The sequence below is a fragment of the Vigna unguiculata genome, chromosome 7 (assembly GCF_004118075.2).
Source record: "Vigna unguiculata cultivar IT97K-499-35 chromosome 7, ASM411807v1, whole genome shotgun sequence".
In the NCBI taxonomy this organism is placed as follows: domain Eukaryota; kingdom Viridiplantae; phylum Streptophyta; class Magnoliopsida; order Fabales; family Fabaceae; genus Vigna; species Vigna unguiculata.
Genome location: NC_040285.1, coordinates 222633 through 364791, shown reverse-complemented (window position 1 = coordinate 364791; position 142159 = coordinate 222633). Strand labels below are relative to the sequence as shown.

Below are 142159 nucleotides of genomic sequence, written 5' to 3'. Positions count from 1 at the left end.
ATATTATAGTTTCTGTTATCTGTGATATATGACATGTATTATTTGTTTTCTTATTTTTGTTTAAAGAATTATAAAACATAGAGAGTACAACATCAATAAATTAATACAATGAATATATTTGTATAAGTAAATAAGACTCATACTCACAATTAGATTTTATTTGTTTTGACAATAAAAACTCAAGAAGTCTAAAAATTAGAAAAAAAAATCATTATAAAATAACTTGTAAAATATTATTATTTTTTTCTTAAATCTTTTATCACATTTGTACAAAGATTTATAAACAAATATATGTAAATATAATAAAACATAAATATAAATATAAAATCTATTTTGTGATGCATAAACTCGATTTTATATATTAGAATATCAATTCTATGCGAAACATAATAAATGTTATATACATAATAATAATAATAATTATTATTATTATTATTATAAAAAGTCTAAATATTAGAAAAAAAATAAAAAAAATCATTATAAAATAACTTGTAAAACATTATATTTTTTTTCTTAAATCTTTTATCACATATGTACAAAGATTTATAAACAAATATATGTGAATATAATAAAACATAAATATAAATATAAAATATATCTTGTGATGCATAAACTCGATTTTATATATTAGAATATCAATTCTATGCACTACATAATAAATGCTATATACATATTTTATTATTATTATTATTATTATTATTATTATTATAATAATAATAATAATAAGAAGTCTAAAAATTAGAAAAAAAATAAAAAAATCATTATAAAATAACTTATAAAACATTATACTTTTTTTCTTAAATATTTTATCACATGTACAAAGATTTATAAATATATATATATATATATATATATATATATATATATATGAATATAATAAAACATAAATATAAATATAAAATCTATTTTGTGATGCATAAACTCAATTTTAATATCAATTTTCTATGCACTGCATAATAAACGTTATATACATTTTTTATTATTATAATAATAATAATAATAATAATAATAATAATAATAATAATAATAATAAGTCTAAAAATTAGAAAAAAAATAAAAAATCATTATAAAATAACTTATAAAACATTATACTTTTTTTTTCTTAAATCTTTTATCATATCTGTACAAAGATTTATAAATATATATATATATATATATATATATATATATATATAAAATATATATATGAATATAATAAAATATAAATATAAATATAAAATCTATTTTGTGATGCATAAACTCGATTTTATATATTAGAATATCAATTCTCTATGCGCAACATAATAAATATTATATACATATTTTTATTATTATTATTATTATTATTATTATAAAAAGTCTAAAAATTAGAAGAAAAAAAAATATAAAAAAAATCATTATAAAATAACTTGTAAAACATTATATTCTTTTTCTTAAACCTTTTATCACATTTGTACAAAGATTTATAAACAAATATATGTGAATATAATAAAACACAAATATAAATATAAAATCTATTTTGTGATACATAAACTCGATTTTATATATTAGAATATCAATTCTATGCACTACATAATAAATGCTATATACATATTTATTATTATTATAATAATAAGTCTAAAAATTAGAAAATAAAAAATAAAAAAATCATTATAAAATAACTTATAAAACATTATACTTTTTTTTCTTAAATCTTTTATCACATCTGTACAAAGATTTATAAATATATATATATATATATATATATATATATATATATATATATATGAATATAATATATATATATATATATGAATATAATAAAACATAAATATAAATATAAAATCTATTTTGTGATGCATAAACTCAATTTTATATATTAGAATATCAATTTTATGTGCTACATAATAAATGCTATATACATATTTTATTTATTTGTTATTATTATTATAAATAATAAATATTTAATTTATTGATTCAAATAATAATAACAAAAATACTAATAATTACAATAGTATTAGCAATTACCAATTAAAACTCCATTTATAATTAAAGAAATTTAAAATAATTAATAAAATCAATTATTGATTATAAAAAAAATCCATTCATAATTAGAACATTAAAAACAATGAATGAAATTAATTGGTCAATTAATAAAAAAGTTAGAAACAAATCATATAATTATTGATAATATAAATCCATTCCAATTTGTACTTACTTGAGCTAATACATAACCAATGGTCTGTAATTGTTTGAAAAAAATCCTAAGTTAGATACACATTTTATTTTCACATTGTTCTGCTCATGGATTTTGGTCATTTTCAATCACTAATTATAGTGATAAAGATGAGAAGGTTACAAAATATATTATAAGCTAATAAAGCTTTGGATATTACATCTTGCAGCCTATCTTGATAAAACGTACCAACTATATTAGTTCCTGACTGAACTACAACATTTGACATGCTCATTAAAAAACCAAACTAACTAATCTTCAAGTTGTAGTCCATGATTCCTTTCAGTTGGTATTAGTCAAGCTACAAAGACTAACAGAAGATGAAGATAAAAATTTGCTTTAAATTAAAATGTTTCAAATATGCAAATAAGTATAAAATTTAAATAAAAGGCTTTATTCTTAGTGTCAGGTTTGAGGACCCCAAACTTTGTATATGTTCTGATGTTGAATTGTAATTCTTTGAATTTCTCTTCCACCATCATCATTCAAAATTGTTTCTCCTTGTGCATATTGCTCTTCCAAAAGACTAAAACTTTTGTATGCACTTGTTGCACAATGAAAAAGCTAATGAGAAAGATGATAAAGATGAATTTTCAATGATATATAATTTATTCACTACAATTGGGAGAAAATTGAAAATCTTGTTGAAAACCAATTTGCTAACCACTTTTATTAAATTATGAGAATAAAATAAAACTTTAGTTTTTAAGTATGATTTAGAAGCAATTATTCATGCACTATTTTCTAATATCTAAAAATAACACAACAAAAGTATAAGAGCTTTGACAAACTTACCACTAATTACAATTCCAAAGTTTTATCATAAGTTATACTTTACAAGAAAAGGCCAAATGTTGGCATCAAAGTTTTGCAGGTGCTCTTATGCATTATTCTTCGATGGTGTGAAATAATGCACCTCCCATGACAAAAATCTCAAAATGATTACCCTAAACTTTAGAAGTGTAAATAAATACCTCAGTTATTCCACTAACATCTGAAGGGTCCTGTAACTCTTTAAATAACCTACATGAGATATAATTGCATCAGATGATACTGTATAGTTCTCATAAGAATTATGACAATAATAGAACCAAAAGATGTCTACTGGAGAAGGTGTTCTTTGTACCATGGGACACCAATCTGTCCATTCATATACCACATTACCATTAACATATATCACAATCCATATATTTTTAGAACAAAATCTAATATCAAACAACTTTTACCAACTTATGAATGCTCGCATTAAAAGAATAATCTTGACCGAGTATGAGAAGAATAATTTGGAACATATAAATTTGACATGTTTGACATTCAGAGTTTAAGACTAATATTATATAAGTAAGATGTTAAAATATAACTATAATTTACAAAGACATTTACTAACCTTGCTTAGTTAAGATAGTTGTCTCACCAGATTGCGTTTCTCATTCAACAAATGTAGTTCCTGCTGTCATTAAATTTAGTTAATTTCCTCAAAAGTTGAAGATGTAGAGATAGACATAAGTAACATGTGTATATTTTGTACCTTCAAGTAGACAAAAGAAATTTATTCACAAAAAGAGAGGAACTCCTCTTCTTGCCTCTTGCTCTTGAATAAAATTCCTACAATCAAACTTATAATTTTACAGAATTGTATGAAGCACCTTGTATCTTTCAAAGAAAAAATATGCATGAATGCTTATTCTTTACAAACATTATGAGTCGTTGTAAAATTGATAGAAATCAAGAGCAATTTCTTATTGGAGCACAAAAAATCATTATGATTGTTATATTTCTTGATAAAAATGGGGTACAACATTGTTATCTTGTTTCAAACCATTTAAAATGGAAAACAGTTTGCTTGAGGCTTCGAGCATAAAAATTCAAGCATTCAAAGCAGATTACCTTCCGGAGTGCATCCTTAATTACTAATGGCATAAATATCTCAAGCCATATTATCCTTGATTGATTTGGCAGCCTTGAATATTTGATGAATTATCCTTCACAACACATACAAACCAAAATGAGTAATAAAAATTACAACCATAATAAAAAATAAATCAAATAGAGCTTAACAAAAAAAGTACCCTTTTACTAAGAGGAAACAATGTCTTTGTTTTTTATTACGAAAATCGTAGAAAAAAAAATACACACACCAACTAATAATATAAAATAAAAAGGGTTTTTAAAGAAGTCCAACTTAATAAATGGTTTTCTGTAGCCAAAAGCTCCCTCCATTTGTGTCCCTTGGTCATGCCTTCTTATCTCTTCCCGCACCTCAAATCTTGAATATTTTTCAAAAACCTAAAAAAATATTTTGGTTTTTTGGCGATCCACTAGCAAGAAAATATATCCAAAGGGAAAAATTAATGGCACACACCAACTTGATAATCGATAATCGATGATCTTTTTGGCATGATTAGGGCATCACAATAGTTTTGAAGAAAATCAAACCCATAATATGTCATACACCATCAAAGGAGAAGTACCAAAGTTTAACAAAAAAAAAGTGTCTGAATACAACATAAAAATAAATATTACATGATCAAGACCGAAGAGAAAACAAACATAGATGAAAGATTATGCTCCCTAGAATTTCAGAAAGAAAAAGAATGTTTGGATATATTTCACCAAATAAAAAGTAGAAAAATACCCTTTGATGAAGGAGACCTACAGAGACAAAATAGAAACAAAGTTTAGTTAAAAAAATAGAAGAAGAACCTCTAATGAAGAAGGAGAACTCAAGCTATTAAACAATACCTAACTTTCAGATGTTAACTGATTAAGAAGCAAAAAAAAAAAAACTTAGATTAAGATGAAGAAGGATAAGTGATAAGAAGAAGTAAAAAAACCCTTTTATGAATATCGAGAAGGAAAACTCGAAAACAAAGTTGGGTTATTATAACTTACCTTCAACTGGATATGACGGCAGGAGTAGGAGACGAAGACGAAGACGAAGAAGACGAAGACAAAGACGAAGAAGAAGAAGAAGAAGACAACCTTGAGGGTTTTCTTCTGGTTTTGTAAATTTTTGTGGAAGAAGAAGAATGCGAATAGTTTTTCTTGGAGAAGAAAAAAAAATAGTAATTATTGGTCAGACGTCAATCAAGATTTTAATCAAGCATTGAATGTGGGTCATTCAAAAATTTTATCAGCCATTGAGGAGGAAGAAGCGGGAAATCTTAAAGAAGAGAGAAAAGACGTAAAAATCCTTCATTTGAGACACGTGTCAATGAATTAGAATGGCCAATTCAGTAACTTCATTATACTAACATCTTCTTAGATATATAGTAGATTTAATTCTCTAACTGTAAATTTTCATAGGTCGACGTTAAATTAAAAAATAATCAAAGCATACATATTTAGGTGATATAGATGAAGTAAAACTACAAAGTATTAAGTAATTACAAAATAAATTTAAAATCATAATTAATAGTTAAGGGAGAAGTGTGAAAATGAAAAAGTTGTCTAATAGTGAATAAAAATAAAAATTAATATAATAAGTTTGAAAATCATTTAAAAAAAAATATGGTCCCATTTACACTCGTGTCTCTCTTTGTCATTGTTCATCCGGGTACTCTAGTCCAGCGATTGTTATTTTCATTAAGACGTATTTTTTATTCCACGTATCATTTGCATTGCAATGCATAACTATATCTGTTTTCTTGTTTGTCGATATAAGTTGTTCATTATATTGTTTATGCCTTCTTTATGTAGTGTCTTTGGTTTATTGTTGATGCATTGTTAGCAAAATACTTGAATAAATAAAAATGTCACTAAATATTGGATATAAACCTTCGGTTAAGAAAAACATAATAAAAAACATATATGTTATCGACATCTGGTAGGTCCAGAAATCAGATGTTAATATCCGATTTAGATCGGTAATGGATGTGGACATATATAATGCAAGATTTTTATTTTATTTTTTGACAAAATAATACTAATTGTCGACATTCGATATGTTTAAAATTCAGATGTCAACATACGTAACGTATTTAGAAGTGTATTAAATGTGAACATCTGATAAACACATAAATCAGATTTTCACATTCATTGTAACAGAAAAATAATGAATGTCAGTTAAATATATTTATCATTGTCAACATTTAATATTGACTTGTCATAATTTTAAATGTGATGAAATACAGAAATGTACAATGTATGTTGAAGTTTTTTAACTCAGTTAATTACTAATTACCGTATATATATATATATATATATATATATATATATATGTTATATTATTGACATAAACTAATCTCAACATGCACGAACACATAAAACTACTACTAGTTAATATGTGTTATTTATCTTAAAATAATTTTTAAGTTAATTTCTCATTGTGTACTTTGTTTTCCGTTTATTTTTAAGTTATAATATGTATTACTTTGTATTAGACACAGCACTATCACGTCTGTTTGTATATTATATTAGTAGGTGATAATATTATAATATTATTAAGTTAATATATATATATATATATATATTAAAATTATATTTATTAAAAATAAAGTAAAATATACCAGAACAGATAAAAGAATAACCATTAATAAACAAAGAAGAAGAGAAAGAGCAGACACATCTGATTTTATAAAAAGTTTGTAAAAGTAACGGTCAATTTTTAAAAATTTAATAAATTATTATATTTAAAGAGTAAAATCGGTATTTTGAAAAGTGGACACACAAAAGGAAATCTCCTTTATATATTGTTATAGATTAAACGTTCAGGGTTATTAATTATTTTTAATACATTAATAGATATTTTAATTTTTCATATAAGTTTTTATTTAATTTTTATATTTTAATTATATGATATAGTATTTATTAATCACATTCTTTTACATTTTAAATATAAATTTTTTGTATTAAAAATATTGAGTTATTAATTATTTTTATAATTTTTTATGACATAATTAAATTTGTTAGTTTTTTATTTTAGTTTTGATTTTTTTTCGTTAGTTAATTGTTTTATGTTTTGAATAATTATGTTATGTAGATCGAGATTTTTTCTTCTTTAACTAATAATATATATGAAGAAGATTATATATCTAAAGTTACGATTGATGAGATTTTTTTCATACATGAAAATTCTAAGAGTTTTAAATATTATTTATCAATTTTTTAAAATTTACATGATTTAACCCACAAAATTATAGTCATGCAAAATAAATCAAAGTTATTAACCTAAGTATATTATATGACTATTTTGACCTATTTTTGAGTAATCAAATGTTAGTGGTAGGTGTTAGACTCAGAACCCTCTCACCATCGATGTTATCCTTAATTATCACATAATAAATTACTGTTAAAAAGATATTAAATTTTTAACCGATGTTAAAAAGTTAATTTTATTTAAACTGGTAAAATAACAAAATTCAACACATTTATAAAAAATATTAAAATTATTTCTTAAAAGATAAGATAACAAATTAAATATAATAAAAGTAAGATAAGAGGGGTAAAGTACCATTTAGCTTATTTTTTAGTATGAAATAAAAACATCTAAAACCAAAGAAAGCGGTTTTGGAAGGAACAAGCATCTTTGTGGTAAACCCTACAGACATCATTTAGGAACCAGAATCACAGATTTGAAGGTTAAGACGAAAAAGATCATCAATGGCAGAAACGAAAGAAGGTTCAGGTTCGGAGATGTCTCTGAAGGATCAGGGCAACGAGTTTTTCAAGTCAGGAAAGTATCTCAAAGCTGCTGCACTCTACACTCAAGCCATCAAGCAAGACCCGTCTAACCCTACTCTCTATAGGTACCTTTTTTCTTTCAAAACTTTCACCTTTTTTCATCTTGGTGTCATTGTTCAATTCTTTCAATCTGTGGGTTTTAAAATTTGCTTCAGCACTCTGCTTTTCCCTCTTGTTTATTTTGTCTCCCTTGAAATCACGAAAGGGTTTTTCTTCTTTTCTTTTGTTGTCATTATTCTTTTAGTTGGGGTTTTCGGTTTTTATATAGACTGAGTTGTCAGTTTTTGTTGCCAGTGTATTATCAGAGTTTCAGAAATTTAGTCTTTTAGTGACAGTTTGGCATGCCCATGTGTGTTGTTTGGTTTGGAGTTAGATCGATATGACGCTTAAGGCTTAAGCTGAAACTCTTAAATAGGAAAAAAAAAAGACTCCCTTTTCAGGTTTCTTTCAGTTAACTGTGTTGATTAGCTGAGTGAAATATACTGAGCTTCATGGTCTGTTTGATACTGAGGAAGCAAGTGTGGAAAGAGAAAAGTTTGAAATTTGTATTGAAGGGAAAGTGGAAAGAAATAAAAGTTTATTTTTTTTGTTTCTGGGAGTAGAAAAAGTTTCTTTTTGAATGGTATATATTTTTATGTTTACTTTTCATTTGATATCAGTATTTGTTGATTGTCACACACTATAATTGAGCTTCTAATTATATCTCATGTCAGAGGGCATATTGTTAGAAATAATTATTAATTAATCATATAGGCCATTCTAGAAATGTGTTGCGTGGCGTGGCCCTTAGAAGTTACTGGCTTTTTCTTTCTTATGTAAATTTAGTAGTTTGGATCAACACTTTTCTCATGTCAGATATGTTGTGTGAATGTGAACTCGATGCATAAACCTTATCTTGATTCCTGTAGTTTCTTCTGTTTATTTGGTGTCTTCCAGTAATCGTGCTGCAGCATTGCTGCAATTGGATAAGCTTAATAAAGCTCTCGATGATGCAGAGATGACAATCAAATTAAAACCCCAATGGGAAAAGGTAAATGTTTATCTAATTTGTTAATATTTGAGTGTCTGAACCTTTGTAATACCTTTTGGAGTGATGCTGCTTGAATACACTTCCAGGGATATTTCAGGAAGGGGAGCATATTGGAAGCCATGAAACGATATGACGATGTGTGTATTCAATAGCTTATTGCTTAGATTTAATTGAAAGCTATTTGTTCTGCTCTGGTTTAGGATTTTATTCTTATTGTGTATGCTTGTGTGAATATTTGTTTGTAGGCTTTGGCTGCCTTTCAGATAGCATTGCAGTATAACTCCCAAAGTCAAGAAGTATTAAAAAAGATAAAGAGGTTGAACCAACTGGTGAAAGATAGCAAGCGAGCTCAAGAAGTGGAGAATATGAGATCCAATGTTGACGTGGCCAAACATTTAGATACAATGAAATCTGAAATGGTTAGTATACATGTCTTCCCAATCTGTAACTAGGAGTGGTAAAAAAGTATGTGCTTTCTCAGCTTTTCTTTTGCATAATGCACACGCACATATGTGATTTGGAAAGGGTATGGGAGAAAGAGAAGGGAATCAGGTATCAAGAAGAGAGACAAAAGAGAGAATGAATACACAAAGGTAGAAACAGAAGTTTTGGAATAATGTATATTCTTAAATCGGGTCAAAGGTATCAAATTCTGTGTATAGTTATCCCCGTGTAGGCTAATCTCATAGTTAACAATCCCAATTAACAGCGCAGAGTGGCTGACCACAAAATCACTATAGTGAGATAGCACATAGTGGGATGACCACTACTATGAAGATTTTAAAATACGAATTATATATTTTAGACTACCCTTAAAATAGTTAAAAAATAAAAGTAACAATTCAAAATTTGAGATATATTCAAAATTAGTAGTCAGAAGTCTCAGTTTTATGCCTAAATATACAAATCAATGATAATGGAACAAAAGGTTGAGCGGCAATGCCACAAAACGAAGGTGGAAGGTAAGACCTGTGTTAGAAAGAAAATACTTACGTGAAGACTGAGTCGTGCTATAGAGGACAGGCTGAACAGGGTAAGTGTGTGTGCATTAGATCAATGGTTGCGGGGCTTGGCCTGAACTATGTTAGAAATCTGTGGGTTGGAGGGATTGCATCAAAGGACAGAATGTTGCTGGGGTCTGTGGGAAAGAGTTTCAAACATAGGTTTCCAAAACCATTACACCTCAGATGAAGAAAGATAGATATAATAAAATAATCCTCCAAAACCAGGTATGACAACACAGAAATGGGGACAAAATGAGTTTTAGATGCTGTTCAGAGTCACTGCCACAAAACCTTCAAATATCTGTGATCTCTGGTGTGGTAATGAGTGTAACATCTCACAAGCTGAATGCAAGCAATCAAAAGTGACTATAAACTCTAAATGACCTGAGTTTATTGACACCAAAAGAATAATAAATAAATACCAATATATGCAATATTGCTAGATCTTCAGAGAGATTAGCATGCATTGTTGCAATATTCTTGGTCTTTGCTTCTTTTTTTTTGCCTTTTCCCCTTTTCCTCTTCAAGTTTTTTACTTCGTTGTCCTTTTCCCTTATGGATGTCTTATCCTTTATTTTTGCATCTTTCACTTTTTTTTTTTTAGTAAATTACTTGCTTATGAACAAAAAAGGGAGTCAAGTGGTGGAGTTGGAACTTGGAAGAAACATAAACTGTAACAGCTCTGGATTTTAAACTTCTTCACGAGTAGGAAATCAAAGTGATGGATGACAATGTTGGTTAAACTTGTATTGGTTTTGCAAAACACTAATACCGATTATGTCTATTCTAGTGTTTGTATGTGTGTATGCTAATCTTAACCAAACAACCATATTGGATGATCAAGTGTAAAATAATCATAAACAGACAAGAAGGATGATTAAACTAAGTTTTCTACTCTAAATATTTTTTTTTTCAAATAAAAACAAACAACAACAAACCTTACTCAATGCAGCATTTATTCATTATCAGGCAGACTATTGGTTTATCTCTAAAACAAAATCTTCAATGAAGTCCCCATTGAGTGTTAATAAGAGCTTGGAGAGAGAAGATGATGAACAAAAAGTTATACATGTTAATTTATATACTAGTTTATCTCATAAACAGGAGCCTGGTAGTCCTTAATCCTTAACAAAAGAGCCACGAGTTTCACTATCCTTTTCAACTGTTTATATTCAATTTTTCACTGTCTAATTCTTCTTTACTAGCCTGTTCGAGCTAATTCCCAAGTACTTTTTCTTCAAATGTCTTGGCTGAAAACATATTTTAATCTTTGATTGTGCTACTCAAATCTCTGCTCCTATAGGTTTCTTTCTAGATAAAATATTCTGTTTTTGACTTAGTATGTTGTATCTTTCCTTGGAAGTTCAATTTCTTGCCCCATTTAATGATAAGGACACATTTTTTTTGCAGAATTTGACTTTCTTTAAGGTATAATAATTATGATAAGACCTAGTCTTTTGTTAAAGCATTGGGGTGTCAATGATCTCTATTCTAGCAATAATTTTGAATATTTCTGTGTGGTTGTATTTTATTGTATGACTAAAATTAACTCTTTCCATACTCACTTGATATGCCCCCCTTTTAGGATCTTTCCATTTTGAGTTGTGATCTCACATTTTACCTCTAACTTTCTGTCTCCCATGTCTGAACGAAGGTGGGACGCAGAATTTCTACATCCTTGGTGCTGCTAGAAATTTATGACAATAAGCTGTAGGATATCAACACATTGAAAATTGAATAATGCATTAATACATCGAAATTCAACTGAATGAACAGCAGAGACTCAGGTTCTCAGAAGAGAAAAACAACTGAAAATGAACTTAGATTGTTGGAAATATATCTATTTCCTTCTACTTTATGTATCTTGGTTTCTAGATGTTTTATTTTATTGTTTCCCTTAAACTTATATTTCATGTTATTTATATTTATTAATGGATGTGAAATAATTCGTTTCTCCATATAATCCTGCATCATTTTAAAATTTCCCTTGAGAGGATTAAATGATCTCCGTACAGGCTGGAAAGTATGGATCTGAAGAAGGATGGAAAGATTTGTTCTCATTCCTTGTTGAGACAATAGAGACCGCTGTAAAATCGTGGCATGAAACATCTTCAGTGGATGCTAGAGTTTACTTTCTTCTGGATAAGGAAAAGACACAGACCGATAAGTATGCCCCAGTTGTGAATATTGATAAGGTATGCATTTTCTTTTTAAATCTTTGTGCAATTATAATTGTGGTTCCTTGCTTGGATATCTTATTTCTGAACTTTATGCTTAGTATTCCTGCTTATTTTGATGGCTTTTGTTGTTCACTTATGATTATCAACTCTTAAAACTTCCCTGAATGCTATATTATAAGTTTTAATGTTTTTATTTTTCTCATCTTATTTGGCAGGCCTTTGAATCACCCCATACACACAGCAACTGCTTTTCATTTCTTAGGCAGTACGCAGAGGAGTCTTTCTCCAAAGCAGCCTGCTTGGTAACTCCCAAAAGCATTATTGCTTATCCACAGGTAACTTCTGATTTCTTAAAGCATTGATGATTGAAACTTCCACATCAGATGCTGTAAATGGTTAAGAAGTTCAAGTTAAATGGGAAGTTTTATTACTAGGTTAAGGGGTACTTTTGAGGCTTATCACATCGTTAACAGGGAAAGTGAAGAGAAGTCATAATTTCACTCCTAGCATGCAAGGTGTGTGAAATTTGCACGTTCCAAAATGTTTAAGCTGATCAACGTATGAGTTTAGGTGGGCCCAATATGAGTTAATTCAGATGTATTCATGCCCTTTGATGTTTCAAATTCAGTGGTGTAGCACTGCATGAAAAGAAAATAGGAAAAGGTCTGTAGTTTCATTCATGTAGTTAAAGTATCGGGCACTTGCTACCATTAGGTTTTTTTTATACATTACATACTCTAGGCATGGCCACACAGCACATGAAGATGGTTGCAGAGGGACTGAACTGAAGGGATATGTCTCCCATCCAAATGGCTTATGTTTAGTTAAATTTGCACTTTGATACAATAGATCTTTGTTACTCAAAGAGGATTGTCAAATACTTGTTAAGCTTGACTTGGTAGTCTCAATAGGAAAGATGATTTTTGTTCACTGACGAGCTCATTACATCAATAGTGCTGATGTAGTGACTCGTCAAGGGTGTGTTTTAAAAAGGCAAAACGGGTAAAAGAAATAAAATGGAGGCTTCCCTTTACTTTTCAAGGATGTGCTGTCTTCTTTTTGCTTATCATTTCATTTTCAATACTATTTCTTTTTATAGTTTAACGTTCCCATGGAAGCCTATATGTAAGGTATCAGCCAGTGACTTGCTTTATACTTGCCTTTCCATTCCATCTCCTCTCCGTTTATTTCTTTCTTTCAATTTCTCTCCTTTTGGGCTGTTCAGGTTAATACAAAATTAAAGGTGCATGGTAGGATTCTGACTACATCGACCTTATGATACCATTTTTCTTTTTGCAAAATCCAAGTTCTTTATATCAAGGACTTTTTTAGTTGTTTCCCTTTAAATTTGTGTCAGCCATCTTCTCCACTCAATTCTTTTTGGGGCTGTACTGGTGCATTAATTGGCCAAATACATGTTAATGTCATACTTTTTGAACATGTAAATCTATCTAGTCAATGTTCATTTTCTGACAGATCAGCCTACAACCTCAATTCCATGTGTATTTTAGAATTGAAAATTCTAGATGACTGCAGAATCTATTAATTATATTCTATTCCTGCAGGTCTGGAAGGGCCAAGGATCAAGAAAGTGGAAACATGCACACAGTGACGGTTTCTTTGCTCAGTTTGAGTCACCCTCTCTGCGAAAGCTCCTTTTCATACCTAGTTCAAATGAAAAGGGACAGACATTGTGCAGGTTTATCTCCTATTATGTCTTGCATACTCTTATTTACATGAATATAAGTTTTGTAACAATCTTTCGGGGTGATATTGCAACTATTAAATGTTCTTTTTGGGACATGAGGATATATGCTTATAATAATTGTTTCTGATCAACTTTATTCTCTTTTCCTATTTTTAATACTTTCTATCTACTAGCGTGGCAGTGTTTGACTAGGCTTATTTTAGGCTTCTTTTCCCTCAAAAGAAATTGACCCAAACAAAATTTTAAGAAAAAGAGCTTTAAAAAGGTATCTTTTATATCGAAGAAAGCCTTTAAAGAACTCTCAACAAGGTTAGATTTAAAAGTTTTGACTTCTGTCAAATTAATTTCAACATCAGAGTAACTTTTATGTGTAAAAATGAAACGAGTCTTCATAAGCTAAAATTTGCTTATGCATAGGTTAATCTGTACAAATTCTCTCATACGACTTCTCTAATTGTCATTTTAAACTTGTACGTAAGCTAAGTTTAGCTTATGGAGAAGTTCTTTTCATTTTTTCTTCTTATTTTCTCAATTAAAAGTGCTTACGGAGAAGTTTCTCCAAACAAGTCTATAGGAATTTGTGATTCGATGTATAACTATTTTACATCGGAAGTGCGTTGCCATTTTCCTTTCAATTCCATCCTTATATTAAGTTCTTACTTTTAACTTGTAACTCTTAATAGGTCAAGCGCTACTCTACTGCTGTTGGAGATTAACAAATTATAACTATATTGTTTGTTATTTTCAGGGATCCAGAGGTTTTGGACATTGGTGCTCATGAAGTTCTTCCCCGGTTATTCAAAGAAAAGATGCCCCGATCTTAGTGTACATCACTAGTACTTGGTGTATATTTATTTCGTAAGGTAGAAATGACATGCTCACTTGAAGACTTGCTTGTTCAACCAATACAGATGCAATTTGGTGATGTTTTGTTTGTGTTCTTGGGATGTGACAAATGCTGGCAAGCTTGTGTGCTTCATAATTTTGTTAGATCCATATATTATTTATTAATTATTTAAAATTATTCAAGCCATCAAGGAGTTGCACTTTTGGTACCTTTTTTTCACAGTTGCCTTTCTGTTCTTCTGGTTTGGAAGCTTTGGCCTTTTTGTTTGTACTTGTATAAAATGGTCTATGCATGGATAGTATTGAAGGAGGTAGCATAGATATTCTATATGTAACTTTGTGGTTCGGATATGGATGTTGAGTTTGGTGGTGGATGTCCAAATTTAGATCAACTATTTATTTATGTATCCTGTTTTTGTTTGTTGAATAAAATGGTCTATGCATGGATAGTGTAAAGAATGTTTACAATGTCAACAATCACAAACACACACACACACATAGGATAAAATTATTGACTTTTACTATAACCCCAAAAGTCATGTAATTTTCTTTTACATTGCAGTATGAAAGAAGAACTGATCTAGTATCCTATTTAACATGAATTATGATAACATAATCACTGAGATTATTGAAATTTTGAACTGAAATATTTGTCTGGTATTAAATATTATTGCATGATTAAAAAGTTCTTCTAATTTTCTCCATATAAATGAGAGAATTCAGGTGCCCTGCAAAATATAAGATAAACATATCTGTTTCATATTTGAGTGGATTGGGATAAAAAAAATGTAACAGTGTCAGAGCTCATAGTTTATTCATAATGGTTGACGTCATTTATGTGGGAGGCATGTCTGTCAACACCCAATTTTGTGTCATTTATTTGGCTTAAATGAGGTCCCAGCAAAAGTGGATCATGTTCTTGACTAGTGATTACAAAAGAACATTCATGTGGGTCACTCAGTGTTTATATGCCAAGGGATCAATGAAAACATTACTGGTATGACAAGAGGAAATGAAAGCACTAGGAGAATTATCAGAGAAGCAAAAAACTTGGTACAAGTTGCTCAACCCTAAACTAACATGCTTACTTTGTAGAATTTCACGGTTTGGTCTTTCTGTTATCTGTTAATAGTCTCAAATAATGTGAAAAGATACTCCATTACTCTGTGGTAGTCTATTACTAGGTAGATTCTTCATTCGTATAAACCATATTTTATTTTTTAGAAGTATTTAATATAAGTGCCTATTCATTTGAGATTACTCGTTGAGTTAGAAGAATCTTGTGGAAGCATATGTTTAATGGTTATTTATTTTGTGAAATATTCATAAGAAAATAGGAACACTATTGGATACAGCAACACTGCTAGCATAAGGCTTGAGATGACATGTTAAATAATTTTTCAGGTTTGGGAATAAAAGTATTGAACTTTTTTTACGAAGCATTATTTCATTGAAAAAGTAAAAATTTCGGATATCCTACGTTTTTTGGGATTTGGACATAAATTTCGTCATGTCCAATAAAATGTTGATTGGGAAATATCTTCATTTTTTTTAAATTAATTATGAAGGAACGAGAATGGTTAAATATATATATATATATATATATATATATATATATATATATATATATATATATATATATTATGTTTGTGTCTTTATTTATATTTATTTTTGTTTTGAATTATTTAATTTAATTTAATTTTTTCGATATTGTACATTGAAATTTAAATTTATACAATTGTATTATTTTCTTTTTATCTGGAAATCAAGATGAGATAATATGTATATTCATCATTTAGACATCAAATACGTGAAAACAATATTATATATTTTTTAATTTAATTTTTGGAAAACAATATTTAATAAAGCTATATATATATATATATATATATATATATATATATATATATATATATATATATATATATATATCATGAAAAATAAATATGAGTAAGTATAATAAAGAATATAAACGTAAATTTTTACTTTTCGAACAAATACAGTCAAATTCGGATAGTCTTAATCGTTGTCATTCCAAACTAAAAATGATAATATTTTTCCTAATTCTCGTTCACTCCAAAATCTAAAAATTAATCTTAAAGACTTTTAATTTTTTAAAATGTTTCTAATGTTTTCTGAAAATAAACTCAGATCACTAAACTCTATTATTTTAAATAAACATGTTTCCTAGTTTGCCAATTTATAATGTGGTGAGATATATATACTTTTCCATAAATGAGTTTTAGTATTTCAGAAGACAAAACCCTTAGATGACCTACTTATTAATGTTATTATAATTGGATTAGTAATTCAACCAGATGAGGTATTGTATTAAGGAGTTAATGGTTCGATCACATAAATTATAGATTAAATTTAAAATTTTATATATTTCATATGCTTGTTTTTACTAAACAAAGTGTCTTTGGAGAATTAATATGCATTTCCTTTGATAATCCATGTTATTTTTACATTATTATATTGCTTAAGTACAAATTTATTTCATATGTAGTTTATGCCAGTCTGTTACTGTATAAATCTATCCATTTGTAGCCTGCATGTGCTATACATTATCCAACACTTGTGTGTTAATGACAGAGTAAGCAACATGGCTCCAACTTATAATAATATTGCCATAACAACACTTCTGCATAAGTTTTAATCTTATCTCCTAAGTAGCTTCAAGTTTAGAATAAGACATTGAAACATCTAAATTGAACAAGAAATCATGCTACATTGAAACTTCCATATAATTTGATTTTCAAAATCTAAAAATGAGTACATATAATCTTTCTAGTCCAACTGCATGAAGCTTTTTTTTTTTGTATTAAGAGAGTTTCAAGAATATCAAATTTATTTATACCATCTTACACTTTTTAACTTATATAGCAATCTGAAACATCGTTTAATACCTAAAAAAATTTCTTTGAATTAAAATATTGTATTTATTTATTTGTTAAGTTTGAAGATCAAAATATATCAAAATTTAAAATAGACACAAATTTTAATTTTGCATATTTAGAGACTAAAACATATTTACCTCTTGTTTGTACTTACGAAAAATCATGTCCAAATACAATTGCTGTTAGGAAATATCCGACTTTGCAAAATTTATACACAGTTCACAAACAGTTAAAATGTGTTCTCGTAGTCGTAGTGTAATCCACAACACAGTAAATACAAGAAGACACTCTTCAAACTTTGAACTTCACTCAAAAAAAAAAAGGGAAAACCCTTGCAATCTAGGACCCCCAATTTGTAAATGCAGAGTCTGGTATGTGTTCTAGAGTCTAAAGTCTGGATTTTTAGACTTGCTGCAAAACGGGTACTCTTTGTTGCAGTGGAAAGTCCATGATGCTGCAGCCAAAACAAGCAACAGTGAAACCTTATCAGATCAAACAGTATTAACAAACTAAGTGACATGACCTAGTCTCTATGCAAGTCTATTATTGTTAATACACATGGTTCCTTTGATTTGTTCATGTGTTGCTCTATGAATTCAATTTTGTGGTGAGAACATGTGACATGAGATTGGTTAGTAGCAGTACTCACATCAGGATCATGTGCAGTAGTAATTAGAGTTTGTGAGCACTGTGCTTGTAGAGCCACACTCACTGACTATGGACCTGTCAAGCTTTATTGACCAAGGATATTGGTAGTTTTGAGCAGTGATACCAACATGAGAAGATGACCTCTGCATCCTAACTGGCTTTGGCACATTTCTACCTTCCATTGAAGCCCTTCTTCTGCTTGGTTGCCTCTCAACAGAATCTGGCCTTGCCTTTGGTGCACTCTGTGATCTGGCTTTGGCCCTTGATGATTCTGTGTTGGCCATGTAGTTTGGAAACAAAGGGTGGTCATAGGACATGGCCTCTGTGTAGGGTGGTTTAGGGAAGGTAAAGGGTAGCTTTGTGTTGTTGTAATAGGGACTGCTTTGTGCTGTGCTGAAGGAACACTCCTCAAAATGACCACTGTATGCTCTTGGACTCAATTCTGTCAGTGTTGATGGTGCAGGTGATGATGCATTGTAGTTTTCCTCCTTGTATGAACCGTTTGATGAATAATATGCAGAAAATCTGTGATCAGAAAGTTCTCTATTTGCAGAGCTGTTTCTGCCTCTGGAGTTAGCTTTGGATTCACAAACAGCCATCTCAACAATCTTGGCATTCTCTTCCAATTCCAAACCACTTTCCATTTCCTAGATGAACAAAAACCACATTCTAATATATCAATCAAACAGAAGATTACCAAGTCTGTTTTCATTGATATGTGCTATAAAATGCTTCTCCAGTTAATTCAAAATGAAAATTTATCCTTTTCTCACTACCTTGGTGCTTATCAGAAAATTTTCATGTAAAGTTTTAAAACAAACCATGCTTCTGCAATTTGAAAGGTGCAGTTATTGAACTCACATTATACATGTTCATGAAGAAGTTGTCCTCTGGGGTTATTCTGTAGGGTGAAAGATTTTGATCAGTTTTTCCTTCTGACACGATCCTTGCCCTCTGAGCACGAGCCCTGGCTTGTGCTATGACCAAAGCCTGCATGCATCTTAGTGTCTCCCTGGCCTGTTTTCTCACCAAATGACCCCTCACTAGTGCCTGCAACTTCACTAGTCCTCTAAGAGCACACAGAGCCTTTCTTGCCTGTTACACAAACATTGAAGCATTAGTCACACCACACCAGTATCAGTTCTCCACACACACTCACACAAACTCCGATATTAGCCTATCTGAGAAAAAGTTTTCTGTTTTCATTGTCTCCTGTTTTCTGAAATACATAACAGATTTAAATTTTTTCAAACCAAACAACTTCAAATGACATAACATACCAAGTAGGACCGAAAAACTGACTGAATTTTAATGGCTGCAGCCTCTTCAATACTTGTTGACGATATATTGGAATCAGGAGTGAAGCAGATGATAGCAGCATCAGCAGGCACCACAGTAACATGTTTCATTCGATCATTCTCAGCATCTGTGGTGGTAGTTTGCACTGTCACTGAGGCAGTGACACCAGATTCTGCAAGATTCAGTTCCCTGGAAGCTGATGATCTCCTGAAACTCCACCTTCTTTTCTCCTTCGGAGTGTTTGATGATGTTGTTGTTGTTGTTGTTGTTGAAGAAGCAGGAGTTGTTGGATTCTGTGTTGTGGCATTTAACAGACAGAGGTTGTTGGTACCACATTTTTCCTTCTCTTTTTCTCTGTCTCTCTTCCCTGTCAACAAGTTTCTGAGCCATTTGCCTGTTCTCCCCATCTCTTTCAAAACATGGATAGCATCAAAAACTCTGAAGAAAGTAACAAAATGAAATGCAAGATTTATTCACATCTGTTTTTGACATGTTGCTTTCAATACCATGGTCCCCATCTGATGCTAAATTTAGCTCAGCATTTTCACTGGCCCCTCAACTTATTCCATTACAACTATCTCTTTCAGTGCATTTTTTGGATCCATGTCCACGTAACTGGGTAACTCCTCTGCTTACATAAGGAGAAGCACAGAAGCAGCTTCAATCATAGGCCAATGCCCACCTCCTTAACACTACTCTTACAGATCCATTGCCACCAATCAAAACACTTTGCACACATAAATAAGGAATGTGTAATGTTTTAGCTTCAATTTTGTTCTCAAATCTAAAAGAGTTTCATCATCATGTGTCTGCTGTTAATCGGTTAAAGATCATAGTTACCGAGAGTTGTGAAGCAGTTATTGTAAAAGTTAAGGTAAAAATGAGATTTGCTTGGTTGCAATGTGTGGTTTGGTGATTTGAGTTGTCGGTTAACGAGAAATGGGTTGGATCAGAAAGCATGTGAAAAGTACGTCAACAACAACTGGCAGAATCCTTCTAAAATACTCATTCTTGGGTACAAGGGTTTGTTTGGCTAGCCTCCATAATCAACCATGGAAAAAGTACAACTCCTATTATCACCACCAAACATTATTTTCCATCAATTTCACATCTCATTCATTCAAACATGTGTTTATTAACTGCAAGTTTAGTTTCTCTACTGAATTTTTTGATACCGTGTTACGATCAACGTTAAAAATATGTTAGTACGATATTTTAAAATTTTAAAATAAATAATTATCAACGTATTTTAAAGGTAAAAAAATTTAGATGGAGATCCAAATTTATTTATAGCTAAATAGTGTATTTGAGATTTTTGAATTTGCATGTCTTTTCTAGTTCTATTGAATCCTAGATGGAACCTATTTACTTAAAATACCATATTAAAATAAATAATTCTATATTTTTCAAAATTTGAAGAGTAAAATCTTGGATCAAGAACTAAAGGGGAACAAAATTGCAATTTATTGTTATTTTTTTCTTATTCATTTGTTTTTGCCTAACCTAGGTTGCCTTGACATGGCAATGCATTGTGAAAAGTAATCCACCTTTTTCCTTTTCATTATATTCCTAAATCCAATAAGATTGCATGGATTCAAGAGCTTTCATGCACTCTCTTGGCATAATGTGTTGCAAGTTTCCTGGGTCATTGCTTAATGACAATGGAGAATAATGAAGAGTTTCAATATCTTACTAGATAAAATTTCTCTTTTCTCTTTTCTTTTTCCTTTTTTTTTTTTTGAAAATTCTTTAATATTTTATAAGTAGCTATACTTTAATATTTCACATTTAAAAGATGTGAAGAAAAAAAAATATGAATTTTAAATTTATTCTCCCATGTCCCCTCAAGAGGAAACTCTTGACTTCATGTTGTTGGCTCCCAAATTCCCACAACAACTACTAAAGTGCAAGTGAGTTAGTGAAGATAGAGTTGAATGACTTTATGTTAAAATTTAATTTTATGGTACAAGTGAGGACCACCCATGAGTGCCAAAGTTTTTAAATGGCTAGATTAATTAGTTTGGCTCATAACCAAAATTCACTCTTATTCAATGCTCCATCATCCATGCACTTTAACTCTTTCTGTATCAAACTGCATTCAAGACAAAGAAAAAAAAAAGATTACATTTAGATTGTAATAATGAATGCATTTTTCAACTTTTAGGAAATCACGTTGTTTTTTTATGAATGAAGGGAATTGAAAACTTCATATATAATTAGGCTTTTCGTTGCAAATGGTGCAACGAAGAAAAGAAGTTGAAAATGGAGTCGGTGCATAGAAATAATGTAGCAGAGAAAAGGACAAGAAATGGTTGTTTACACATGGCTATCAATTTAAATAGGAAAATGGGTCCCATGATACCTATGATGGAGTTGTGATTTGTGTTCTTACATCAATTCTATATACATCTTTGCTTAAACAAATTATTTGTTGGCAATCACATGCCATGTTTTGTGATCACTAAACTCCTCAATTTGACTACCTAATTTCATTCAGGAAACAAAACATTGGGATTTGCTCCATTCACTTCTCTTTATTCTCTATTTAAATGCCCTTTTTACTTGGTATCATCACCAAGCTAATTCCCTTAGTGGAAATTCCTCAATGCGGTGAAAAGCTTCACATGGCTTTCAAACCAATTAACTACCCATCCATCACGTGAGTATTCTATATATTTTTTTAATTGAGGTTAATAATTAAATTTTTATAATTAAGTTTTGTAAAGTTAAGTTAGATATATTTCTTTAGGATTAAATATATTTTTTTTGTTCTTTAATTTTCTTTCGGTAAAAATTAAAATTAGTTTCTTTTAAAAGATTTTGTCCAATTTAGTTTTTCAACTTTAGAAACGTGTGAATTTAGTTCTTTTAACCAAATTTTGTTAAGTTTATTTAACGTTTTAAATGTGTTTCATGATATCATTTGAATTGTTTATACTGTTTAATACATTTTCGCTTCAATGTTAATTGATAAAAGTGTTTGAAACGTCAAATGAATTTAATAAAATTTGGTTCAAAGAACTGAATCTATGATTAAAAGAACTAAATTCATGCATTTCTAGAATTGAGAGAGTAAATTGAATTAGAGTTTCGAAGATTAACTAATTCTAATTTTTAATGAAAGTTAAAGAACCAGAAAGATATTTAACCATATTTCTTAATATGATATTAAAGTTATGGTTAGAGTCTATTTTAGTAGAATTTATAATTTTGTTCAATTTGTTGTCTCATTATCAAACTATTATCAGATCATTTATTAATGTCTTGACATGAGAGACTCTATCAGAAGTCGTACTCCATTAAAAGGTAAAATAAATTTTTGATATATAATTTGGTATGTTATTAAAAATTGAAGTAATGATAAAATGGTCTGTGGCATAATTATCACACCTTTTATTTATATATAAAAATAATAATAGTACATGAAATTCTTTCTTTGAACATGTGTGTTGCATAAAGTCCTGTGAAAATGCTGATTTGTCTTCTCTTGAAGGTGGCATAAAAATGTTGGTATTAGAGGATTTGATTTAGAAGGTAGAGCATTTTGGTACATCCAAAACTAAATTGGGCCTAGTGGTCCATAATCCAATTAACACTGTTCCTAAGTCATCATGGGTTTCTTAAATGGACCCCAGACCATGTACGTATTATGCCAACTACATTATAACAAGTCCAAAATTAAAATTTCAATTGCGCTCATTTTTTTAATTACTTTTTGTTTAATGCGTTTTTTTTTTCTAGTATCTGTTAAAAATATTTAATGTATTTTCTCAGTTTTTTTTTTAACTTAGTCTTTTTTTTTTAAATGATTCAATATGATTTATTTTGTTAAAGTTGTCACAATGACTAATGACATAACTAGACATGAAACAACTTAGATAAATATTGTATGGTCAATGTAATCATTGAGTGAGATGAAAAATATACTATTTTGTGAAGATTGAAAACAAAACCAAGATTTCGACAAATAGAGTTTATACAGAGATTATTTCCTTGCATTTCAATTCACATGGTCAATTGCTATGATAGTAAACATTTCTTGTAAATAATTTATTTGATATTTCCTTTGTCTCAAAGTTGAGATTTTGTGAACTTGGTTTGCAGTTTGGTGTAAAAGTTACTTGATCTTGTTCTAGAATTTTTCGGTTTGTTATTTTGGTCAAATTCTTATTTGTGAATTGTTGTTAATGCTGTCGATTTTTTATTGACTTATTTAATGATATAATTGTTATGGTTAAGAAAATCAGTTTTGGGAATTGCTTGTGTTAGTGTCTATTTAGTTTTTTTTTTTTTTTTCAGGTTGTCATAGATTTATTTTTTCGGATTTTTTTGTTATATTTGTTATGTTGGATAATGATTCTTTAACCTATTTGTTTACTTACTTTTAATCCACCATTTAGTATCTATTTAGTTTTTTTTTTCAGGTTGTCATAGATTTATTTTATCGGATTTTTTTTGTTATATTTGTTATATTGGATAATGATTCTTTAATTTATTTTTTTACTTACTTTTAATCTACCATTTTAATTATTATTAGATCATCATATCATATCACTCAAAAAAATAAAAATAAATAATTTAATGATAATTAAAATACTGAATTAAAAATAAGTCAAAAAAAGATGAGTTAAAACATCATCTTAATGTCAATCTAACTAATGAAATATTTTCTCTGATTTTTTGTGTTACAGTGTTATATTTGTGCATATATTCAGCCAACCCTATTAATTAATTAAATTCATATATTATACATAATAAACATGAAATATTAGAAAGACTGAATAAATTTGTATGATTAATGGGTTGGTTAGATGAACCCATTTATTAGCCTGCACTAATTATGAATAAAATTGACCGTTCTATGATTAATGATTAGTATTTAAGTTAATCCACCATTTTATTTGAAACATATACCATCCTCAACAATTCCTAATAAATTTGTGAAAAGAAAAAAAAAAATAATGATTACAAATTGTTTTTCCAGAAAATGGTATTAATGAGACGGAATAAAGGATATGGTAGGTTTGGTTTGGTATGAGAATTTCAATTTCCGAAAAGAAAAGGTTTTTGGGAAATTTCAAATGTTCATTAATAAGAGGGCAAAAAAATCAAAGTTAATGGCAAAAAGTCAAAGCATACAAATTGAACTACCTATCTAAACATCCACAACATGCTATCAACAATAATTATGGAATTAGAAACATGTCTATGTCTACAAAATATATCATTTTTTTATTCGACTATTTTTACTGCTATGTAATTTTTGTTGTTTGTATTATGTAAAAAGTTTTTTTTTTTTAAATTAGTAGTTTTTGTGGATTAAAAATTTGTAATTTTTTTCTCAAAATTTTTTATTGTCTTTCAACTTCACAAGTACACTCATTTTTTATGTAAGAATACTTTTCATCAAACGTATCTAATAACAACTTTGTTCTAATTAAAAAACTTATAACAATAATTGATTTATTTTAATTATTTCAAGCATACTAAATTGAATTTTTTTTATTAGAATGCGTAAAACTATGTTTCTTATAAATTTGTAACCACTCTCATAAGATTTGTGTAGTAAATTAAATGTCTTTATTTAATAACCAGTGTGTCTTTAGAACACTAAATACTTAAAGATATTCCAAAACATTTGTATTAATATATATATATATATATATATATATATATATATATATATATATATATATATATATGAACTAAATTTACATGAAATGTTTGATGGATTGATACAATGATTGGATTATACGTTGTGAATAACATGGATGTATATGTTCGATTTTGTTGCGTGTGAAACAGACTAATTAAGAATTGTGACAGAAATTGGTCTAATTAAATGGAAAAAATTTTTAGTACAAAAGTAAAATTATAATTAAAAAAAGGACAAGATAATAACCAAAGATAAGGATGCATGTTTGATTATAACGGCTCTCATTTTTAAAATAAAAATTTAGATTTATTTTTGTTTTCTATGTTTTGATAAGTATATGAAACTTGTGTTTTATATTTATTTTTTACTATAATATAGATATATTTATACAAATTTATTTGATATTGTAAATGTGTTTCATAACAGTATTTAACATAACATCAAATATAATTTTAAAATACATATAAAATATCAAATAAATCTAACAAAATTTAATTAAAAAAATTAAATCTACATATTTTGAAGATAAAAAATTAAATTGATTTAAAATTTTGAAATAAATTAATTCTAAAATTCACCCGCATGGGAAACGATCAATTTAAACCTAAAATAAATATCGACCATATCTCTATGTTCATAAAAGTTTATTTGCCATCATGATAAATAAAAGTTGAAAGATGTAATAAAAGAAAGAAAATGGGCAACACATGACTAATAGAAAAAGGAAAAGGGTTGACTATTTCAAAGGCTATTGATGGTATAAAAAAAAGTATTGAGAGCACTCATATTTCACATTGGACGGTTGCATGACCTAAAAAACATTTATGAAGTTATGAGTACGTGTAGCGATACACACACAATACGAGTCAAACACTCAACTTCCAATGACTTACTGTGTCCATACACTGTTTTTTTTCTGTACTATGTTCATTCCTCTGTTCAAATAAAATCTTAGTCATTAATTGATCACTGTAACAGTAATCAGAGAACAGAGAAGAAGTGATTGAAGAAGGTTGAGATTTTGCTTTAAAAAGAGTGCATTGAAGACAACGTTGCCTTTTTTTGTACTCTGGTGTTAACCTTTTGTTTTATGTAAAAGCCCTTCCTTCTCATTCTCTTTGACTTTCACAAAAATGGCCTTTGCAACTCTCTTACCCTTTCTTGCATTTCTTCTTCTACACCCTCTTTCTTCTACATCTGATAACATCCTTTCTCCCATCATTGGTCTGTAACCATTTCTTTTTCTAATCTCCTTCTTGGTTTTTCATTTCCATTCTTGAGATTTCTTCATGTAAAACTTTTTGATGGGTCTTTTATACGACAACACAGAAGATACGGTTCTTGCATGCAAAAAAGTTGTCTCTTTTTGAGATCATATGTTGCTGATTATTCAAATCTTCGATGAAAGGATCTTTTGAAACATTTTTTTTTCGATGAGTTGTGTGATGGTTTTGACATGATGTTTTTGTTTTATTTTTTTATGTGAGATGGGTTCAGATGAGATCTGCAAAGGAGTGGAATGTGGAAAAGGAACATGCAAAGCTTCTCAGAACACCACTTTCTTCTTTGAATGTGAGTGCCAACCTGGTTGGAAGCAGGTTCTTTCCAACGATGATAACTCAGACTTCAAGTTTCTTCCTTGCGTAGTTCCTAATTGTAAGAAATTTTCTGTCATACTTGTTCCTCACTAGTAATATGTTAACACAAACAAAGTTTTATGTATTTTTTTAGCATGAATTTGACTTCACTGAATAAGAAAGTGTGTTAAGTTAAGAAGTATTTTACTATCTGAAATGGTGAAATATTTGAATGTTGTGTTTAGGTACATTGGACTATTCTTGTTCCGAAGCCCCTGCTCCTGTTCAAGAAAAGGCAACAAAATCCAATGAGTCAATTTTTGATGGTAATTGAAAGATGAGTGACATTTTGAGTTTGATAAGGTTTTATGAAACATCATTAATTAACATTGTGTTAGTGTTTTAGCTTGCCGTTGGGTTGATTGTGGAGGTGGGTCATGCAACAAGACATCAATGTTCTCCTACAATTGTGCATGTGATGCTGGCTATTACAATCTCCTAAATGTCACGACCTTTCCTTGCTTCAAACAATGTAAGATTACAAACCACACTATAGTTTTATGACCGATATGTTAGAAGTTTTACATCGATTAGAAATAAGGTCAATTCACAATATATAAAATGAGATACAAATCTCACTTACAAGTAAGTTTTGTGAAGTTGAATTAGATCTAAAATCCTCTTCTAATATGGTATCAAAGTTAAGTTAAAGTCTATCTTGGTATAAACTTTTTGAGATTTTGAATTTTGTGTGTTTAAGGTTCTCTTGGCATGGGATGCTCTGAACTTGGAATATCAGTGACAAATTCTTCAAGCTCTGCACCACCCGCTTTGAATGACAACACTAAGAATGAAGGTAATTCTTGCATATGTATAATTAAGAATCAATTTTTAGCAACATTTGCAAAGATAAATTCAAAATAATATTTACAAATAAATGATTATATAATTAGAATTTATTAAAGATTATTTTTTTCTTGCAGTATTCGTAGTATCCTTTCTGATTATTTTATATTTAATATTTTGGGTTTAACAGGTAGCTCAATGGTAGAAGGAAGTTCCCATAGGGTGAGCATGGTAGTTTTGTTGGTGGCCATGCTCCAACTGCAATAGGATTATTTTAGAACTATTTCATCTTCTGCTATTTATTTGGCTACCATGCCATCACATTAGAGTTTAATGCACAACACTTTTAGTTATTATATATCTTCATTTCTCTTGTTTCTTTATTCTCGGTGTATAATACAATACTCCATAGCATATTAATGTAATGAGATAAATACTAATTATTCTCAAAATATTTTACACGATATCATAAACAAATGAGATAAATACTCCATATCTTAATTAAGTGTTGTCTTGTTTATAGTTAAGAAGTTTCAGTTTTAAAGCTATTTAACAAGTCTTCAAATAGAAATTCTCTTTAAATATTAATTTGCCGCCATTTGAAGGATTATATAAGATGTTTAAAAAATTCCGACTTCAAAACAAGCTTTTAAATAAGTTTTTTAAGATAATTCAAATCCTAGGAGAAAGAGTTTATATCAGATAATTAAGTAAAAAATGTATATTTAGATACATCTTGTTTTGTATGGTTGATAGAGAGGGAGAAAAGCCTTTAAAGACTATTTTTTTTTTCTATATAAACTGATTTATATATGCAGATATCTGTTTTTTATATTGATATATTTAAACATTTTTTTATTCACGTCTTTATCTGTAAAATTGAAAACTCATTTTGAATTTTTAGATTTAAAAAATGATAGGAGTAATAATTTTGACTTTCGAAAAGATTTCAACTTTTTACTTTCTTTATTTTTTTTATTGTGACTCTTTGATCTAAATAAAAATATAATCAAATATTTTCATATTTTTAATATATTATATCCTAATGGATTATGTGGCAAATATATTAGTCATATTCATACAAAAATAAAACAATGAATATATGTATTAAAAGAGGTAAAGAAAGCATGATCAAACATTCATGGTAAATATCATTCACTTTTGAAACGATGACTTATCTTCTTAAGAGTAAATGTATGTTTGATTTTACTTTTTGGAAACACCTAAAATCAATTCATACTAATAAATTGTTCGGAGACACCAAAAATCAATTTTTAAAATTAATTGTAGATGAAAAATTTAGATCAAAGAAAAGTAAATTTTTATAACTTCTCTATCAACCAAACTTGATTCTCTTGCATAAAATAGAATCGATTTTCTCAAACAATTTAGTCTTTTGTAAAAACATTTTTTAAATACATGAAATTGAGATTGTTTTTCGGCACTTGAGTGTGTGGAGAGTTTCTTCTGATTATTTTATATTAGTTCCTAGAGATGACGTAGTGATTCAATACTTTAAGTTTATCTTGGAAAAATATAAAGTTCTTTTTCCACAAATAAAGCAATATTCTTTATCCATTATTTTTTTCATCTTTTTTTTTCTTCCTTTAAAGCTATAGTCCATATATAACTAATTCGTATTCTTATTTAGAATCCTTGCTCTTGTGTTATTTTTATTTTAGTCTGAATTTGTGATTCAAATAATTTCATGATAATAGTACATGAGGGTATTCAACTCTTATTATTAATTCATGTTTATTTATATTTATATGTTTATATCAATTTCCCATTCTTATATCTAACTAATCAGTTTAGTAGACTAAATTCTTTTGAAGCATTGAGAACTAAAATAGAAAATATAAGTTACAGTAGTAGTTGATAATTGCTTATTAAATTACTCGTCATTTTACTAATATTTTTATTGTGTTTGAGTAAAAGTTTAAAACCCAACATTTTCACACTTTTTTTACCAATATTCTTTCTATAAAAAGTACAACATATTGTGGAAGTGCATGTATTAAATATATTTCATATCCCTAATTATTCTTTAAGGATATTTTTCATTGGTTATATCAAAAGAAAATCAATTCTAATTTTAAAGAATCCTCTTCTTTTGATAAATAAATAAAAATATTATTCTTCTTTTGATAAATAAATAAAAATATTATTTTATCTACTTATGACAATGTTATTTTAATATTTGATTTGTACCAGACGAGGAAATGTCTATAAATCAATTATCTTATCATTCATCTCACTCCTTAGGCTATTTTTTAAGTATTTCTTTGTTCATGTTAATAAACAATTAGAAATGTCTTCGCCTTTTTAGAATATTTCATGATGTGAAATACTTTACATTAATTTCTTAAACCAGAAGACTCGTTTGAGTAGGTATTTTAAAATACAAGATTTTCAATCGAACAGAAAATGGAAAAGAATAACAGATTTATATCTCAATTAGAGTAGTTTTTATTCCAAATTCAACATAGTAACGAATAAATTATACTTTCGGTTAATTATTTTCAAATCAAACCCACTCAAAAGGGACTAAATTAAATCGAGTTAATGAGATTTCAGCATTTAAATTAAAATTGTTACCCAAGCGATTAAATTAATGTTAATTCTTATAAAAAATCATTACTAAAACTAGAAATTTAAGGTAATGAGATATAACTAATGATAGAGTATCTAGCACACCTATTGAAACCTAGAGTAAAAATAATTAAAATTCTAAATTCAACAATCAATAAGATTACACACTTCTATTTTGCAACATCTTGTTTATAAATGGGAAACTTGTACTCATAGACTTGTTATTTTACTCGACTAACATAGAAGAAAAGGGCTACACAAGGACAAGCACAGGGAGGGTGAGGAGTATAGTTATATAGTTATAGAATAGAATTCAATTACACTCTAAATTGTCTACTCTAACTTGTTTGAACATTTCACAAATAAACCCTTACAATTAAATGCAAATGACATTAAAGCTATAATCTTGATTTATTGTCCACAATTTGAAATGAGTACATAACGCTACCTAGCTCTAGGTAGATACATATCTACAGAATGTCTTGAAATTGGAGCAGCAAGAGGGGGAAATTGACAAGCTAAAACAACAATCATTCCAAAGACTTGAGAAGTCTAAATAACGCAGCAGCCTCTCTAATCCGTGAAAACTCGATGCAAAACGCTTGAACTTCGATGAACAGATCTTTAACTGCAAGTTAGGATCATTTACTAAAATCAGTGACATGCTGCAATTTTTCTTTATTTTTGTGTTCAATGTATAAAATGACGTCCATTTACAGGAAAATACACTAAGTAGATCCATAATTGTGAATTAATAGCAAACAACAAACAAGAAACCCGACAAAATCAACTCTCAATACTGTTTTTTTAATACAGGATAAGATATCCTAAAAAAAAAACTAGTCCAGGAAAAAATGACAAACTAACATAGAACATGCAACACTGCATGTCAATCTCGTAAGAAATACAAAGACGGGCTCCAATATTGTTCTTTTGCCACAAAATCCCAAATAAACTCCAATGATAAAAGTTTAGCAAAGAAAATAGCATATATTTTTTTCAAACTGGACTGGACAACCACAAAGTCTCCTTCAGCCTCTATTCGTGTCAAAACCTCTAAATCTAATATAGGAACTTATGGAGATCCTTGGAGGAAACCCATGTTTTCTTCTAATTCATAGAGGTACAGGCCCTAAAGCATAGTTAAATTCAAATTGCAGGGTGGCAGGAACATTGCAGGGTTAGCCGTATGTACAATGTAACTAAAAATTTATTTCCCAACTAATTTTTTATGCTAGCTTGCAAAGATTATTTATGGTTCCTGTAACAAATATTTCTAGAATCATTCAGGAAACAAAAGTTGTTGGTTAGTATGTGTGCCTTCAACAAAGTATTGTTCATTTTACATAAAATATTATCTAACTGTTTAAACGAATTCCAAACATGTTCAAGTGATTTCTACACCTTCCACTTACCACCAATCATAGTTTATCCAGAAAAAAAAAAGTCAATAACAACAATTCATCTTCTTCCCTTTACTCACATTTTAAGAGAAAAATGTTACGAGACAAAACTATTCAGCAAAGCACCAATAGGGTAAACTCACCATTAATAATGTCATTCCGAATGAGGCTTTGCAAAAACACACAGACAAGTCTCACAAGCCTGTTTTGCATGTATTTATCCTGATAAAAAGTAGAAGGCATAGGTGTTAATTATGAAAAAAATACTTACAATATTATTATTATCATCATCATCATAGGTAGACAAAGCAAGGTGCTATCTACATAATTAAACTTGTGTAAACTTGCATGAACTCTCAAGTCAAGAAGTCAATTAGTTTGAAATCAAATGTAATCCTCCCTGGAAACCATAATGATGTGTTTCACCAGGACTCATGATATGAGAAAGTCCATTTTGACATGTTTTCACTTTAGAAACTACTGCTTTTTTTAATTGATAAATGGTTGGTCATTTATGTACTTTGATCATATATATAGTACTAAAAGTACTACCGCACTTCTGTCTGCTAGTGCTTTATTACGCAGTCAAAAATGTTGAGCAATGATCAAGGTTATTATAAATGCATATAATGCATTAATGGGGTTTTTAATATCATTTGATTAATATATTGGATAAACGCTTAGAAGTTTATAAATCAAGTTTACGAAAACTACACAAGCTTACATAGACTCTACAATTTGACAACCTTTACTATCTCGAAAGCAGCACTTTTATCATACCACAACATTATCCCTTAAGGTCAATTATTTCTCTATCATGTCTTTCCAAATTCTCCCATATCCCTATTGTTTTTATGTTTACCATGCAACTTCCATATGTGATAAAATAACAGAAAAAAACTGAATCCAACATCCCTACCTAATCTATAAGTCAAGAACTATGAAGCTCCAACACACAAAAACATTGGCGCCTCCATTGAATGTTTGTGAAGAACACAATTGTTTAGTGAAAAGTAAAAGCATATGGCAATGAGGTAACGTGAAGTACCTTGATGCTCACACAGGATGCTATACAATTAGTTATGTACATGTGAATGAATTGTGACGGTAGTTCAACTGCTGTCGTAAGCCTGTTCACAACTTCCATTGAATGTAGACTCATATCCATATTGACAAGCACTGTAAAGTATCTGCATCCATAAATAAGCAAACAGAAATAAAGAAAATAATAGGAACAAGGTAATCTATATACTAGATGACAAACATATAGTAGATAAAAAAGGCATACTCTGATATTTCTGGAGACTTTATCAACTTAGTGAGAACATCAACTGCAATAAGAGGATTGTTTTCCACCAGTTCCTGATTTTAAGAAAAATGAGAATAAAACATCAAGACCTGACTCAGTCATTGATTCACCAAAAAGATTACAAAAACACGTACGGGCAATTTTCTTGGTGTCAGTCCACAGTGATATACAAGCTTTGGATCATTGGCTAGCTCCACCAGGACTTGCTGGATTAAAAGAAAGTTACAAGTCGTATTTCATTAAACAGTTGACAAATTAAAACAAACGTACAGATATCACTTTCCATACTGAATATGTAGCAACTAGCAAGGAATATACAGCAGATTATCATTGGAGTATAGTTTTATCTATATATTTTTTATTTCTCAGCACAGCAGTAGTCCAGTTAGATTGTTATATTTTGATAAACTGCTGTCATCTCAAACTAAATGATAGTTAGAGCTTGTTACAATCAGTTACAGCATATAAATCTGTTGTAATCTCTTGTATAGGAGGGTTGAACTCATTTCAACTCTCAGTCTCTCACCTGAACTCAATAATCATTGATGCTAAAGTACAAGGAAAAGTATTACAGTGGTTTACTTAGTTTTCCTAAATATCCCAAGCTAAAGAAGAAAATACTTTTTCCTTAAAAATCAATCAGGAGACCCACCACATAAAATCAATCAGGACACCGTAACATAAAAATCAATCATAATCTTACAAGTTTCAGCATTGGACACAAACCAAAAGGTTGTTTCCCTTGATAAGTAAGAAATAGTGTTGTGCTTGTTCAAAATGAGTTCACCTGTTCTTAAATGTTCTGCTGCTGTTTCTTAATGATGTCCAATGTCAGTAGGCCATTTTTTAACTAGCTTAAAAGATTTTTGTCATATTAAAGAAGCTAATTTTTTATGGCCATGTACAATTCACATGCCACTTGGTTATTGTAACACTCATTTGAATTGTTTCGAGAGTTGAACAAATGATTTGAGATAAGATTAAGAGTTTGGCTTTATTCAGTGTAAAGTAGATGATTTTTTCAAGTGGATTATCCATTTATCCTTAACAGAGATGCAAAGAGGTCGACTAGGTGTCCTTGCTCCTACAATGTTTTCCTCTTCTATCAAATAATAATAATAATAATAACAACCTCTTGCTGTGCCGGTGCAAGGGCTCCCTTCAGAGCTTTTGCAATTAAGTCCCTTACCGCAGCCCCCCTGCTGGTATCAACACACATACCATAGTCCCACATAAGTTCATGATTGTCATCAGGGTTGAGCCAAACTAGCTGAAAAGGTTCCAAGTATAAATAGCATTAATCACTAAGATTCAATAATCAAATATAGAAGATACAAATATGCAGTACCTCCCCATCAAGTATAGGCAGCCTTGGTGGAAGTGGTCTGATCCAATGAGGATTTAATCCTTCCAATGAAAGATTTGACAACAACCCAACTACTGCCTCTTCTTTATCTCCAGCACCATATTTAGTTTTTGTTCCAGGCCGCACGTCAAACCTTTAAATTGGTAATTATAATAATTTAGAGCATATATGAACTTTGAATTGCCACTCTAAAATAGCTATGGGAAACTACTGAAGAGACTAAAAAACAAATTAAAAATTAATAATTAATAATAAAAAATCCACTGCATGGGCCATACTCTAATGAATCTGCATCACAACTTGGGGGAACATCTGGGTCTGGGACTACATTTTTTACAGTACCATCTCTTAATAAGCAATGATATGGTTCTAGATGAACTTTATCAGAAAACTGCTGCTTCAACTGATCTAGTGGAGGGAACTCCTGGAATCAGAGAGGATAAATAAGTATAGAAATCCTAAATCAAGGGAAGGACTATCCTGAGAAATTTAAAAAAGCAGGGATGTATCTCAAAGACAATAGATATTAAGGAAGGACAATATTGGATACAGTACGGGTAAGTGCTTTGCATATTGTGACTTACATGTAATGACTCATCAAATCCTTTAACATAATCTGATGCAGACTGTTTAAGAAACTGCAATCCTCCAGGAAAAGAAAAACACCTCAGAAATAACAAACCACTAAAGATATATATCTAATGCAATAGAAAGTATGGAAGATCAAAAGCAAACACTTAGATGCATGTTGCATGCGAAACATGTGACAATCTAGAACAAAAAAATGCGTTAGCAACATGTTTAACCAACATACAACATTCCATTCACAATTTTTCCAATATAAAACAAATTTAATGACCAAAAAGAAGATATATTTTTTCAAGGAAATTTTTAGGAGAGAATGTAAATGCAACATAGAACGGTTAGAACTCCAACAGACAAATATGACGGCTGAAAGGAAAAAAGATTAAAATAATCACATCGGCAGTATCTATTAATAATAATATGAACCAGAAACCAGTCAAATAGACGACTCCCTTAAAAACTTATTTCCTATATCATACTACTACTTACTAAAATTTCCCTTTTCCAGTTAAATTTCAACAAAATTACAGATAAAAAGAACACCTTTAAATTATTGATCTACTTATTCCACACTTGACCAAGGGTGATTTTCGAATAGTACCTATAACATCAAAACTTGCACAAGACTAACAACAATATCAAGTATCTGCTCTTTCCCAGACTATAAACTAAGAATAATTGCAAATAGGTAACAAGAATGAAGTTTAACTGTATAAAATAGGAATGACATTGAACACAAAGCACCATTATGGAAAATAAATAAAAGACTGAACAATATAAGTGACAATTGTTAAGGGAAAACAAACAGATTATAACCTCTTTCCCACTATTGGAGCTATCAAAACCGAGTAGCTGCAGAATAAATGCCCTCTCAACTTTTTCTGACCCTTCATGACAGGAAGCCTGTAACCAAGAAATTATCCTTACCTCAACAGTAATATAACACGATAACAAACAAATGTAGAGAAAAAAAAACCAAAATCTAACTTATTACTTATATAGAGATGAAATATGATACAATTCCAATTGCTTATCATTAACCTTGCATACTTGTTTCAGATAAGAATTTCACTATAAGTTCCAAATTGGAATTGTCTAAAGAGAAATCTTAACACCATTCAACGTATTTCAGCAGGCAAGCTTGGCTACATAAACCAAGTAATTATCTAATATCCATATTCAAATAACACCATTTTTGAAGGTTTTCCTTTTAATGGTTTGTCTTATTGCACTCTTAGCTCTTCCTCTCACCTCCAATTGGACATCTGGATTATCTTCCCTTCATCCACTTATCTTATCACATGGTTGTCCACTTGCTAGTTTAACTTTAAATAAAAAACTATTATGCTGTATAGCATACTGCATTCTGTCAGTAAGAGCTGTACTTGTCAGACAGTCAATTCCTGTTATTATTCTGTTGTAAATAACTAACAGTTGGTTAGATCTAAGCAACTATAGTACCCTAAAAAAGCAATCAGCTCTCAAACCATATCAATAATATATTTTCTCATGTTTCTCTTTATTCTCTTAAAGCCATATCAGTTTACCACGAACTCAAACATTTTTCTGCACCATAGTGACAAAATTGTGTTAATTCACAAAAAATCACCATCACTTACGGTAAACTTAGTTCAAATTCAATTTGCACAAACTCAAGTTTATGGATGAATGTTGGTTAACTCTTTTTTCTGGATAGCACGTTCATTAATAACTTAATTCTCATTTAGAAGAAATACAGTTAGTTATACTGTCACAACTTCAGATTTGAGAAACAGTGAACAGTGGAATATCACTCCGCAATAAAAATGTTAGCTTTCCATATGTGTGTGAGATTTCAGTCACAGACTCTTAAATGCTATGCAGTACAGATGCGGGTATAAAAGCAGTTCTTCCATTCTTCTGAGCAATGTATCCTTCACATATCTTTGACAATATTTCAACAAATTCAATGATAAAACCTTATTTAAGGTGCCAGCTCATCCTTCTTATGGTCACAATTTCATATTTGATAAACAACCACATCATCCTTCTCTTGCATTCAAAAACTGGCCCAATCTTTAGAGAATTAGACAAATCATATAGAGTACCCATACAAAAAAGTTGACAAGACAACAACAAGATCAATAACAATAACTGCTTACGTTGACAACAAAGCTTATGAAGGGATTTGAAGCAGGTTTCTGGGATGAATAAGCCTCAACAAGCAGAGAAAAAGCTATTAACCTCTCAGTGGTGGTGAGAATCTTGTTGTCCTGCTCACAAAAGATTCCATTAGACAACCATCAAAACCACTCCCAAAATGCTGTATCGAACAAAAATTAAAACACAAATCCCCCTTACAAAAAATGAAAACCCAGCCCATTATTTTCATTCAACCCATTTTCCACCTAATCATCCTAACAATTTAAAAGGAGCAAACAAAAAATCCCCCAAAAGGCTGACATGCAAGAATGAGTTTCGAATCAGTGCCAGATTATGTACAAGATTTCTGATAGATAAACCCTAGAAATTTGAATTGCGAGTGAGGATTGAAAAAGGGCGAGAAGAAAAGGGATTGTTACCTGCAACAGGAAGAGGATATAGGAAGAGAGAGTGAAATGACGAGAGGAAGGGATTGAGGAGTTGAATTGCGAGAGGATCTCATGGAATGGACGCTGCTCCGCTCTGAGTAAAGAGTAAAGCGCTTGCGATTCTTCGCTACTCAACCTTCGAATGCTCATCTTCCAGATTGCGTTCCTGTGTTAGGGTTTCACAATTTGGGACACACTCTTAAGTCAAAAACGTGATTTCTAGGTTTTCTTCCTCTCTCTCTCTCTCTCTCTGTCTCACTCTCTTCTATGCTGCTCTCTGCTGTTAATACTCACCACCATGAACAAGAACACGAAAGGAAATTAAATTATTTTTTTAAACAATAAACAAACAAATAAATTATTTATTTATTTATTTACCGACATTGCTGAATTTATTTTATTTACAGTGAATAAGTCTCTGGAATTTTTTAAAACTTTATTTAGATCTCTGAAATTAACCTTTTTATTTTAGTCTCCAAACATGTGTTTGTTGTTATTATTTTAATCAAACATTCCTTTTTTATCATATTCCAATGTATTTCAAGAAGCAGTACTTTAAAAATAAAAAATAAATAAATAACAAGGGCGTATAGTTAGCAAATATGGGAGGTGCGAATAACAAAGCTCGAAATACTAATGAGTTAAAGCCCATAAAGCCTATCCAACTTTCACACGAAAACTGAATGGGTTATCTGTGTCAATTCTTAAAAGTTTTTTTTCTTCAACTTTCAATAAATTTTGAATCAATTTAATCCTTCATTTGTTGAAATACATGAATTTAGTTCTTTTAATCAAATTTTGTTAAGTTTATTTAACATTTCAAGTACGTTTCATAATAATATTTAACTTAGCATTATAGCAAAAATATGTTAAACATTATAAACAACTCAAATACAATCTTAAAATGCGTACGAAAAATTAAATAAACCTAACAAATTTTGATTAAAAGGATTAAATCTACAGAATTCAAAAAATAAAAGACTAAATTGGTCAAAAATTTCAAAATAAACTAATTCCAAAATTCAAAATCAAAAACAATTTTATCTTTTTTTTTATAAGAAAACTTAGATATAACATGTATCCATCATAGATTTTTCCAAGAAACATTTTGAGAAAAGTATAAATTAAATTAACTCTACCGAATTTATTTTATCTAACTTCTCTAAATTTATATTTTTAATGTGTATATGAGTTATTTAAAATTATATAAGATTTAATTTCATTTAGGTATATTTGTGAAGAAAATTGGTAAAAAGACAAAGAGCAGAAAGCCTTTATTTGCGGCACTGGTTTGATAAGAATGTGTATGTTGAAGAGTGAATAGTGCATGGCACCCTAGTTTTGAATTATTAGAGCTATCATCATATTTGGTGGCATCAGCACTATGCACACATTATGATGTTCTCCTCAAATTAAATCACTAAATTGTAAAATAAATTCATCATCTTCTATCTCCAATTTTAGTATACTCATAAGTTTTACTATTGTGTGTATAATAAAAAATACAAAACAACATTTTAATTTTATTTAAATCGAAATATAATTGGATAATTGTGATAATAATACTCTAAAAGAGAAATTATTTGTTGACATTAAGGATATTGTTTGTTTTAGAGTTTGAACTCATTATAATTAAGGATATTATAATTTATGTATTTAAATTGTATTTGACTTAAACTTTTAAATGATATCGTGTTTATCATAAAAATATATAAAATAACATTTTAATTTTATTTAAATATAAAGATAATTAGATAATTTCGACAATAATACTTTAAAAATATATTTTTTTACTCTAAGTTTTTGTAAGATAATAGTATATCCCAATGATTCATACAATTAAATTTATTATTTATTTCAAATAAAAACATGCTTAAGTTAAATATGAAAAATGATTACTTGCACCACGGAAACATTAAATCTTTACAAATATAATAATAAAAAAATAAATAAATATTATCCAATTCAAACTAGTATCAACTAATCAAGTACAATAAACCTTCAATCCACATTCTCTTTGGCCTTTGAAAACATAAATAAAATAAACCTTCAAATAAAATAAATAGTTTTCAATATCTCAAAGGACTAAAAGCACGTTTAGTATTTGATATTTTACTGTAGAGCACCTGACTTTTTGATTTTTGATTTTTTCTTATGATGAAAAGAAAGAGAAAGGAATCAAATAATTTTTAACGTGTTATCCGATGACGATCATAACCCTTATATAATATTTGTCGAATATTATTTTCTAAAGATAATATTATTTCTAATTTGTTCCTCACGTCAAATTATAATATCATAAATATGTATACCATTAATATTTTCTTGATAAATATTTATACTTTTAGTCATAAATAAAATTAATAGATATTTTAATAAATTAACTAATACAATATAATAACTTTAACATATTTAATTATTTATCATATATATATATATGACCAAAATTACTAACACATTTATGTCCTAAATTAAGTTGGTTTAGTTTTGTTTAAACAATCAGAATCCAACGTTTAGATGGATACAAAGATATTCTTCTCTCCGTTTTTATCTTATTCGTATTGTGTTCATGTATGTATTTGGTTGTTGTTGTTTGATGATTTGAGTCTAACAATAATTTTATTTATTAGTTTGAGGAGATATTTTTGAAATTAGTTATTATACAATTTATACATTAAAATAAAATAACTTTGTAAAAATTCAAGCAAAATTATTTAAATAAATAAGTTTTTAAAAGATAAAAGTAAAAAAAAAAAAAAAGTCTAATGTATAACCAAGGAGGAGAATAATTTCTTGAATAGCAACTTATATTTAATACTAAGTGATAGAAAATATAATTATTTATTAAACATTCTTCGAAAATAATTAATATTTTTTGCAAAATCATACATTGTCTGTAAATGTTAAAAGCGATAGTACGTATTTTAAGGTCAAAATCGTATTATAATTTAATTTTTTATGATTATGTAGAATATTGAAGCTTGACATTTATTATTATAATAAAATAATTGATGTCATTTTAATCATAAAAAGTGTTTTATTATTATTATTATAAGAATAACGTATAAAAGAGTAAAATTAAATCGATCTTAAATTAAGCTATAAATATTCACAAATATTACTTTTCTTTTAAAATTCAAGCAGACAAAAGCATAAATAAATAAAATATAATTAGATATTAAAATTATATTTAAATACTCGATACATTTCTTCTTCTCTTTATAAGAAAAATAAAACACACTTGTGCCTGTACTCAAATATGAAAAAATATCATTTACTTTCATTCCATCTGATGTACTTTTATACTAAAACATTTAGTTAATTTGTTATTTTTTAAAAGAAAAACACGTATATCTTATAGTTTTAACAAAATGACAGCCATTCATTTATAATTTTAAAATACATATTCAAAAATTCATTTGTGTTAAAAGAACATACTCATCGTTCTTAAATTTTAATAAAATGACTCTTATCTCTCGTATTTTATTGAAAAAATAACATATTCACTGAAGTTAGAATAAAATTACGAAAAATAAAAAAAAATAAACTAAATTATGAACAAAAAATTGAATGATTTAGTTATAGAAAAAAAAATATACGTGGTTCTGAGCCAAAAATAATTATATCACGTTCTAATTTTAAATTGGATGTTTGTTTTCGTCTATTATTAATGAAAATAAGAGTGACAATGTGTTGGGTGTGGGCGGACCTACTATAATTAGGATGAGACCAAAGTCTTGCGCCAGCTGCCATTGTTTTTTTAAATATATTTTGCTTATTTATTATTATTATTATTATTATTATTATATATTACTTAAAAGTACATTTATTAATTCCTTTTAATATTTAACTGGATATTTCTAACAACATATTATTATTTTAAATTTTAAATTACTGTAATTAGTACAATTAGTAATAATTAGTAAAAAATTAATATTTTTCGTTAATTTTGTTTTTAAATTTTTTTTACTAAATAATTATAATTTTTGTTGTGAAAAAAAATTACAAGAAATTGTTACCAATTTTCTTGTAAAATATTTTATGTAAAACACTTTTCGTAACAAATTTTATAAAAAATACTTATAAATTTTATAATTTTGTAGAAAATACTTATAAATTTTATAATTTTGTAGAAAATGGTTATCAAGAAGAAATTATCTGTTAATTAAAACTTTTAGAAAAACATAACTTGCAATTTTCCTTAACAAATTTATAAAAAGAAAATCTTATGGAATATAAGAATTTTTTAATAATAATAAAAATTTAACTTCACGATTTAAATTTGCGTATTAAAATTATATTTCTATAAAATATTATTTGATTTTAATAAATCAGTTTTGAAAAATTAAATAAAATGGTCCTACGGTCATGATGGTAGACTGAAAATGTCAATTCGTCTTAAAAGAACATTTTCACTCTTAATAAAATAAGAATCACACTCCTTGTTTTAATTATATTTATAAAATCATGTATAAATATAATAATGATAAATGTAATAACATATGATTTTATATTGAGATTAGTTTCTAAAAATAAAATCAATTTTTATAATGCAATTTATAATTTAGTGACAATAAAACTTTTATAACAGTGATTATCTGCTAAATGCAAGTACACCATTCACCATTGGCGCTTCCTTATTTCGCGGCTTAAGTCCCACCATCATTATTATATCACATCCTCCAAAACCATCTTTCATATATTCAACACTCTTCAACTACAACCACACCTATATTATTTCCCTTCCTCCACTTCTCTTAAAACTAGGGTGGGCAATTAGGCCTGTCATGCCGGTCTACAAAAAAAATGTGAAGTGAGTCAGAGTAGTGAGTTTGCAGGTCCGCAGTAGTCTGGTCTATATAAGTTTGCAGTCCGCACGGGCTGGTCTGCAGTCCGCATAAAATTAAAAAAAAACTTACACTTATATGTATTAATTATTTTCTTATGGACTATTGCATTAATGTTTCAAATTCTTGTATAACTGGAATAAGACAAGTATTATGTATTTTAAATGTGCTAAAATTTAAAAAATACATTATGTATGTCATAATATGAATATAATGAAAATGTTGAATTATCAATTTATCATCTAATTCTCCAAAGTCTTTACTTAATTTTGTGAACTTCTTAAAGTTTCTCAAATTTTGAACATTCAAAGTTTTATCATAAAATTTTTTAAAAAAAAAATGGACTAGCCCACGGGCCCGCAGGCCAAGAAATATGCGAGACGGACCAGTGTTTGCAGCCCGCATAAAATGTGTGGGCCTTATGCGGACCAAGCCTAAACGGGCCAGATCGACCCACATTACCACCCCTACTTAAAACACAGTTCTTATATGTTTGCATAAAAAAAAAACAACAAAATTTATGGTCAAATACCTTTCTCTTCTTCTTTGTTTCATAAAGTTTTAAAGGCAAGTCTACTAGGTAAAATGAGACTTCTAATTTTAAAAATATAAAACATGAAATACAAAAATATTTATTAAAAGAGTATTATTTTCTTAAATAGAAATAGATGTGTTAACGACGGTGATTAGTTTTAGATAGAAAAAGCAATTAATTGGTCTAAATAAACTTTAGCATATTATAGTTCATTATTGATTTTCTTTTTCATTCTTGAATTTCACAATCTAAATACCCTTTCCCCATTCTTTTTGTGTCAATTTTGATCTTAATAGCAATGGGTGTTATTTTCAAAATTTGAACCCATTCTAACTTTCTTTTTGCGTGAAAGAATAAGAGAACTCCTCTCTTTTGACCCTTTTTATCATTGCTTTATTGTTGAATCTAACATCTTCAAAGTTCGCGGCAAAGTTTTAAAATGGTCCTTTTTATTGTGTGATTTTATTTGATACATAAATTAAATGATTCATCAATAATTAAATTTGAATTTAGTATTAACATTCTACAAGTAGAAGTTCAAATTCTCTAGTCAAGAGTGTTGGGTTTGTTTAGCTACAAGCTTAAAGCATATTTTTACTAAAAATGTAACATTATATATATATATATATATATATATATATATATATATATTACGATTAATTAATTTATATTATCTATTAATCAATTTCTAAACTTGTTAAACTATTATGTTTATTCCTTTTGGAAACAGTAACATTCAAGAAAGAACATCGGAACTTGAAACTACGTGTGCCTACTATCTTTCGTGCTATGTTATGTTCCAATTTTTTTCTCGAATCCCATGCACTTTGTCTTTTCAATAAATAAGAAAAGATAGTAAAAGCTAATCTACACTTGTTAAAATATTTAATCGCATTTATCACATAACTACTATTAATTGAATAAAATCTAAACACAAAAAAAAAAATAGCACATTCCCAAATTTATATTTTAAAATTTATTTTAGTTTTAGATTTACGTACATAGCATACTATAAAGTCTTCCCATTAAATATTCATTTCTCAAAAAAAAAATATTTATTTATGTGGCTATGGTATAGGTCCATCCCACTATGGACGAAAACAATGATGCCAATTATTTATGATCATAATTAGAGATTAAAACTATTCCTAATTTAGGTAAGTGTGTGGTTTGATTATTAATTTATTATATTGAGTTTGAGTTTGGTGTTAGCTTCTATGGAATCTTTTGTTAGCAAAAGCATGCGCCGTGAGTAACATATCCCAAAGATTTAGGGTTAATTATGATTATTGTTCATTCTCTTTAACATTGTTTTGTTGAATATTCTAAAAATGATTAGCACCTATTTCAAAATCACGAACAACACTTCAAGGTGGTGACGATAACACTATTTTTAAACACTTATAATCGATTACAATATTATTAAATTTTCAAAGCAAATATATAGGACTATGTACCCTTGCTATTTTTAATTAAACATCATTATGATGATCATAAAATAAATTAACTTTTTTTCACTCCCCCAGTTTTACAATGTTTTCTAGTTCCAATGAATCAAGAGCTACACTCCCATTTGGCTTTTCCGGAAAATAAAAAAGTGAAAGAACTTTAGTTAAATCCTTACTAATACATGTAATAATCTATTGATAGTCTTTCTAACAAAAAAATTAGAAATGTATAAATTATAATCTCAAAATTAAGCAAAAATAATAAATGTTATTTTAATATTTTAATATTTTAAATTGAAAATAAATTTTGTTGATAGATTGGTAAATGACTAAAACTACCAAAACTAACTATAGTACTTTTCTTATATATCTTTTTCTTTCACCTTTAGCTACATATAGATGATAGAGATATTCAAATACAGCAGAACCCTATTGTATAATAAAGACACTGAAACCATAACCAAGAAGATTTTTTCTTTGTTCCATTTTTTCCTGATAAAGAAAGAAGCACTTGTATCTTCAACTTTGGCATGAAGTTAATTTGATTAGGAAATTGCTGAAAACCAACTTTATGTGTGTGAATCGTATTGTGATTGATATGTGATGTTGAAGTCAAATTAAGTCCCCTTAGTGCAAACACATTTGCTGTGTTAGTGCTCGTAATCAAATATTCCACTCAAACCAAATTTGAAATTTGAAAATGGATGCAAAACTTTCATATTTACTCAATTGGGTGCTTCTTTCACCATCTCATCTATGAAATGAGTCATTTTGCTTCCTATGAGATATGCCATAATCATTCTCCAATTCATCTTGTCCCTTTGCTTTCTCACATTATATTTTTCGATTCTTCATTTCACTATTTCTAAAATTCTTGTCAAAAATACTTTTGACTCGGAGATCGTATGTACTTGTCTAAATTGATACTATTAATAGATCTTGTAAGGAAAGAAGTTCACTGATATTTTTGTTGTAAGTGACATCAATTGTCTCGTGATAAAGATCAAGTGAGTCGAGTCACAATCAAATTATCGTGATGCTTTGGTTGTTACACTCCTACATAAAAAGAGTTGCGCTCTTACTACTGGCTAAAACTTTTAGTCTAGTGATAAATGTTCAATCATAACAATTGGTATCAGAACCAAGTTACAAGTTCGATTCTTGGTGACCGACTGTTGTGAGTTGTACAAATTTCTTTCGATTAGTTACCGAAAGGACTAAACTTAAGAAAAAATAATTTATATTTTTTTAGTTCTTATACTTTATATAAATTCATAAATGTGTTACGATCTTTAGCGGAGAATCTTAAATCTAAGAAACATTCAATTTTCTAACTTTTTGTTCAAATTATCTTCCATTGCTAACAACACATTTTTCTAGCACGCATTAAAAAAATGATATTCTACAATCATGAGTCAAATAGAATTATAACTTTGCATAATTTGGCACGTACAATGGTTGTATAATTGTAAATTGAGAAAGAAACAAGTCCAAATTCTGAATCTGCTTTTGATTTTGATGAGTTGATGGAGCTCTGACCCATCTCATAATATATACATCCTTCAACTTTTTAATCATTACCACATAGGATTAAATTGCAGCACTACCCACCAATAACAACTTATTATTAACAAAAAATAAAAAATTAAACACTTTATAAATCTCACACAATTTTGATACACACACAAATAAAAGTTTACTTCTTTCTAATAAGTTGCTCTTAATTTTACGATCTCATTAGGGATAGATATAAAATAGAAGAACACTCTATTATCCTCAATTTATTAGATTTTAAAATTATTTTTAACTTGAAATAATTGTAATAATATAAAGAATTTAGAGTTTGGACATTTTTATTGTCAAACAAAAAAAAAAATAAAAGAAAAAGCAAACGGCTTTAAATGTATGAAATGAAATTGAAACTAATCTAGCAAATAATAAATAATTGAGTATTATCATTTTGTATTAAATCAACATAGTATGTAAATAATACATTTGATGTTTATTATAAAAATATCAACCTATTACTTTTATGACAAGTTTAAAAGCATCAGTTTTTAATGTAAAGTTTAAAGTAGCAAAACCAATTTTAGAAAATTTAAAACGTTTTAAAATAATAAATAAACAAAAAATATCCCCCTTTTCATATTCATGTCGAATACCCTCCACAGACATTCGAAGCAGGAGAAATGACTTATAATAATAATAAATAAAAAAAACTTATTTTAAGGTTTAAAATATGGACGTAATCACAATTTCAGCAACAACCTTATCGTTGTATAAATATCTTCTTCATCATATTACATTAAAACTTGTGAACACAAAAAAGATTGCAAATTAGAAATATACGTTTCACCAACTAATTATAAGTCTCATCAAATTTTCTGGATCGATTATTTTTCAGTGTTGCATTTATTTTCTAATTTTATTTTAAAAAATTATTATTATTTTATTATTTATGTTTAATATTATATATATATATATAATATGAATAAAATAAAGTAAGAAATTTATCTTATAACGTATTTTTTATATTTATTATACATTTTATTTTCTTTTGTATTTTCTTTTATAATGTAATTATATCACTTTTAACTTTTCATAAGTCTATATTCTATTTAAATTTGCATTAAATTCTTAAGATTAAAATACAAACTTAAACAAATATATTTGTTATATATAATACATTTATGATGATATGAAAATATTATACGTACTTTATCAACAATAAAAAAAAGTTATTAAAATTATATTTTTTCTGAAGAAATTTAAGTAACACTTTAAAGGAAAATAAAATAAAATCAGATATGACAATTACAAATTAAATATGTGAATTGGTCCAAGTGATCGAAGTCCCATCAAATTTATATAATTGGATCCATCAAGTTTATGAAATTGTATGATAGATAAGAAGCATTAATTAATATGCAGTTGAAGGTCCCATCAAGGGTTTAATTCCAGAATTTTGGTTTTAATAAGAATTAGCATAGGGATTATGAAAAGGTACTAATAGTCTAATAGAGTTCAACCACTATTTTCTTAAGCTTTATTATCTTTGTGTTAATGCTGAAAACTATGCCTTTATGACATTGGACCATCCTATTTATGCAATGCACCCCACCACTATATAATCTCATAATAACCATATCATATTTCAATGCTTTTAATCACTTCACTTTATAAACTTTAAACAACACCTTAATAAATTCTCTTGATATTAAATTATAAACTTTAAGTGAAGATTAGGTTGAACCTTAATTATACAATGTTTTTTTTTAAATTATTCATTTTCACAACACATTTATTTTTCCTTCAAATGTTTATCTAACAATGTTGTATAAAATGTTGAACATATAAACTAAAATAAACTCTCTTTCAAATTCCTAGGATTCAAAAACACTAATTTTAAATGAGTTGACCATGATTAAACTCAGTTTAAAATCGAGAAACTATAAATATATATGAGGTTTTTTTGTATTTTAGGGTCGATTTTAACTCAAATTTGTAAAAATGGACTCATTAATTTTTTTTTTTTACAAAATATATGTCGTCAGGATGGAGGATGACATTAAAGGTAAAGGTAAAGTTGCCTTCCTCCCAACCGATTTTTTTTTTATTTTAAGAAAAAGTAAAGTCGTGCTATGAGAGATCGATTTCTATTGATGTGAAAAGTGAAGTCGTCCTCGTACATAAGAACTTCACTTTTCAGTTTTTTTTTTTTTTGCGTGTTGGTATTTTTCTGCTTTCATATTCAACATCATATAATATAACATGCACATGGACAAACAACATTTAAAAAACAATCACATTTGCACCAAATATTGGATTCGAGAATACAATAGCACTCACTGCACTAATAATCTACGGAGAACAAAATTTGTAAGAAAAAATAGAAAACTTCAACGTCAAACAAAAAAAAAAACTGAAAAGTAAAGTCGTTATGTACAAAGACAATTTTATTTTTCACATCAATAGAAACTGGCTTTCCACAACACGACTTCACTTTTTGAAAAAAAAATAAAAAATAGAAACCGTCTGAGTGGAGGACGACTTCACCTTTAATGTCGTTCTCCACCAGGACGACTTGACCCTATTTTGCAAAAAAAAAAAAAATCAATGAATCATTTTTACAAATTGAAGTTAAAAACGACCCCAAAATAAAAAAAAAATCATATATGACGTCATAAAAACTATTATATTAGAAAATTGCCATGAAGTTCGTCTACAAAACCATTGATTCAAAATACATCACAGGAATAAACAAAAAGGTTGTTTATGGCATAGTTTTCAGTTTGTAAAGTTTCAAAGCTCTGTTTTGCCCTAAAATTTTTTAGTAGCCGAAAAAAGGATTGGACTCTTTCAAAAACTAAATAGCCATTGCAATAAAACTGTGATTTTTCCATGAGATTCAGTATAAGCATAAAGGTGAATTACTCTGTAACACAAAGGAGAAAGTTACAGCAAAACATAAATTTTGTTATCGTAATTATGCTCAAAATTCAATGAAAAGTTGAGCAGGAAGATCCAGCAATGTTTTTGTCATGTGGGTGCAAGTGCCAAAAATGTTGGCATTAAAAGAAACAAAAGTACAAACATTATCCAATTATTCACCATTGTCACCAACCTATTAACCATTTACAGCCCCACATATTTGACCACACAAATATTCTTTGCCCTTTCTTTACTTTCATTGTCTCTTCCACATTACTAACATTCCAAAACCCAAATAAAATCAAAACAAAATTCACACCAACATACATCTTCTAACAACTTTGTTATTTCAGTAAATTTTATCCAATTCATCCCAAAAAAAACAAATGTCAAAGACTATTTTGCTAACTCTCGATTATTAGTTCTGCGTCAAAATATTTAGAATTGATTATAATTTATTTTCTAACGCAAATTGTATATGATTTTCAAAATTAATTAAAAAATAAAAAAATTATATTGAATAAAAAACAACTAATTGTTGTTTCGTGTAAAAAAATTGATTAAGTTCGAATCAATTATCTAATACCGAACCAAATATACTGAAAATTTGAATTCTTAATTCTAAAATAAGTAATTTTGATGAATTGAATTTTGGTAGAAGAAACAAAAAAGGGTTTGAGAAAAGGAGAAAAAGGTGTAGGGGTGTGAAGCTTTTGGGGGAGAAAGTGAAAGGGGAATGAAAGTTAGGGCAAAAAAAATGAAGAAGCGTCAGTGATTTCAGATATTGAATGAAGGGTGAAGATTTTGCTACGGAAAAACGTATCTGTCACAGACTCTGTTGTAATTGTTGGGTCAGACACTGAAAGAACACTTTGGACCCACCATACCCTTCCATATTTATTTTTTCATGTTAATTTCAGAGTCACACTCAAATATTCAATCATCTTTCTCATCCTTCTCTAATTTTTCAAATGGAAATTAAAAGCCTAATGCATTATTTAGTACATGTAATTAAGTTGTGTGTTAGAAGGATTAATTTGTGTTTAGCACAAATTCACTGAAGGTTATAATTTTTGTGATAAATTTTTTTGTTCAGAAAGTGACTGAGAAGATTAAATGACATGTATTCAAATTATTCATCTTGATTTAAAAATATAGTTTATAATTGAAGAAGAAATTATATTCAAATTATGTTATATTTTTGTTTTTATTCTTAACTGTAGATACTTTCTGTGTAAAAGCATGAAGGAGAGAATAATGAAATAATAGTTTTACAGTAAAAAGTGAAAATGAAAAATAGTTTGTTGCGTTAAATGGTCCCAAAAGGTTGCATGCGCAGCATGTGACGTTTCATCTGGTCCTTGTATATGAATATTTTATCTGCATATTTCCATCTTAGGACAGTTATGAAAGATGCACAACAAAAGATTTTTATTTTTATTTTTATTATTTTCATGTGTTAAATATAATATGTTTTTAATTCGTAATTTATATGTAAAATTGGATACTAAACTTTAATATATTTTAGTTTTTAAAATTTTAAAAATAATGCAAATACTTTTTTTTTAATTTATTAATGTTAAATTTTGTTTATATATTAAATGATATTTTAAATTGATATTTGTTTATACATCAATTTATTTTTAAAATTTGAGACAAAAATATATCATAGTTCTAAAATATAAACAAATCCTAAATTTTCATTTAATTTAAAAACTAATAACATATTTAACTTTTTTTTAACTTTATTACTGAGGTGATATTTTTTGGTAACTCATCTTTCTAGTTTTTAAATAAATCTCATCAACGCATATTACTTATATCCTTTATTTGCATTTTTTTTTGTATAATAGTTGAATTTTACCCCCAAATATTATAGTAATTTTGGGTATTTTAACCTTTAACTTTGATATATATATATATATTACAAAAAAAATTTAACTGAGAACTAATTTAGAGGAAAAAAAATATTGACTAATAATTAGATACTTTTTTATAAAAAAAATAATTGATATCTAAAATAATATTTATAATTAATAAAAAATTACAAGTTTAAATTCATTTATCAATTAAATACTATTTTTATTAATAATTATAATTTTCGATTAATAATACATAAATTTTAAATATTAATATCTTTACTTTATAAAATAATGTCTGAATTCATTAATATAATGACTAATTATTTTTTTATTTTTAAATTAAAAAATAATTAATTTTACGGAGAAGAAAAAATTGGGCAGTAACATAGATAAAAAAAAAGGTACGAACATATTTATCAACTTTTTTAATCACTATTTAATTGTGGTAATCTGCATGCAAAATTTTTAATTAATACTTTATTTACTCAGTTTCTAAAAGTGTGATGTTACGTCCTTGTAGAATTTATTGCAATTATATACAAAAAATGAATATTCTATTTGAGATAATTTTGATTAAATTGCTTGGTTATAGATTAAATATTGAGGAATAGAATTAATATGACAAAAATCAAATGTAAGTATAAATTGTAACATTCATAAAATTACTAATTGAAATTGTGTTAAATTGTTCAAAATATTAATTTGCGGCATAATGCTTTATCTGTATCACATTCAAACAATACATGTATATATTTAACTCATCTGTTTTGCCAATTGTTCTAAACAACAATTTAAAACAGTGTAATTGAATAAAAAAGGATCATTTTGTGTGTTCATTTCCTTTTATTGTTAGTTTTTCTTGAAATAAAGTTCTTTTTGTACGTTCCTTTCCTTTTATTTTTAGTTTTTATTCAACTTTTACACTTCACATTTAATTAAATCATTTTATGAATACAAGTCTTTCGTACGTAAATAAATAATTAAATACGTTTCAATTTTTATTAATTTCGATTGCTAATTGGTTTGTTATTAGATTTTTGTAACTACATGTTTTCGGTAGTTAAAAAGTTTGCGACCGATTTAAGATTTTTTAGTGACTGAAGTATCCTTACAATGCTTTTGTTTTGTAGTGCATGTGAATTTTATTTTAAAACTTTCAATTAATTTTATTTTTATTTTTTCTAAAATTTGAAATAATTTATTTTTTTTAAGTTTTTATTTATAATGTACGGATGCAATATGTGTATTGGATAAGACAAGTATCCGGTGTGCCAATACGTTTATTTTGAAAATAATATGATACGAAAAGTGATAGATACATGATATAAATATTGAAAAATGTACAATTTATTTAAAAACACAATAAATCTGAATCCAAATCAAAGCATATATACTAAAGTCTTTAACATAAAAAATATAAACTATTGTCATCATAAAAGCATCAATGCAAGACAACTCTTAAGTAATGGTCAATTTTAGTAACAAAAAATATATTAGAGACTAATTTCCTAAATAGATACCAATTTAGAGACCAGTTATTATGATAGTCAAAACTTTTGATAACTAATGTTAATGACTAATTTATAAACCAATTTATGATTGAAACTATTTTAGTTATTAATATATAGAAACCAATTATAATTTTTTGAGCTATTTTAGTTATCACTAATGTTTAGTTTATAAATTGATTATTATAATGAATAATTATTTTTGTCATTAAAATTAGTCATTATTCAATTTTATAAAGTAAATACTTCATGTATAAATATCGATAAAGTATCCTAAAGCATCGCACACAGATACATTTTACATGAATACATGACCAAAATTATGCACCGTTCGTTTTCACCCTTCTCATTGCTTTCTTAATTTCAACTTTAACTTCTTTTTTAATTTGAAGTTAAAGATCGACAATCAATTTCTCACCTCCAAATTAAGTTACCTCAAATCTCACTCCCTTCACTTTCTACAGAATCAATAAAATTAACAAACAATGACATGTGAAAGAGTTTTTCTGACAAAATTAAACCCACCTGAAAAATTAAATGATTAATATATAATATTCTCTCATGTTATCGAATAATAATGATTTACCACCTTTCTTCCTTCTCTATTATTTCTTTGATTATTGTTCTAACCCTCTTCGTACGTGCATGTGATGTGCATAGATAGAAGTAATGATTAAGAAATTATTATAAGATAGGGTAATAGAATATGAAGATTAATTATTTGAATATATATGATATTATGATGTGCTGGCCATTGGTTGTTAAATTGTATCTATCTCTCCTACATATATACGTGTTTAACCTAAACCAGCTTGCAGATATATATGATGATGAAGACACAAAGGATTGTTTCCAGCATATTTGATAGTAACAATGACTTATTATTTTTCGATCACTAGTGCTGTTTCTTGTACTGTGTATTGTGTCTCTCTGGTTTCGTCACAATCTCGTTTTCTGCATTATGGCTACCTGTCTCATGTCTATTCATGCTGTCTTTGTCCATGCAACAAGGATTCCTGCACTCTAGTTTTAGCTAACAAATGACAAAAAATATTCATACCTTTCTTACAGTAAAACTCACCAATAAGTATCACATAATAATATTTTAACTCATTTTTCTTAATCTATTATTTTAGTTATCATTAGATCATTATATTATATTACTAAAAAAATTAAAATAAATAATTTAATAATGATTAAAATAATAGATTAAAAAAAATAAATTAAAATATCATAATCTATCACATTAATATAACTAAACTAATATAAGACTAAATAATAATCATTCTAATGATATAACAACCAAAGCTCTAACAAGATTTACTAATTGAGACTATTGTTTATATACACATTTTTCATCAAAAATGTATTTTTAATATTAAACTCTAATAATGTCTGCATAGTGTAAATATAAATAACAAAAGAATTACTACAACAAACAAAATGTCTCATTAATAATTAATTTTAATGATAAAAATTACTAGATATTATAATAATTAATTTAAAAATCAATTTGTAAAATAAAAAATTATTGATTACTAAAAATTTAGATATCAACTTTTAATGAAATTTAAAATATAAAAACATATTTGATCCTTGATTATTATTTTTATATTTGATTAAACAAGTAAAATTAATTGATTATGTGAGATTTTAATCAATTAATTTATTAGAACATTAAAAATATATAAATTTATTCTCAATTTTAATCGATCAAGTTGATAATCATTTATTATGTTACGAAATCTTTCAATAATAACTCAATTGATTATTTTTAAAATTTAATAAATTAAAATAACTAAAATATTATTTTTATTAATTTTAACATTTTTTTAAATACTGTGCCTTTGATTAATTTTTGTGTAGACTCGGTTGAATTCAAATCCTTGTATAAAACCTCTCAACTATGCTATAAAATTAAAATATTTAAAACTTTTTCAAAACGGCATCTTTAACCATCACTTCAAAATAACTTCACTAAATGTTTGACATGACTATTCAAATCTATCCTATATAGTTATATTTGAAGGTGAAAACATGCATTTAATATTATCTAATGAGTTTGACTCTTGTAGTTATTAATGCAAACAAGTTCATCAATTGGGTGTACTCAAACGTACGTACTTTTTGACGATAATGCAAATATATATATATATATATATATATATATATATATATATATATATATATATATATATATATATATATTCAACCAAAGATGAATGATTATCAACACTATTCCCACCATTTTCCTTTTCCATTCGTGTGGCAGGTGGACAATGTAACCAGAAATAGATTCAACATTATATATCATATCAAATGCTAACAAATATATTCAAAATTAACATTAAAAATTTGTATTCATTGATGTTCTCTTTATAATCAACGACGTGAGACTTCAATAACTTTTGTATTTCAAATAGTTTAAAAATAGTGCTTTAATAAAGCAAATAATTTCACATAATGTTTGAAAGAAAAAATATATATATATAAATGAATTAATTAAGAGCGAAAAAGAAAGGGTGAGCATGAAGATGAAGACATACATTAATATGTATGAATCAAGGTTGGAACCCAGAGAAAGGAAGGAATCTCATTAATGGACAAGCTAGCTGGATGAACAGTTAGAGTGATAGATGTTCATGTCATGCATGCTTAAAACCTAAAACTATTTCATCAGACACTTCTGCTTCATGCAACTGTAACATCCTTGTCCCCTCTTTCTCTGCTACCAACTCGTGACAATCCAAGAATGGAGCAGTACAGTGAAGGATCCATTAATGTTGTAGTAAATGCTAAATGCTAAAACATGGATCGATGTTAGTTAAAAATTTAAGTGTGAGTTTAAATTACATATTGGTTAGATATAATAAAGTAAAATATTATGTAAGAATAAAAATTCATAAATTTATTATTTTACGATTTTAGACTCAGAATGGTGTTAATATCTTATATGATTGAACTCAAATTTAATTAAGTTTAATTGATACTGTATCTTCCACTCTCACGATAAACCTAACCATGTGTCCTTTGTAGTTCTCTACATATGTTAAATAATGTCACAGTGTCATGTTTCTCGTGCACTGAATTGATGTTTTTGGTTTGGTAAACTGTGATGGCAATGTTCGAAACTGAGATCTCAGATCAGTGGTGAAGACACTGTCAGAGAATTAAACTTGCATGTATTTTGCTGGTGAAACATGTCAAGTTTTCAAACTATTAAAACAAATGTGTTATATTATTTTTTAAAAATTTAAACATTTATTAAATCTGTGAATGACCATCACAGTTTTAACACATAAATTCTGTTATTAAAAAAACTTTTTTATTTGATTTAGTTATTGTTGTCAGTGAAAATAAACGTGTATTATTTTTTTTTATGTCAATAAAAAATAATAAAATTATTTATTATTATTATAATTATAAAAAAATTTAATAACTTTTACAAATTTTGTTATAGGTAAGATTTATTTCTTTTAGACAATTTTTTATTATATTTTTTATTTTAGTTTAAAAAAGTAGTTAAATTTTATAATAATAGTTAATTTAAAAAATGATTAAATAAAAAATAACTTAAAAAATAAAATTGATAAAACAATTATTTTAATTTAAAAAGTATTAAAGAGTAAAATAGAAAATTAAATATATACAACAAATAGAGAATCATTTGTATATAATAGTATAGATTATTAATTAAATTAAAAAACGAGTTTCAATTTAGAGAAAAAAAATTAATAAACATATTTAGTATTTTAGAAATTTAATAAAAAAGGTGAAATTATCCATTTTTTTAATAGCTTATGTTCAATAAACTCTATATATCCCTTTTTAGATTATTTTTCTAAGTGCAAATTATTAATTGGGGTTTAACAATTAAGCAATTTTTACAACTTAATATTTTGTGGTAATATATATTTGTTTACTATTTTAAGGAAAAGTTATAGTGTTAACAACTATAGTAAGTGAAGGTTAATAATTTCACACATTTATTTAATGAGGAATAGTATAATAGTATGTGCTTTTTCAGATCATTCGTATGAAAAGTAACCAATGATTTATAATTGAATGAAAAAGATAAAATAAAACAATTATTTTACAGTGTTCATGTATAAATTTTTTTGTTACAAAAGTTGAGTGAAATTGATTTTGGCAATTATGAAAATCACGATTGTTTTGTTTGTGTGTGAGTGGCATATGCACGTATCGTTAGCAGAAGCAGAGTTGCATTGCATTGCCTCTTTTAACGAATAATATGGTACTATTTTTTCTCTGAATCATGGACCTACCTGCAAAAGACAAATATCTCATCCATTTTTTTTTTCAGAAAAATTAAAATTAGAAAAAAAATTCAAAATTAATTTCAACTTAAGAAATATACTAAACTTATTTATCAACTTGTTTACAACATTTAAATAAATTTTATTGACAGCTTAGTTTTGCACACAACTAATTTACTCTTAATATAAAAAAAGTATCAACATGGGATTTGAGAAAATCAAATAGAAACACTTTCTCACTTTTAACAAAAAAAAAAAAGGTTCAAATCAAAGACCCTTTAATCTTATCCTGAATTGTTTGATTTTATTATTAACTATGGTATAAAGTAGAACTCATCTATGGTGCTTTTTTCCTTTTCCGCACTTGAAAAATGATCCATTTTTTTTACCACAATTGTGAGTGAAACACCAAAGTTTTTTTTTTTATTGAAATTTATTTGATTATATAAATAGATTACTAAATCAATTAGAACTTCTATGGAATTTATTGATTTTTATTTGATTATATAAATATATTACTAAATCAATTAAAGCTTCTAATTGATCTACCTATTCAACATGTTTTTCCCCTCACTTTTTCCCTTTGTCAAAAATTCCCCTTCTTTATATCTTTTATGAAGTGTGGTAGGGTATATTTTGCATGATGGCATCGAGCAACGATATCCGTTGATCGAATCCTGACAAAGATCAACGGTTGTCACATGTCTCCGTGCTCTTTTAATAGAACTTGTTACTTCCGCTCCCCTCTTCTTCTTTAAAACCTCTCTGATTCTCTGAACAAAACAAAACCTCTTCATCTTCGTTTCTTCAAAGCCCGAACCCGATAATGGAAAAGGAGCGACCCGCATGGAGACCCGACCCGTTTCACAGCACGGCGCCTCGCGACCCCATGGAGTTCCTCTCGCGGTCCTGGAGCGCCTCCGCGATGGAAGTCTCCAAGGCCCTCTCTTCGTCTCAACAGCTTCCACCTTGTTCCAACAAAACCAACAACAACAGCAACAACCACCTTAACCTTTGTTCCAACAATTCTAATGCCTCTGTGATACTCGAAGACATAGCTGGAGAAGTTGAAGAATCCGCCACTGTTTCCGGCAACCCGTTCTCCTTTGCTTCCTCGGAGACCTCGCAGATGATCATGGATCGTATCATGTCTCACTCCGTATGCTCTCTCACTCTTCCATTCTTTCTTCGTCTTCTCTTTCTTCACTTCTCACTTTATTCTCTCTGCAACTACTTCTATGTAGAAAGGAGAATAACAAAATCAAATTATTTCAATTTTTTCGTAGGGATTTCAATGTGTTTGTTGCTTAGTAGGAGCATATCAGTGGTTGAATTCAGTGAAGGAAACCGTGTTTTTTTTTTTCTGTATCAGTGTTGCTACTGTAAACATTTCAAGATCACTTTAATTAGTTTGATTTTTTTTCTTTTGATATACAAACTTTTTCTTTGTTTTTAATTACATTTAAACAATCTATTTTAGACATTTTAACTTTTTCGTTCATGTATATACAATTTTAAACCTTCTAGCTTTTACTGTCAAAATTTATGAAAACTAAAATACATAGGATGTATAAAAATTAAATTAAGTAAATGTGGTTTGAACATATATCCTTAATTTGAATATGTTTGTATGAGTAGTGTTCCATTTTTGTGTGTTAATGGTGAGAAAAGACTGAAGCAGAATGGGTGGTTTTGAGTTTGGTCAGCAGGAGGTATCGCCAAGAACCTCAGGAAGGCTCTCTCACAGCAGTGGCCCTCTTAATGGCTCCCTGACAGACAGCCCCCCGGTTTCTCCTTCTGAGATTGACGATTTCAAGGTAACTATGTCTCTCCCTCTCTTTCTCTCTCTCAACCGACAAACATGTTTTTTTTTTAATGGAGTTTATACTTTTTGTTTTGGTGCAAAGCACGAACACTGATATCACTGCACACTTGGACCAAACCAACCAACCAAACCCACCATGTAGTTTCAGCTTTCTCTCTTACCAACAAAACAGAACAAACTTAAGAGAGACTCCTCTGCTTTTCTCTCTTCAATCCAAACAAAACAAACAAACTAGTTAGTACTTTTTTTTTTTTTTTTTTCATTTTTCCACTGCCCACTAAAAAATGGACTATTTTTTCTTCGGAATCCTCATGCTTCTGAGTGTTTCAATTTTTTCGTTAGGTTTACAATTCCAAAAGCTGTTTTTTTTTCCCCTTGCAATTTCAGTTACAAGGTTACACAGTGGTCCCCCCCTCTTTGTGAAATTGGTGAGCACCGCCAACAATAACCATTCTTCTGATTCCTGAACATGCCTGAAAAAAAATTTCCCACTGGGTTGCATTAATAGCTGATGGACCACCCTATGAGGAAAAATTGGAAAAATGGATTCAGCATAAGTTAACCATAGGCATTGACCAAAACATAAATAAAGATAAGTACAGTTTTGGCCTCTGCCACGCCAAGGTTGTTACCTTGTTCTTTTGTTCAGAACAGCAGAGACTAATGTTAACAATTTTTGTTAACTTGGTTCTAAAATATTTACAAATTTTGATAAGGGGTATTAGTGATTTGGAAATAGACACAGAATATTTTCACTGACACGACAAGATCCATTGTGAAACACACAAAGTTGATGTTGCAATACAAGTTGTTGGTTGCTGGTCTATGTTGTTGCTAAGAATGGCCCACCACATGGAATTTTTTCTCTGCAGTATAACCGTTCCAACAACAACCACAACGCCACCAGCATCATCACCGGTCTCAACGGTCAATACTGGGGTGCCGGCGGCGCTGCTGCGGCCGCCGCCGCAGGCGGTGGTAAGACAGTGGGGAGGTGGCTGAAGGACAGGAAGGAGAAGAAGAAGGAGGAGACCAGGGCGCACAATGCTCAGCTCCACGCGGCTGTTTCGGTTGCTGGCGTCGCTGCTGCTGTTGCTGCCGCCGCCGCCGCCAGAGCCGCCTCTTCCGGTTCCGGAAAGGACGAGCAGATGGCAAAGACTGACATGGCGGTGGCATCGGCGGCCACTCTGGTGGCAGCCCAGTGTGTGGAAGCGGCCGAGGCCATGGGTGCCGAGCGCGACCACCTGGCCTCGGTGGTCAGCTCCGCCGTGAACGTGAGATCCGCCGGCGACATCACGACGTTAACGGCAGCTGCGGCCACAGGTATGCCCATGACACTAGAAACAAATGACATTCACTTTAATTGCTTTAACGTGAAAAAAAAATTAACGTTATAATTCGATAAATATTTTGAATTTATTTAACTGTAATATACATGACTTTAAAGGGTAGAAGTTTTTTTGTGGTAATTATTTTTCATTTTTACTTACTTCACACTTGCTCAAATTTAGAAGAACCAAATAAAAAAACTTTTAAAGTGAATGAATTTTCTCTCAATTATTGTTTTTATCCCTTGTTTTGTACTAGCTTTTTTGGAAATATATCCTGACATAGGACAACTTTATATTATCTTGTTCTGATGTTCATGCAATATTTTCAGTTAACATTAGTTCTTGTTTGCAAAATGGATCTGTTTCTGTCCCTACATAGGATTGTTTTGTGGGGTTTTGATGCTTTTGTGTTGAGCATGGTGTTTGTGGCCTGATTTTGCAGCTTTACGCGGTGCTGCCACGTTGAAAGCGAGGGTCCTTAAGGAGGTTTGGAACATAGCAGCCGTGATTCCTGTGGAGAAGAATTTGGGTGGTGGTGGTAGTGGTGGTATAGGTAACAGTAACGGTAACGGTAGCAATGGTAGCAATGGCAGCTCTAATAGTAGCTTCAGTGGTGAAATTGTGCCAGAAGAAAATTTCTTGGGTATCTGTAGCAGAGAATTGCTAGCCAGAGGTTGTGAACTTCTCAAACGCACACGCACCGGTATATTTTCAATACATTTCTATTATGTTATTTTATTTTGTTTGATTCAGAACGTTTGTTACAATGAGTTTTGTTCTCTGCTATAATTAGGCATGGTCTCTGTTTTGTGTCTGCGGAGTAAAAAGACATTAGTAAAGCAGATCCTGTCGTGTTATTTTAAGTGTCCTGTTTTTCTTCCTTGTACGATGATTAGGAAATGATTTGTTTTGAGGAATCGGTTGTTGCTCTTGCAGGTGAACTGCATTGGAAAATTGTATCCGTTTACATAAACAGGATGAACCAGGTGCGACTTTTTGTTTACTTTGTTCGAAATCATGTATTAGATAAGCAATTATTTGGTGATGGATTAAAGAGTAGGAACCCGGTTTGTGAAAAAAAAAAAGGTTGTAAAGTGAGGGCGCTTAGAATGATGTGATGTGAAGGGGATGAGAACAAGTTTTAGTTTTCCGAGAAATGTGAAAGTGGTGTGATAACTCTTTTTATGGTCTCAGGTTATGGTGAAGATGAAGAGCAGGCACGTTGCTGGGACCATCACGAAAAAGAAGAAGAGTGAGTCTTTGATTTTGGTTTACTTTTTTGTCCCACTCTCGAAATAATTTAACTGAATTGGAGGTGGGTCTTGGTCCGGTTTAGGGATTTGTGAAAGCTGTGGTCTTTAAAGTAGGAAAAAGAATGAAAAGAGTTGTTCTTTAGGTTTAATTCCAAACCCCTTTTTTGAAAAAATGTTGCACAGATGTGGTGCTCGGAGTGATCAAAGACATGGCTGCTTGGCCTGGTCGGCACTTGCTTGAAGGCGGAGAGAACCGTCGCTACTTTGGTTTGAAAACAGTGATGCGTGGTGTTGTTGAATTTGAGTGCAGAAATCAGAGAGAGTACGATGTGTGGACTCAGGGTGTGTCGAGGCTTCTATCTATTGCTGCCGAGAGGAACAACAGAAACAGAATATGCAACGTTTGATTGTGCGAAGAAATTTTGGGATTTGGGAAAAGAGAAAAGGGTAAAGAGAAAAAGGGAAAGTATGATTGATGATGATAATGATCTAATGAACATGGTAGTATATCTTTTGATACATGATGGGGTGGGGGGTTTGATCCAAATGTAAAAAAAAAAAAAAATTGAAATGAAGTTCCAATTATGTGATATGAGGGTTTTCTTTCTTGCTTTCTTTAATGTTGGGGGACATTTTTATGTATTTTTTGAATGGGAAAGTGAGAGAAAATCATGTGAATGAACCTTGGTGTTGTTCTTTTGCTGATTTGGAAAGAAGTTAAAGGAGTGAGTGAGTATCTTAGACCAAAGTTAGTCAAAAGAAAAGAACAAAAAAGAAAGGGTGAGATTTGAGTGAAGTGTAGCATTGAAGATAAAGACAAAGGTTGTTGTTGATGATCTATGTCTTTTGTTTATACATGTTGATCTGAGCTTTCTCTCATTGGATCCCGAGAAATAGTTTAAGGTTTTGTGAGATAGTCATCATTGTTTTGGATTATATTCCTCTTCACTTTGTGTTTTGTTTGGTTAAAGTAAAGTGGTGAACAGATATATAATATGCCTTCGCAAATATAGCTGAGAGTGACTTAACATGTAAACTATTCCTAACTTTACTTCAACATGTGGTAACTTCAAATTTAAAGCCTCTTTTGTTTTGCCCTTCTCTAAATGGTTTTCATAAAGTTTTAGTCACATTGTGTGCAAACCTAGCTAGGGAATAAAAAATACTCTTTTTCTTCATTGCCAATCATGACTTCAAACAAGTGAGTCAGATTCAGACATAGTATAATGAAAATTAACTTTATTTTATAGAATGGTTAAATATGTTTTGGTTCTTTAATTTTAGTGAAAATTAGAATTAATTTCTCTTAGAAATCTTGAACTAATTTAGTCCCTTGATTATGTAAATATGTGAATTTAGTTTTTTTAATCAAATTTTATTAAGTTTATTTAATGTTTAAAAAGATTTCATTATAGTATTTTAATTTTGTTTATATCGTTTAATATATGTTCGCTTCAATGTTAGCTAACAAATATGTTTAAAACATCAAATAAATTTTAAAAAATTGATTTAAATGATTTTTTGTTAAGTTTATTTGACATTTGAAGCGCGTTTCATAAAATATTTAACTTAACATTAAAGAAAAAATGTGTCAAACAGTATTAACAACTCAAATACAATTCTGAAATTTGATTTAAAAGACTAAATTTATGTATTTTAAGAAATAAATGACTAAATTAGTCTACAGTTTCGAAATGAACTAATTTCAAAATTGACTTAAAGTTAAGAGAAAAATATATATATAACTAAAATGTATTTGAGAAACAATACCAATTCAAATTAATGATTTAACAAATATATATTTAAGTTGAAAATTACAATATGTAGTATACTCTACTTTTTAATTTAGTTAGACTTAAATATAGTTTTAGCACTTTTTAAAATTTGTGAGTTTGATTTAGGTCTTTAAAAAAAAGAGGTTTCTTTGCTTTTCATTCTTATAAAATTCTAAATTAAAATTTGTATTTTTTTTTTTATAAAATGTGTGAATTTTATATTTGTCCTATTATTTTTATTTATTTATTTTCACCCTTTCAAAGTTTTAAATTAGTATCTTTGTCTTTAATACTCATATAGTAAGGTAGATTATTTGTATTGAAAATATCATTTATTCTTTTTAACACAAATAGTTAAGTAGTGATATATATATATATATATATATATATATATATATATATATATATATATATATATATATATATATATATATATATATATATATATATATATATATATATATATATATATATATATATATATATATAAAGACAATGAAAGTGTTAATTTTCAATTACACAGGGACTAAAAAAATTACGAAGACTAACAAAAATGATTCATTCATTATCTAAGACATATTTAGACCATTTAGACTTTAGACAAGAAACAATATCTACAACAATTAATTTACACCAATATAAATGTACTTTTGACGTACAATTTAGTTTTACAATTTTACCAATATCATTATTTTACAATGATAATATTTTCTTGATCATACGAACTGTTTTTTATTACTGAATACGAATGTGCAATAATATATGTGTTTTTACTAATTCAAAATGATAATTTTATAAATACTTATTTAAATTGAAAATAATTCATAATATTCTGTATAATGAATAAGTAATATAGGAATCAAAGCATACACAGTTGTTATCGAAGCATAAACTTTGTAATCATTGAAGAGATATATATAGTTAATTTTAATAAACATAATTATATTTAATAAATGATTAAAACATTTACATTAATACCGTTCAATATAATTTTAATACTGTTGATATTAGCAGTAAAAATAAATATTGTTGGTGTTTTATACTGAACTATACAACGGGACTTGTTTAGTTGTGTATTGTGTTGTGAACACATGTTTGTTTGGTGTCTAAACAAGACAAGACCATTAATGAGCTGAAACAAGTAAGGGGGCTTATCCTTACACCTCCAATAATATTTCCTGTACCCTCAAAATTAAATTTATTTCCATGTTTGTCCATGGTAAAAATTAAGAGTTACTAACTCTCTCTTTTTCACCGCTCCTATGCACCCCAAAACCATACACCCTCACCCTCTGCACCCCCATAACGCAATCCAATAAAGCAATAAGAAACGGTTTTCCAAATCCGTTTCAAATATACGTGAAACGGAATACACACTCCGTTTTGTTTTTTTTTTTTAACGAAACGGATTGTGAAATCTGTTTCGCAGAAAGCTGAAACGGAACACACAATCCATTTCCTTTTTTATTTTATTTTAACTGAAACGGATTGTGGAAGCCGTCTCCCAAACGGCTGAAAGGGAACCTGGAATCCGTTTCGGTGTTTTTTTTGGTTTTTCCCAATATTTATGCAGGCTTACATCCATCTATCATAGGAGGATTCAGTGGAATGTGTGTTGTCATGGGTGTTGCTGCAACATTTGTGTCTTCAACTCTGGTCGAGCAATTTGGCATTTTAAAGGTTTGTTCTCTATCTTTAGTAGTTTTAATTTTACTCTTGCACATGGGAATGTTTGAGCACTCTTTTTTATTAAGATAATTATTGTTTCCCTGTACCAGGCTGGGGCAGTTGGGCTGGTATTTCAAGCTTTACTTCTCAGCATGGCTGTTGTTGTATACTTGAGTGGATCGATTTCTCATCAGAGTCCTCTTCTTACTTTCTTATTTCTGATTGTAAGTCACGAAAGTATGAAGTGTCTGAACCTTCACTAATATAAGATGAGTACAGGATATCAGTTTTGAAAAAAGTTGCAACAGGTCATTGAAATTCTGTTATAACAGCAGAAGTAGGAAAATTTTAAACTGTATTTTTAATGTAAAATTAACTTTTGTCAAGTTTGTTCAAACTGAATTTTGTTAACATAAACTGTTGTGCTTCTGTCTGTTCAGATTTTATAGCGGTTAGGGCACATGTCATATGATGTTGTAGGGGCACAAATTCTCCAGACAGAAATCCCATCATCCAAAGCAAATCTCATTGGAACGACAGAGATTGTTGTTGCTAGTTTAGCGGAGTCCATAATGCTTGGTGTTGCAATAATTGCAAATGATCCTTCTCATTTTGGATGCTTGGCCTTGTTGTCTCTTCTATCGGTTATTGGTGCAACATGGATGTTCTGTAGATGGCTATTGAATCCAACAGATGAACAAAAGAACCTTTTTGCTGTTGAATCCAACAAATGAACCAAGGAACCTATTTTTTTATAATCCTCAATTTGACAAATATGTAAGTATCCCTTGTATTTATCAGTTGTAGTTTACGAGCATATTTTTCCTGTGACCTACATCTCTACCATGTAAAATGCAACAAAATTGTCCATGTACTTATAATCCTCACCTTGATGCCTGTGCAAGTATTCATTCTCTATATTACTATTTCATCATTTGTTAGCATTATTTTTCTGTGTTACTATCTACAATTGTTCATGAAGTGCTGACCCTTGTTTGATGTTTTCTTATGCTATGACATAACCATTTGGTGGGGAAACATGTGTGGTACTTGTCATATTGTTTCCTTTCTTAGTTCGACATTAACTCATGTAAACCACGAGATAACTTGCTTGGTCTTGTATGAATCATTAGGATAAATTTGAGATTTTGTTTCTTGGTGAGACAGATTTCAAATTCCATTTCACACCTTTACGAAACGGATTACGTAAGCTGTTTCGCGAAAAAATTGAAAATATTTGGGAAACGGAATACGAATTCCGTTTCATAAAATTGTGAAACGGATTCTGTAATCCGTTTCAAAAAAAAAATCAAATTTTTTTGAAACGGATTACAGAATCCGTTTCACAATTTTATGAAACGGAATTCGTATTCCGTTTCCCAAATATTTTTCAATTTTTTCTCGAACCGGATTACGTATTCCGTTTCAAATTGGTGTGAAACGGATGCCAGAATGCGTTTCATAAAGATTTCGTGTTGTTTTTTTGAAACGGAATGTGGAAACTGTTTCATACATTTTGAAACGGAATACAAATTCCGTCTCACATCATAAACAGAAAAAAAAAAGTTAAGCTAATATTAAGGCTAACCTGGACAGAAGATGAAAGCTTAGGGACCACACCAGAATGAAACGGAAAAAATTTTAAATGAAGGCACAGTAATGAGTAATGAGACGGAGAAGAAACGGGAGAAGAAATAGTATGAAATTATTTTGGGGTGCAGAGAAGTTGGCGACGCAGTAAATGAAATTTACTGCGTTGCTACCCACTTTCACTTGTATATTAATGAAGGGTATAATAGTAAATTTTGAGAGTACAGAAGACGTCTTGGAGGTGCAGGAAGAAGCGCCGAACAAGTAATTGGTAGTTGGGCTGGGCTTTTCTCCAATTTAGTGGCCCAACATTTGAAGTTTCACACTTCCTTACTTGAGGTGAAAGAAATAATTCAATTTAATTCTAATAAGTAAATATGGATATCGAGAGATCAGATTTTATTTAATCATTTTATAATAGTGACTCACTTTTAATAAAATATCAAATAAATAGTCGTGATGATAGAAAATTATAAATTAATAATAAAATTGATAAAATTTAAATTTATGTATAATTAGTAATTTAGTCTCTCTATACGTCTTTATCTCATTTTGTTTTTTATATATTGTTTTTTAAGAAAATGATATTTTAATTCATTTTTTTATCCACTTTTATCTTATTATTTTAATCATCACTAGATTATATTTTTTTTATATCTTTTAATGATGTGATATGATAATCTAGTGATAATCGAAATGATGAGTTAAAAGTAGGTCAAAAAATAATGGATTGAAAAGTATCATTCTCTTTCCTAATATTCAAATAAGATCTGTATTGGTAAAACGTATATATTGAGAAACAAACTCACCAAATAGGCAATGTGACGAGGAACTAAGTCAATCTAAACCCTAAAAAAACGGCCACAGTTAACACCTTATTCATCTCCTCCTACATTTTAGCTTAGTCATCATCTCCCAAAACTAAATATCCTATAAAAAGCAAATTTTTTCCCTATATATTGACTTTCATAACTCACCATTTCTGCACCTGGTTCCCATGCCATGGCCAAGCACAGAACAAAACGATAAAACCTTTCGCTCATAAAACTTTTTCTCCCTTATTTCTTCAAATTTAAAGAGACATCCACACCCCGTGCGGATTATCACGGAAACGGAAGAGAGAAGGATAAGGGGAAAAGACAAAAAAAAAAAACCAAACTAATAACTGCCGTCAGGTAGCGGCTACGACGTCAGTTATGTCGAAAAAGGTTGTTCTCCGCTCGGCCGTGTCTCGCCCGGGGCAGCCGCTGCTGACGCAGAGCCGGAGCTTCCCCCAGACGGGGACGAGGCTGGGGGAGGCGGTGGGCGGCACCGCCGCCGTGTGCTGCTGCTTCTCGTTCGGGCTGGCGAACATGATGTATCTGACGATGTACAAGGTGCCGGCGAGACTCTGCCAGAAGGCGCTGCGGCGGAAGCGGCGGCATCTGCGGAGCAACAGCGATGGATTGGAGATGGTGAATCACTCGCGACGGTGCACGTGCGGATGCTGCGACGACATCATGGGCGCCGGGCGGGTGTACCCGCTGTGCAGCGAGGACGAGGAGGACGTGGCGGCGCTTCGGCGGCGGAGCGTGGCGGAGAAAGACTCGGACATGGTGGAGCTGGAGAAAGAGATGTGGGAGAGATTTTACGGATCTGGGTTCTGGAGAAGCCCCTCTCAGAAAAATGAAAAAAGTGTTTATGTTCCAAATCTTAAGCTGGTTCCTGTTAAGTGATTTTCTTGGCTCAACCTCTTAACATGAATGAACATTAATGGGATTTATTTATTTTTGGAAATTTTCCCTTAATGTTCTTCTTTTTGGATGCTTCATTTTAATCTATTTATCAAATTCTCTCTTCCCTTCTCTATGCTTTCAATGTCATCATCATCCAAAGGATTCGGTTTTTCAATCCAAATCTTCACAAATGAGATGATCAGTTTTTTTCTTGTAGTATGCTTATTTTCTCCCACCTCCATTATCAAACTTTGTTCTTATCATAATGTAATAATGTTATAATTAATAATATTATAATAATTTTAAAATAACATAACCTTTAATTTCAAGATTTTTTTTTTTATGATAATGTAATTTTGAAACTAAAATATTAGATGATTAGTTATAGAAAATGTAAATAGTTTCATCAGAAACACAATGTTTACTATTATTATTATTATTATTATTATTATTATTTTTGGTAAATGTTAATAAAAGAAAAAAAGAAGATACAATAAGCAAGGAAAAAAAAATTGTTCATGTGATACAAAGATGAAAAAGAAGATAAAACAAAGAAAATTGGTAGTAATACTAATAGAGCTATTGTTAGAAATGGATGCTTAAATAAAAGAAAAAAAAAAACTCCAATTCGATTAATAACTATTGCTAAATTTTATCAGACCAAATTTTAGGATAATAGGAGTAAACAATAAATGATGTCTTATTATATTTAAACCGTCAGTATAACTTAATATATTTTAACAATATATTCAACAACATCTAAAAAAATTAGAAATAAATATTTATGTGTAAGATACATAAATAGAATAGGTCATGAACATATTTCACACTATTTTTGACAGAAAGAATAAACAAAAATTAAATTTAATATTTTTTTTTGTATTTTTTCAAATGTATGTTCATTGAGTTTTAAGATATGTGTAATAATATTTCTTAATTTCATTTTTATTAGACTTATCATATTAGGATAATTAATGTAGAACTTGTCACATATTTTTTTCACAATTTTGTTTTTTTATATATTTTAAAATATTAGTTTTATGTTTATAACTTGATTTTTGTATTTTTATCTCTTAGATAAAAAGGTTGTACCTCTCTCACTGTTATCAATTATCGATAAAGTGTTATTTTATATCACAGATTTACTATTTTTTTTTATCAATAAAAAATCAATATTGGCGCTTTACAAGTAAAATGAAATTCATTTAACATAGTCAGCATATTTTTGTATTTCTCTGAATGAAAAGTATTTTGTAAAAAAAAATACGGGAAATTAAAGGTGTGAACTTAGCTAAACAGGGGGTGGAATTAGCAAAGCCCCATTAGTTTTTGTGCATAAAGAATCTTTAGCCTCAAACATGTTGTTGGGTCTTTGGTCCACTAAAAGTCAAACAAAAGTTAAAATATCATCTTCAGCCAAACCAAAATATCAAAAGAAACTAAAGTACACAACAAGGCTAAATAAAAGCCACAAGTTTATCATCTAATTCTGCAGCAAAAACTTAGCAGAAGCTCAATTTTCAGTTATGTGTTCTTATTCATCTACCACTGTCTTTGACATCGGAAAGTACACAACTGAGATTTTAAGGGTTGAATCTTCGTCGTGTACACAGAACAATGGTACACTATGGTTTCCTTAACTTTTACAATTATGTTTCTGTAATTTTTGGTTACTCAAAACTCAGTTCTCTGTGTAACTTTTTTTGTTTTTCTGCGTTCAGTTCCACCACCAAAACCTCTCTTGATTGCTACTCCTCTTGAAGCTGGAGAATTCCCACTTCTGATGTTCCTACATGGCTATCTTCTTTACAACGTCTTCTATTCTCAGCTGATACAACATGTTGCTTCTCATGGATTCATCGTCATTGCTCCTCAGGTCACTACTTACCATTTTACTCCTTAATTATTGTAAAAAGCTACTTGCTTTTTCATGTATCAGTTATGAGAAAACATCTTAGTGAATAATATTATACTGTCTCAGTGGTTGACCATGCTATCTTAGAGTGTTTAATTGATTGGGAAAATAGATTTGGGATTATTATTTCTCAGAGGTTATAGTTTATCATGCCATTACTTGATTAACAAACACAGGCATAACAGAGATTATTCTTTTCAATCATCATCATTTCCGTGTTTACTACACTGCATGAGTACAATGTAAGTTTTTTTTTCCCCTTTAGACATAAGGATATATGCATGTCCTAAGCATCATAATTATGGGAAATCATTAGATATTAGGTCTGGTTTTGATGTTGAGGAAGAAGTCATCATGATGACACCTTGGCCTTTGCAAACAAATTGGCTTCTTTCCCTTGATCCTCTACCACAACTTTCTTAACAGAGATTTAAGTGTATGTGACTAACCCTTTTTGATGCAACTATCCCATATGAATGGAGATACAAATTTCAATCTTGTTTGCGTTTGACAGTTGTACACAGTGGCAGGACCTGATACAAGCGATGAGATTCATTCTGCAGCTGCAATAACAAATTGGCTATCAGAAGGACTCTGCAAGTTTCTTCCACCAAATGTAAGACCAAACTTGAACAAGGTAGCACTTTCTGGGCATAGTCGTGGAGGAAAAACAGCATTTGCTCTTTCTCTGAGGAAACTAAACATCAGCACTGATATAAAGTTTTCAGCTTTGATAGGAGTGGACCCAGTTGATGGAATGGACAAAGGAAAGCAAACTCCCCCACCAGTTCTCTCCTACGTTCCTCACTCATTTGATTTTGACATGCCAGTGATGGTGATAGGGTCAGGTCTTGGTGAAGTGAAAAGGAATCCATTGTTTCCTCCTTGTGCACCTAAGGGTGTGAACCATGAGAATTTCTTCAGCGAGTGTAAGAAACCTGCATGGTATTTTGTGGCCAAGGATTATGGCCACTCTGACATGCTAGATGATGACACCAAAGGAATTAGAGGGAAAGTTACATATTGTTCATGCAAAAATGGAGAGTCCAGAAAACCAATGAGAAAGTTTGTTGGAGGAGTTATTGTTGCATTCTTGAAAGCATACTTTCATGATGATTATGGGGACTTGTTGGGTATCAGAGACAGGCATGTGAGTCTGCCATTGGAGTTCAAATTTGATTCTTATCTGTCAAATTCACAGAAGATGTAGACCTTATATTTCTGAGTTCGGATTCTCTGATGGTGTTTTTTGTTGCTGTTTTCTCTTGAATATTATGTAATGATTTTAAAACGTTAAAATAGATGATAATCAGTATATTATAAAAATACAGTAACGAAACAGTATATAAAAATCAACCGAAAATCCAAATTCATATTTTTGCTATTATCACACTTGTCACATATCACTCAACTTCTGAGTTACAAGTGAAGTTTGCATCATCTTGAGCAAGATATTAATAAATTGCTCTTTCTTTTATACTGCATTTGGTCTTTTTCTGTTATTTGACAGACCAAAGATAGAACTATTTGACAGACATAAAAACCAGTAACCATAGTTGAAGTGATGTTAGGAACTTGGAATTTTGTATACTAAAATTGATTCCAAACTTTTTGGTTTTTACATATAATAGAGTGAATAAAGGTTTTTCAACTTATTGTTGGAACTTTTTTTATCATTAATTACTGTTTCTGTTGTGTTTATATATGTTGATGTGTATTCATGTTTTCAGTTTTTAATAATATCCCGTAATTGATTATATTAGACATTATAATTGTTTCCAAATCTTATTTTTAAAACAAAATTAATATTGATAATAAAAAATAAAAAATTACCACTATCTCTCCCAAAATTATTGTAATATTATTTTCTTAATTCTTCAGACAAATAATTTTTATTTACGATCTACTTTTTTCTTTCTTTCTGTCAAGCAACAGAACACTGAAGTTAGTATGAACACCAAATATTCATAACATATCTTTTAACATGAAAATTTTGTATTATAAATATCGAACAGCTTTTCTTGAAGAATTTAAACCAACTTAAATTAAACTGTGAAATGCGTTTTTGTTAAATTTTATATTAAATTAAAACTAAAATAAATCAGCCTACATTTAATTTTTATATTTATTTGAGTCATTATTTACTAAAAATCGAATTAAATTAATATGTGAAACATCAACATAAAGTTCTAGTTTTAAACAACAACAATAATAATAAATATAATTTTGAATGCATTTTTTTTAAATACCTTTAAGTTGAGAGGGACACCATTCTTTGATTGGAATTGACTGTTGGCTATTGAATCATTAAAGAGTCTTCACCTAATTTTCTCAGATTCTATTTTTTTAATAATATATAATATTAAATTCATTTAATTTTAATTTAAAAATAATATATCTAATCTCATGTGAGAAATTACTAGTATTTTATACCATCTATATCTATTAGAATAAAATCAACAACATTGTTCACATATTTATAAATAAATTTGTTATCGATTAATTAGTTAAGTTATGAAATCATATATTATAAATATTTTACAAAACTCTTTTTAACAAAAATAAAAGTTAAGGAATTTTCTCACATTTGCAAAACATTAATATAATTTTGATCATAATATGTTTCACATTATATCTAAGAATAATACGAATCTCTTTGTTTATGCTAAATTAGCTATGATTAAAAATAATTTATTTATACGTGACTTTTATAGTACACACATACAAAAATTGATATATGTTATCAATTTTGTTTTAAGTTTGTCTCTGTTCTAACGTAGTTATAAAAAAAAGCAATTTTTTTTCTGTTTCTATTTTTTAAATAACTATCTAAGTAGGTTGAAATCATAATTTATATATATATATATATATATATATATATATATTATGCTAAAGATTCAACAATAATCATACTTTTTATTATTACATTAAATCCTTTTCTATATATTTAAATTTGTTGTAAATATTAAGAACATTATCCTTTCCATTTACAATCTTTTCCTTCACAAAATTCCAGAAACTTCTGACAACTCATTTTCACAAGAGTTATGAACATCTGAAAAGGACAAACGAAATGAGATGAACACAATGATTAAAGAAAGAACCAAAGAGGAAATATCCTAAAAAAATTCTCTGCAAACTTCTCTGTTTATAATAACATAACGACTTGCCACATTCTCATACTCTAAACTTAACAAGTAAAGTCTTATAATAATGCATCTTCTTCTTTTTTTCTTTTTTCCTTTTATTCATATTATAACTTCTTCACATAAAGCAATGTTCTTTTATAATTATGTTTTTATAAAAAAGTTATGGTGATAAAATACATAGAAAATGCTGAAACCATAATAATAAAATGTGTGAAAAAAGATGAAGAATGAAATATTCAGAAATTGAAAACTTGATGAAGAATTAAAGAAAAAAAGCATATAAATTAGTAAACATTAATATGAAAGCCAACATGGCCTTTAATGAACACTAATACATCTTCAACTCAGTCTCTAAAATGAAACAGAAAAGGAAAAAATAAAAAATAATTAATGAAATCACACAGTGAAACATTGAGACGAGAAATATCAGGTTGCCACCTGCCTCCTTGTTCCTTTCAACACTCATGTGATCTTTATAAAAGGACTGCAAAAAAGAGAAAGAACAAAAACAACAGATACTATTTCTTATTTGATGCATCATTGAAGGTGTTTCTTTAAAATAACTTCTAGAAAAAAATATATATAAAAAATTAATTTACATATAAATTAAAATTAATTTTTATTAACAGAAAAAACAACTTTTTAAACACATGAACTCATTCATATTTTGAGTTAAATATGTTTTTATTTTCTTAATTTTCATTAAATTTTAGAATTAGTTTATTTTAAAATTTTGGATCAATTTAATCCTTATTTGTTTGAAATATGCGAATTTAATTTTTTTAATCAAATTTTATTAGGATTATTTGATGTTTCGTATGCATTTTAAAATTGTATCTATATTATTTATTTTGTTTGATATATTTTTCTTTAATGTTTAATTAAATAAGATTATAAAATATGTTTGAAATATAATAAAATTTAATTAAAAAAATTAAATTTATGTAATTTAAAATATAAAAAACTAAATTAGTTTAAAATTTTAAAATTGACTGATTTTAAAATTTATCATATTTTATTTTTATAAAATTCTTATTAAAAGCTGTTCGGAAGAGTTTCCAACCACCTCTTATTGTGTTCCAAATCCATGTACGATCACAAGAGCTTGGGGACAACTTCTCTAAACTTCACACGTTACAAAACTCTTTCTTTGTCTTATGGTGCCACCCTTTGAATCCAATTTTCCTTTGAGTTTCACTCCAAAGCAGTTCCATTTTAGATAACTAAATAGTAGACACCGATCATCATCACCTTGTTGAGAGAGCGAGAGAGAGAGAGCTTCACATTCAAAAACGAAAGGCAAAGGCATCGTTTTTCACCAACCCAGATCGAAGCTTGTGTGTGGATTGATTTGTTTGAATATTGGAAATATGAATGATGATGATGGTCCTGTGATTGTGAAGGAAGAGTTTTCTCCACAACCGCTTGAGGGGCTTCATGAAAGTGCTCCTCCACCGTTCCTCACAAAGACTTACGACATAGTCGATGATGTTTCCACTGATGACATAGTTTCATGGAGCAGAGGAAACAACAGCTTCGTTGTGTGGGATCCTCAAGCCTTTTCCATCACTCTTCTCCCCAAATACTTCAAACACAACAACTTCTCCAGCTTTGTCAGACAGCTCAACACCTATGTACGTATACTTTAATTACATCATCGTATTCTCATTAACTCTTCTGATCTGCATTCATGTTACAACCACGAATCCATATAATCTTCTCCAGTTGTGTGTGTCTGAATTGTTTGTTGAGATTTTAGGGATTTGAAAAGAAGGAACTTGGTGTTGTTGTAGGGGTTTAGAAAGGTGGATCCTGATAAATGGGAGTTTGCCAATGAAGGGTTTCTCAGAGGACAAAGGCATCTATTGAAGATGATAAGGAGGAGGAAGAGCAGTCATCAACCTCAGCCACTGCAACGATCTCTTGAGCATTGTGTTGAAGTAGGGAGGTTTGGATTAGATGGAGAAATGGATGGGTTGAAACGTGACAAGCAAGTTCTGATGATGGAGCTGGTGAAACTCAGACACCAACAGCAGAACACAAAGAACCATCTTCAATCAATGGAAAGTAGGCTCAGAAAGACCGAACAGAAACAGCAGCAGATGATGAAGTTCTTGGGAAGGGCAATGCAGAACCCCAACTTCTTGCAACAATTGGTTCAACAAAGGGAGTGGAGGAAGGAGCTGGAAGAAGCTTTTTCCAACAAGAGAAGAAGGCCTATTTGTGATGCTGAAGAATGCTCAGATTTGGTTAAACTTGAACAAGAGGAGTATGATGATGAAATGTCAGAGCTTGAAGTTTCTGACATAGAGCTTGCTATGAACATGGAGGAACAAAGTGGTGAGGAGGAGAAAGGAGGTGAAGCTGAAAGTAGAAATGAAGGCATTGAGGAAGTACTGTGGGAAGAACTTCTGAATGAGGGTGTTGAAGAAGATCTACTAGCATTGGAAGATGATGATGATAATGAAGATGTAACTTTGTTGTCTGAGGAACTTGGTTATTTAGCTTCCAAGTCCTAAATAAGATTGATGCAGTCCAAGGTTGTGTTTGCGGTATGATCTTAAAACTTTTGGTCAAAAATAACTTCAACTATGTTCTTTTTCTGACAGATTTTACATGCATCTGGAATTTTTATTTTTTATTTGGTTTTGTGTTGCTACCTGAATTGCTTGAGTTGGAATTGTTATTGATTACTATAATTAGTGAGTGAATAGTGAATTAATTTATAAAGTTCGTAAATTAGATATCTCACGAATGCTGAAGGAAAATGTTAACCATATGTAGATAGATGCACTACAAGTCCTCTTCTGAAATAAAAAGAAAAAAATGTATTTTTTCTTCTAACCAATTTGCTTTGTTGTAATATTGTTGATAGATATTAGATGGGTTTTAGTGATTTGACCCGAAAAGTGGATGTTGTGGTGTTGAGATATGATTGGAAGATGAAAGTCTTGGTTACATTCCAAACAAATCCAGAAGAGGCTACTTTTGGATATTATAAAAACATTATTGTTGAAAACAAACTATTATGTTGATGTTCTTTTGCATTCTAGCACATCCTAGGCCAAAATAAAAGGACCATTCTAGCTAGTGCGATCTACTATATTCAAAAAGTGTGTGAATCAACATGACATTAACTTTACAGCACCCAATCAAAGAAGTTAGAATTTTCAAACTGCTACTTATTCCTTTACCACCTTTTTCTAGGGTAAATGTCATGTATTTACCCTTTATAAGAAGAAAAAAAAAATAGTAGTGAAAACTATTCACAATTGTTTTGTCGTAGGAGTATTGGTGTGCGGTAAATTTGAATACATTTTTTTTTTCTTTAAATTCTTTGAGACGTTTAACAAAATTTTAAACTCCAGATATATTGATTTTAATGATATTTCTAAATTTATTTATTTACATTATTGATTTGTCATTTATTCTTGGATATTTGGATATATATATATATATATATATATATATATATATATATATATATATATAATTTTAAGAATGTAGTTGGCTTTCATTTCTTATAAGGTCAAATAGAATTTTAGTTTGTAAATTTAAATAGGAATTTGAGATTTGTTTATGTTTTAACTTTCAAAACTAATTTTTAAATGATAACGTTTTAAGCAACACAAAATGTGGCATATCATTTCAGTAATATAAAACTAGTAAAATAAGACCTTTTATAATAATATTCAAAATAGATCCTAGAGTATAAAGTAAATTATACAATTCAACCAACCACATGATTATATAAATATAACATTGCATTTATGCGATTCCCTTTAAAAAAATCTAACCGGTCATGTTCCTAAAGCATTTTTCAACTTTATGTGTTAGTTTCTCATCTAAAGATGTTTTTATACCTACAACATCATATGCTCACACCACGCCGGTGATCATTGTAAAAGAAAAAAATACAATACAAGAAAACAAAGAAAACATATAGGGTAAACTAGTTGAACAAAGGATACAAATAAATTTTAAACATCTCACATGTGTATAAGTTTCATGCCGAATATAAAACACAACCACTCAACATATTATATTGTCAACCAAGTTCTTCTAGACTTTATATTATCCGGATATGTGCACTTGAATCATACGTGTGAAGTCAAGCACTTGTGGTGATATAAACTATTCTATTGAGCTATCACACACAAGGTTAATCCTTGTTACAATCATAAGAACAATGGAACTATCTTTATGACATGACATTCTGCTACTCTCACCACCTAATCATTCTCCTCTACATGAGTATAAATAGCAGTAGAGTTTAGGATAGCCTCAAAAAATGGAATAGTCTCAACCCCAAGACACACTTTAATGAACACACATCATCAATGGAATTTCCTCCTCGGGAAACCTTTCAACAATTCACCATATATCTTTGTTTTCATAATATACACCAATCATATACTTTACTTCACAATTACACAACAATAAAAGAAAGAAAAATAGTTAAACAAAAAACACAAACAAAACAGGTCATCTCACGCTTAATGCCATTTGCATGTAAAAATTGGCACTCAACGCTAAAGTTTAGCGCTCATCGCCCTAGATTCATATCTCCCAAACCTACAGTGGACACTGGCGCTCAACACCACCTAAATGCTGCTCAACGTTGATCAATTCGCAAAAAGTGGAGTTCAACAATGAAACCTATTGCCCAACAACATATCATATAACAACAAATACATTTTGGAGTTTTTAGGTGATCTGAACCTGTTTCATAGTTCAAATTGGTACTCCTCTTTTAAATATTGATCCTATATAATTTTTAAAATATAAAAACTAGCACCAATTTCAATAATGACTCAAATTCAATTTTCTCCCAAATACCACAAGATCAAACAACAACATACAACAAGAATTACAAATCTAATTAACCAAATTAACCAACCAAAATCATACAAGTTCAAAAACTTTATCATTCCAAGCAAAGGCACAAATCATAAACACTCATTTATACACAAGTTTAAGACTAGTTTCTCTTACTTGTTATCCAATTTAAATTGCTCTAAAAACACCAAAACTCTTCTAACTCCATAAGATTTTCTATCTACACATAAAAACATCACAAATCATAAGGACATATCGTTATGATCATTGATCAACAAATACTCATATAGAAGATTAAAACCTCACATGCAACCAAAAGAAGGGTCAAATGCAAGTCAGGACAGAAAGACCCACAAGAAAACAAACATAAAGCAACTTACACGGTTGAAAAAACTGGTCAGTCCAAATTGAAGACTTCACTGCCAGGATCACTTCTGCGGTATGAAATCTTTAATCAAGTGAACAAAGAACAAGAACTTTTGTAGAGAAGTTAGAAAACTCTAGAAAAATGATTTCCAGAGAGATGATATATTTTAAAATAATGAAACTCATTTATAACAAAACTAATTATATTAAAACATTTTAATATTAAATATAATCGAATCTTACTATTTTAAACTACTACGACTTCTAAAATGTCATTTTTCAAGATTTTACATAAACAACTCAAATGTAAGCCTGATAATTACTTGACATGTCAACAAAATTTAATGTATAATTGAGTTAAAAAAATTATATCTATTATTTTTTAAGTTTAAAAATTAAATTATATAAAAATTTAAGATAAAAATAAATTATAATTTTTCGTTAAAATTTAGGAACTGAAATTTATCTGTTGCGGATGTCAAACAAAATTATTGATTCTATTTTTGTTGGATGATGAAAGAATAAGTTTCTATATAACTAATAAATTCATAAATATTTTTATTCAATGTTTTCTTTATTTATTTTTTTACTTAATATTATCTTTATATATTTCTTTTAAAGGTGGTTTTTTTCTTAAATTGGGATTGATATCACTCCTTTCATTTTATCTCCTGAATAGTAAATGCGTAAGAAAAGTGAGTAATTATATTAATAGATGTCAATTTATCATTATCCAGATGAATTAATATTGATAATCATTTTACATAATATAAGGATCACATTAAATAAAAATAAATAAAAGAAAATATTGAATAATTAATATAAATATAGAAGAAAATACTATTAAGCTAAAAACATTATAGCATCCTTATTATTTTCATAGGGCAAAAAGTACACAAAAAGATAAACAAAAAAGTGAAAAAATTTAGCACCCGTTTTGAGGGACATCATCATACATTATTAACCATACTATGGACAGATGCATGCATGCATGCATGTGTAACAGAAGCTTTGATTGGTGTGTGTGTGTGACACAGGTACTGCTTCTGGATATAAAATAGAGAGGGAAAATAATTTTGCAGAATTTACCTTTACTGTTTTAAATTTTTTTAATAACATGAAAATGGCTTCATATTACTATCACGTAATTACATTTTTATTCTCCAGTCCATTTTAATATAGAGCACATATTATAAAATAGAAAATAAATGATATATTATATTCAAAAACTATATCAAAATTTTGATTAATGATGTTAGTCGAAAATCTTTAAAAAAGGTTTAGAGAGTTTAAAAAGCTTTTTGAAGTGATAATTATTATACTACCATAAGCATAATTATATTACAAATATCCGTGGTAGGGGAAAAAGTGTAATATTTTTAAGAAAAATATATTGATTTGAATAATATCATTCAATTAAATTATAATGGCATAACTATAAAAAATAATTGCATACTAGTGTTTTGATACATACAAATCCTACTTATAAAGAATTTGAATTTTTATTGTGATTTTATAATACATTAATTACCATTAATTTTGACGTTTTAAAATATATTAAAAAATATTTAAAATATTAATATAATATGTTTTTAATATTCAACAGAAAATAATACAAAAAAAATTAGCAGAAAATTTGAAAAAATGAGGTGGTTAATTCTTTGACCATGACTAATATCTATTGGGCTTCTACGCGTACTATTGGGCCTCAGGGCAAGCAGCTATTGGCCCACATCGCCCAGAGTGTCTTATTTCTGAACTTTTCAGTAATTTTATTAACAAAAGATTAGTTTAACTTTTGTAAGAATATTTTAAATGCATTTGTAGGTGGAGAATGAATTAGCGCACATTGGTTTCAGCCCAACCTTTTTTCCTCGGCTTTTAAAATAAAAAATAATAATAATCTAGGTGACATTTTTTATTTATATTATTGGGATTTAACAGTTCCTGTAGAATAAGATTATTATAAACAGTAATTTTGAAAAAAAATATGATTATAAATTTATAACTAAAATTCCAAGTAACTACTTAAAAATTAAAGTAAAATTATATTAAGTTCATGTTTGAATAAATATTTTGATAAACAATAAAAAATAGCCCCTTTAATAAGTTAAAATGAACTCCTTTTAATAAAATAAAATAAGAGAAATTTTTGGTTGGAATGATAAGAAAGGGAGGACCTACCTTACCTCATTTTCCAAACCTTATCCAAAGGGAAGACCATGTATCTGTCTGAGTCAAGCTATTAAATTTGGGAGTTTATTAGTAAAATAAATCGGTGGTTAAAGCTTCATTATTTTATTTAATCAGACTTAATCTAATATCAATTTAAGATCATAAATATCTTCTTGTATAACTTTGTAAGTTTCACAGTAACAAGAACAATTTTAAATATGAACTTTTGAGTATTTTTGAAATTTTGAGAGATCTTATAAAATAAATTATCTAATATGCTAATTGTTTTTATCTATTTCTTTGACTGAAGATTGTATAAATAATAAATTTTATATTTAAGATGTTGGTTGGGTATCTATCACTAAATTATCTTAAATTTATAAAATTTGGAGTGATAATTGATAAAATAAAGTAAAATAATAGGAAAAAAAAAGTTGGTAATTAATGGTGATGGAACATTGACTATGTTGTGTGGACTACGGAGTCAACGAGGAGAGTGTCTTGGTGTTGGTGGCACGTCTGCATCATCGCCTCCTGTTACAAAAAATTGCTGATGTATTCATAACAACAAAAAAATTATTTTATTACTCAATCGTTTTACATTTTATAAGGATATTATACATAATTTTTAAGATATATTAAAGTCTTTTAATCATGATATTATAAAACTTTTAAGAATATAATTTTTTCCAAAATTATATATTAATATCGTTTTTCTTTATAAATACTCGCATATGTGTTTATGATTTTTTAAATATGTATAATATTATATTAGTAGGTGATAATATTTTAATATTATTAAATTAATATATAAATTAAAATTATGTTTATTAAAAATAAAGTGAGAATATATATCAGAATAAATGAAAGAATAATCATTAATAAATAAAGAAAAAGAGAAGAAACAGCTGATTTTATAAAAAATTTGTAAAATTAACAATTAATTTTTAAAAATTTAATAAATTATTATATTTAAAGGATAAATTAGATATTTTGAAATTTGAAGATAAAAAAAAATCTCCTTTACAATACTATTTTATATAATATAATGCTATATTTATACTTATATTATTCATTTAAAACTATAGAATATACATATATTAATTTCAATTTTATGCTTGTTACTTCTTACAAGGTTCAGATTTAAGATTGATAAATATATTATTTAATAAATGAAGTTAATCTTATCTCATATATTGTAAAGTTTTGATCAATTTGAGTTTAAATTAATTAGGCTATCGTATCAAATTTTCGAGTACGACTTGTTTTAAACACATTCCTACTCTTTGACATAAAAGAAAACATGTTTGCTTAATATGCTTCACTTCTTTTAAAAAATTATATTTAATTTTGTGTATAATGTTTTAGCTTTTTATGAGAAATTAAAGTATACAATATTGCAATGTAAACATAAATATACTATTTATGAGAAATACTAAGAAGAATACAATATTCTTACCACCTTTTTTATTGTATTTTTTAACACCTTGAATTTACAGAAAATACCAAATTATGAATGACTCATTTAGTGAAAAGAAAAAGTAAAACCTGTGATTTTTTATTCTCAATATTTTTTAGCTAAAATTAAAATTACATTAAGAAAAAATGTGATGCTATTTTCTAAGAAAAACATTTTCTTACTCTGACTGAACAATGTAATTTCATATTTATCATTGAGTTGGATCTTAGTCCTTTTCCTTGAATTGTTTACTCTGATTTGTGAAGAAAATGTAACAATCTGTTGTCTTTTCTGAATGAAAGCTGACAATTCTCCATACCATAACAAATGCAAAAAAAATAGTTCTTGTGTTTGAAAACCTTGGTTTGGAAGCCATTGCTCCTTCTTCTTCTTCGCCTTGTTCTTGTTGTAGTGCACCAACTTCTCTTATTTTCAAAACCCACCTTCCTTTTCATCTTCTCATCAAACCCTTTTCATTTCTCACCGTGATTCATCTCAATGCTGTTTCCCTGAACCCGCCACAAAAAAAGAGTGAGAAAAACATAGTTTTTTATTAGAAACGAATCAATGGGGGCGGCACCGTCGACGCCGTACACGGTTGAGCATCTCGTCGGAACCTTCGTCGGTGATGAGTCCTTACCTCTCTCCTCTGACTTCTGGCAAAAGCTTATCGAGCTTCCGTTCGATGCCCAATTGCCCTCACAACGTGTTCATGAAGCTTGCCAGTTATTAGGTCTGTCATACACTCTTGCTTTCTCTCATCATTCTTTTTGTTTTTAGTTAAGTTATTCACTTGGTACTATATTTGACCCATTTTAACTTTCATGTTTTAGTCTCTTCATGGAAGAAACATAAAAGTTTTAGTCCCTGCACATTTTTTTAATCCACTCTCTCTCAGTTTTGTTGAAATTGATCAGAAATCACAAAATTTTGTGGCTCTCATGTTATAGTTAATGATTTTTTTATTCTGATTACATGGTTTCAATAAAATTTAACTAATAAAATTGAAAGAATGTGTTTAGAAGAGTGTATTCTTAACACTTTTCAAGTTAAGTTTTGGGTTATGTGGCTAACACCAGGGAATTTTTTTTTTTTTTTGTGTAGAAACATTGCTACAAAAACTTTATGAAAGTAATAAACTGCTACAAACACAAAAACAAAACTAAACAGGTACATAAACTTGCTGTTTTCTCAAATAGGGATTAAAAATTAAAATTTAAAATTTAAAATACGACCAAGTGAATAGTTTAAACCTTTGTTTTTGTTTTAAGAGAAAACTTCAATAAGGAACCATTTAATTGTTTATATGGAATTTTTTCTCTATAAAATTGTGTTATTAATGAATTAGTGGTGATTTGAGTTCTTCGTCTGTTCCTCAGAAGCAATTGTTAATAATTACCTGTTCTTTTTAAAGGAATTGGTATGTGACTGCAGGAAAGCGTTGAATTCTAGTTTGCATGCTAGTTATGGTATTGAGGAGGCTAAAGTTTGTTATTGATTAGGTGTTGTTTTGCTTGCTAATGTTTGGTTTTCATTTTGCAGCAAAAAACAACTGTAAGACGAGGCATCTTGCGAAGATTTTGTTTCATTTAGCATGCTACTTGCAGGAATCCATGTCTACTTCTGGTGTGCCACCGTTGGATTATGAAAAGGCTGTTAATGCAGTTTGCTTCACTTCAGTGTTCCTAAAACACTTGATTGAAAGTGCCCAAGATGGTGTTGTTGAGTTGTACCTGTCTCTCCATGATAACGAGTCGATACCAAAAAGTATTTTGGGAGGTAAGTACTATGTACTATAAAGTTCATAGAACTTTAGAAATTCATCTTTGCTAAGTACCCTTATCTAGGAAGCTTTTTTATCTTTCTTTATTATTTATTTATTTATGACTTTAATTTCTATGCACTATTAGTATATTTTTTGTATTGTCAATCATTAAGAAAGCGTGACTTTCAAATTAGTTATTATAAAAGTCAACAAGCATATTATTCATGGCAACCTGTGATTGATGCTAGTGCAAAAGTATTTTACACTGTTAGTGCATTAAGTTAACTTTTTCATTTATTTGGTTTTGTGGCAAGGTAATAAATTTTCAGATATCCGGCCCTGAAATATCCTCTTCTAGTTATTAAAATTCATCCAGATGCTCTATTCTAATGCAGATCAGACCATTGAAATTCTTGTTATGAGGAATGTGCTTAACTTTATTGGATCTGTAGACTTGAGGTATACCAGGGATAATAAATTGATAAACTTTTGTTGAGTTATTGTGTGAAACTGCAAACGTTTTTCACCCTGATTATATATATTGTTTTCTTATAGTCCCAATACATATTTCCTACATCTGGAGCTGCTTAATTTTACGATTATTGCAATGTCAACTCAGCTTCTATGTGGGCTATCTCCTAGATCGAATGATGTGAACCCATTTCTCGATGCAGCGATGGCTCAGGTAAGAAGCTGAAAATTAAATATCTAATTTGGCTATTTAGTTTCTCGCGATCTCCCGCTAGCAATTGAAGTTAGTGCACTCTTATCTTTTGCAGGATGGTCATCTGGTTAGTTCAGTTGTGTGCAAACTGGTTTTAAATTACATTAGCCGTCCTCGTGTTCCTTTTAATAGAGCTTCTTATCCCATATTTGATGATGGACGTGAGAATAGCATGCTAAAGAGAGTTGGTTCTGCAGCTGGTATGGGGAATGAATATAATTTTTTATATACGGACTTTTGAGGTGGAACATACATTGTTATTTATGAAAAGAAAATGCTAACTAGTGTCCTAAAGACACTTATTAAGGAATTAAAAGTAGAAAGATTTTTATTGTGATGTGTAAAGTGTGCTTCCCTATGATTCTTAATGTGATCGACTATAATTTTTATTTTAATAAAAACTTTCTCTTTTTAATTTCTTAACCAGTGTCCGTCAGAAAGACCCTTTACAAATGTTGTGATAATTTTCTTTTTGTTCAAAGTTGGAGACTTACTGACTGTCACTTCTTTTGGCATTTCCTTTTCTCCATTCAGCAAATATTGTTTTATTGCCATTCAGTTATTTGATCAGTTCAAGCAGTGAAGGTTCAAGAGATCCAATAGCGGATAGCAGTCTTCATGTGCTTCTTGTTCTCATTCATTATCATAAATGTCTTGTGAGTGAGGGCTATTCTCTCATAGAGAATCAAGTATCTGCTTCTTCAGATTCTTTACCTAAAGAGGACACATATTTTTCTGACAACCCTTACTGCAAGGCCTTAGAGCATGCAACTGATTGTGAATGTAATATATCTTTTATATCTTTGTGTTCTTTTAGTTGACTGGAGAGATCAATAATTTTATTTTCCAATGCTTTAAATGCAGTGGATCGTGTAGAATTTGAGGATAATGCACACAGTGATCAGCATGTAAAGTTGCCTTTTTCACCATTGTTTGATACCCTTGGCATGTGAGTATCAGGCTGCCTGAGTGTGCTGTTGATAACTGACATACTAGATCTGTAGCAAACTTATATTTGTTTATAGTTGAGTTATGCTATTCAAAATAGAATATACATGTCCAGCATACTATCATGAAAAGATGGTAACTTCCGTTTCTCAAAAAATGAGATTATCAGAAAAATGTATCAATAATCAGTTGTAAGTGAATCTTATGATGATAGAGTACTTGTTTCTTATGTTTTTCTGTTCACCACTGGATGAATGTCCTTCCTCTTTCTCTCTGTTCCCACCACATGTAGATCAAGCGAGAATTCTTGGACTTCTTTCCTTGTTGGACTTATATATATATATATATACACACACACACACACTCACACACACATATAGAGTTATGGGTATGCATGTGGTATCTTAATATTTTGTTTTACTTTTTTAATAGCAAGCGTGTCTGTAATATATACATAACGTACTTTTAGTGTATTCTTCATTATATTGAATTTTAAATGACAGTATTATAAACATTTCAACATTTTTCCCTCTCTAGGTGCTTAGCTGATGAAACAGCTGTCTTACTTCTGTACTCTTTGTTGCAAGGGAATTCCACCTTTCTGGAGTATGTCTTGGTCCGGACTGATTTGGATACATTGGTACGAAGAAATAAACTTAAATCCTCTTGAGAAAAGGTGGAATGAATTGATTATTATATTGTATGGATAAATATTAGTGGAATTCCTTGACTATGATTTGATATATGTAACTGGTTGATTTGAAAATCTGACAAATCATTCTTATATCTTAATCATACCAGTCTTACCAGTGCTTCTAAATGAATGAGGACTGAGTCACAGTCTGATAATCTGATCTTTGTGTTTATCTAATGAAATTAACAGTTAATGCCCATTCTAGAAGCATTATATGATGCTCGAAGGAGAACAGCCAATCAAATTTACATGTTGTTGATTATACTTCTCATACTTAGTCAAGATTCTTCTTTCAATGCGGGAGTCCATAAGCTGGTAAGACTTGTTTTTTGGCATTAGACAAAGTCTATTCTGTAATGATTGTGCCAATAGTAATCTAGTATGTTTATGGACAGATACTACCAACCGTTCCATGGTACAAAGAACGACTCCTCCTCCAGACTTCTCTTGGTTCTCTCATGGTCATCATTCTTATCAGAACTGTACAGTTTAATTTGTCTAAACTCCGGGTACGAGTCTTAATGCAAGTGGAACTATTAATTTAATTACCCCATGTATTTAAGCTTCCATTTTCTTCTGACTGATTAGTTAAGTTTCATATTATTAGTACACTGGCTAATTGAGATGGCTATTATGAGAGACTTGTTGACTGTTCTTATGAGTGTATTAATGGAATATATAAATTGATTGATGCTGTGGGTTGAATTGTCTTGCTTAAATATTTTGTCTCATTTTTCAATTTCAAGATACTTCAACTCAAGAAGATCAAAAACATTGGGCTGGCTTCTGATCCTAAACTTCACAGTTTAATTTTTTTCTCCTTACTCCAATCCTCAGCAGAAAAAGAAAAAAAATGCTTGTCTTAATTTTTTTCATATTTCAGAATGTTATGGATTGATGTGTTCCTGAGGAACACATGCATATGCTTTTATTCCAGTAAATTATAAGTTTTGATTGTTGACCTTGATAGCACAATTTAGACTATTGTGTGTGTAAGCCTTTAAGTTTACATGATGTACTTAATTATTTCTTCGATATGTTTAGATGTTGGGCTAAAAGGATATTGTTTGAATTGTGATAGGATGTATATCTTCATACAACGTGTCTGGCAACATTGGCAAACATGGCACCTCATGTCCACCATTTGAGTCCGTATGCATCTCAGAGGCTAGTCAGCCTCTTTCACATGCTATCAAGGAAGTATGTTGCCACTCTTTCTGGGATTTCATAATAAACTATATCCATTTCATATTTATATCTTGAATGACTGATTTATTGTATTAAGGTTTGATTCTAATGTTGATTATCGTTAGGTATAACAAATTATCTGATCCCAGAGATAAGAAGCTCAACGATGCAGAAAACAACTCAATTGAAATAAGTAGCCTTGTAGATATGGTATGTGATAAAAGCTTTTCACTTTTATCATTCATTGACTACAAACTTTTGACTGTTCCTTTTTCTAAATGTGTCTTTTGATACAGTCAGCGGAGTTGCACATATATACTGATTTCTTGAGGCTTATACTAGAAATTATAAATGCAATTCTGACTTATGCATTGCCTCGGAATCCTGAGGTACAATGTAATGTTGCACTTGATTAATTTCAGAGTTGACATATGCAAAACAAATTCTACATGTTTCCCAATAATAAGAAATTATATTTGCATTATGACCTTTAACATCAAATGTTTTGCTTTTGTGACGGGGACAGGTGGTGTATGCAATAATGCACAAGCAGGATGTCTTTCAGCCGTTCAAGAACCATCCCCGCTTCAATGAGCTCATTGAAAACATCTATACTGTACGTTTCATGTATTTCCTTCTAAGTCTCTAACATCATACATTTTTTTTCCCTTTAAAATCTTGCAACTTTAAAGGAGCACATTTCATAGTCTTTCTTTAGTTACATTACATTTGTGAATATTGTGTTTGTATAATACATCATGTCTCAAGAGTGTTCAAGTAATGTATTGTATTTTATATTTTGATACAATTAGTAATACAGAACAATCAAGATTAATTCTTGATTACTTTTATTGAACAACACTGCATGTGCCAAAAGAGAAGAAGCCAGAACTCAAGATTACAACTGAGGAAGCTTTGAGAGATCCTCACTCTCCTACCAGATCCTTTCAGGAAAAACCAAAAAACTCCTTTTTCCTATAATCTCTGATTATTTATAATAATCAGTTACATGACAGTTTTAAAAAACTAAAACAGAATTACTCTACAGAGGTTATAACTGTCATAGTCAGTTATTCCTCTTTTCCCTCCTTTTATAAACTATTCCAAACCTATCATATTTGCAGGTGTTAGAATTTTTTAACAGTCGCATGGATGCCCAAAGAATGGATGGTGGATGGTCAGTCAATGAAGTACTCCAAGTGGTAATTGATAACTGTCGATCTTGGCGCGTTGATGGGATGAAGGTAAAACGAAAATATTTTATGGTTTGTGGTTTAGTGATGATCACTTTCTTTTCTTTTGTAAGACTGTATCTTGTTTGGCAGATGTTTACTCAACTGCACTTCACGTATGAACAAGAGAGTCACCCAGAGGAGTTCTTCATCCCATATGTCTGGAAGCTAGTACTTTCCAAATGGTATGGAGATTCTTATCCACATACCTCATGATGACTATTTGCAACTTTTTTTCTCATTTATTGTTCGAACTTTGTTGATTATGGGGGTATATTAAATTCATCATCTTGTTTTTCACTGTAACTTTTGTTGATTACCTTTTAAATATGGTTTTCTTGGTCTGTGCATGTTTCTGATTTGAAAATTCTGTCATCTGCAGTGAATTTGAATTCAATGCAACAGCTATAAATTTGTTTCCAGCTGATATACCTACCAATGTACGTATCTGAATCTCCAGTGTATATTTATATGTATTTTTTGGATAAGCTCCATTATATATCTGTATAGCACTTCTAAGCAACTTAACTGTTACTTGTCAGAAAAGCTAAATTGCACCAGCCATTCTCTTTGACATGAAAAAAATAATGGAGTAAAGAATGGAAGAATTGGTTGTTTATGATGATTTGCTGCTTTAGTTTTCTTTTGTATAGGTGTGACATACTAATACATGAACTTGGAATAATGTCTTCAATGAAAAAATTGACTGTGTTGCAGAAACTTGACAATGCGGTGGAGGGAAATACATTCCAAAACAGTGACTTTGACCATGTCTGAGTATCAGCTTGATCCGTTGCCAAGTACTCCAATTCTGTTTGTGAATATTTGTATAGATAAATTAGTTACAAAAAAAAAAAGGTAATGTTCTCATTCTTTTCTGTTCATAAATTTTGAGTGTAATTGTTCACTCCTGAAGATGAAAATGGCTTGAGATATCCATGTAATGAATAAATGATGATGCTAACATGTCATCCATGTTATGTCATAGTTTATACAAGTTTGCAATCACTTGCACCTCATTTTATGGTTTGTGGTAGCTTTATGATAAGGCAGGTCTTCTTGGTATATCAAGATTCATTTTTATAGAAAACAATGCATATATGTTGATGATAATGGTTAGTTATATTCCAGATAGTTGATATGTATAATATTTAAATACTATCCTTCAAAAGTATAATATTTAAATTTTGAAACTCCAGTAATATATGGTATGATTTAGAACAACATGCTACAGAAACAATAGAAGTAGTTACTCCTTGATTTAAAAACCTGCACACTGTCTTGATTGTGTCAGCATTAGCCTCTCATGTAACATGAAAATATACAAATATTTATAGAACAAAAGATTGTAACCTGTTACAATGTTATGTATATTTTAAAACAATTATATGACTATTTTAAATACCTATATTTTAAATCAAAGATTTTCTAAAATAGTTTTTAATTAGGTACTCATTAACCAATCCTGTTTATTATTATGTGTCCTTGGACAAACATGTCTGGAAGAAATTTTAGTAGTGGAAAATAAGAAATAACAATTGAAATAAGTTTCTTTCCAAAAATTAAAATTAACTTACCCAAGTTAAAATTAAAAATTAAAAAAAATTGTATAAATGAACTTTGTTTGAATTAGCTTCTTTATAAAGAATTTTAGGGAAAAAAATACAACGAGTTTCTCTATAAACTAAAATTAATTAAATAAATTTAAAGAATTTATGAGCTAGTGCATAAACTAATTCTAATAGTTTTATTTTTTTGAAGTTTTTTATCAAGAATTTTACTAAAATTAAAATTTATTACTAAACTAATTTTAGTTTTCTAAGAGATATATTAAAAGAAAGCTTTTCAAAATACCCTAATGTAAAAAATAAGAAGGCATTGAAAGCTTATAGTGTTGATGTTAACAAGAAAAAGTAAAAATGTATATAATAGACATGAAGTCGTTAAATCTTTGAGCAGGTTTCATATAAAATTTTCAGAATACATACCACTTTGAATGAGTTAATTTAGTCCTTAAAAATGTGAAAAATATGATTTAATTACTCAATATGTAAAAAACATAATAATTATGTTGTAATGTCAAAGAGGATCAATTTGTCTTTAAATTATACAAGAAAATATTATTGATATATTTTTTTACATATCTAACAACTAAATTATAATTTTTACTTTTAGTAAGACTTTTTAAACACTATATTATCACCATTCATATATTAAGAGGTCAAATTTGTCATTCACCTAAAATTTTCAGTATCTTCTCTCCCCCTAATTAACTTTTCCTAAGAAGAAATTATATTTAAGCAAATGTAAGTATGAAATCTTTGGAATACATGCCAAGAGTTCGGAGTTTTTGTAGAAATTACCTTGTGAAAAGGCTGATTTAAATTTTCTTTTTCTTTTCTAGAAATATTTATAGAAAAAATGTTCCATTGATACTCATTATGTGAAATAAATGAGTGCTACATTCTTACATGAATTTTTATGAAGATGGTTCACTCTTAAGAACTATTGATCTTACCATCTATCTTTACATAAGAATTTCATAAGAACTAATTTTTACTTTTATATGGTAACTTGTTGATGTTGGTACAAAAGCTTCAAATTTAAAGATTTAATAATAATAATAATATTACATGAATTAAAAATCTTGTACTAGAATATGGGTTTATGTTATAATTTGTGGTTTAAATTTATTCTAAGTGATTTCTTTATTTTCTTTTATGTTGTTTTGTTTAAGTGAATACTTCATGGGAAACTATTTTAATTTGTTTAAAATGTTGACTTTTATTTTAACATATTAAACGCTTTTAACCTATTAAAATGTTCTTGTTTAATTTGTAAGAAAAATATAATTTAATTAATTTAAATTTTTATTTTAATATGTTAATTTTGCTTAAGCACTTCAAAGTCTAAAAATCGAATAAAACGGTTTAAAATTTATAGTTTAGTGATTTCAGTCCTTTAAAAACATGTTTTAACGTATTAAAATTCTGCAACAAGAGACATTAGTTTCATATATAAATGCAATAACATTAATCTATTAAAACTTGACAATTCTATATAAAAGATATCTCAATCTATTTGTGTTATCCATTTGGAATAGGTTATAAATAATTTCTGAACAATGAAATTAGCTTTACAAACTAAAAACACACTTCTTAGATCATCTATTTTTTCTTCTCATCTTGTGCTACACTTTATCCATGCGATCATTTTCCTCTTTCTAATTTCCTTGGTGTATGGGCTATAAATGCAAAATCCTTTCTTTTTCAAAGCCTTCAAGTCAATGAAAACCAGATATATCTCCCTTTCTTCACTCCATTCCTTTTTTTTTTTTTCTTTTTATTAGAATTCTCTTCAATGAAGACCCTGAACAAGGAGGAAAGAGGAATAGAAGAGATTTGGGTGGAAGCTATAATCAAGATGCTATAACTGCCCAAGAATTCTCCATCTGCAAAATAGATGCATAAATATCAAATTTGATCGAATAAATGACTTCAAACAATGTATCATATAACCGTTTAGCAGGAATTGCTCACCATGCATAACAACAATGGCCCCATACCATTACATAGAGTAGATTATGCCACCAGAATCGGGAAAAAACCAAATTCATAAGAATATTATTTGCAGATCCCTTTTAATAATTTTCTCTCGTGTCTGTTATGTTCCTTTTTCGCAGGGTTAAAAACCACGATTCAACATGCACATAAAAAAAATTCTTCATGTTTTTCTTCGATAGCACCTTGAAAAGCTTGCAGGAGCAGTGAATATAAAGCAGCCGAAGCAACTTCTCTAGCTGTTTGCCCCTAGTATTGCCTGCAATGAAATATCACATTTGAAATATACATATACACGAGGTTCGAACGTAAAACATGTACAACAAACAGATTCTTAAAACTATTATAATATAGGTCTATTTGAAACAAACTTCTTTCTATATTTTTTTCAGAATAAAAACAATGCATAAAGTAAAATTAGTGATGTATAAACTAATTTTTAGAAACTATATCTTATTAAGTTCTCTAAAATTTAATGTTTACCACATCTATAAACTAATTTTAACTTAAATAGAGATCTTAGTTTCATTTTTTCCTTCTTATTTTTCTCTTCTAAAATTATTTATGCAGAAATTTCTTCAAACATATACTACGTAACAAACAAAGGACTTTTCCTTCCAATTCTGAAAGGGTCAATGAAGAATTTAATCTTCAAGCCTTAACGAAACAATCTTCTGTCAAGAAAAATCTGTACACCTAAGCACAACATCCAGGCCTCACCCATAACTAAAGCCAATTAATTCATAATAATAAAGGCAAAATATGATGCCAGTCACTTCAGACTTGCCTTAGAAACCATGTGAAATTTAAAAATAACATTCAAATACACTTAAGCTCCAAATCAATAATAAATATTACCTGGAGTTGAAATTGAAGGCAGTAGGAAAAAAGGGGGAGCAGTTCCCTGGAACAGGGTGCCCTAGTGACTGCAAGCAGCATTTCCACTCAGTAAACTTTCATAAATCACAATCAGTGAACGCATCGATGCATATTGCAATCAGGGAAGGCCTAGCAATTGTCAAAGAAATATACATAAAACAACCTTTTTCCTTTGCCATGTTTCCCAAAAGAAGTTCTGTTAACGAATTTAAGAAAAATGCACAGATATTTATAGACTTGAAAAGGATAAAAACAATTGGGATTTGAGATTAATGGAATACCGCATTTATCTGGTCCAACATATGAAACCCAAAAGTAACGAGCATTTGATGACCATAAAAGTTAATTAAATTGAAACTAAAACTTCTAACCTTGGTTTCCACACATGTAGTGATCATTTGTCAAAAAAGCTTCTCAGCTTCATCATTCCTACCTTTTTCTCCAAAGCAGATGAATAACTGACTCCGATATCATGGAAGGGAGCCGATTGCATTCCATTTAATGTAAAAGTGAGGCCTGTCTTTATTCTAACAATCTGGAAGATAGCCTCTAATGATAGCCTTTACAAAGCTCATTGATTAGATAGGTTTGGACATCTGGATGATAGCCTCTAATGAAAAGATACTGGGAAATCTTCCGTGCAGTCTTTGGCCTCCCACTTTTGTGCAACCCATTTATAAGTATATTGTATGTGCGCAAATTTGGACTAATACCTTGATCAACAATTTGATATTTTAATAATGCAATTGCCTTGTCAAGTTGCTGCCCGTTGCATAAAGCATCTAACAAGATATTGTAGGTTACAATATCTGGAACCAAATTCTTGAAACACATTTGATTAAAAAGATTCATGGCTTCATCCAATCTTCTATTCTTGCAACAGCCACTAATCAATATGTTGTAACTCCAAACATTAGGGGCAAAACTTCTTTCGAAGATGAGATGTTTAAAAAATGCTATTGCCTTGTCAACATGCTCAATTCTACATAAAGATTCTAACAAGATATTGTAAGTGGTTACATCTGGAGGTGGTTGACCACAATAATGCATTTCATCAACAAGCTTACATGCATCAGAGATTCCCCCAGATTTGCATAAACCATCAACCAGAGAATTGTAAGTTATAATATTTGGAACTAAATTCGTAAGAAACATATGTTCAAGTACATTCATAGCTTCATCCACTCTTTCAATCTTGCAATAACCTTTAATCAAGATGTTATAGCTCCAAACATCAGGCACCAAACCCGTTTCAATCATCCCATGAAATAATTTTCTAGCCTCATCCACTCTATCAATCAAACAATATCCATGCATCAAAATAGTATAAGTAATAATGTCAGGTTGTTCACCTCTTTCAATCATCCTATGAAATAACTTTTTTGCCTCACCGACTTTATTGTTTAAACAATATCCATTCATCAAAATATTGTAAATAATAATGTCATGTTGTTCACCTCTTTCAATCATCAAATTAAATAACTCTCTTGCCTCATCCACTCTATTGTTTAAACAATACCCATTCAGCAAAGATCTAACTTCTTTCCGTTGGCCTGCACGACACAAACCATAAATTAATGAACTAAAAGTGAAAATATCTGGGAAAATTCCCTGAACAATCATTTTGGAACACAAAACACGTGCCTCATTTATATGTCCATCTTTGCACAAACAATGGACAATTGTATTGTACATTACAAGATTGGGCTTAACCAACTGTCCCTCCATCTTCTGAAGCAGTTGAATGGCAGCTCTTGTGTTTCCCATCTTACTCTTACACAGCCCATTGATTAAGGTTCCATAGAGAACATCATCGAACAAAATCCTTCGTGCAACCATTTCATTGTAAATGTGTAGTGCATCCAGCATCTTATCATTAACACACAATCCCTTCATCAGCGTAGTAAAAGTCACCACATTTGGTTGACAACCCCACTTAATAATCTTACCCATTACAGAGAATGCAAAATCCATCCGACCCATGTGGCAGAAACAGTTGATCAAAATGTTAAAAGTGACTGTAAACGGCACAACACCCTTATATTCCATTAGGGTATATAGATTAATAGCTGTCGCATAGTATTTCATCTTCACAATCATTCCTAAGATTTTGGTGAATTCCACAATCGATGGCAGGGGATGCATATCAACCATGCGATGAATCAAAGCCACAGCATCATCAATACCACCAATTCTGTAAGTGCTTTCCGATGGCAATGGCTGCGAATGTAGATGTATCCTCCTCATATGTGGCATAAGAAGGCGAGGAAGTTTCAGGAATTGCATACCTCGCCGTATACCACATGTGCTCTACTCCAAACACACAACACAATATGCTCACTCTAAATTTCTCAGTCCTTCCCCATGACCTTCCACTAGGTTTAACAACAAAACAGTAGAACTACATGGAAGAATGAAAACAGCTCCCTTATCCATAAACTCTTTATTTTCTGCACTAACTAAAACATGGAAAATATGAATTAACATACAATGAATATTTTTAAACAGAATAACCAAAAACAAAATAAAAAATATAAGTTAACAAACCAAATGGGTATGTGCCAACCTTTTATTTTTTTTCTCAAAAAAAGTAATCCTATAAGAAAAGGAACTAACAAACGGGTATCATAGGGAGACATTTTGACAAACGGAAAGAGTGCATACAGACACATACATATTGGAAAACCATTCTTTTTTTAATAAAGAGAGATTGATTTTCAGTGTATAGATGTAATGTAAAATGACTGAGTCATAGCTACAAACTGAACAAAGTTGGGGGAACATAATATAACATGATGGAAGTGCAGGGAGTGAAAAGGGAGATGGTGAAACATGGTTTAAAGGGTTACCGGAGAGGCAAAGACGTGAACTTGTGTATGCTAGAATGAGCGGCAAGAGTTGTCTGTGTTTCTTCCGTTTGCTGAGGCAGTGTGGTGGCGGTGGTGGTGGTGCCGTCAACGTGAAAGAACACAGCATGACTTCACCTTAGGTATTCTTCTGTTTAAACTTTCTTCGCACCATGTTTTCCAAACGAAAAATGAATAAAAAAAAATAAGGTGGAAATGGAATGTTATAAATATAATAAACACAATTAAAAAATGACACTAACAAAGTTATTATTAAACATATTGTATGATAACAATTTTTTTTTACAACAAATTTATTTAAAAACATATATTTGTTTGACAAGTTATAACATTTTTTTAAGGCTAATTAAGCTTTTTATACTTTCAAAAAACTTCATTATTTTTTATTAGTAATTTTCAATAAATACGAAATATTGATTGATATTTTCATGTGTGGTACCATATAACACCTTCAGAAATCAACAAATTAATACATTACTTATTAAATATTAAGTATCGAAAGTACCTAAAACTTATTTTGTTTTCTTTCTTCTTGAAAGTCTATAATTTTTCTAAAGAATTGATGAACAATTATCCATAATTTCTTCTCAAATAATATTTTATGTTTTCCTCTTATATGTTATTTAATTTGTCTATTTTTTACGATATGAGACTTTAATTCATAATTAAATTTTAAAAATTAAGACAACAAAATACCCTATGAAAAACGTATTTCATTCTATCTCTCCCACTTAAAAAAAAAACAAAAAAAAATTATTGTAAGAAATCATATTCAATAAAATAAGAAAAATGTATAGAAATATCTATTTTTAAAAATGTAACTCCTCATTTTTTTTCTTCAAGTCTATAGTTAACACAAATTGCATAATAAAACTTTATTCTCAACTTATTAAAAATATCAATAAAAAATAAAAAAATATTATTGTTTTACAATCATAAATTTTATTGAAAAGAAAAAATCATAAACTTTATTGAAAAGGAAAAAAAATACAAATTGTTCCCAAACATTGTTAATAATGACCATTTTTCTTAATATTGTGCATTTTTCTCAACCTATACGATCATATGCTCGCATAATAAATTACAATGTGGAAACCACAATCACAAACAGGTGGCTGAGCTAAAATGAAAAATATCAATTTTGAAAATAAACTCGTTTAATGTTTAAAACTTATGATATTAAAAAAATATATTTTTTTATAACAGACCACAAAAACGTCATGACCCGTAAAGTTCTTAATCCAAAGACATTCGTTTTCTGACTTTAACACTAAAGAGGCAAGTATTAAACATTGATCAATAGAACCCTCTATTCAAATACATCCTTCGAATTCAATCCTCTAAAATCCTCATAAGCAAACCTTGATTCATAGAGTTGAGTTTAGATATATTCATCCTCTAACATCAACATTCAAAAACAATGGATTTTAAAACCATTAATGATTTGGATTGAGAACATCTCTAGATAAACATTTTTAAAATAACTTTCAAATAAAAAATTAAATGATATTCATAAATAGAAATGAACTCATATATAAACTAATTTATAAAAAGTTATTTCATATCAATTTTTTAATGTTTTGTATTTTTAATTTATATAATTTTTTTTCTTATTTATTTCTCTGTCAAAGAAATTTGTCAAATGCTGCTCAAATGCTTAAGTTAAGAAATAACAAGTCGTCTAGACTTTAACAGAAGAAAAGACAATCATTCAAATGCATATCCATGTTATACCAAATTTTAATCAAGGGAAAATAAATGAATAACTACTTAAACTTAGATTCAAAGAAAACAAGAAGACGATAATTACTCATTAATTAGCTTAACAATTAAACATATGATCATCCTAAATATAAGAATTAAAATTTGGTTCTTCATCTTTATTTTTAATGTTTTTAATTTAATAAGAGTTAAAGTTGATTTATTTGGTAAACCCATTAAATTGAAAGAAAAAAAAAGATTAAGACGGGGAGTAATATTAATTAGAAAAGTTTGATCTCTCCTTTTATACAAGTAGATAGATCAAGCTATTCCAAAATAATTTCAAAGAGAGTTTAATACTTATTATAACTACTCACTTTTATTAAATCTAATAATTTTAATGAGTAATTAATTTTAATTATTAAATTTTAAAAAAAGAAAATAATAAAAATGGAGATAAATCAATCTAAAAGTATATTTTGTTTCTTCCTTTCTAAATACTAACAAAAGATATATTAACATGAATAAACACTAATAAAGATATATTACCGAAATAAACAGAAAACATTCATGTAATAAACAACTGGGTGAAGATACCACGTAATCTAATCTTTTCTTTAATAAAGAAAAGTTAAGATCACGCTGGCAGCTTCAACCAGTAGAATCTCATGATACGATGATACGATGAAAGAGTTAGAACTAAAGAAAAGAAATGATGGAAGTGTAATTGATATATAGAATGGATGAAAGAAAAGTAGGAGTGAGGAGCATTATATATAGCAACTCTCAGAAGATATGGTATAGAATATTAGAAGATATAGTTGTGTTAGGGAAGTAGAAAGGAGTGAAAAGAAAAGAAAAAAATTGAAGAGGTAGACAAAAGAAAGTAGGTAAAAGTGGTCCCAAATGAATGTTGTCACCCCAACAATACACCATGCATTTTTGTGGAGAAGATAGTGAGTGTTTTGTATGTACATATATTGCAAGAGCATTAATGGAGTTTGGGTTGGGAGAGTGGGGGACCCTTTACACACTCACACTTCATTTCATTTCATTAAGCAATTTAGCAGTGAGAATGAAAAAGAGAAAGAAGAAGAAGATGAGAAAACATGTATGGGGGGACCATTCTTGCATGGCTATGGAAGCTTAGACATGCATTACTAAACATTCATTTCATTTCATGAAGATGCAAAATTAACCATCTTTTCTTTCCATATTCTTTCTCTCTATCTATCTATCTATAACACTTCTACCACCATACACATCCCATCACTTAAGGATCTTCTTTCGGTGCCAATTTTTTATTTCCATTTACTTTAAATCTCAATGTACTTTGGATTAATTATGTTTCAATTAATCATTGGAAATTTAGTTTTATTTTACATGCTAGAGAGAGTGAAAAGGAATAGTTTATGAAATTGAAGACCGTAGATGTGATCATAAAACATATAGTTTAGGTTTAGGGTTTATGAGAAAGGTTTTCACACTTGAAACCATATAGTTCTCGATAATCTGTACAATATATCATAATCATAAAACAAAAATGGAGATTAAATTATTCTGATTTTGTTAGTTAACAATATAAGAGATATTTCCCTTCATTTTCCAACAATGTAGAGAATATTTAATTTCAAGTGGGGGACATACATTCACCAAAAAACATCCTTGAATTTCTTTTATATACCTGACTACTCATGCATATTAATTGATTTTTCTATATTTCAATTTTTTAATATTTTAAATTAAACTATTTAAATAAATCTTTAAAATATAATTCAGATTAAAATTATTTTTTAAATAAAATTTAAGTCAAATTACTCAATAAAATATTAATGCAAATTAATTAAGTCTTTTTAAAAAATAAATTTTTATTGAATTATGTCAAAATATAAATTTTAAAAAGTTAATCTTTTACGACATAATTAAATACTAATCATATCAACTACTCAGAATATATATTTAGTATCCACGGACCACAGATATATGTGGATACAAATTTGTTTTCCAACTTAATCATCAAATGAATGTAGATTATATATTGATGTAAATTGATCATACATAAATTTAGACAAAAAACATTTACTTATATCTTAACATGGGTTTATTTTTATATTTAACCATACAAAACCAGAGTCTTAGGCTTACATAAAAAATGAGCACATGATCGCAATTTTAGGATTTTAAATGTATATGTGAACTAGGTTTTGCTTTCAAGAAAAAAAAATAGAGAGCTTTATCTTAGCTTTCTATAGAAAAATAATCAACTTAAAAAATGAGATAGTGAAATTTTTGTGAACAATTGCTCAAAAATTTACGTCTGATTTCTTTGTAACATATGCAAATTTGTTCTTTTACCTCTTAGCATGATGTAACATACATAAATTAAAATCATAAGATGGCCAATTTTAGATTGAAATTCAGAATTTAGAAATAATAGTGATACACTTTTACTATATATGTTACTTGAATTAAGGAATTATACCAGTCAGTTTTAGATTGATCAAGTCCAAAAGCAAGTTTGAATAAATAGCATTTTATTTATGATGATTAAAACATGTTATAATAATAGTATATGTTAGGTTATTTGGCAATTTCATACGATATACAATGTTGCCATTTTCTAGGTTATAATATACTTATAATTTAAAAAAAAAATCTTTGAAAATAAACGTTATTATCATCATGTTTGCACTGATATTTAAAAAGGGTTAAATATGTTTTTTATCTCTCAAATTTTAGTAAAATTTAGAATTAGTTATTTTTTTAAAAATTTTGACCAATTTAGTCTTTAATTCTTAAAAATGTGTGAATTCAGTTTTTAATCAAATTTTGTTAAGTTTATCTTACGTTTCATATGTATATCATGATAGTATTTGAATTGTTTACTCTGTTTGACACATTTTCTCTTTATGTTAACTCAAATATTATTGTAAAACGCGTTTGGAATGTCAAATAAACTTAACAAAATTTGAGTAAAATGACTAAATTCACGCATTTCCAAAAATGAAGGACTAAATTGGTTAAAAATTTTGAAGAGTGACTAATTCTAAATTTCACTTAAACTTGAAAGACTAAAAACATATTTAAGCCATTTAAAAAAAGAATTTCCAGATTTTATATATAATTTAAATTTGAGTATGGTGATAGCCATAACTTGTGGTTCCATATATGAGAAAAAACAAATTTTTGCAGTGATAGATTGTTGACAATGAATGAGAGAATCTATTATTAATGAGAAGAAGATGACTAAAATTTTGGAGTTTTGTATGGAAATTTTAATTATTACCTAAGATAGAAATTTTACTATTATTTATTTATGAGTGAGAAACAGAGGCTAAAGGAACAGGCAGCATAACCAGGTCCATGAAAAGCAATCTCTGCACCATCTAAAGCCAAAACACAAGTTTCCATTTTTCTCTCTTTATACTTTCACATGTTCAACTCCATATAGTATATACCTTTTCTCCATACAATTTTTTATTCATCATGTCACAATCTTTTACAAACTATGTCAATTCAAAATTAACACAAAAAAATTATCTACCAAATTTAAATTTACAGTAAAAAATATTTGTTATTTTTTAAATGGTTTTTCTTCAGAAAGTCATTTACAATGATTTTTTTTTTCACATAAAATTTTACTCTACATTTTTTTTTTATTTTGCATAAAGTTTTTCTGATAAAAAATAATTTAAAAATTTCTTACGAAATTTTAAATTATAAAATTACTAATTATTTATGAGAAATTGCGTATCAACCAGCTATGGGAAAATAGCGGAAAGTTCTTCTGTTACAAATCTTTATAAGAAATCAACATGGAAAATCCCCCAAAATATAACAAATTTTCAATGACTCTTTATATTAATAAAATAAAAAAAGTTTTAGTAGTTCAATGTTCGATGAACTTGATTAGACACCTTAATACTTAATTATTTAAAGGTTTTGCATAAATTTTACGTTTGATTTTTTTAAAAATAATTTGTTCTTTTGTCATTTTTTTACATTTTTTATTTATTGAAGTTCTATACTAAACAAAATTTGATATCTCACTCTATGATATTTCTTTCAACAATTATCTTGTATCCTAGTTGGTTATAAACTAGATCTAAAAAAATTCTTTGAGAAGCATTGTTAATAATAATTTATAAACAACGAATACATTTAAAAAGGGTAATTTTTTTAATGTAGTTTAATATTTTTTATAGAAGGTTAATTTCTTCCATCAGTACTTATTTCAAAGTTTCAAATTCATAAACAAAGATAACTGTTACACGTCCTTAAAGATTGACACAATACTTTCTTTATTTCAATTTACTCTCTTTTAGAAAATTTCAACTATTATAATCCAAATTAAAAAAAAAAAACTCAAAAGTGAAATTATATTTTAAAATTTTTCCCAAATGAAATTTGGTATGCATAGAAAATAAGTAAGAACAATTACTTTTTTAGAAGAAATAAAAAAATTAATCTTCAACTGTTCGAGTAATCTCATCCTTCCCATTTTCATAACACAAAAAAACAAAGATTTAATACCTTTTTTTTTAAGTTCAAAGCAAAATAAACACCGGTGTAGTGAAAACTTTCTGGCACCATTTTTATTTTATATTTTGATTTTTTCAATCAAAATATATTCAAGCGAGATAAAAGTCTTCACTACTAAAGCTAAAATCAATTAAAATAAGATTGAAAAAAAATGAATAGGTTTTTCAACCGAAAACTATTCTCTAAATCATTTTGAAATTTATTCTAATATATTTAAAACTTGAATAGAATAATAAGTTTTGATTCTGAAAATAATTGAAGTTTATTCGACTACATGTTTATGTTTATAGTATAACCAAAGTCTATTTTTCACTATATATTTTGACTTTTTTTTATAATTGAAGTCTATTATATTTTTTTTCTGTGTTTACATTATTATTATTATTAGAAATAATTAAGTGTTAGTCAAAGTCTTATATTGAATAAAATAGATAAAATTAAACATTATATAAAAATAAATGTTCATGATACTATTTTTTTAAAGTTTTAGAATAAAAGTGATATCAATAACATATATAAAAAAAAAATTCCAACAATTATGAATCTAGACAAAAACAAAACAACAAAATGCAATAATATATAAATAACAATTTTAAATCATAACACTTTAAATATCCTACAAATATATGTTACACATAGTTATTACAAAGTATATTAAATCATAATATTGTACATTTTTACTATGTAGTTGACGAAAGATTTAATCATACGATACATCCAAAAGTTATATAGGCTAGGCTTCGATTCTATGTAAAACTAAAACTGAAGTCTATTAACAAACTATATAACGGTTTATAAAATAACAAAGTATTCCTCTTCATTGGGAGTCATATTAATACTTTCATTATATATTAATACTTGCTTAATGCAAAATATCATTCAAATTGTCCAAATAATTTAGCACACAAATCCTCATTAGGTTCTTAATGACTAAATCATTCTTTCTTACTGTTTATTTATAATAATAATAATAATAATAATAATAATAATAATAATAATAATAATAGTAAACTTCAAAAAAATTACATAAATTAATTTTTACTTATTAAAAAGTTATTTTATTTTTTTCATATTATTTATATTAAAAACTCTGATGAAATATTGCATCAAACATATGTTTAAATCTGATGAAATATAGTAATAAATTTTCTTAATTATAATAAAAACAATTTATTTTTTTATTATATTCATTTTATTCTCACTTAACATAATAAATGTATTTTTATATAAAAGAATTACAGTTATAATTTTTGGCTAGCATCCGGTATTCAATAATTAATGATTTAAAGTATATTTTTTTGTACAATTAATAATTATTTGTTATAACATTTCGTGATCATGATAACCAAACATTTATATATCTAAATCTTCTAGAAATTAAGAAAAAAAATTATAAAATATTTTTGAAATATTAAAAAGACCTAATTTTATCAGAGCTGAGACAGAAAAGAAGTAACGAAGAGAGTAACGTATAACTTATTCTGATGTATTTGCGATATATATAATATTAGTACGTTAATAGTTACTTACGTTTTATTTTTTAATTTATTTTCATACCATCAAACATATTTCTACATTTTTAAAATAAAAACTTGATGTTTCTGCAGATGTGAAACAAACATTTAAAATTGTTGTAGCATTTATGAATAAATATTAACTTCCTGAATTTTAAATAAATACAACATAAGTTCTTATACAATTAAAAGGGTGGTGAGTTGTTTTCCAATTGGATCCTAAATCACAGATAAATTTAAGAAGTTATATTTGAAATTTTGTGTTCATTGTCTTATTCTTTTTCCTGATATTTATGCAAAGAAAGATTAAAAAAAACATAGAATATATAAAAAAAACATAACTTTACCATTTCCTATATAAATTCTTAAATGAGACAAACTAAAAATAAAAACATTTTCTCAAACTAATCAAACCTATGACTGAAGTCGTTGATAAAAATTTTGCATTACCAATTCAAAACACAGTTAATAACAATTAGAGCAGAGAATTGAAAATTTTCTACTATTTGAACATCTACAATGCCCCTTTAGGCAAAAATTTCTACAATAAAGATTGATTCATGAAGTTTGTTTCCGATGCCTAATTTAATCTTTGAACAATTTTTGGTGATGGCTGGAACTCAGAATTAGCAACACTAAACCTATGATGTGCCTCTCATTGTCCAACCAAAAGCCTCTACAACTATAATCATGGGAAAACATTGTCGCATGAAACATTTTATGCATCTGCTACAACTGCACAATCTAACAGTAAAACATTACTCTCTTCACATTTTCTTTCAAAGCTGGCAACGGCTTCACCACACCACACTCTCCACCTCCTCTTGTTGCCTTCGAACCACCGCCGCCGCCACCACCACCGGAAGAACCATTTTCCTGCATGTCTGGTTCCATGTAGAACCGTGCTCGAAATGCAGCTAAGTGTGCGTAATATGCAGGAGGAACTGCACATGAATCAAATTCATTAAGATTTATACTTTGCAAACAAATTAGAATTCAATCAATACATATAATATAAAGAAACAAACTTTAACTAAATCAATGACAAGGGCTTACCAACAGACACGGAGCGTGTACACCTGGCATATGTATAACATAGATTGTTTGTCAAAGATTGGATTCCATCTGCTGTAAAGTTGTTTTCGTCCCAAAGAACATGATAATGTGCAGGACGACTTGTACCCTGCATCATAACACAAACAACAATCTTAACAAAAACAAATATGACATTTATCAAAACTTTGGCAAAAAAAAATATTTTTCTTCATAATCAACATTTTAATCATAAAGCTCAGCATAGAACAGATATAAAACTATCTTCCACCTGGATACCGGCATGACTGCAGAGATAAAAATCAAATTCTGTTGGATGACAGATCTTAGAATCCACAACAGTCCCTGAGAAAAAAAAATTATCTAATTAATTAGATAATCACTTTTAAACAAAAAAAAAAGAAGCTCATTTATTCAGGTACAGTCATCATACCAGGCAATATATTTCCACTCTTATCTGTACTGTTTCTGTCCCTGTGGTTGTTTGCAAACAACCTTGTATGGTGTCTTTTTTGTACAACTATGAAAGTTACTGGAGGTTGATAGTTTGGTTCCAAAGAAGCACATGCCTGCAAGTACATACATACATATATATATATATATGTATTCTTGTCACAACATGTGTTTATAAATTGACCTATTAGAACGTATGTGAGAAGAATGTGTAAAAAATTCTGATTCTCACCTTCCGAATTGCATCCAACTCATAAAGTAGAACTTGGTAAAATTGCCCTTCACTTACACCATCCCTGTTAGAAGTTCTTGTTAGCACAACAGTTTCAACAAACTATAATGCTTAAAAAACTAGCCCTTGTATCATAATTACATACCTATAAAATATAATCCTTAGAGGCTTTTGTCCTGTTGCCTTTCTAAAGGAAATCAACAAATCTCTGCAAAAAAGGACAGAACAAAATATTTAAGATGCAGGGGGGAAGTGAAACTTGCATTGTCAAAATCCCATAATTCCAAAACAAAAAAACAACACTGAGAATTAGAAAAGAGGATGTGAAATCTCTAGTATTATTACCTGATCATGCCACCACTAACTAAGCCACGAACAGGGTCATGCCACATTTTGTACAAGTCTTGTATAAGTTCCTGCCTATGAGCCTGAGCACACACTAAACCAGCATATTTTGTCACTTCAGGCCAGTCTTGAGATGCTACTACCTATAGATTGGTAATGGTAACAGATATATCAGCAACCACAAGCCAAAAGATTCACTGCAATATTATAAAAACTAAGACAAATGGATCAAAATGCATACAGCTGCAATTGAAGGGCTGGAGTCTTCCCCATTTTCAGGGTGGGTAACATCTGCTCCAAATATTATAGTTGGTATGTCACTAACCAATGGTATTCTACAACTTACGGCATCAACCAAAACAGTGTTTCTACCTCCCATCTGCATTAAGTAGATGTTAAATGATCATTAAGTTGTTGGAAGCCTTCCAAAGAGAAACAGTTCTGACAATATCCATTGAGCAAGGATTGACTACATTGGCCAGCAAAACCAAAAATGACAGGATTGTCAAACAATTGACAGAAGTTGAAAACAAACCTTGACATTGATTTTCAAAGACACATTAGCCAGGTACTGCTTAGTGATCTTGAAGACATGCTTCGTCAGACAACATTGAGAAATTAAACCAAGGTCAGTTTCACAAATACGCTTTAGATCACCTGAAAACAAAAAAAGGAAAAGTTATATGAAGTTATAAGCATTTAGAACTTTTAAACTTGGAACAGCACTTATATGTCTGTCAACTGAAACAAAACAGCAATACTTAGTCATGCACTTTTATCACCATTAAGGTGGCTTACCATAGAGAGAACCGTTGTTGTCGGGTAATATTGCTAATAAAAGCTCCAATTCCTTTCCTTTGGTTTTGTTCGATGACACATGGTAAACATGCTTCAAAGCTTTCTCCACATGCTCGGGTTTGGCATTGTAGATGGGGATAACAGGCTCTGGATTAAACTCCTACAACCAAAAATCAATATGAATTTCAAGAAGAAAGCTTGCTCACTCTTCAAAAATAAACAAGAGAATAGAAGGAACAGTACCATGCCAGATACTTGGCACATTTGAGCTAGTTCGGTACAAAAAGAGAGAGCAACAGTGTCTTGTACACTTCGTGAAAAATTTATGCATGCCCACCGGCTCACAGTCATCCCATTTATCATTTTCTGAACCATTCAACAACAAAAGGTGAAATAGTTACATTCACAGTTGCTTGAAAACGGATCATCGTAATATCAATGTTCATCATGAAAACAATACCTTGTTCATCATATTCCATTGACCAACCTGGGGCAAACAATTCTTTTCTTTCCCACTTTCATGATATTTAAGCTGGCAAACATGTACTAGATATCAATGAATAATGGCAAAAGAATTAATAGTATGTTTTATCTTGCATCTATTTTGGTGGAGAAGCACATTACCCATGGAGCTGGAAGAATTCGCGCTTCTACCGACGCTAGCTTCTCACTTATTTTAATCCCGAATTCCTTTGCATAAGGATCTTGATCATAAGCATTGTGCTGAATGGTCTGCATGAAGAAAAACTGAATCGTAAGTTTGATGGTCCAAATTTATATTTTAGCTTCTCGAAGTGTAGAGATATAAGTGTCATTGTTGCATGCATTCTTCCTTATTCAACTTTACTTATTTAGTAGGATTTATTTTTCTACAAGATCTCCCTCACGGGCTTTGCAGTTTGAAACATCATTTGCATCTTCCAATTTCAGCATTGTTTGAATCATATTATAGTCTGCAAGTTTTATACTATTCTGACTTTCAAGGTGTAAGTGACACACAGACAAGGGTTAGAACATAATTTTGCTAAGTACACTTTAGGAAGGAATAATGAAAAGTGAACAACATAAAAATAGTGGTTCTGAAACCAAATATAAACATTGGTGCAGTTATTGTTCTTTTTTTTTTCAAATTACGAGGACAATAATGCATGTTAGTTTATTTGTAGTCATACATTCAGAGTGCTGCAGAGAGAAATTTTAACTGTAAAACTGCTTAGAGCAAATGTTCATCAACTCAAAATCAACAAAATACCCGCAAAATGTCACTTTCACGATCACGAGGTCTTTGACAAGTAACTTTCAGGAGAGCAGTGATTTGCTTCTCATTTAACCTTTTCGTATAGCGTTGTCCCTCGACAATTTTGCAGGCCTGAGGAACCAGAAGTAAGAATGATCAAATAATTACTAGAAAGAAAATAAGCTATGTCAATTACCAGGAATTCCCCTTACCTCCATTGGTAAATAATTTGCTTTCTTTTGATTTCCTACTTGAAGGCAAGGAAGGTGAGTGTATTTAATTGTGAAGCCATACATCTCTTGGAAATATTCAACTACTGACTTCATAGTTGAGTTCTCATCAACAGGAAACCTAAAGAGACACAGCCTTGCCATTAAGATAACTTGTGGAAAATAATTGGAACTTCTTTGAACTTGGTGCACAAAAAGAGATACTGGAAATCCTAAAATATCATAAAATCAGAATCATTACTTACACAAGTTCTCTGGTGGGTTGAGAAGTCAAACCAGAAACTCGGTACTTTCTTCTAACACTCCCTCTGTGAGTTACTTCAACTTTAACTCCTCTAAGAGCTTTCTTAATCTGTTAGACATCTTAAAGTAGCTCTGTAAGTTTTATAGTACTAATGGTACTAATATACTATACAAAAAATCATCTAAGCAAGCTTTGTTCATATAAGTACTTTGATGCGATCTGCGTCAGACAATTGCCTTGACAGGATATCTTTTCCTAATAGCTGGCCAACATATTCCACAACTGGAAGAGGTTCAATGAAAGCAGCAGAAGCCATATCTATGAAATGCAAGAAGAGTACAATCAGAAATTGAAGTTATAAAAACAGTAGTTCCCTCAGCAAATGATATCCATGGTGAGTGACATACCAATATTGAGGGAAAGACCCATCTGAGTAGGCCTTATGCTTTGGTAAAATCCACACCAAGACTCCAAACCTTCCCCAAGCCGTTGGGGTGTTCTAATGTCTGGTGAAAAGAATGATCTCCCAATTGGACAGAACCTACAGAAAAAGAAGATTTTGTGAGAGACAAAACATGAACATAAAAATTCACATTTTCTGTCAGTTCCTTGGCAAAACTACCTCTTAGATGATAGCTCTCTTAATACAATGTCAAGAATTTGGAGTGCCTCTTGTGGAGCATCAGCACGTTTACCAGCCAGAAACTGACCCAAGTGATGCAAATTTGCCCTAGCAACAAACTTGATCACCACTCTATATTCTCTTTCCCTTCTGAAAATGGGGCAAGTGTCAGTTGGTTTGGGAATTGAACTTAATTCAGATGCATACATACGGTAGATACACACAAATGTTTTTGCTTTAAAGCCAAATTAAAGTATGAGATTATTATACATATATATTCAGTATGTTTAAACTGTATATATGCAATAAATCTTACTTGGGGCCATTAACTCCATCCTCATCATCCACAACCTTTATCTTAAACTCTCTCCAGGAAAAGGGAAGTGGCCCTGCTGTGTACAGACTTTTTCTGCCATCATATGCTGGAAGCCTCATCCCAAGGTCAGACTCTTTATACAGCCTCACGAGTTCTGCTATTATGGACCTGTTCACAGCTTTGGAAGAGACTTCAGGGGTGATACTGACCTACAAAACACAGCAAGGGCAACAAACAAAAAGAACAAAACTTCAGACCAAATTTAAGGAGTCATAAATGTTACAACTGGGAAAAGGACAGCAATAACATAACCCCATTCAGATCCTTCTGCAATTGAACAGCACATATAAGAGGGAATAACAGGAAGAGCTTAAATACTTCCAAAAATGGGCAACAGTAGCGTGATAGAGGTCAAGCAAGCAAAAGGAGCTTACATCATACTGGTTTAAGTCCTTGTCTGGTAACTCCGCAAAGAAATGGTTAGCCTTCACAATGCACTTTGTCCCAACTTGGCCAAAGCCAGGCCTAGGAGCAAAGCTCAAAGACTTGCTTGATGTAGGGTATCCCATCTCTATTTCACCACACATGGTGCTTCCATTTTCAACACCACTTGTAACAATAGGTCTCATCAAAACATCCACTTGGTCACATTTTCTGCCACCTCTGCTCCTTCTTCTCCCCTTGTTCCTAGCATGAGGTGAAGTTTGGTTGTGGGGTTCTTGTGGCAGTGGTGGTGGTGGACCTTTGCCATTTTGAACAGCTCTAGGAACCTTCTTAGCTCCATTCATGGGGTTCTGCAAATGGGGCTTGATAACAAGATGTTGTTCTGAGCTCTCCCTCATCTGTCTCACTGGCATGTTCACCTTTTGTGCTGAGTGGTGGCCAATGGATACACAAAAGAAGAAGCACACTTTGTCAAAGATGACCAGTTTTTGACGTTTAGTCTTTGCTTATAACAGCAAAGCAGTGCCAATTGCTTCAGCCAGGAACAAACAAACAAAGATAGAAAATCAATGAGTAGTAATTGCTGTAAAGTAAGAACCCAAAAAGTAAAACTTAATTATTTCGAGTTGTGTTCTCAGTGGACTAATGCATAAAGTAAAATATGGTGATGGTATGCTGTGAAAACTTTAAAGTACATGCATTGTTTAAGGATACAAACATTATTACTATTCCTTTGCAAAACTTAAAAAATCCAACAAGTCACCCTTGTTTCAGCAAGCAAACCCAAAAATGGTGAGCTGGTAGAACCATAGGGCTAAGTATCACAAAAAAAGCAAATTTTGACAACATTTTCTTCTGCCCTTTTGCTTTAAAGGAAATCCCAATGCAATTATGGAGCTCGGTTATAAAGTTTTTTGTCACACTCACGAAATATCACAAACAAACGTAGCAAGAAAAAAAGATTAATCAGTGAGTGTAAGGAAGAGAAAAACTTATTATATAAAAATATGATTAGACATATATATGAAAATCCCAGAAAATGAAAAATACCCAGAAGACAAAACCAACTCCTTAGACCTGTCTCCTCCTACCAAAAACTGAAAACATCACCAAACACAGGCACATACAAAAAAATAAAAACACACTTGAACAAATAAACAAACGAAAAAATTGGAATAAAAATATTGACTGTACAGGTTTGAAACAAACCTTTAAGGAGTGCCTTGGAGTAAAGAATAAAACAACCAGAAGAAAACAAAAATCAAGAACAAAACATCCTAAGTGAAGAGAATAAACATTGAAAAGGGCAGAAAAATCACTGTCTAGAAGATTTGCAGACAGAAAAAAAAATTATAAATAAACAATAACAAAAAAAAGTAATGCAAAGGCTATGCTAGATAACAAAATGCTTTCTCCGACAAATGCCTTGAAGCGTAAACAAAGTCAAAACAGAAAATGAAAATCGACTAAACCAAGAGAACATAAAAAGGAGAAGAAAAAAAACACAACTTGAACTCACCCTCTTTCTCTTTGCTAGCAAATAAGGCCGTATGGCAAACTAAACAAGTAGTAGCCACGTGAAAACTAGTGTGGGGGTGTATGGAAAGGTTGAGAATTTAGAAAGACGGAGAAGGGAAAACGGAAGATAAAGGGAGAAGATGATGGTGGTGGTGGTGGTGGTGATGAATCTTATACACGCATGCAAAAGAGCTTTTGGTGTTTTCTTTATCACGTGTAAAAAAAAAGGCTCTGCCTTCCCTTCTTGTATTCCTCTTACTTCTTCTTCTCTCTCCTACATTACACCCCTTGTTGTTGTAGCAGCACAGGCTATGAAGAGAGAGATATTAAAAAATGGTGAAAGTTGAAGAAAGAGAGAGAGAGAGGGTAATAAGTCCAAAAGAGGTACTGAGGATTATAAAAGCAATGATACAAGGAAGAAGAATAATTCGAACTTGCAGTCCTCTCTCTTGCAGGTTTCTGCAATGTTATTATGTATGTATGCTTTGTTTTCTTTTTCATTTCAAAAATAAAAAACCAATCTTTAACTTGTACAAGAAAACAGTTTCCATACCCATGTCAGAAGAGTTTAACAAGTTAATAAATTTAAATATGCAAGTATATTATTAATATTAGAAAAACAATTTGGTGAGTTACGTAATTATGAGAAAGGTTTTTTGTTTGTGTTGGTCTGAGAAATTGGATAGTAAAATCTGTTTCCTCGTCCCAATGCAAATGTCGCAATAATCTTTACTTTGTTTAAGTGTTCACTGCCCATCATCCACTTACGCTCTGCTTGGGTAAGCCTCGTAACGGTCGATTCAATGGTTTTCGCCATTTGGTGGGGTCCACTTTCCAACTGTTATGTTACTCTCTCTTTTTAACGCCACTTTCTTTAGTTGGAGTTTTGCGCTATGATTCACTGCTTCTCGGTTCACGGCACCGTCCTGTGGGCCAGGGCTTTGCACGGTTGATGCCTTCAAATCATTAGATTCACGACCATACCAAAGGGCTCCGCTTGAACCTCGTTCATGATTCTTCACTTTGTGGGGTGCGGGTGCACTGTGCCTTTGGCTAATGCTAATCATTGGATCATGGGGGTGTGAGTGTGTGAGAGACAAAACCTAAGCTCACTATTGTTTTTGTTTTTAAGGTAGCTGTAATGATTATTATTTTTTACATTTCACTGTACTAGTTAATGATAATTAATTGTAATTTTAAAACATACAAAAGTAATTTTGATTTAGTAATCGATTAGTATTTATAGTGGTTGTCGAAAAATAGAAATAATTTGCAGGAGGAGTTGTTGTGTTGTGTATGATGATATGATGAGTGGGGACCCAGGAGAAATGAAATCCGACGGTGGGAAATGGAAGTAGGTTTTTGATGAAAGCACACTCAAGTGTAATTTGGAAGGTTGCATGTTGGAAACCTGGTAGTGGATCATTACTTATTGACCCCAACAACAACACATTATACTTTTCAATCTATCTTTTATTTTGTTGCAGACACTACCATCCCATGCTTATTATCATATTCCTATGTTTTTTTTTTAAATCATAGGAATATGAACATGTAAATGAAACCTGTTTGATATTTAAATGAAGATTATATAAGATTGAAACCCAAAAAAAGTTTATGTATGATCCTACCAAGAACATTTTATTTTGTGTTGTTGTTTGGACCACTTTGACAGGGTTATGATTCACTATTTTCTTCAATTTCTTATTTGTTCTTATGCTTCCCTCACTTTTAACTTTTTCAATATGTGTTTCTCCACTTCCAATGATTTTCCATACTTCAATCTTTACTCTCTAAAATCTAACTATACCCTACAAATGGTGGGTGTATTCAAACTATCTAAAACTATTATATATAAATGTTAGAAATTTATAATAATTAGAGATAAAAAAAAATCTCATTTTACTAAAAAGGACGTTATTTTGAATTTTATTTTGTTATCTTTGATATTTATCATGTATTAGGTAATGGATTTGTTCACGTCTCCATGCACGTACGTGTTTTTCTTTTTATGGTATAGACTTGGGTCTTCTCTCTCTTTCTTATTTTTTTTTACTAGTTTTGTAGGGTTTGTTTATCCTTGTTGATTTTATAAGAATGTGAAAATTAAGTTTTGTGGAGTTCCATAAATGCAAACTCTTCCTATAACAAATGATTATCTAAGAAAAATATCAACACAATATTCTTCCTAGATGTAATAGAGGTTACTACTATAGAAGCAATAATCAACATCATATCTATGTTTGTACTTTTTACAACAATCATCAAATTTAGCTCAAATGCTATTTCTCAATTTGCTTTGATTGATTGAGAATTGTTTAAATTTTTTAAAGATAGGAAAAGTGAAAAAAAGATTTAGAGCAGTGGTGTGAGTGAGGAGCATAATTGTCCTATAAGAGATAATGATGGGTTATTGGATGGTTTGGGATGCATGCTCACATGATTCCATAATACATTTATTGCATCAAATCATTACCCTCCACAGACCTCACCAGAGAGAGAGATCAAGACGAATCCTTTGAGGACAAAACTGGGAATTCCCAAACAATGCAACATTCCCAATCCCAATATATTCTACATTTTTCATTCTATTATTAATATTATTATTATTACAATAATAAGATTATGTTTAATTTAATAATACAAATGAAAAATGTTAAGACATATTTGATTGAAGTGTACTATGCTATGTTTGTAGCATGTACACATAGCATGCATGTATGCATGACCCACTCACTCATTCAACCCATTCACCACTTAGGGTTGAAAACAAAACAAGTGATGATGATGATCTCATCATCACTATCATGGTGCTTAATTACCTTTTTTGTTTCTTTAGTATGAAAGTTGAGTGAAGGTTAAAAGGTGTATTCAGAACAAGGCTTATAAAGAAACACATTATACTACATTATATATTTTTTTCTCCAAATGGAAATGTTTTGCTACAACTTTATTCAATGATGCCACATTCATATTCATATCACCTATTTTTCAAAACTCTATCATCGTCTCCCGGCTATCATATATTTCACCATTTTTATTTTTCTTATATTTCAACTCTTCTCATATAATGTTGTATGTTTGATTCTCTAAAATATTAGGTGATGTTCCTTTCTCATTATTTAATTGAGTGCACTTCTTGAAAAAAATTAGAGACTCAAAAGTAATTTTTTTTTTTAAATCTCTAGTCCCCATAAATTTTTAGTTGTTTCGATCACGGTTTTTGCAATATTTTCATATAAGGTTCTTATGATCCATGAAAGGATCATCACCTTGCATCTTTCTCATGCTTTGTAAAGAGGGTCATTGGAAGGAGTCTTAATGCACCCGTAAAAAAAAAATTCAACTTATTCTTGGACAATTTGGCTCTCTTCATGTTCTTATTCTAAGAATTGTAATTAGTTTCATTTAAATGTGGTGAGATAAGAATCATAACAAAACTTTTTCCTAGGTACAAATAGTAAGGACCGGTGGGGATAAGAGACTGACTGGTCAAGATTATGTGTTAATTGAATATTCTTGTCTTCATCACAAGAAGTCATCTTGCAAGGTACAAAAAAAGAATTAGAGAAGGCAACGGAAACAAAACATGTTATGAATATGCTCTAATACCATAAAGAAATTGTTACGTCTTTATCTTCTTCACGATATCCAACCCTAAAATACCTAGGAACAATAAAAAGTTTATCCTAGTTAGGCGATGACCGATCCTAGCCAACTATATTATATAGGCTCTTGGAGGTTATTAGGGATGTTGGAAAACTCTCCTTTATCCTTCTCGAGAGCCTTTTCCAAACACTCAAGATATTTCTATTTGTGCAAAATTAGGATTGCCATAAAATTCTCATAGAAACATGATTAAATACCCATATTTGTGTGTCATGGTTGACATTCTCGCCTAACGGCTTCATTCTCGCCCAGCGAAGCATAAAAGTTAATGCTCTCTGACTCGTACTCCGCTAGACGAGCATATTTTTGCCTAGTGAATCGAATACTACAGGTTTGGATTATCATTTACGCACAACGAGCAACCAACTCGTCCAACGAGTTAACCTGGTGCCCAACAATAGTTTTTTGGCCGTTCAAGAGGTAGTCCATGACAATATAACCCTACAAATGAGTTCTTTATGTTTGCAGTGTTAGGTGCGATTCTCGTGTCCCTCGACGTGATTTCTTTAAAAACCATTTTTTTTCTTGTCTATTCATGTTTCATTGAGTTTTAACTTGTTTTTCTCCATCAAAATTATTTTCTATTTACTTATTTCAAACACACATTAAAAAAATAAAGATTAAAGATAAACAAACATAAAATAATACAAAATCAAAATATAAACTTGGATTAAATAAATAAAAGTCGTAGAGAAGTTGATTTTATTCACAAAACTTAATACCAATAAAAGGTAAAAAATAATGTTATAAAAACTTAAAAAATGCACTCCCTAATATTTATTTAATCTGTTTTTATATAATTTAAAAAAATATTTTTCTTTTAATATCTTCAATAATATTACAGTTGCACACTAGTTATAGTAAAACCCTAAAATATTATTGCATTTTATTTACTATCCATCGAGTTTAGAAAGAATAACCCACATATATTTAAATGAAAAATATTATGAATTACAAGGTCATGTAAAAGAATATGCATTAAGATATATGTTGGTGGAATTCTCCCCATTATGAAGCATGCTTGCCATCATAATGATACTCACATTCTGCCTACTAACCACTTATTTTCTTCCATCAATTGAAGATCTTATTCATTATGAAATTATTACTACTACATAATAAAATTCTATAAACTATATAATTACTCTTTTAATGTCTAAGGGTTTGTGTTTTGTTGTGTCTGGAAATTGTGCATGATGGATATTTGATATTTGTTTTACCTCTATGCATAATTTGCCTTAATAATTTAACTAATAAAACAATTTATTGTAAAATTTAATAATCATTCATAAAATTTCAATTAAATTTTATTCTCAAACATAATTTTACAATTTATTTGTTTTGTAATAAATAATTATGATTATCTTCGCAGATTAATTAGCAGATAATCTGGAATTTAAGTTTTGAATTGTACAACTTTATTAAAAATCCAATGGAGAAATTTTTATAATAGTTTCATAAAATTCGAGCATGATATGGAAAAAAAGAAAGTCACTGAACCAGAAAACTGAGCATGTGCATTATAACCTTTTTTCTATTATCAACTTTACTCATTAGTAAATGATTTATTATTTATATGGTTATCATCCACTAATCCCATAGCCCAAGCCCCACATTCACCTTTTTTTCTAGAATAAAAAAGACAGAAAGTGGGACAAGTTCAAAGAGAAAAGATATAGATTTTTGTCTTTTACGTGTTTGATTTGGGCCCACAACTGTCCTAAAGTCCATGGGCCAATTTATCTTTTTACATGGGCCATACAATCCATGTTCCGTACAGTAATTTGGGCCACTTCAGTACTCCCTAAGACCAAAATGCAGTGTTTATTGTAGTTGGCAAACTCAAACCAAAAAATAAAATAAAAAGAAATTATGAATTTTGCCGATGGTTGAAAAAGTGTGAACTGTGTTAGTAATGTTACTTTAAATTTACTACTTTAGTTCCAAAACAATAATGGAGACGAAGTTGATGATTTATTGAAAAGTAAAAAAAAATAAAAATTGTGACATGATTTTCATTGAAAGTGTCCCAAACTTTTGCAATTGCTTTAGTATCCACTTTATGCCTTTATTGGAGCTGACAAAAGGCTTGAGGTGGTAATGGGCCTATCAGCTGCAAAGCTAAGAGAAAAGAGACATTTTAAATCCAATTTGATTCTTTTTTGCTTTATTGTGCCTGCAACTGTTCATTGCAAATAAAGGCCCAACATTATCATTTCAATAAAAGATTTTCTCTATTTTCTTTTATCCTTTTTTTTTTTGTTTTGTTGAAGAATTTTTTATATGCATGGTTCCTATGGTATGATTATGTTAAAAGTGTACCATAGTGACCTCTTAACTTTCCTATCAAGAACCAAAGTGAAAAATAAGTGATTACTTTAGGAAGAAATTTCATGTATTGACAATGATATAAACAATGAGTGTGCCCTATCCCCCAAATCAGCCAACATTTAAGGGCAAAAGTTTTTGTGAAGTAATTTAAAATAGAGGTACACATATCAAATATGAAAGGATATGTTCCTATAAAGTGAAAAATTAGTTTGGGAGTGAAGTCACTAATGGTTAATCATAATAATATATGTGTTTGGAATGAATTGTGTCTAGACGTTTCCATTATAGATGTGACGGTGGAGTTTGATTTATTGGCTGATATGCATTTTTTGTAAGATGTTACTCCCATCAATAGTTTGTAAGGTTTATAGCATCTAAAATTACCTCATAGTGGTTCTGAGATAGTTTGTAATTTCTTGACTAATAAAGAAGTTTATTTTGTGAAAAAATTAAAATTAGTTTTGAAATGAACTAATATAATTGATGAGAGAAAAAATTCTAACACGGAAAATGATGATGACCTAGTTTAAACTATAAGGAAACTTGATAGAGTTGATGAGAGAAAAAATTCTAACACAAAAAATGATGATGGTCTAGTTTAAACTATAAGAAAACTTGATAGAGGTTGATAAAAAAATGTTAATATTAAATCTTCCGAAACAAGAATTTAAAAAATTTTAAAGGTCTTTTTTTGAAAAATAAGAAAGCGACCCAATGAAAAATCTCTTAATATGTTAAGAAATTTTCATTCATACATTTACTTAGCTTTTTTATGTTTTTTTTTTCTTTTCTTCAATAAAATTTTCATTATAATAACACCTAACATGAGTTTTATTTGAAAAAAAAAATAGTACAACGTAACAAATCATCTATGTGTTAAAATATTAACAGTTATGTTATTTATTGATGATTGGAAGTGTTTATTTTATTGTTAACTATTTTATAAGATTCAAATCCCAATGAATGAAGTGACCAAAGACCAATAAAATCTTCATCTGACTATGTTTTTCTTCTTGTCTATGCCTATATATGTTGCTTTTTTGTGCTTTTGGCTTTTCCAGTGAATTTTGGAGAGAAGTGCTTCATGAATTTGTTATTTTCATTTCTTTTTAACGTTTATTTTTCAATTAATTAAATTTTAATTATTTTGTGATTAAACTAAATGTCAACTAAACCTATCATACAGAATAACATTTCCAGGTATAATATTTCTTAAATGCTATTTCTGACGATGAAAACTTACACCTTGAAACAAACACTTTTGTTCTTTTAGCAGCTTAAAGAATTACAAAACTAATAGTGATTTCCAAACCCAGCATTTTCTACTCTCTAAATATGACACTGATTTATATAACATCTCCACATACTTGATAGATAAGAAGATAATAAATGTACCTATCATAGTCATTCACTTTATTCTCTTCATTGCAAGGGGATTACCATATTAAGAGCCAAAACCAGAGACTCTGCCAACAGCTTTTTTGGTTGTGGTGACTACAATTCAAAATACATAAAAAAATATTAGTAGGATAATTCACATTTATGCAGCCACTAATGATCCTGTGATATCCATGGACATTATAAGCTGCACGAGGGATTTATCAAAGAGATTTCCATCAGTGAAATTCATTGCCTATGAGCTCTCCATATCTTGTTTCTCTACAAACAATACAACTTGCTTCTGAAAAATAATATACGGATAAGAAAAATCTAAAGAACATGAATGTATTCTTCCACTCTGTTACAAAACCATAATTAGGTACTCTTATTTCTTCCTGAGATCAACTCCAGCCTTCTTTGCAACTGCATCAAGTCCATTCTTCTCTATGGTTTTCAATGCCTTTGTTGATAAACGCAGCTTTACATAGCGCTTCCCCGCTTCCCACCAAATTCTTTTGTACTGAAGGTTCACAAACTGCAGTTTCTTTGTCTTATGGTTTGAAAATGATACTTTGTTGGCCCTGTTTGATTTCTTTCCAGTGAAGGGACAAACTCTCCCTGAAAAGAAAAACAATAAAATCACATCATTAGAAGAATCAATCACCAACCAACTACTTTTTCTTTCTTTCTTTTTGAATCAGCAAAATAAAATTTATTCAACCTTGTAGCCAAACGATCACAAGGTGTGACCCGCCCGAAAATGCACTATATCTAACCCCCAAAATAATAAATTTAACATAGTAACATGATTGCAGTCTATGATGCACGCATTCGATGTGGCCAAAAGAAAATTTTATTTTAAAAATGACAAGATATATGTGTAAGATGCACATTTAAAAATTTATAAAATATAATAAATATATGATTGCAGTTGTACATATCCAATTCATAAACAAATTTATTAGACATTACCAAAATAAAATAAAAAAATATATAACTTACTTTCTATTATTTATATACAGGAATAGCACTGTCAATCTTATACCCTTTTAAAATAATACATAAAGAAAACAATTTCCATTTTTATTTATGAAGAGACAATGTTTCCATGTTTCTGCATTACAAATACTTTATGTTTCTTGTAGTTTTATTAGATATGAATGTTTCCAAAGTGTGGGCACTTCACCAATACGTATCAGCGAAGAATCTAAAAGTATAAGTGCTTCATAGATTGCAGTTAAGTATCACACAATAATGACAGTGAGGTAGACTCACATCAACAAGTGACGATATTAGGAAATCGTTAGTTATGCATGTTCTCTTGACGTTTGCTTGAAAAATATTTTCTATTTTCAATTTTAAACAAAAAATTTCCAGAATAGTGAAATTAAGAAACAGTGAAACCACAAAAAAAAATGTTTTCATCATTTGTTATATAAAGATTTGAAATCAGAGAACAAAGAAAACAATATGATAGCTTTACTGACGGAAAGAATCAGAGCAATTAACATAGAGCATATTATATTAACACTCTGTATTAGTTCTTCCAAATTCACACAATACCCAAGCCTTTGTTTCCCTACACTAACAATCTCTTAATTTCTAGAAATACACTATACATACTGATACTCTATAATCTCAGAAATACATTGCACCATACACTTCCTTAATTGTTTGAAATATATCACGCTGATACTCAATTACTTAATCTTATAATTTGGGTTTGGATCTAACTTAACTCAATCAGGTTTGTAAAGTGAAGTTTTTACCCTACTTGTATATTCCTTTTTAACCATATCACTGGTTGACGTGGGACTAAAGAAACCATCACTCTTGAAGTTGCAGTTTCGGCAATTCCAAAGAGAGTCACAACTTAGCCGGGCTACTGCTTTTCCAACACTTAAAAAGAATACATTGCACCATATACTCCTCCAGTAAGAATAAAAACAGAAATTGCCATCGGTGAGTGTATAACTACAACACATAACTAGTATTATTAGCATTTAAAGAGTAAATAAGCTCAGAAATGGATACTAAAATTTGGTATTATCTTTATAATCTCTATCTTAAGATAACTACAGTCACATATATTAAAAACAAAATAAATATTTTTTTACTGAAACAATTGAACTAAAATAACCTCCCTCTCGCAAGCAATAATTTCCTTTACAGATTAAAAGTACAATTTTGAATATCTCAAGACTGGAAATGCGGTGATTTTAAGATTTTGCGGGTAGAGGAAGTATATTGGTAGAGATAATTAAAAGAAGAGGAACAAAATTTGGAATTGGCTATACGTTTCCTAATTACTAATGGGAAGCAACATGAATGTTAGGGTTAACGAATTGAGTGAAAGTTAGAGAAATGAAGAAGTAACGGGAATTGCTTACTGGCTACGATGGGGAGAGGTGCGGGGAAGGAGGGAGAAGCGGTGAGGGGCGGTGTGGGGAGTTTGGGGCAGCAGATTCTGATGCCGCTCAACTGCGAGGTCACAAACCCAAGATCCGCTGAAAGTCAAAATCAAAACCATTGATTTCAGAAACACAAACACAGAATCAAAGATGAAGAATGGAAGAAGGAAGAAGGAAGAAGGAAGAAAGAGAAGATGAGTGTTACAGGGTTTGTTGAGAGCGAAGCTGTTCCTAAACGACACCGCACAGCTTGCAGAACTTGCCATTGCCATTGTCATTGCCTCTGCGTTTGTTATCTCTTCACACTCCCTACTATTTGCTACCCACACACCATGCCCTGCACCCGGATAAGATGTAAAAAATTATAATTAATTTTATCCATATTATTTATATCTATTTTTTTATTTATTTATGATTTTTCAAATTTTCTTTTGAATAGGGTCAGAAACACTTATTTTTATGATAAACTTAAATTACAAGATTTATATCTATTGTTTTGTGATGATTTTTAATTGTCACTATGTTGAGATATTAATGACGCAAATTTCTTGTTAGTGAAAGAATAATTTTCACCCAGTTTAAAAACGTAAACAACTTGTAAGAAAAATTTCAAAGGATTTTAACTGAGTTTAATTTAATTAAAAAACTTTATTTGGTTATCACATAAATCCAATAATAAACCAATAAAAAGAGATTGTATTTAAAATTAAAATACATGTATTAACATACGTATATTCATTTGGATATTTTTAATTCAGTATAACTTAAATTAAATTTAAATTACATGTAATCTTAATTAGATTAAATATGATTTGAGATCATTATAATTGTTTTGATGTGATATCAAACTAATTCACTTAAGGAAAACACAATTAATACTAACTCTTAGTGTTCAAGCACACTTAAGTATGCTCGTCTTCGTCATGGTTTCCTTTTGTATTATAAGTTCGTGTTTCCATGGTTCATTTCATAATATACTAAATAAAAATATACCAACAACCTTGTATTTAGTGTTTGTAAAAGATTAATCAAAGATTACATGTATCGACTAATTACATTATAAAATTGTATATGTCCTAAGTACACTTAATACAAACATAATGTGACTACAAATCCGTCTAGGTTTACATGTCATGTTAATTTTAACAACAGAGACACCATATTATATTAAGTATAATAAGGAAACATACTATGATTAAAAACAAATACACTCATGTTTTAGTCATTTAGAGATTTTTCTATAATTATGTTAAGTACACAAGAAAACAGACCCAGACTAAAAACAAATACACTCATTTTGGAGACATTTAGAGATTTTTCTAGATTATATATCTTCTATTTTTCTCATAATAATTACATCTCTTTAATCACCAATCTCTTCGATGAAGCTTAATATGCAAGACATAAATCTAATACAGAGACTAAAAGTACCAGACAAGATTTACGAAGGTCACATTTAATTATTTAATTGATTGGTTTAGCAGAAAGATACTTGTGAGAAAGTGCTTTTTTGTACTAAAACTAAGATGTTCTTATAAATCATTTAAAAGGCCCATAGAATTTATTAGTCATAAAAAATGATAATACTTTACATGTGACAAAACTTTCTTTCTAGTAGTATACCACAATAATGTTATAGATAATAGACTAAATTTGAGTAATATCAAGAAAAAAAACTTTGTAATTTAATATTGAAAATAATTTATTAAATTTTCTCAAATTGTATTTATCGAATTAAAGTTCAGTTAAATAAGATGACAATGGACACAGGCCATGCCATATAAAAATATCACACCTTTGACAAACGCAATAAACTTTTCTTCATGTTCCTTTCCAAGAGTTAAACAATTGAGGAAGGTGTGTGAGTTGTTAAACTTCTTATCATATAGAAAAGCAACAAGTACAGAGAAATAATGCACACAATGATGAGTCCAATGCCAAAAATTATGGTACTTGTTTCCCAAGCCACCTTGCATACAAAGAATCAACTTTCTGTACCAGAAAAAAAAAATTAAGAAACAACAAACCCAATTACTCAATCCTAATCATCATCATCATCACACAAGTTTCTTCACAAATGGAAAAGTAAACAGAAAATGGCTATGTGACCCTCATTCTTTGCAAATTTCTAATGGACATGTCCCATGATCCTACCTTTATTATTATTCATTGGTTCCTTTGTCCATTCAGACAGTGCAACAAAACCCTTATTAACTCCTTACTTTAGAAAAGCAGAAACACTTGGAAAGTTTTCTAAGACACATGGAAAGCCCTTTGAGGTTGAATATGTATTCCCAAAAGCTCAACAACAAACAGCATAGGAACAATGATGGTATAGGCCAGTGATAGTTTAAGGCTGCTTAATAATCATGGACATACCGAAAGTGAACTTTATTTGGTCACATTATATCTTAGATTATGAAGCAATCATGGTCTAAGTTTGTAATGCCAGATAGATAAAAAAGAGATGAGGTTTTATATGTGATCAATTACTTTAAGGGTGTGATAATTATGCAGACATATATGACCCAGAATGAAGAATATGAAGCAAGCAAGAGCATGTTACTGGCTATAAACACTCTGGCAATGTCACACAAATGAAGCTGTCCTCAAATGTCTAAAGTTAAGAGCATGTGAACATCATCATCAGTATCACTATCATGGTATGGCATAGCCTTGTTGTTCTTGGAGATTTTTAACTTGGAGCCTTTTTAATTGATATATCTTGTTCTATTATAAGCAAATCAATTGTGTGGGGATTATAGCATAATAATCTCTTTACATTGGTTATATTGCAGGATTTGGAAAGCTGAGCATGGGCAACGAAATGGGTAATAACAACACATCTACTATCAAAGGTACATGTTTTTGGATTCCTGAAGAAATTTTGGTTAATTACAGTACAATTTTTCCTATCTTTAACTCTTAATTTCATTTTCCATTTTGCAGAGGAAGATAACATAGGTGAAGCTGAGAAAAAAGGTTTCCAAGGCGATACTAATGAAACATCTATAGCCAAAGATGTTGAGGAAAAAGCTTCAATTGATATAACAAATGAACCAGGGAAAGATACATGGCAGGATGAAGGTCATGGAGAAGATGTAAAAGGGAAAGCTCAAACAATTACAACAGATGAAGACTCTCAAGAGAAAACTATAGGGTTTGCTTCTAACCATGCAACAACAGTGCTTGAAAATGATTCAATGAAAGGAGATACTCGTGCAAGTGATGTAAATATGGAAAATCAAACTCCTCCAACAGCTGAAGCTGAAGTTGTTCAGGAGATAGGTGAAGCAGCACTTGTTTCCGAAGATGCAACAACTGAACTTGGAAAAGTGACAATGCAAGAAGATAATCATGATGATCGTATGAAAGAAAACATGCAAATGATTCCATCAGATGAAGCCAAAGATGTTCAGGAGGGAGAAGCAGAAGCTTTTCAGGATGAAGTCACAGGGCTAAATTCTAACAATACAGAAAGCACGCTTGAAAATGATTTGTTGGAAGAAGATACTTGCAAAAATGACTTGAATATGGAAAATAAAATACATCCAACTGCTGAAGTTGAAGATGTTCAGGAGAAGGCTACAGGAATGACTTCCCACTATTCTATAAGTTCACTTAAAAATGATTTATTGGAAGAAGATGACCCTGAGGATGATGTTAATGTAAATCATCAAAAGCACAAAACAATTGACGACAAATTTGATCAACTACAGATAGAAACAAGGCTCAATTTTGATGATGAAACAAGTGAATTTGATGATAAAACAACTCAGGAAGATAAACAAGATGCTAATGCAGTAAAGCCTACTGTCAATAGCATAGATGTTCAGGAAAAAACTATCATCTCAGCTTCCGATGCTGCATTGAAGTTGACAAATTCTTTTGAAGGTTCAGGTTAGTAATTTCTTTCATAATGATGCTTATAAAATAACTAATACGGATTGTTCAAATCTCACTTAGACTAGATGTGATCTAGTCTTTATAAGCTTTAAACTGATTTTGTGGAATTGAGTTTGGTGAGTCCAAATTTTAAAATGATATTTAAGTCTATCCAAAATCTGTTATTGGGTCTCCTGTGTTTGTCTATACTTTAGATGCCAATTAATAGGCATGAAAGGGTGTTGTTAATGTGTCGACAACATTTGTCCAACTTCAGATGTTCTGTTATTATAAATAAGTTTTGTAAAATTGAGTTAGATTGTAAGTTCAACTTCTAAGAGTGATCTATAAAAATTACTCATAATTCTGTTTTATAGGAGATGAAATAACTGAAGTCAGACAACCTGAAAAATCTCCAAGCGATGGATCAGTTGAAGCTAAAGTTGGAAAGTCTGAGAACTTGTCAAGTTTGTCTTTGGAAGGCACTGAAGAATATGAGAAACAAGAGACATGCTTCAGAGAACACTGGATAGAAACATGTAATCATCACCTTAATAATGAGCCTTCAATCCAACAAGGTTAGGAGTTAAGGCTATTCTGTTAATATTTTGATAGCTCTTATCCGCATTTTCTTAAACCAAGTTGAGTTAGGCCTTAAGCCCAAAGTCTAAGTAATTTATTAACGATTCTGTTTTGTAGGGGATGAAATAACTGAAGTCAGACAACCTGAAATGTCTCTAATTGATAGATCAGTTGTAACTGAAAGTGGAAACTTGGAGATCTTGTCAAGTTCTTCATTGGAAGACACTCAAGAATTTGTGAAGCAAGAAGAGACACGCGAGAGAGAACACATGTTAGTAACAGACAATCATGACCTCAACAGTGATCCTTCAATCCAACAAGGTTAGGACTTTTTCTAGATATTTTGAGACTCTTGTCTACATTTACTTGATTAATTCCAGTTGAGTCAGGCCTTATTCTAAGAGTAATATATGAAAAAAGTACTTAATAATTTTGTTTTATAGGGGATGAAATATCTGATTTCAGACAACCTGAAAAGTCTCCAAATGATGAAGCAGTTGAAGCAAAAGGTGGAAACTCTGAGAGTTTTTCATCATTTGAAGACACTGAAGAATATGAAAAACAAGAAGAGACCTGCTTGAGGGAACACTTGTTAGTGGCATATAATGAGCCTTCAATCCAACAAGGTTAGAACAATTCTGTTAATATTTTGACAGTCTTATCCACAGTTAACTGATTAATACCAGTTTAGTTAGGTACGAAGCCAAATTGTAAGAGTAATTTATAAAAAAGACTTATGATTCTGCTTTTATAGGGGGTGTTGTAATCGAAGTCGGTCAATCTGACACTTCAAACGATGGATCAGTTGAAGCTAAAGCTACAAACTCTGAGATCTTGTCAAGTTCTTCACTAGAAGGCACTGAAGAATACGAGAAGCAAGAAGAGTCATGCTTGAGAGAAGAAATATTGCTAACATATAATCATCAGCTTAATAATGAGCCTCCAATCCAACAAGGTTAGGACAATTCTGTCAATATTTTGATAGCCTTATCCAGATTTACTTGATTATAGTGCCTGATTAGATCCTACTTGTTGAAATGTTTTAGATTTTAATGTTAAATGCTTCCAAATTATCAGAGATTGTAAGCCACAATGAAAATTTTAGATGTATTTGTTGTCTTGTTTTGAATTATAGCAGATGTAGAGGAAACAACGGTTTTAACATTAAGTGCTGTGAACATGTCAAATGATATAGAGATTCAAGAATCAAGTGGACATTCTGACAATGATGAGCCAGACAAATTTCTCTCCGAACAATCATTTGTAGGCACAGACTCACTCCTAGAACATAATTTGTTGGATACTAATTCTCACTCTGAGCAGATTAAGGATGATGACTTAGCAAAAGAAATGAAATCCCATGTAGAATTATGTACTGACATGTTGGATACAACATCTGATTCCCTAAGTATTGACACCACCATAAATGGTAATTCATTGACCAAGGTAAAGTGTACTACTGAGGATTCCCAAACCTCACCTCTTGAATCTTCCATTGTGGTTAGTCCAATTGAACTTGACCATGAGGAAAATTGCAAGGTACCACATGGAGAAAGTATATTAAGCAGAAGTGGATCAATGGAGAATTCACAAGATTGCAAACCAGATCAATGCATGAAAGACTCATTGAAGGAATACAATATGGTGTATATATGTGATGTGTCAGTAGAGTCTAATGGGGACTGCAATGGAGAGAGAAATATGTTACTTGATTCTAATGTCTCCAAGCTTGTCACCAATGATCAAGTTGAAGAACCTAAAGTCACTGAGAATGGAGTACCATTCGATGATTTTATTAACAACTCCAACAAGACTTCAGAGGAAACTGGTGCTACTTCAGAAGAAAAACATTATGTGGTTCCTCAAGCCAAAAAGATTTCTCTTATTGAAGGTTTAACTGATGTTGATTGCAGACATGAGGAAGGGAACGAGAACAAAATTGAAGAAACAAATCAAAATCCAGAAATTTCACATGTCTTGGTAAATACTTTTGAGGGGACTGAAATGTCAGAACACTGCAATTGTGATCTGGTAACTATAAATCAGGAAGAATCTTTTCCCTTGAAAAATAATTCCTCTTTGTTGCATTTCTATGATGACCATCAGGACAATGTAAAGCAAGACAAAAGTTTTACTGCTACCAGCATGCCAAACTTAGGTTGCAAGCAAACAAATAAGACCAGAAACTCTGGCCACACCATTGACAACTCTAATTCTTCTGAGTTAACAGTTCCATCTCTGAACTTGGATGATAAAGAAGCATTTGAGAAAGAAGGTAAAGAAGATCCACAACATACAGAAGCAGAACTAACAGCTTCTACAGCTACCATGTCCAGTATTGCACCATATTCAAATAAGTCCATATTTGAAAATGGTGGCTATGAAACAAGGGAAAGCATAACAAGGCTCAGTACTGAATCAAACCCTGACAATCCAAACACCTCTAGTCAGATGCAAAAGTCACCAAGCTTCAATCTCAACCTCAGAAAGGAAGCAAGGCCTGGAGAATCAGATAAGATTCCACTGCTTCATCAGAATAAGTCTGCAAATGAAAGCTTCTCAAAACAGACCAGTTTGAATCTCATCAACTCAATGCCTCATGCTCAATATGAGCAGTGCATGTTACACAGTGAAGAAATGCCAGTGGAAGAGAAAATAGTTACTATGGAAAGAAGTTACTCTAGAAAATCTAAAGCTCCATTCATAGGCCTCTTAAAAGAAGAGGAAGAAGCTCATCTTCTAGGCATGTCACGGATACAAGAAAACCATGCTGGCACAAAGAATACAGTGTCATCTACTTCACCTAAAAAAGATAAGCGAAAGACTAGGTCTTCCTTCTTCAGCAGCTGCATGTGTTGTGCAACTGTACCTTGAGAACTACACTTACAATTCTATTTTACTTTTCTCTTTTGTGTTGTGAGTTTCTTTCTAATTTATCAAGGTTTTAAAAACAGACCACAATTGCAGTGGTGGCTACAACGTTAAGGTTTTGAAGATTTCAAGACCACAATGTGACAGCAAGTGCAACCACATCTGTGGCATTTCTCCACAAGCCTCCCCAATATAAAAGATTGCAAAGAAACTGCAACTGTGACTTCAATTTAAAGCCTTGTAATTTATTTTTTTGAAAGTGAAGTTTTGATCTGGAGAATTCTGATGAGCAATTTGGCATCATGGTGAGTTCAACCAACAGAGGGGGCAGTGCAGCAGCCATGATCATTGTTTTCCGTGGTTATTTTCTGATGCAAGTTCGAGATGAAGTGGTTCCTTGTGAAATTTAACTTTGTTTGAGAGATTTCACAGATGTAGAGACACCAAAACTTTTCTGCTTTTGATTGTATGTTGTAACGTTTTCTTTTTTTCTTCCACAGTGAACTTGGACAATCATACTCATAAAACCTCATTCTTGTGTTTGAATTTTTTATACACAACACAACAGAACGAATATATATATATATATATATATATATATATATATATATGTAATCATCAATCTGCATAATTAAAAAACTGTTGACCAAAAGAACATGTATCTGAAAAGAGAACTCAAAAATCAAAGGCAACAAAATGTGACATTATAGTTTGGTAATGAGACATTAGAACACTAGAAAAATATGAGACATAATATTGGCTTAAAGACAGCTAAGTGCAAGCTCTGTATACACATTTTTCTTTTTTAAAGGCACCACCTAGTATGACTTGTAGACATTATCTTTGGAGAAAACATGGTAAACATAAAGTGAGTGTAACAACTAATATGAATGGGTGTTGTTTATTTGTTTTATGTGTATCCCAAGGCTACATCAGAAAGAGATGATGTTGTAAGAAGTGGAGAAAATGACAAATTTCTCCATAAATTTTCTGATGATAAAGCACATGTGTCCAACTCCAAAGCAACCATTGTTTTATAGGTCAAAGTTGAACAGCAAGAGCTGAAAGGGTTCTCATTCAGCAGTCACTGTTGTCAACTGTTGTTATATGTCGTGCTTTTGTTTCAAGAAAAAGACATGTTTGTAGGGTGGTTGGATCTTAGAGATTAAGTTTGAAACTACGAAAAGTCATTGCCATTTAGAAAGCCCTGGTTGAAGAAGTTCTCAGAAGTTCTCAGAGGGTGTTGTGTTCATGATCATCACTTGAACAGTGCTGAAGAAAGCACAAGCTTTATTAATTTTGCTAGTGTTGTGATTAGAATATAAAGATTTAGAATTTACGAGTAAAATTGTTTTTGTTCCCATATTTACCACTAAAATTTATTTTTAATTTAGGAATCCTAAATTAGAATTACTTGAAGTTTTAGTATCAAATAATTAAGCTTATTTATTAATTCCAAATATTTTCTAACTTAATTAAATGTTTCTATTTTAATTATTATTCAACGTGTGATAATTAAGTCAAACACAACCCGAGTAAATATATCTGACTACGACTGTGTTTAAGCAACAATGTTTTGTCAACAAAATTTATTGCAGAAATTTTGGGACCTTAAAAAAAGACTTAATATAATGTTAAATAATATTTTTATATACTTTTTATAACTTGGTCATATTTTATATTAAGACCATTCTAAATAAAAAAGATACAATAAAGAATATAAATAAATATTATGAATTAAATAATATTAATAATAATGATAAAAGTTGAAAAATTACACTTTGACATTGTTTTACTGTAACAATTTTGTATCATATATTATGAATACTTTTAAGGAACAGAAGAGTAATAATACATCACGACTTAGAAATTTTAAATGTGTAACTTATTTTTCAATCTTCAAACTTGACGTGCTTTTAGCATTATTTTTATATATCAATTCTAAAGTTTTTGAACAAGATACACAATTCCAAGTAAATTAAAGTTATAATTTAATGTTGTCGTTGTAATTAAATATTGTTGTTTTCTTTTTTCTTTTTTTTAAATCGTTCCCTGTGACTTCAACTTAAATAAATCGGTCATAGGAAAATCAAGTCTAAATTTTTAATTTATTATAAAAATATTTTCACTTTTCATTTAACTCGACCCGGATGGCGTCAACCTATACGTTTAAACTTAATTTAATTGCTCGTTAATTGTGGCAATATTTGTATTATTCATGTGTTTTTAATTAAATCGTAAAATCGAAATAAAAATTTTATATTTTAATTCATGCTTAGAATTAAAAGAAGTAATAAAATAAAGTAGTTTATAATAATATGAAATAAAGTAAATTGCAGCATACATTAACATATGAAGAAAGAAAGAAAGAGTCCAATTTAAGCAATTCTTAATTAGATTAATTAATTTTAAAACATAATTAAGGAATGTTAAACTGAAAAAAAAAAATTATATGCGCTACATTAGTACAACAAGAAACATTAATAAGAAAAGATATGAAAGTTTCATCCAATGGTCATCATCATCTTCACAAATTCTTCATAGTTAACTTGACCATCACCATCCAAATCTGCTTCTTTAATCATCTGCTCCACCTCTTCATCACTTAATTTCTCACCAAGATTTATCATAACGTGTCTCAACTGCATAACAAACCAACAATTTTAATTTTATTTTTCACATAATATTATTATGCATAGATAAATTAAAAAAATAAAAAGTGACACCGCATGAATATGAATAATTGAAGGGGTTGAAACTTGACGTGGAAATTTTATAAGGAAAAAAAAAGTTGCATATGCATATGCAGCTTCTGCTACGTAGCCATAAAAGTAAACGCACATTTATAGAAAAATATTGAAAAGGGAAGAGATTCATGAGTTGGAATCTAGTTTGCATTTTGCAACATATTGACCCTACTTCCTTTTTGTTCAACTTTGAAGAAAGAAACCCTTAGAATGGTTTTGATTTCACATTGCCGTCAAAGAAAAAATTGGTATATATAATATACCTCACTTGCTGAAATGTAACCGTTTTGATCTTTATCAAACACCTTGAAGGCCTCTTTGAGATCTTCCTCTGCATCGGTTTCCTGAATCAGAAAAAATGAGATGGATATTGTTAATTAATCTCTCTGGAAAGAGAAATGAATGTAATTAGGAGCATAGATAAGAAGATTACTTTCATTTTCTTGGCCATTAGGTTGAGAAACTCAACAAATTCTATGGTTCCGTTGCCATCTGCATCAACCTCGTTTATCATATCTTGGAGTTCTTCTTCTGTTGGGTTCTGATCCAGTGATCGGATAACAGTGGCCAATTCTTCCACAGTGATGCACCCTGTGAATTGTTATATTTGTGAAATGAACAAACACTGAAAAAGAGAATGCATAATAAAAAGCATTGGTTCATTCCGAGGAAACTCACCATCTCCATCTTTGTCAAACAAGCCAAAGGCTTCTTTGATCTCACCAATCTGTTCTTCACTCAGAACTTCTGCCATGCTGTTTCTGTTTGAGCTTCAAAACAGACTCAGAAAATAGAGAGAGAGAAATTTGATTGATGTTTGGTGTATTATACAAAATTTGAACCTGAATTGGGGTATTTGTAGATGGTAGCTTCAGTGTGGAAACGCTAATTAATCACATAATAATAATATTATTATTATTATTATTTCTTTTTCAATTAAAACTTTTAAAAAAAGTATGCTATAGTCAAACCACGTTGATGACTGTGGTGTCTATCTGTGATTTTGTTACGGAGAAAAGAATCATATTCTAATCTTTCTTCTTTTATCTTTATCCATGTCTTAATATCATACCTTATTCTATATATTATAATAATATTCTTAATATAATTTCACAATAAATTATGTTTTAAGTCTTGTATGATAAGAGATGAAATTAATTCATAACATATAAAAAACGTAATTTTTATTTTACAGGTTAATTTTATGAGTTAAATTATGTTTAAAATTTATTTTTTAAGATAATATTAAAATTATGAATTAAAATTTATAGTATCACTCGAAATTTTATCCTAGATTACTGATTAAATCTACTTCTAAACAATTTATATGTAAAAGAATAAATAATTAAAGAAATTTATATATAGATGGGTGAGAATGTAGATATAATGGCTTTCATATTTGTTTAATGAATTGCAGAACTATTATATTGGGGATGAAATTTGGACAGCTGGAGGGTTTGATGTTTAGGGGACACTATGTTTTCAAATCCATTGAGAGGGTAATTAACAAAAAGAATAAAGAAAAACTCATTTAATAAATATGTAAATGGTAATTAAAATGGTTAAATATGTTTTTTTCCTCAAATTTTCAGTTAAATTTGGAATTAGTACATTTTCAAAATTTTTGATAAATTTAGAACTTCATCTTTTTAAAAATGTGTGAATTAAGTTTTTTTAATCAAATTTTGTTAAGTTTATCTAACATTTCAAGTGCATTTCATGATAATATTTAAATTGTTTATACCGTTTGACATACTTTCACTTTAATATTAGCTCAAATATTATCGTAAAATGCGTTTAAAATGTCAAATAAACTTAACAAAATTTGATAAGAAGAACTAAATTCACGTATTTCTAAAAATGAATGATTAAATTGATATAAAGTTTCGAAAATGACTAATTCCACAATTCACTTAAACTTGAGGATAAAAACATGTTTACTCGTAATTAAAATTGATATGAAGTGATAATTGTGTTTATTGAAATAATAGAAAATGGTTTTACTTAGAAAAGAAAACTAAATATTTTTCTAAAGATTGAATGTTATAGTTATGAAATTTACGTGAGAAGGAGGTTTCATAAATTCTACGTGTGCCGTTGAATGAATTGATCGCTTTCAACGCGGTTTAAGAATTAGAAAAACACGCGTAGTGTTGTTGTTCTAATTAATTTCCATTGGGAAAAACAATATCGCACGTAATGTTCTTTCATTGGAAGGGGTCAAAACTTCTGTTTCGGTTATCAAAATTTACAATAATAGTAATAATTAACAAACTTAATTAAATGTAATTATAGTTACTATAATTTTATTTTTTTTAAGTCCATGTTTTATTTGTGTGAATATGTAACTCTGTTACTTGTTTTTTTTTTAATTTTTTTATAACTCACCAACTTTGATTTATTGTTACTACTTTGGAAAATATTAACGGTAGGTAAGAGATAATATGCAGAATATTGATAATTTTTTTTTTTTAATAGTAAGAATTGAACACATGTTAAAAGTGTAGGAAGTGATAATTGTTTCATAATCTCAAGAAATAGAAAACGAAATTAACTAATTATTGTGGAATTGTTGTACTTTCAAATTCAAACTAGGCTAACATTTTTTTGAAATCTAGAAGACTTCTTTTTTTAATAATTTGTATGTAAATATGTACATCATTGAGTTCAAAAAGTGTGGATTACCATATGCATATTTAATCATTTTTCTACATCATCTAACAAATATCCAAGTATATATCACATAGACAAAAATATTTTATGCTAAAATACTAAGTGACAAAATTGTATAATGGTGTGAAGGATCGTATTAGATAATTGTTATGAGATTACCATTACACAATTGTTAAGAAATACATAATATTATATAACTGTTATGACATACCTTAAAACCACATATCATTATTAAGTATTAAACGCACATCGACATTAAAAAGTCTAATTGAAGTACTCTAACAAAGTACTTAGTTAAATACGTCAATAAAGAATATAGTAAGATCATGTGTCATTCTTTCTAACGACACTGATGTTTCAATTTTAGTAATAAATGAATAACATCAATTTTAATAAAACTTTAATGCCCTTACATGTATAATACTATTCAAATTTCTTGTTATGAATAATTAATATCAATTAATATCACCTAATTTATAATATTTATTGATGAAAAACGAAATTTAAAAAAAAAATCTAGATGGTATATTATTTTTATAAAATTGCAGGGTAGAGACAAAGCTTGATGTAAAAAGACACTAGCATCAACTTAAATACTTTAGTGTCAAATTATGGTTATTGTTGCATTAAGTGAAGTTTCCAATATTTTTCTTTAATATTTTTAGTGTCAAATTAAGAACCCAGTCGTGTACATTTGGTACAAAAAAACAAAGCAAAAGAGAAGCACAACATTTTAGTGATCGAACAAGAGGCTACCACATCACACATTCTATATCTCTTTGCCAAATGACAGATACAAATTAAACTCAGTAAAATCCTCTCCAACAAAAACAGACAAAGCTAGCAATGGCACAGAACTAAGTTTCCTCCTACGTTTTTCCAATCTTAAATGGGGATGCCCTTTGGAACAATTTTGTCTTTGATCCACATGTAGATTGGTACTAGTACGAAGTAAGTGGATGCAATTACACCAAGGATGAACCGGTAAAGAAACACCAGTGGATTTACAGGCTTCTTCACATCCTCTACCTTGGGACCAAGCTGCATAAAGCCAAATGAAAACATACTTCAGAACATGTACTAGGTAGAATTACAACAACAGAACATAGAAGAAAGAAAAAGCAATATTGTACGTACCTTGAGGGGAGAGTCTCCAGACAAAGGCTTCACTCCTGTGACTGAGCAACCCATGATGAGACCGTGCCTGCGCACCCCACGATACCATTTTGGACCGATCCTTTTCAGCTCAACGTCTTTGAAACCAGCCTTTTTAAACCATTCAATGTACTCTTCCTCTTTCGGGAACAGCATCCACACATCTGCAAAGAACCGAGACAGCCAAAATGTTGGGTGGACCGGACCAATAACACAGGCTTTTCCCCCTATCCTTAGCACTCTGTAGGCTTCCTTAATGCCACGCTGCGGGTCTGGCCAGTATTCAATACTGAACAACGATCATCGTTATTAGACTATATGATTGGTTAGATTGTTATCAAGGTAAATACTGTTGTTACGTACCTTCCAGCAGAAACATATCTATCAGCATAATCGGTTGGAAATGGAAGATCTTCTGCATCACCCTCAATTATCTTGCATTCTTTCAGGGGCTCCTTCTTCTTAGCCTTGGCAAGCTGGTGGGGTGACTGGTCAAGAATTGTGACGTTTTTGGCATCCACATGTTTCACTATTCCAAGAGTTGTGAAGCCAGTTCCACCTCCGACATCCACCACCCTCAGCTTACGGCTGAAGAGTTGGGCAGGCTCCAGCGCCTCATCCCTCATGTCTTCGGTCCAGTGCCCAGGATTTATTATATGATCATACACAATAGACAGAAACCTGTAGAACCAAAATGCCTCCTTCTTGTGCTGGATGAACCTGGGCTGAGAAGCAGGCCTTGAGGCTGAGAGGCTGCATCTCAGGCTCATGTTTTTTCTGACCCTCAACTTGTTACGAGACAGCACACCCTTGTTGAACAAGCACTTGTCGTTCAAGTTAACAGCAGTTGAGGCTAAGCCAGTGATGAGCTTTGGATTCTGGGCTCCACTCAGCATTAAGGAGGCCATAACTGATATATATGAAGAAAGGGTAATAATACTACAGTTGCAATGAATGGCACATTGCGTGTGGAAAATGGAAAGCAACTGTTGATTGTTTATGTCATGAAAACAGGAGAGGGAGAGAAAATTGTTGGTAGAGTTGTGTAAGTAAGGATTATGCGGTAAGAGAGAAAGACAGATTGGTGGATGTGCACCACATATCCATTCTGGCGCTAGCTTATAATCGCCACTTGTGGTACACAATCACTTCAATTGCAGCCGCTTTGGATTTTCTCTATTTACTAGTTTATTACCCTCCATAATTTTTAAAATATTATGCTTTTAATCAATCTTAGTTAAATTTCCTTTTTGGATTTTGCATTATTATCAATAAACACTATTTTAATCATTTTTATCCATAAATTTCTCTTCAATTTTAAAAGATGTATCTTTTCAGTGTATTCATAACTTCCCTGCATTCTATTACAAATGATTTTTTTTATAATTTAATTAACAAGGAAAGCCTCTTGGATGACTTTTTTTAAAGTAGAAGTGCCATATAACATAGATTTAAGCGAATAATATATTTTAAAAATCATATTTATTTAATATTAATAAACGAATATTCTGGGGTGTTTTGCACTTCTTTTTGAAACCGGTAATGAACGAATTTATGTAATGCTTTACCTAGCACGTGATTATGTACGAGTGAAACAAATTGTACGAGTGAAATAGAGTATGTATATATCTTTGTCTGTTGTATCGGAAACAAGAACACAGTATTTATTCTACAAGATGATTTTTGGGTAATCAAGGCTCCTGAACTTGCTGTATCTCTGATTTGGGAACTTCCATTTCAGAAGGTTTGGGAACTTCCTGAATTTCAGAAGGTTTGGGAACTTGCCTGAGCTGGACGGAGTTTTCGTAGCAGTGAAAGAAGCCATAATGAGGGAATCTCTCGTACCAGGTTTCTTCATTGACGTGTGTGTCCCAGTGTTCCCCAGAACTGCTCTTGCCGTACTTGTGAATCCAACCAGTGCCATTGTGATGCTCACCCCAGGTTCGGTTCCAGCGTTCTCCATGCTTACCTTCCCACCAGCTCTCTCCCTGCTTCACGCCGTTTGCATTTGGATCAAAGTTTTCATCCCATTTGTCACCCCATTTCTCCCATCCACCGTCCACTGATCGTTCCGCCCATTTGTCAGTGTATTTTATGCTCCCACCATACCCGTCATATTTCCCGCCCCACCTGCCAAAACCATTTCTCTTCATCAAATTCTCAACATCAAATTCTCAAACCACACACACCAGATCCCTCGCAATGCAAGCAAATAATATATTCTTTCAACTTTTAATCATGTCAAAAAATCAAGCTTCACGGAAAAAACAAATTGCATAAAGCTTGAACATCTATCTTGTTTGAAAAATAAATTTAAAATACTCTCATCAATTCATAAAGCTTAGACAGAGTTGACATGAAACGCATAAACTGTGCAAAGTATCATTTGCAGTCCAAGAGTCTTGAACAAAGATATACACTTCAATAGATTATTAAACATTCTAAACAGTGAGGTCTGAATTCTTTAAAAAGAGCATTAAAATTCCAATATAATTTTATTGACAATTACCTTTCATGCCAAACATGGGCGTGCCCTGGAGCAAGTGGTGTGTTTGGGTCAATACTGCACCACTTGTCTGCCCATTTTTCTGATTGACCAGCGGCATTGTAGCGTTCCCCCCATTTTTCCTGCCACTCATTACCTTTACCATTACTTCCCCACTTGTCTGCAGTTTTCTCAAAGTTCATAAGCCCATCTTCCTGCATGCCAAAACCATACATCGTATGATTATACTGAAATGAAAGAACGAATCTGTTGTCCAAGACCTATTTACTGATGTGGCTACAACTAAAGCTAACGCATCAATAATTGGCAAGGTACGGTAGAGACCAATCACAGAGAGTTTGAATGGAGGCAGTAATGATGAGTTCTAGAAATACACTAATCATATTTCAGAAAAATTAAATGTGTCAAATTAAATAAGAAAGCTATTTAGACGCAAATTAAATGTGTCAAATTTTGCTAACCTGACTCATGGATTCTCTCCAAAATTCACGCCAAACATTTCCATATGCGTCACGGCCAGATTTCTCAGAACCAAGTTCCTTATAGCCAAAATCATCAGAAGCCTCCCAGTACTTCTCTTGCCACTCAATCTCTGTGTCTGCACTAACACCTCTGGTCATTGTCCATCTGCAGATCACGCCATCTGGTCTTCGCTCAATTCCGGTGTCTTTCCACCATCTTGATCCATCCGGATTCACTCCAATGGGTGACCATTTATTGGCCTCACTAAGGGCATGTGCTGCTTCTTCGGCATAGCCAGAAGAAGATTCACCAAGTAACTGTTCCTCTTCCAGGGTAAGCGACGAGGAACTTAACTGTTGTTCAGATGCAGATTCCGCTTTCTCAACCTCTAAAAGTGACTGAAATGGTGGAAGAGTGTCACTCTGTTCGCTCCGAGAAAGTAAACTCTCAAATGGAATAGAGAGAAATTGCGGTGTCCGCTCCTTCTCCACAACTGCACTGGGCAAAGTTGGACGAACGGAAGCCTTGGTATTTAACTGCAACCCACTGTCTTCACCTGAGGGAAGGTCGCTCTCCACGGGAGGAGTCCAGGACCAAAAATCAGGGCCAGGCACACCATTTCCCTGAGCTGCTGACTCTTGCACAGGAATAACTCCACTCCGCACTCCGATTCCCGAATCCAATTCTATCACATAATTAACAAACAAACGAAAAAAAAAACAATAAATTAGAAATCAACACTTCCAATAACATCTCTCAAGTATACTATCAATTTCTTAGGGAATAAAATAAACACAATAGCATATTCACAGAATATTAGATTAATATAGCATGTAACCTCAATCTCAGTGCTAACTTCAAATTTTGATAACTAGAATACAAGAAATCAATAGTAACACTTCCATTAGAAATAAAACTAAATTAAACCACTCCATTTCTTAATTAAGAAAATCCAACGAAAGAATCTTCACAGCACGTTATATTGCAATCTTCAAAATTCAGGCAATTCACAAACCATGCAACCTCAATGCTACAGAAGCATTGATTTCCTTATTACTGTGTTTGCCGTTCTTTATTAAAATAAAAGAACGCGGCCGCATTCCAAGATTATCAACGCAGATAAAAAAAAAAGGCAACCAAAATTTAATTGCAGTATGTAAAATATTAGAAACCTTAATTTTCTTGATTTTTAATTATATTTCTTGATTTTCTTGATTTTTAATTATCTTTCTTGATTATTGAGTGATAATGTAAAAGACTGAAAGAAAGAAGCAAAAGAGATCGAAAACAGGTAATTCGGTTATACCGCGCTGTCGTTCGTGGTCGCCGTTGTCGCCGTCGCCACCGTCGCTGTCGCCAGAACCGGCAGTACCGCGATCTTGAATGAGTGCCTTGGCGGCTGCGATGGCAGCGGCAGCGCGGTCGATGACCTGCATCCGCTGAACGCGGTCGCGCTCTTCGGAAGGGATTTGGAGAAGCTTGTTGAACTCGCTGGTCTTCTTCTCCAAATCGTCATGCGCAGTGCCTTCCTCACGAGTCGAGGCCACGCGCTCGGCGATTGTCTTGAAGTTCGCGCTCTTCCGCTCTCTCTCCACCGCCTTCTTCCACATCTCCAAGTAGGAGGTGTCTCCGTCTTCTTTTCCTCCACGCGCCGTCGCTCTCACTCGCATCCATTCTCTGTTTCCGTGTTGCTGGTGAAGGTGCACCCAACGGTGTGGTGCACCAGCGGCACAGGTTCCGAAGTGCATTGAGAGCGAAGCGTGAGAGTGTGTGAAGAAAATCGTTGATCGGAAAGCAGAGTGAAGTGAGTGAAACTGTGAAAGTGAAATGTGGCCTTGAGAGTATTTATACCGTTTCCAATGAGAGGGAAGGGTAAAATGGTGAATGTCAATTTTGTTAATAATGGCGAATTTAAGGGTTTTTTTTTATTTTACTTTTTAAAAAGATGAGGGACATTTTCTTTGTATTCAAGGGAGGAACCCAACCGTATTATTAGGGTACTAACTTTTTCCAAAGCTTCTATTTAGTTTCTTTTTCATTTTAATTTATTTTTAGTTTCACATTTAACTCATTAAAATGATTTTTATTACAATATATTACTTTTTGTGACTCTGGATCTCCGTGCATGGTACGCTGCATACATTGAAGCAAATAAAAGCAAACAGATGAAATCACGTGAAAGCCGTTAAAGGTTAAATAATAATAATAATAATAATTATTATGTGTTTGGAGATGATTCTATGAATTTACTTTCATTCATCCAACAAGAAAATTACATTTTAAAAATATATTTATTTTTATGCTCAATTGTTTTTTAAAGAAAGACTTAAGAACTTGTTTGAATCAATTTTAAAGCAATTTAAAAATGTTCTTTTCAACAATAATTTGATTTTTTTAATTCTTTTGATAGTTTTGTTTTCGGTCTGCAAGAAATTTTATTTTCTTTCTAAAGGATGTAATCTTGATGAATGGAAACAGTTGCATCTTACATGTTTTTTTCATCATATAAATTTTTTATTTGCATATTAGTTATTAAAAGAATATTATATCTTGGATGAAGTGAGAATAGAGAAAAATAATTTTAATATATCTATGATCTAATAATTATACATAAGGTAACTTTATATTGAACCCGTTGTATAAATTACATTAATCATCATGAAATTGAAAAATAGTTTAACATTTGTTCTATTTGACTCGTGATTATATGAAGATTCAATATTAAATTTTAAATGTGCAACATGCCTTCAAATCATTAAGTTATTATCCTTTATTAAATAAAATTTATATAAGTAAATTAGAGTGAGTAGTTGCATGTTATTTAACAACATCATTCCTTGAATTAAACAATATTATTAAGAAAAATTTATTTATATTACTCATCCTTTCAACGTTACCGTAAATATTTTGGACATAAAACCTTTAATTACATTATTTATTATCATTATCTACTCACTATACACATTTTCTGTTTTTTTATTCTCTTTTTAAGTGATAAATATTTAAAATGAATATATTTTGTTTCTTTCAAGTATTTATCACTCTTAGAGAGAAAACACTATTAGTAATAACAAATCTTAAATTAAAATTTTACAGTTACGCTTGAATTGTAATATCAAAGCATGCAACAAACTCAATCTCTATGGAAAAAAAAATGTATACAAATGTAGATTTTCTTAGTTCACACATCCACCATAATTTGAATCCAAATAGCTAATCATTTCAAGGTGAATTAATCTTTTGTACGTGAACATGTAATATTTTGTTTCTCGTAAAGGGGTAAAGAGTGACGAACAAAATTACAAATCAAAATCACCATTACATTACACCTATGGATTTCATTTGCCACGTGGTGAGTCAAAAACATGCAAAGAACATCCAACGGTGTGCGTTGGAGTGTTTTAAGACTCACATCTGTTTCTCCATGCATGTAAAGTTAAGAACCATTTCCCACTATTTCATGCAAACAACAACACAGGACATTCAAGAACAACCAAAACCAAAAACACAAAAGACACAGAGAATGTCTTCGTCAATGTCCACATTAATCTCATCCTCTCTCTCACAAACCCTCAAGATAAGAACCCTAATTATTCCTCTCTCTCCCCACACCCTTTTCACTTCCAAAACTCCACCATCCTCAATTTCCCTCACAAACACCAATAAAATCACCATGTTCACCCCTCAACCCAATCAAATATCCGAACACCCGCAACGGGTCCCACCCGAGATCCCTTCCCTGCCAAAAGTTCAACCTTCTCCCGTTCCCAGTGAGAAACCCGTGATTCCTACCCCTGACCCGGAAACCGACCCCAATGTACCACCCGAAATAGTCACCACACCCGAAATATTCACGGATCCGGCTCCTGGCCCGTACCCGAATCCGAAACCGGATGCCCCAAAACCCCCGCTGACCCCACCCGGGATTGAGACGCCGCTGCCGAAGCCGCCGGAGAAGGTGCCACAGCAACCACCGGAAGTGGATCCACCGCGGCCCCCGGAGATTTTGCCGCCGCCAAGTGCTCCGCCGCCGGGTATAACGCCACCCACTGGACCAAGTATCATTGGGTAGAACAAAAGCATGAACAGTATATATTTTAAGTGTTTATTTAAGGTTATTCTATGAAGAAAAAATAGTTATTAAGTTTTTCTTTATTTTATTATTTATATCCCACCAATATACTGCATAGTGGTGTTTTTCATTTTTACTTCTGTAGCAAATGTTTAGGTAGCAAGTAAGACCATAATTCCAATAAAAAATTAAGAGGAAATTACATGAATAGTAGTGAAAAAAATATTATCCGTATTTTTAATTTATATATATTCTCTTTCTATCATATTAAGTAAGATAATAACAAATGAATAGTTGTGGCGACATTATCTGAAACTGCAATTGATGGAAATGATTGACTAGGTGTAATCATCTCTATCCTTCTATTTCTGTACTTGTTTTGTTAACATCTTTAATTTATTAACTATTTTACTTTCTATTCTATTTTATTTCAAATTATTTTATTCTATTTTAAATTATTGAAACATTTTTATAAGGTAATCAACTTCATTTTATTTTGTCTTCCCATCTTAAATTAGTGAAACATTCTTATCAAGTAATTACCTTCTAATTTGTATTCTATACACTTTTAATAAATTATTAAGAATATAAAAAATATATAATTTATATTCGTTTAAAAAAATTATTATTATAAAGTTCTCTTAAAATTTGCTTTCAAGGCATATTTGATAAGTTTACCTTTTTCTATACTTGGTTTTTACTAGGTAATCCAAAAAATATATACATTTGGTCATCAGTGCTTTAATTTATTTATAAAGACACATTTGACTTTTTTACTGGAAAAGTAAACTTATATAAAGTGAATTTTGTCAGGTAAAATAAAATATAAATTTATATTTTTCTATGAACTTTTAAATCTAAATTATATATTTGAAATTTAATAAAAGAAAAACAAGATGTATATCTCTATATTTAATACTTAACAATATATAATATTTTTTACTTT

General features: G+C 30.0%; 17 protein-coding genes and 2 long non-coding RNA genes across 29 annotated transcripts; 10 read left to right on the top strand and 9 right to left on the bottom strand.

Annotated features, from left to right (window-relative positions):
* Positions 1-3118: 3118 nt before the first annotated feature.
* LOC114190626 lies at positions 3119-3801 on the bottom strand. Its single transcript, XR_003605834.1, has 3 exons — positions 3723-3801; positions 3582-3641; positions 3119-3217 (listed from the first exon to the last, which is right to left on the bottom strand). It is a non-coding gene; the product is annotated as an uncharacterized LOC114190626 (long non-coding RNA).
* A 3865-nt stretch (positions 3802-7666) lies between these two features.
* Positions 7667-15051, top strand: LOC114192007 (U-box domain-containing protein 70). The gene is made up of 8 exons (XM_028081513.1): positions 7667-7941; positions 8813-8906; positions 8993-9043; positions 9152-9325; positions 11926-12105; positions 12306-12425; positions 13656-13789; positions 14547-15051. The coding sequence occupies exons 1-8, from the start codon at positions 7796-7798 to the stop codon at positions 14620-14622; spliced, it is 975 nt and encodes a 324-aa protein (XP_027937314.1). The 5' UTR covers positions 7667-7795; the 3' UTR covers positions 14623-15051.
* Positions 15052-17726: 2675 nt separating this feature from the next.
* Positions 17727-20215, bottom strand: LOC114190632 (protein IQ-DOMAIN 14-like). Its single transcript, XM_028079591.1, has 4 exons — positions 19473-20215; positions 19054-19287; positions 18194-18839; positions 17727-17998 (listed from the first exon to the last, which is right to left on the bottom strand). The coding sequence occupies exons 1-3, from the start codon at positions 19896-19898 to the stop codon at positions 18201-18203; spliced, it is 1299 nt and encodes a 432-aa protein (XP_027935392.1). The 5' UTR covers positions 19899-20215; the 3' UTR covers positions 17727-17998; positions 18194-18200.
* Positions 20216-26156: 5941 nt separating this feature from the next.
* Positions 26157-28034, top strand: LOC114192463 (protein lin-12-like). The gene is made up of 6 exons (XM_028082196.1): positions 26157-26371; positions 26645-26803; positions 26970-27050; positions 27131-27256; positions 27485-27580; positions 27761-28034. Exons 1-6 carry the CDS (start codon positions 26281-26283, stop codon positions 27835-27837), a joined length of 630 nt encoding a protein of 209 aa, XP_027937997.1. The 5' UTR covers positions 26157-26280; the 3' UTR covers positions 27838-28034.
* Positions 28035-30441: 2407 nt separating this feature from the next.
* Positions 30442-37705, bottom strand: LOC114192075 (CCR4-NOT transcription complex subunit 11). Its single transcript, XM_028081649.1, has 12 exons — positions 37387-37705; positions 36967-37077; positions 35642-35728; positions 34825-34878; positions 34519-34664; positions 34223-34373; positions 34007-34144; positions 33009-33080; positions 32854-32927; positions 32614-32755; positions 31709-31787; positions 30442-30790 (listed from the first exon to the last, which is right to left on the bottom strand). The coding sequence occupies exons 1-12, from the start codon at positions 37543-37545 to the stop codon at positions 30693-30695; spliced, it is 1311 nt and encodes a 436-aa protein (XP_027937450.1). The 5' UTR covers positions 37546-37705; the 3' UTR covers positions 30442-30692.
* Positions 37706-57071: 19366 nt separating this feature from the next.
* Positions 57072-61648, top strand: LOC114192139 (VAN3-binding protein-like). 3 transcript variants are annotated; one of them, XM_028081755.1, is made up of 7 exons: positions 57072-57462; positions 58013-58120; positions 59001-59451; positions 59902-60162; positions 60396-60445; positions 60654-60711; positions 60896-61648. In XM_028081755.1, the coding sequence occupies exons 1-7, from the start codon at positions 57130-57132 to the stop codon at positions 61117-61119; spliced, it is 1485 nt and encodes a 494-aa protein (XP_027937556.1). In that variant the 5' UTR covers positions 57072-57129; the 3' UTR covers positions 61120-61648. The 3 variants fall into 3 exon arrangements, with proteins under 3 accessions (XP_027937556.1, XP_027937555.1, XP_027937554.1); XM_028081754.1 differs by having other exon boundaries at positions 58010-58120; XM_028081753.1 differs by having other exon boundaries at positions 58001-58120.
* Positions 61649-64086: 2438 nt separating this feature from the next.
* Positions 64087-64812, top strand: LOC114189781. Its single transcript, XR_003605732.1, has 3 exons — positions 64087-64167; positions 64266-64379; positions 64596-64812. It is a non-coding gene; the product is annotated as an uncharacterized LOC114189781 (long non-coding RNA).
* Positions 64813-66941: 2129 nt separating this feature from the next.
* LOC114189858 lies at positions 66942-67460 on the top strand. The gene has a single exon (XM_028078574.1). The coding sequence runs from the start codon at positions 66942-66944 to the stop codon at positions 67458-67460; it is 519 nt and encodes a 172-aa protein (XP_027934375.1).
* Positions 67461-68887: 1427 nt separating this feature from the next.
* Positions 68888-70701, top strand: LOC114189882 (chlorophyllase-2, chloroplastic). Its single transcript, XM_028078603.1, has 3 exons — positions 68888-69080; positions 69182-69336; positions 69890-70701. Exons 1-3 carry the CDS (start codon positions 68987-68989, stop codon positions 70583-70585), a joined length of 945 nt encoding a protein of 314 aa, XP_027934404.1. The 5' UTR covers positions 68888-68986; the 3' UTR covers positions 70586-70701.
* Positions 70702-73605: 2904 nt separating this feature from the next.
* LOC114189881 (heat stress transcription factor A-6b-like) lies at positions 73606-75223 on the top strand. The gene is made up of 2 exons (XM_028078602.1): positions 73606-74158; positions 74318-75223. Exons 1-2 carry the CDS (start codon positions 73895-73897, stop codon positions 75041-75043), a joined length of 990 nt encoding a protein of 329 aa, XP_027934403.1. The 5' UTR covers positions 73606-73894; the 3' UTR covers positions 75044-75223.
* Positions 75224-81618: 6395 nt separating this feature from the next.
* Positions 81619-88933, top strand: LOC114189953 (dymeclin-like). Of its 2 annotated transcripts, none has more exons than XM_028078683.1 (18): positions 81619-82096; positions 82906-83142; positions 83524-83587; positions 83684-83813; positions 83908-84052; positions 84387-84635; positions 84717-84801; positions 85338-85440; positions 85684-85809; positions 85890-86003; positions 86576-86694; positions 86808-86892; positions 86979-87071; positions 87209-87298; positions 87807-87926; positions 88008-88099; positions 88297-88354; positions 88632-88933. In XM_028078683.1, the coding sequence occupies exons 1-18, from the start codon at positions 81931-81933 to the stop codon at positions 88689-88691; spliced, it is 2136 nt and encodes a 711-aa protein (XP_027934484.1). In that variant the 5' UTR covers positions 81619-81930; the 3' UTR covers positions 88692-88933. The 2 variants fall into 2 exon arrangements, with proteins under 2 accessions (XP_027934484.1, XP_027934485.1); XM_028078684.1 differs by having other exon boundaries at positions 81621-82096; positions 83529-83587.
* A 2006-nt stretch (positions 88934-90939) lies between these two features.
* Positions 90940-95375, bottom strand: LOC114189800 (pentatricopeptide repeat-containing protein At5g16640, mitochondrial-like). Of its 6 annotated transcripts, none has more exons than XM_028078493.1 (5): positions 95203-95375; positions 92725-94812; positions 92333-92482; positions 91454-91733; positions 90940-91365 (listed from the first exon to the last, which is right to left on the bottom strand). In XM_028078493.1, the coding sequence occupies exon 2, from the start codon at positions 94637-94639 to the stop codon at positions 92903-92905; it is 1737 nt and encodes a 578-aa protein (XP_027934294.1). In that variant the 5' UTR covers positions 94640-94812; positions 95203-95375; the 3' UTR covers positions 90940-91365; positions 91454-91733; positions 92333-92482; positions 92725-92902. The 6 variants fall into 6 exon arrangements, with proteins under 6 accessions (XP_027934294.1, XP_027934297.1, XP_027934296.1 ...); XM_028078496.1 differs by having other exon boundaries at positions 92333-92400; XM_028078495.1 differs by having other exon boundaries at positions 92787-94812.
* Positions 95376-103452: 8077 nt separating this feature from the next.
* Positions 103453-110899, bottom strand: LOC114192131 (protein argonaute 10-like). Of its 2 annotated transcripts, none has more exons than XM_028081739.1 (22): positions 110471-110899; positions 108942-109483; positions 108508-108716; positions 108192-108341; positions 107977-108110; positions 107778-107887; positions 107571-107677; positions 107308-107446; positions 107111-107227; positions 106483-106590; positions 106319-106390; positions 106102-106224; positions 105859-106018; positions 105596-105717; positions 105302-105439; positions 105061-105203; positions 104861-104923; positions 104716-104779; positions 104464-104599; positions 104302-104375; positions 104034-104160; positions 103453-103921 (listed from the first exon to the last, which is right to left on the bottom strand). In XM_028081739.1, the coding sequence occupies exons 2-22, from the start codon at positions 109362-109364 to the stop codon at positions 103722-103724; spliced, it is 2919 nt and encodes a 972-aa protein (XP_027937540.1). In that variant the 5' UTR covers positions 109365-109483; positions 110471-110899; the 3' UTR covers positions 103453-103721. The 2 variants fall into 2 exon arrangements, with proteins under 2 accessions (XP_027937540.1, XP_027937541.1); XM_028081740.1 differs by having other exon boundaries at positions 108942-109378.
* A 7006-nt stretch (positions 110900-117905) lies between these two features.
* On the bottom strand, positions 117906-120615 carry LOC114190350 (50S ribosomal protein L28, chloroplastic). Its single transcript, XM_028079198.1, has 3 exons — positions 120466-120615; positions 120240-120356; positions 117906-118467 (listed from the first exon to the last, which is right to left on the bottom strand). The coding sequence occupies exons 1-3, from the start codon at positions 120536-120538 to the stop codon at positions 118235-118237; spliced, it is 423 nt and encodes a 140-aa protein (XP_027934999.1). The 5' UTR covers positions 120539-120615; the 3' UTR covers positions 117906-118234.
* A 2178-nt stretch (positions 120616-122793) lies between these two features.
* Positions 122794-128130, top strand: LOC114190601. Of its 2 annotated transcripts, none has more exons than XM_028079553.1 (8): positions 122794-122923; positions 123059-123118; positions 123210-124160; positions 124523-124723; positions 124845-125048; positions 125171-125353; positions 125482-125682; positions 125866-128130. In XM_028079553.1, the coding sequence occupies exons 2-8, from the start codon at positions 123076-123078 to the stop codon at positions 127599-127601; spliced, it is 3519 nt and encodes a 1172-aa protein (XP_027935354.1). In that variant the 5' UTR covers positions 122794-122923; positions 123059-123075; the 3' UTR covers positions 127602-128130. The 2 variants fall into 2 exon arrangements, with proteins under 2 accessions (XP_027935354.1, XP_027935353.1); XM_028079552.1 differs by having other exon boundaries at positions 125863-128130.
* A 1821-nt stretch (positions 128131-129951) lies between these two features.
* Positions 129952-131186, bottom strand: LOC114192208 (calmodulin-like protein 8). Its single transcript, XM_028081851.1, has 4 exons — positions 131024-131186; positions 130779-130936; positions 130609-130689; positions 129952-130240 (listed from the first exon to the last, which is right to left on the bottom strand). The coding sequence occupies exons 1-4, from the start codon at positions 131097-131099 to the stop codon at positions 130103-130105; spliced, it is 453 nt and encodes a 150-aa protein (XP_027937652.1). The 5' UTR covers positions 131100-131186; the 3' UTR covers positions 129952-130102.
* A 2542-nt stretch (positions 131187-133728) lies between these two features.
* On the bottom strand, positions 133729-135244 carry LOC114190003 (2-methyl-6-phytyl-1,4-hydroquinone methyltransferase, chloroplastic-like). The gene is made up of 3 exons (XM_028078741.1): positions 134537-135244; positions 134156-134462; positions 133729-134059 (listed from the first exon to the last, which is right to left on the bottom strand). The coding sequence occupies exons 1-3, from the start codon at positions 135079-135081 to the stop codon at positions 133904-133906; spliced, it is 1008 nt and encodes a 335-aa protein (XP_027934542.1). The 5' UTR covers positions 135082-135244; the 3' UTR covers positions 133729-133903.
* A 513-nt stretch (positions 135245-135757) lies between these two features.
* Positions 135758-138954, bottom strand: LOC114192066. Its single transcript, XM_028081637.1, has 4 exons — positions 138448-138954; positions 137141-137826; positions 136683-136873; positions 135758-136303 (listed from the first exon to the last, which is right to left on the bottom strand). The coding sequence occupies exons 1-4, from the start codon at positions 138887-138889 to the stop codon at positions 135865-135867; spliced, it is 1758 nt and encodes a 585-aa protein (XP_027937438.1). The 5' UTR covers positions 138890-138954; the 3' UTR covers positions 135758-135864.
* A 1652-nt stretch (positions 138955-140606) lies between these two features.
* Positions 140607-141458, top strand: LOC114192344 (extensin-like). The gene has a single exon (XM_028082039.1). It carries the CDS (start codon positions 140665-140667, stop codon positions 141211-141213), a length of 549 nt encoding a protein of 182 aa, XP_027937840.1. The 5' UTR covers positions 140607-140664; the 3' UTR covers positions 141214-141458.
* Positions 141459-142159: the final 701 nt, after the last annotated feature.

Excerpts from the sequence above, each read along its gene's own strand:
- LOC114192007 (XM_028081513.1), top strand. The coding sequence starts at position 7,796 with ATGGCAGAAACGAAAGAAGGTTCAGGTTCGGAGATGTCTCTGAAGGAT. Across the intron at positions 9,326-11,925 it reads ATACAATGAAATCTGAAATG|GCTGGAAAGTATGGATCTGA; the intron begins GTTAGTATACAT and ends ATCTCCGTACAG. Across the intron at positions 12,426-13,655 it reads GCATTATTGCTTATCCACAG|GTCTGGAAGGGCCAAGGATC; the intron begins GTAACTTCTGAT and ends CTATTCCTGCAG.
- LOC114190632 (XM_028079591.1), bottom strand. The coding sequence starts at position 19,898 with ATGGGGAGAACAGGCAAATGGCTCAGAAACTTGTTGACAGGGAAGAGA. Across the intron at positions 19,288-19,472 it reads CAGTTTTTCGGTCCTACTTG|GCAAGAAAGGCTCTGTGTGC; the intron begins GTATGTTATGTC and ends TTTGTGTAACAG. Across the intron at positions 18,840-19,053 it reads TCTTCATGAACATGTATAAT|GAAATGGAAAGTGGTTTGGA; the intron begins GTGAGTTCAATA and ends TTGTTCATCTAG.
- LOC114192463 (XM_028082196.1), top strand. The coding sequence starts at position 26,281 with ATGGCCTTTGCAACTCTCTTACCCTTTCTTGCATTTCTTCTTCTACAC. Across the intron at positions 26,372-26,644 it reads CATCCTTTCTCCCATCATTG|ATGAGATCTGCAAAGGAGTG; the intron begins GTCTGTAACCAT and ends AGATGGGTTCAG. Across the intron at positions 27,257-27,484 it reads CTTTCCTTGCTTCAAACAAT|GTTCTCTTGGCATGGGATGC; the intron begins GTAAGATTACAA and ends TGTGTGTTTAAG.
- LOC114192075 (XM_028081649.1), bottom strand. The coding sequence starts at position 37,545 with ATGAGCATTCGAAGGTTGAGTAGCGAAGAATCGCAAGCGCTTTACTCT. Across the intron at positions 34,665-34,824 it reads GATTTGATGAGTCATTACAT|GAGTTCCCTCCACTAGATCA; the intron begins GTAAGTCACAAT and ends CTCTGATTCCAG. Across the intron at positions 34,374-34,518 it reads TGTGATGCAGATTCATTAGA|GTTTGACGTGCGGCCTGGAA; the intron begins GTATGGCCCATG and ends ACCAATTTAAAG.
- LOC114192139 (XM_028081753.1), top strand. The coding sequence starts at position 57,130 with ATGGAAAAGGAGCGACCCGCATGGAGACCCGACCCGTTTCACAGCACG. Across the intron at positions 59,452-59,901 it reads AACGGCAGCTGCGGCCACAG|CTTTACGCGGTGCTGCCACG; the intron begins GTATGCCCATGA and ends CTGATTTTGCAG. Across the intron at positions 60,163-60,395 it reads TCTCAAACGCACACGCACCG|GTGAACTGCATTGGAAAATT; the intron begins GTATATTTTCAA and ends TTGCTCTTGCAG.
- LOC114189858 (XM_028078574.1), top strand. The coding sequence starts at position 66,942 with ATGTCGAAAAAGGTTGTTCTCCGCTCGGCCGTGTCTCGCCCGGGGCAG.
- LOC114189882 (XM_028078603.1), top strand. The coding sequence starts at position 68,987 with ATGTGTTCTTATTCATCTACCACTGTCTTTGACATCGGAAAGTACACA. Across the intron at positions 69,081-69,181 it reads GTCGTGTACACAGAACAATG|TTCCACCACCAAAACCTCTC; the intron begins GTACACTATGGT and ends TTCTGCGTTCAG. Across the intron at positions 69,337-69,889 it reads TCATCGTCATTGCTCCTCAG|TTGTACACAGTGGCAGGACC; the intron begins GTCACTACTTAC and ends TGCGTTTGACAG.
- LOC114189881 (XM_028078602.1), top strand. The coding sequence starts at position 73,895 with ATGAATGATGATGATGGTCCTGTGATTGTGAAGGAAGAGTTTTCTCCA. Across the intron at positions 74,159-74,317 it reads TCAGACAGCTCAACACCTAT|GGGTTTAGAAAGGTGGATCC; the intron begins GTACGTATACTT and ends GTGTTGTTGTAG.
- LOC114189953 (XM_028078683.1), top strand. The coding sequence starts at position 81,931 with ATGGGGGCGGCACCGTCGACGCCGTACACGGTTGAGCATCTCGTCGGA. Across the intron at positions 83,143-83,523 it reads ACCAAAAAGTATTTTGGGAG|ATCAGACCATTGAAATTCTT; the intron begins GTAAGTACTATG and ends ATTCTAATGCAG. Across the intron at positions 88,355-88,631 it reads CAGCTGATATACCTACCAAT|AAACTTGACAATGCGGTGGA; the intron begins GTACGTATCTGA and ends ACTGTGTTGCAG.
- LOC114189800 (XM_028078493.1), bottom strand. The coding sequence starts at position 94,639 with ATGCAATTCCTGAAACTTCCTCGCCTTCTTATGCCACATATGAGGAGG.
- LOC114192131 (XM_028081739.1), bottom strand. The coding sequence starts at position 109,364 with ATGCCAGTGAGACAGATGAGGGAGAGCTCAGAACAACATCTTGTTATC. Across the intron at positions 108,717-108,941 it reads AGGACTTAAACCAGTATGAT|GTCAGTATCACCCCTGAAGT; the intron begins GTAAGCTCCTTT and ends TGTGTTTTGTAG. Across the intron at positions 104,161-104,301 it reads GCAGTCATGCCGGTATCCAG|GGTACAAGTCGTCCTGCACA; the intron begins GTGGAAGATAGT and ends GTTATGATGCAG.
- LOC114190350 (XM_028079198.1), bottom strand. The coding sequence starts at position 120,538 with ATGACAATGGCAATGGCAAGTTCTGCAAGCTGTGCGGTGTCGTTTAGG. Across the intron at positions 120,357-120,465 it reads CTTCGCTCTCAACAAACCCT|CGGATCTTGGGTTTGTGACC; the intron begins GTAACACTCATC and ends TTTGACTTTCAG. Across the intron at positions 118,468-120,239 it reads ACCTCTCCCCATCGTAGCCA|GGAGAGTTTGTCCCTTCACT; the intron begins GTAAGCAATTCC and ends TTTTCTTTTCAG.
- LOC114190601 (XM_028079552.1), top strand. The coding sequence starts at position 123,076 with ATGGGCAACGAAATGGGTAATAACAACACATCTACTATCAAAG. Across the intron at positions 123,119-123,209 it reads CAACACATCTACTATCAAAG|AGGAAGATAACATAGGTGAA; the intron begins GTACATGTTTTT and ends TCCATTTTGCAG. Across the intron at positions 125,354-125,481 it reads TGAGCCTTCAATCCAACAAG|GGGGTGTTGTAATCGAAGTC; the intron begins GTTAGAACAATT and ends CTGCTTTTATAG.
- LOC114192208 (XM_028081851.1), bottom strand. The coding sequence starts at position 131,099 with ATGGCAGAAGTTCTGAGTGAAGAACAGATTGGTGAGATCAAAGAAGCC. Across the intron at positions 130,937-131,023 it reads GTTTGACAAAGATGGAGATG|GGTGCATCACTGTGGAAGAA; the intron begins GTGAGTTTCCTC and ends AACAATTCACAG. Across the intron at positions 130,690-130,778 it reads TAATGGCCAAGAAAATGAAA|GAAACCGATGCAGAGGAAGA; the intron begins GTAATCTTCTTA and ends TTTCTGATTCAG.
- LOC114190003 (XM_028078741.1), bottom strand. The coding sequence starts at position 135,081 with ATGGCCTCCTTAATGCTGAGTGGAGCCCAGAATCCAAAGCTCATCACT. Across the intron at positions 134,463-134,536 it reads AGATATGTTTCTGCTGGAAG|TATTGAATACTGGCCAGACC; the intron begins GTACGTAACAAC and ends ATCGTTGTTCAG. Across the intron at positions 134,060-134,155 it reads CTGGAGACTCTCCCCTCAAG|CTTGGTCCCAAGGTAGAGGA; the intron begins GTACGTACAATA and ends GGCTTTATGCAG.
- LOC114192066 (XM_028081637.1), bottom strand. The coding sequence starts at position 138,889 with ATGCACTTCGGAACCTGTGCCGCTGGTGCACCACACCGTTGGGTGCAC. Across the intron at positions 137,827-138,447 it reads CGACCACGAACGACAGCGCG|AATTGGATTCGGGAATCGGA; the intron begins GTATAACCGAAT and ends ATTATGTGATAG. Across the intron at positions 136,304-136,682 it reads GCCCATGTTTGGCATGAAAG|GTGGGGCGGGAAATATGACG; the intron begins GTAATTGTCAAT and ends TGGTTTTGGCAG.
- LOC114192344 (XM_028082039.1), top strand. The coding sequence starts at position 140,665 with ATGTCTTCGTCAATGTCCACATTAATCTCATCCTCTCTCTCACAAACC.